This window comes from Carassius carassius, chromosome 36 (assembly GCF_963082965.1).
Source record: "Carassius carassius chromosome 36, fCarCar2.1, whole genome shotgun sequence".
NCBI lineage: Eukaryota > Metazoa > Chordata > Actinopteri > Cypriniformes > Cyprinidae > Carassius > Carassius carassius.
Window position 1 is genome coordinate 24,700,896 of NC_081790.1, and position 107,527 is coordinate 24,808,422.

Sequence of the window (107,527 nt, forward strand, 5' to 3'; positions counted from 1 at the left end):
ATATATATATACATATATATATATATATATAGACATATATATACATATATATATACATATACATATATATATATACATATATATATATACACATATATATACATATATATATACATATACATATATATATACACACATATATATATACATATATATATATATATATATATATATATATGTATATATATATACACATAGGAAGATATAAGGGGCAATAAAATAAATAAATATATATATATATATATATATATATATATATATATATATATATATATATATATATATATATATATATATATATATATATATATTTATTTTATTGCCCCTTATGTCTTCCTAGCAACGCCCCTTATTTGTAGGTTGTTATGTTGTAGAGTGCTGATACATAGTTACAATTTTTGTTTTTTTTTATGTTGTTTGCATGACTCGGATATACTGTGTAGGCTGTAGACATTAGATGGAATGGACGCTAACATGAGTCTAAAAGGGCACTGGTTTAGATTTGACAGTTGGCGTTTGATTAGTATTTTGTTCTGCTCATTAAACATTCCCTCAAGTCTATGTCTATGGATTTTTCCGAATTTTGATCATCCGCTTTAGGAAAACTGTAAGTTCGATCAATCAGGCTAGGAAATAAAGATAAAATCATGATCTTTGTTTTTGTTACTTCTGATATGAAAGTAGCCTAAATTGCGTTTTGGTTCTCTAGTAACAGCGCCTCAGTAGCGTTACAGGCGACCGATCCACACTCACAGTTTCTGCACCAAATGAACATGAACATCAGAAGATGCTGAAAGAAAAGGTACAACTTACTGAAAGTGCAGGATATAGGCCACAGGCCTCATGTAAACGCTCACAGTGTTCCAACCGCGGAAGGAAGTCAATGTATCTTGTAAAAAGCCTGTCAAGCAATGTCACATTTACCACAAGAAAAGCCTTTTATTTTAGGCCTATACATTAACAAGTTTATCATATTTTTACTTGGCTTAACTCAATATTTAAGCTAATGAATGATTAGATAAATCAGCCATGAAAACAAGTTCCACTGTTTAAACGTTTAAATTTCCACAACAAACATGAGTAGAAATGTTATTAATATTAAAAAGTTATTATCATAGGCTAATACATTTTTATTCTATAATAAACTGTTGTTATAGGCTAGCTAAAACACTCCCTTGTGTGTTTGTTTACAAATCGCTTTAATATAGTAATATAGACTAGCAACTGACAGGATTTATTGTAGTCTAAAGAATTATTTGAGATTTTTTTACTTTGAAAAAAAAAAAGACATGTAGGCCTACAGTAGCCTATTGTCTGTAACTTATTCTCTATATTGCACATAAAACATTTTAAGTCTCAGAATAATATTTTACATGGAACTGAAATTAATTAAATCGAATTGAAATACTTGGAATTGAAACTGACGAGCAGCATTTACCTAGATTAATGCTGATGGCACCAATCTGCAATTAAATAAATATGAATTATATTTTTTAAAGGGTTAGCAGACACCCCCTGTGTTATAAATATACTTTACTACTATAAGCTAAAAAAATCAGCAATAGTGTTATCATAGAAAACCACGTCAATGTACTAACATTTTCGAAATGTAAGTCGCGCCAAAAGACAGTGATGCGCTTCAATTAGGCTTCATTTGCAGCACCTGTGACACACACACGCCCGAAAGGAAACTTTCGACCTTCACCGTTTTTTCCGCTTTTATTCGGAAAGCCGTGAAGTGCTGTATGTGTATTGTTTTTTATTTATTATTTCTTGAAGATGCAGAAAGCCTTGAAGAAGTATTTTGTAAACATGGACGAGTATCTGGCCAGCATCGGGCTTTACCGAAAAATGATGGCCAGAGACGCTTCCTGTCTGTTTCGAGCTGTTTCTGAGCAGGTACATTTTATAGATATATACCTCAAAGTTATCTCAAGCTCTACATTTATCTACGACATTCAGAAGTTGTGAAAGTATGGGTTCTTGAAAATGGTGTATGCTGTAGCATAGCTGGTAAAATTAGTAGCTAGACGACATTTTCATGATTATACCTCTCCAATGACGCACCTGTACAGGTGCTTTGATATATGTTGCTAATCTGATGTTTAATTTTGTTATAAGCTTTATTACTCCCAGAATTACCATCAAAGGATAAGGAAAGAGTGTGTCAACTTCATTAAGGCAAACAGATGCAACTTTGAGCCTGTGAGTCAATTCAAACTAGCCTACATCAACAGAAACCTTTTTATTAACTGTCATCAAGTTTAAACATTATAACATGTTGTGTTATGGTTTTACCATGTCTTTCAGTTTGTTCAAGGATCTTTTGAGAAGTATTTGGAACGTTTGGAAGATCCCCAGGTTTGTATTCGGGGTCTTTCATCTTGCTGCTGTCACTAAAATATTAACATGTATATTGTTTTTATTTAAAAAAAATTTTGTATCTTAATGTTTAAGCTATTTAATGCTTCCAGAATCAGAATAACTAAGAAATTGTTATCAGATATGTGAATGTCAGTATTGATATTGGTTAACCTTTGTGCAATTGCAAAAGTTTGGTGTTTTTTTTTTCTTTAAGCCTCAGTCTTTAAGACTTCATATGTGCTGTCTTTTAATTTCCCGAACCCACTAGGAAACCACAGGTCAAGTGGAAATAAAAGCACTGTCTTTACTGTACAGGTATGCTTTGCATCTCTATTACTTAATTCTGGAGCCCTTTTGTGAAAACTATCAGTCTGTTAAAGTAGCCACACTAGAGGAATAGTTCAGTCGAACAGTAAACGCATCATTTACTTATTTTCATGTTGTTTCAAACCATACATCTTTTTTTTTTTCCGTGGAACACAATAGTTTGATTTTTGAAGGACATCCTAGCTGTTCTCCGATATTCTGTGAGGTATCAAAATGACAAAAAGGGGACTCCAGTGCTGTATCCCAAGTCGCATGATAGGTTTATGTGATAAACAGACCAAAACGGATAAACTTCTCATCCACCAAATGTCTAAAATGTACTTTAAAAAGTGTCTTATTTCCAAAAGTCAGTAGTGCTACAATAAATATTTTTAGTGAATAATGACTTTTGATTTGCTTCCCACACAAAGCTCTCACGAGGCTTTGAAAGGCATGGAATAAAGTGCTCAAGTGTTGTGGACCGCTTTTATGAGAAATGTATTTTGTCATTTTAGTGCTTGACTGTCCCAGTTCTCATTCACTTTCATTTTATTTAAAAGAAGAGCCAGGACATTCTTAAACTCACCTTTTGTGTTCCATGGAAAAGCAGTCAAATGGCTTTAAAATAAAACATGGTAGACTATTCTTTTATCTAATGCAGTACATCTGAACTATACCTATTTGAATACATTCAGATTTAAAATGTGGAATTTTGGGCCCATGTTCTCATGTGAATAATATTTGGCGCAGGCGGTGCTTTGTCATTTACAGGTATCCAGGTAAGCCGCCAACTGAGATTGCAGAGGAGGACAACTTGCCTAAGGTGAGGAATGGGTTAATCTCCATTAGTTTACATTCAAAAGTTGAATTACAACTGAACTTGAATTTCACTATTCTGACCATGAATTAACCATAGTTCCGGTTTCACAGAAATAACTCCGTAAACCAAAGCAGTATATACAGCTGCTTTAGGATTTTTTTGCTTGCTGAACACTATCTGAACATTTATGAAAGATTTGATACTATGAATTTGAGCTGGAAGTTCTTCCATTAACTCCCATGAAGCTGGACCCCTGACTCCAGAAGTTACATAGTGGCCATCAAATGAGAGAAGATCTAGTGGAATCCATCAGCTATAGATTTCAGTGCACAAAATGTATTTCATGAGGGTGGGATGTCTGAGGCTGAGATCAGTTTTAGGTTGGCAGCATTCACACAGACTTCTGTTCTGGTTCCATCCACCAGATCAGAGTTTCCTAATCCCGGTCCTGGAGAACCCCCAACACTGCACATTTTTGGTGTCTCTTATCTGACACACACATTTGAGGTCTTGCAGTCCTCACTAATGAGCTGATGAGTTGAATCAGGTGTGTTTGAATAGGGAGACATCTCAAATGTGCAGTGTTGGGTGTTCTCCAGGACCAGGATTGGGAACCACTGCACCAGATGATTCTCTTTTCGAAATGTGAAGAAATAAGATGACAGATTTGGTATGTTTCTTTGCTTAAAGCATTACTTTGTTACTCAAGTAAGGTGTAATTTGTACAGCATTCATTACATTTCCCTGCACATTTACCATCTTGAGTTCCACTCCACAGATTTTGCTGTGTTGCTCAAACAACGGCCACTATGACATTGTTTACCCCAAGACCTATCCAGTGGATGCTGCAATGTGTCAGGGTGAGTTAGCAGCTCATCAAGCCAAAATCATGTGTATGATGAATTCTGAACAATCCCAAACTTAAACATTTTGTATCTTTATTGTAACATAACAGTACTGGAATGTTGTATGTGCTGCTTTAATTTTTTCAGCGATTTTGTATGAGTTGTTGTACACTCGTGTTCTGGGAGTTGAGGAAGAAGAGCTGCAGATGGCGCTGGAGGGATTCAAAGGAGGAGGACGACGATACCGAAACAGCCAGTCTATGTGCAGTGATGACGCAGGATATGATATCCCAGAAGACCGCCTTCAGAGGTCTTCTCTTGTTTCCTGTCTTTATACAGTCTTCTGTTTTTTTTTTTTGTTCTTGCTATCTCTAACGTGTCATTTCATCATGAAGAAATGCTGAAAGCTCACATGCCTTAAGAGTACAGATTGTAAGCAAATGGTTGACCCAAAAGTCAAAATTCTGTCATTTATTCATCCTCATGATGTTCAGACTCACGTGAAACACAAAAAGGAGATGTTTAGCAGAAAGTCTTGGCTGTTTTTTACTATACAGTGAAAGTGTATAGGAAATGGGTCTGTCAAGCTCCAAAAATGACAAAAATAAAAAACGCCTACAGTAGTAGTCTAGGCAACTTCTGCAACTATTTTACAAGGCGTATGATTACTTCATGTGAGGAAGTGTGTGTGTGTATATATATATATATATATATATATATATATATATATACACACACACACACAAGTATTACCTTTTATTCAGTAAAGATTCTTTAAAGGAGCTATGTTGAGGTTTTTACTTAAAAAAAATCTTTAAGATAGAGTTTATTTGTACATGTATGAGCCAACCATGATGTAAAAAAAAGAATGACACCTCGACTGTCCACCACGGTTGCCTCTATCAGCCTGTAGGCTCAATTGTTTTTGTCGGGCCCGAGTTGGCGTGAAAATTCACAAAATGTGACGTCATGCGCGTTCTCGTCTACTTGGGCTTACAACCGTACGGCACGCCAGCCATTATATTAAGCAGCGGCAATAGTGTTTTCAAATGGACTCTGCGGATGGAAAGAAGCGACCAGCCTCCGACACAATTCATACACCCACGGACACTCCTCGTAAGTAAAAAAAAAAAAAAAAAAAGAGCGTGCGCACTGATACGAAAGCATGAGACTGGCTGCAGTTCCTCTAATGGCCACTGGTGTCAGTAACAGTTAGAAATTTCAGAACCTACGCAATGCTCCTTTAAATTGATCAAAAGTAAAAGACTGGCTGTAGGGACTTTTTTTAACACGATTACAATAAAAAGAAAATTACATTATAAACTAAATGTAAAATTGTCACATTACTGTTTTTATTGTATTGATCTAATTTTTCTTTGACGCATTCTTGTAGGCTTATTAATCTTGCAGCCACATTCTGGATTAATTGTAGAGTTTTGATAAAACTGTCTGGAAATCCAAGAGAGCATTGCAGTAGTCCAGACTGGACAGAACAAGAGCTTGTACAAGCAGATCTGTAGCATGTTCCGAAAGAAAGGCAAATCTGCAGGCTGATATTTGATGGTAGTTAAACTTAGAAATTACTAGTTTGTAGCTTGACAAATTACAGGCAGGAGCAAGTAGCTTTTCCAACACTGCTGGTCGCTTTATGCTTTCAATCTTTAGAATTCCATTTGTTTTAGTTTTTTTTTACCAAAGAATGTCAGTTTATGTACTTTGCATGGCTTTGTTCCAGAGAAGAATGGGAGTCGAGTGGTCTCAGCCGCTCGGAAGACAAAACCAAAGCTGGAGCTGAGGACCAGAAGGTGACTAAAACCATAATTTAAGAGCTTAAGATGTTAAACTTTCATTAGTATTTGACACAATCTCTCTGCTCCAGGCCACAGAAGGGTCAGGAAAACTGGCTCTGCCGTACAAGGTACTTAAGGCCTTAGAGCCAGAGCTGTACCGCAACGTGGAGTTTGACGTGTGGCAAGACAGCCGCAAAGGTCGGTTTACTTTACCTTGGTTACTTTTTAAAAGCTTAAATTTTTCTTACCCTAAATTAAAGTATAATATTTGCATAATTTTGTGATGTGCTTTGATAATCCTGTGTTCTAGAGCTACAGAAGACTGATTACATGGTGTTTGCTGGCAGACAGTATTTTTTAGGAGATAAGTGTCAGGTGGGACAAAACCTTGCATCAGGTTTAAATGTTAACGTGTAGCAAATTGGCATGCTGCTTTTTTTTGTCACACCCCTTTTGATAAAACGGACTCTTGTTCTGTTTTTTTTTTCCCCATAATGAATCCTATTTCTGAAGCATTGAATGTCCCTGCATCCTCTGTCATGCTCTTGGTTTTGTTTCCCAGGTCCGCTTGGATCCAAAAGGGAAGTACTACAATGCCTTCATTCAAGAAGTAGGGACTCAGACCACTGCGGTGACTGTGTTCATTGAGGAACTTGGGGAAAAGTAAGCAGTGTCCTTTTGTACTTTCTCACAAGCAGACATCCCTGAAAATCTTTAAGCATCCTCTTTGATGTTTTAGACACCTGGTTCCTTTGACCAATCTGAAGCCAGTGAATCCTGTGCCAGCCTGGAACATCACACCAAGCAGAAAAGGAAATTCATACAACCATCCAGAACAGTACCCTGGAGAAATAGGTTTGCCTCCTTGACTTCATTTGTATTGGGATATTAGGCTTGAATTTTTCTTTAATTTAGTGGGTGATTACTTGTTTTGTGTAAATAAATGTGTATGTATATAAAACTGCTGAACTTTTAAAATGCTAAAACATTCATTTGAATATGCATGCAGTGTTGGTGTTAATCTTAAAATTAACTGCATTTAATTATGCTTGAAAATAATGCTTATATTTTTTATAATTTAGACAATGGTCAAATAATGACCTGTCAAATACTTTGCGCTTCTACAATCTGATCAGCCACAGCATTAAAACTACTGACAGATTGAGTGAATAATATTTGATTATATCATTAAAGTGGTACCTGTCAAGGGGTGGGATATATTATGTGGGAAGTAACCAGTCCGCTCTTCAATTTCATGTGTTGGAAGCAGAAAACATCTGAGTGGTCTTGAGAAGGGCCAAATAGTGATGGCTAGATTGGGTCAGAGCATCTCCAAAATGGCAAGTCTTATGAGGATTTCCCCAGTATGAAGTGGTTAGTTAGTACTTACTGAAAATGATGAAAGTCAAGTCACATTTATTTATATAGCGATTTATACAAAATACATTGCGTCAAAGCAACTGAACAACATTCATTAGGAAAAGAGTGTGTCAATAATGCAAAATGACAGTTAAAGGCAGTTCATCATTGAATGCAGTGATGTCATCAACTCAGTTCAGTTTAAATCGTGTCTGTGCATTCATTTGCAATCAAGTCAATGATATCGCTTTAGATGAAATGACCCTCTGATCTGGATACAGACTGGATCTGGTGGCTACGGTGACCTCGGAATAAGAGAGAAACAGACTAATATTAGCGTAGATGCCATTCTTCTAATGATGTAGCAAGTACATCGGGTGTTCCTGGTTCCGGTTTACCTAATTAATGCAGCCTAAACATCCTTTAACGGATTTTGATATTAGAAGCATATTAGTGTGTTATGTGTAAGCCAGGTTAAAGAGATGGGTCTTTAATCTACAGTCGTCGCCAAAAGTTTTGAGAATTACAGAAATATTGGAAATTGGAAAAGTTGCTGCTTAAGTTTTTATAATAGCAATTTGCATATACTCCAGAATGTTATGAAGAGTGATCAGATGAATTGCATAGTCCTTCTTTGCCATGAAAATTAACTTAATCCCAAAAAAACCTTTCCACTGCATTTCATTGCTATCATTAAAGGACCTGCTGAGATCATTTCAGTAATCGTCTTGTTAACTCAGGTGAGAATGTTGACGAGCACAAGGCTGGAGATCATTGTCAGGCTGATTGGGTTAGAATGGCAGACTTGACATGTTAAAAGGAGGGTGATGCTTGAAATCATTGTTCTTCCATTGCTAACCATGGTGACCTGCAAAGAAACGCGTGCAGCTATCATTGCATCCTAAAGAGGATTCAGCTGCGGGATCGGAGTGCCACCAGTGCAGAGCTTGCTCAGGAATGGCAGCAGGCAGGTGTGAGCGCATCTGCACGCACAGTGAGGCGAAGACTTTTGGAAGATGGCCTGGTGTCAAGAAGGGCATCAAAGAAACCACTTCTCTCCAAAAAAAACATCAGGGACAGATTGATCTTCTGCAAAAAGCATAGTGAATGGACTGCTGAGGACTGGGGCAAAGTCATATTCTCCGATGAAGCCCCTTTCCGATTGTTTGGGACATCTGGAAAAAGGCTTGTCCGGAGAAGAAAAGGTGAGCGCTACCATCAGTCCTGTGTCATGCCAACAGTAAAGCATCTTGACACCATTCATGTGTGGGGTTGCTTCTCATCCAAGGGAGTGGGCTCACTCCCAATTCTGCCCAAAAACACAGCCAGAAACTCCCCAGATCTTAATCCCATTGAGAACTTGTGGTCAATCCTCAAGAGGCGGGTGGACAAACAAAAACCCACTAATTCTGACAAACTCCAAGAAGTGATTATGAAAGAATGGGTTGCTATCAGTCAGGATTTGGCCCAGAAGTTGATTGAGAGCATGCCCAGTCGAATTGCAGAGGTCCTGAAAAATAAGGGCCAATACTGCAAATACTGACTCTTTGCATAAATGTCATGTAATTGTCGATAAAAGCCTTTGAAACGTATGAAATGCTTGTAATTATATTTCAGTACATCACAGAAACAACTGAAACCAAGATCTAAAAGCAGTTTAGCAGCAAACTTTTTGAAAACTAATATTTATGTAATTCTCAAAACTTTTGGCCACGACTGTAGATTTAAACCGCAAGAGTGTGTCTGCCTCCCGAACAATGTTAGGTAGGTTATTCCAGAGTTTAGGTGCCAAATAGGAAAAGGATCTGCCGCCCGCACTTGATTTTGATATTCTAGGTATTATCAAATTGCCTGAGTTTTGAGAACGCAGCGGACGTGGAGGATTATAATGTAACGAGAGCTCATTCAAATACTGAGGAGCTAAACCATTCAGGGCTTTATAAGTAGTAAGCAATATTTTCAAATCTATACGATGTTTGATGGGGAGCCAGTGCAGTGTTGACTGGACCGGGCTAATATGGTCATACTTCCTGGTTCTAGTAAGAACTCTTGCTGCTGCATTTTGGACTAGGTGTAGTTTGTTTACCAAGCGTGCAGAACAACCACACCATAAAGAATTAAAATAATCCAACCTTGAGGTCATAAATGCATGATTAACATTTCTACATTTGACATTGAGAGCATAGGCCTTAATTTAGATATATTTTTGAGATTGAATGGCAAGTAAGGACAAGCCAGCATCAGGGCCATGACTGCCCAAAGCTCATTAAAGCAGAGACAAGTGGAAGCTTGTCTGTATGGTGTGATCACACAGTGTAGTTACTGTAGCTCAAAATTGGAAATGGAAATTTATTGCCAGCCATGATAAAAAGGTCTCCGAGCACACAGTGCAAGTTTGCTGCATATAGGTCTGTGTAGCTGCTGACCGATTGGAGTGCCCACGATGACAAAGGCATCCAAAATGGACACATGAGCATCATAACTGGACTACAGCGCAATGGAGGAGGGTTTCCTGGTCTGATGAATCATGCTTTGATTTAGATCAGACGGATAGCTGGGTGTGTATATCTTGCCTTATGGAAAAAGGTAGGCTGGTGGAGGCAGTGCTACTCTCTTTACCGTGTTCTGTTTGGGAAACCTTGGGTCCTTATATTCACCTGGATGTTACTTTGACATTTACCACCTTCCTAAAGATTGTTGCAGACCATGTACACTCCGTCATGGCGATTGTGTTTCTTGGAAGCATTAGCCACTTTCAGAAGGATGATGCACCTTGCCACACTGCGAAATTTTCCCAGATCTCAGTTCCTGGGCCAACAAAGCTGGTCCATGGAGGCCCACCTCAAAATTTGCAGGGCATGAAGGATCGGCTGCAAATGTTTTGGTGCTACATGATATGTTCAGAGGTCTTGTAGAGTAAATGCATTGAGTGTTTAGCAGCATAAGGTTCTACAGAATGTTAGGCAGGTGGTTTTAATGTTGTTGCTGCTCAGTGTGGAGATCTGTTACTTGTAAGTACTGGAGTTATCAGCAGGGCACATGAACCGATCAGATTGCATATTTCTGGGTCATGAAAGTTTTCCTCTTTAAAGACCCAGAGCTACGCGGACGGCGACGGTACTTCAGGAAACCTCGTGGTAAGGAGATGTTGATGACAGTGTCTTTCAGTCGTCCTCAACCTGGCTTACCTCCCCGTCTGCAGCCTGGGCCAGGAAACATTCATCCTGTCCGTTCTCCAGGGGTACACGGTCCCGCTCCACCTCCTGCAGGTCTGGCCTATGAACACTACCGACCCCACCATCCACCTAGACCACCACGTGGCTACGCCCCACCCAGGTTAGACCCAAAATACTTTACAGATGTTTATTCAGTAATGTGTTGTCTTGTAATTATTATTAATTTTTATTTAAAAATTTTTTGGGGTGGTTTTTTTTTTCTTTTTTTTTCACTACACGACTTTTGGTCAGAAGTTCGACCCGATTCCTGAACCGGCACCATCTTATTGGACCAGACCTAGCCTATTATCCAAGTCCCAGCAAGCGCTGCTACCAGAGTTTTGATAACTACTCATTCAGGTCCCGGTAAGAAAACATTTAGTTTAACATCTACATCGGAAATGGATGATGCTAGGTGAACTATAATTTGGAAGGTTGGGCAAAACATTGCATTTATACAAAATGACTAGCCTCAACATTTTCAACATTACAGCTTTGTGTAAAATTGTTTTCTGTGTGAATCCTTTGCATCATTTTCAATATCGCAGGATATTTCAGTTGAATCTTTTGTTTTCTCTGCAAACCTTTTATATTCAGCTGCTGTCAAAGTGAGTTAAATTGTGTATGTATAGGAGTCGGCGGCGGCAAATGCACTCTCTGAATAAAGAGTTTCTGAGCTGTGTTCCTGAGCCAGGAGAAGAAACCCAAGACATAGAGGGAAGTATCACCTTCTATGAAATTGAGGAGACTGATGAGAGTGCCTTCTCGCCAATATCAGTGAGACACCCATTTCTACTTCAGTAACAGTTGGGAGCTGTAATGCCTGTTCACACCAACAACCAAGAAAGCTACGTATATTAGCATCTGCAGTAGGGCTGTCAAAAAAAAAAAATCCAATTTCAAAAATTAGTTGGATTTTAAAATAAAAATCCACATTCAAATGCAAAAACGTTGCTTTCGCATTTTAGATGTGCAGTAAGGAGGCTGCCTTATAAGCCCCCGGTATAGGCTACTTCACATTCCGTGTTCTGTCTCGTCTTGCGCACAGCCGTGTCCGCACAACTTTCAAAGGCGGACAAACTCAACACGCAGAACCACTTCGGTCTCATTCACCTCGTGTATGCGCACAGTCCTTGACGAAAATGACAGCGCGGATGGCTGAAGTATACTTGACCTTTATTCAGTTGAAGCCACTAGAAAAAAAGAGAACGCCAATGTGGAGAAGACGTTGTTTACATCAAAACTGAAACAAAGCCGTTCATGGAGAATGCATGTTTCACACATTTTCTAGAGGGATACCGTTGGACTCGCGTCTCGCACAAGAGAGCCGCATGTTTAGAAAGCCATGTAAAATTTATGCAAGTTCAACTTTTTAAAAACGTATAGAGACTTTATGGTGGGTTTTTGTTCCCAATCCCACTGCATCTCATGTTTTTAAATAAAAAAAATTATTCTGTATGGCTTTCTGCCCTTTTATATTTAACTATGCATGTATACATGATGCTGTTTTGTTTATAGTGGTTTAAGCAACTTAATTATAATTGGTTTATAAACATTATTTAAAATGTTTTTTTTCCCCCAAAGTCATGTTTTCTTATGCTATAATATTTTGCTTTTTACAGCTATTTTGACAGCCCTAGTCTGCACCAACGCTCGATACCATTATATGGTATTTCAAGCAGCATATGTCATGCTGCTTTAAATGCTCAAGCTCTTTAAATTCAGATGGGTTCCCTATTCACATAAAATTAGGACCATCAATAAAACTTACTGTAATTAACTATAGTTTTGTCCTTGGTGTGAACAGGTCTTTTAGGCTTTGACACCATGATCACTGTTTTGTCTGTCTCACGATGTGTATCTGAAGGGTCAAGCAGTCTCTAGCCCCATGGTTCCAGGGGCCACTGCTTACTGGGTGCCAAGAGTTCCCAGTCCAATTCCTCCCTCAGGCAAACAGCCCATGACATCATCAGAGGAGGACCCTGATGAGAGGAGTAATGCTGGCGACCAAGGTATAGCCAAAATGTTCCATGGCTCGGTGTCAAAACAGAATGAGCTGTCAGCTACCCACATGGTCTGTTTCTATATCAGGAGTTCTTAAATTGGGGTCCATGGACACTTATGGGGGACCGTAAAACTATTTTAGTGCCTTATGATTTGGTAAACATAGACCGAATCACAGAATTCAGTCAAAAATTTAAATAAAAGTATATTAATCTATAGCATGTGGTTTCATTTAAGTTTGGGATGAATTCAAATCACAATATGGACTTCTGTCTGTGAATGTTAAAAAAGACTGCTATGTACATATAAAGTCTTCATGTAAATAAATGGCACAGTTTTAACTACTACACAAACTCGAGCACAGTTTGGTTTTCATTTGATTTACGTTCTAGTTTTTCTTTTTTTTTATGATTTATGAAGTTAATGATTTATGCTTATTAATGTATTAAATTATAATAATGATTATTATTTTTATTGGGCGGCCTATTATAATTCGGGAATCAAACTGCCCAGCTATTTCACTTCAGCACTGCATTTCAAACAGGCACGTTTGCCACAGTTATGTTAGAATGCATCTCGTTCTTGTTTCTGTGGCAGTGCGTCAGTCTCGTCATTAGGCGCACGGTCCAGAGCCTTGTATGACTGATGCATCAGTTCAATTCAACTTTACTCCAAATATGTGAGCTTACCTGTTTTGAATACTTTTATATTTAACATGTTTGATTATATCCAATACTAGTCTTAAACTGTTGGACTTTAAATATACTATTGATTTTCACCATTGACTGATTTTGCAGAACATTTAGACTGATAACTTTCATGCGCAGATCTGGCAAATTTGTCACAGGACGTGCGGTATGACTGTTGCGTCCAACTATATATGAACTAGCTGTTTTAAATACAGTATTTTTATATTTAACGTTTGTTTGAAAGTATATTTTTCAGATTATTGGTGATTCCATAGGCTCTCTCTCTCTCGTGCACCTGTGCGGTTTAAAACGGCAAATAGTTATGCTATTACAAGAACAAAGTCTTTCTCTTACTCCACCCATGCATGATAATAATCATGTATCGTTGATCTCTCGTGCTGATGATATGATGATTTGAAAAATGACCACATCGCCCAACACCAATTACCACCAGTTTTTGTAATGTATACATGCATCCAGAAACATTAAGACAGACACAGATTTCAAAGTAAATTTTAAATAAAATGAAAAGTGCTAAATTAAAAAAAAAAATTTGAGGGGAAAATAGCAAACTGATTTCATAGGGCCCTAAAAATGTAGTTCTTGTTAAATTTCTAAGAAATTGATTAATTGAATTTGATTACCACAGTTTAATTTGACCATTTAAAAAAAAAAAAAAAAAAAAAAAAACTCTACAGAAATATTAAAATAGAAGTTGGAAGAGTACAAATTGTAGTGAGCAATTGGCATATATATACATTTGGTTAATACTTATGGTAATGATTTGCACATTAAAACAACAATAATTCAATGCAAATACAATGCAGCAGATTTTTGTTTAACATTAAACTGAAAAATGGAAGTAGGCAGCTCACCAGGCTTTGACACAGCCCATATGTGATATGATGTATCGTGGTTAATTTTAACTGTTTGTCCTGACTAGGTGAATACTCTGAGGAGTACATCTACTCTGCTGCAGGTTAGTTTATGAACCACTACATTGTTAGTGAAATTTCAGCTTAATACTGTGTGTGTATATTTATACTGTACTTTATACATTTGTGATATCCTGTGTGCACTGCCATTAAAAACATTTATTTGTATTGCAGAGGCAGGATATCAGAGTCCATCGGTGTATGCTGCTGCAGCAGAGTCTACCACCAATCTGGTACTGTCTTCCAAACCTCTTCATTTGTCAAAAATGTCCACCAAAATGCTAATGCTGTAGCTGACAAGGGTTCCAGTGGGAGAACGTGGAGAAGATGTGCTCTGACAGTTCTGCACAAGCTCTCCTAAACCAACTCCTATATTTCCCTTTATTTGAGAATATGGAAAATGTCACTACACAAATGTCACTAAACTTTTCCAAAAAAAAAAAAAAACCACTCATTTAAAGTACTTTCATAATAAATAGAGATTGCTAATCAGATTGAATTTTGACATGTTTTCCAGACCATTCAGGAGGGAGGTTCCCGTGCCGGGTCCCCACAAGAGGGTGTCGCCACCTACAGTTACTCTCAACAGGCATGCATTGTTCACAGCATTCATAAATTTGTGCAGTTTTGCCCTGCCTTGTAGGGGACATGTAACTCAATCTTTTCAGGTGGTTGTGAAGTCATCTGTCCTCTCCTCTTCTCAACCAATCAACTCTGCTCCGGCTGCAATCTTCACATCAAACTCCTCCTCTTCATCCACTGGGAGCTCCCAGACGCCACCGAACCCACTGCAGCCCAACAACATTTTAACACCTGGACAGCCACCACCCCAGAATGTTTTGGGCAGGCCTGGTATACATTTATGGCTTTTTAAATTAATCTAATGATTATGCATGAACAGTTATTAAATACTAATGTTAGCAAAGTAGATGACTCAAAACACACTTCCTCATTAGTTGTTGTGTAGTTGTATCCATGCTGTTTTTCCTGAGCAGTTCCGTGGTTTGTCAATGAGTTGGGAGAACCAGTCGCCATGGCGCCGCCTCCACCCTACTCCTATGACCCCAATGGCAGTGACCTTCCAAGAGGTTAGAGGGAACCACCTCATTGTCTTATATTGGTTCATAATATTTTCTGCATATTTGTTTTTGTAAAAAAAAAAAAAAAAAAAAAAATTCTCTCCACAGATTGCAAAGTGCTCCAGTACTACTATAATTTGGGGGTTCAGGTAAGTGGGTCTTTTAGTTCTGATCTGGTAAAAAAAAAAAAAATACAAAAATTTGTAATGCCCATCTATAACTATTTAATGCAGTGACCATGAAAAAAAAACCCTGAATTTAGATATACTGTAAATGGTCATTTTCTACCCTGAATATAACCCTCTGGAGTCGATTAATGCGGATACGCGTTATGAGTCATTTTCTCCTGATAACCCCAAAAAGATCTTAAATAACACTTTCAGTTTCAATCATACAGATAAGAGCAATACATCAATTGAATCTGTAAAGGGTCTACTTTTTTTGGATACAGACATAACAACAAAACTTTGTGCATGTATAAAATAAAGATAACAAACACGGTGTGCTGTCTGCAGCCTTTGTCTGCGCTGATCTTCATTTACAAACACGTCATTAAAATGAACTGTAACTCCGTGAATACTCAATGAAGAGACATGAGAGAGATCTATAGAAAGCTTGACATGTCTACTTTTAAACTAAACAAGTGCTGCCGAAAACAAATATTCTGTGATCAAGTAATCCATATGAAAACAAAGCAATGTCCGTTTTTCACGTCTCCCTTCATTATATCTAATGTGACCACGCCCTTGCGCTGAACGCGCTATTCATATTCAAACTGAAGCGCGCAGCTTGAATACGCCCAAACAGAAGAAAAAGCAGCCAGACTGTTCAAGTTTTTTATTTTACTGTTTGCTTCACGATGAGAGGAATAAGACATAATTCACCCCAAAAAGATGCGATGTGGTTGAGGATTTGAGAAATGGATTTCCTCCGAAAAAAAAAAAAAAATGAAGCACTTTATTCAGCAGAGATCATAAACATGAGTAAGTCTCTCATTTATTTATATACTTGTACTAGTTTTCACGTGTTGTTTTTATGCATTTAAATATTTACATATGCTTAAAAAAAAATCTAATTTATAGTGAAGAAAAAATAAAACATTTCATAGGGCCCTAAACATGTAATTTTTTTTTTACTTTTAATAAATTGCCGTGAAATATATGTTATGATTTAAATTAATTAGACATTCTTTTTGATCAATACAATTAAATTAAACCATTAAAAAGGAGTTCAGGAAAAAAATAAAACAGAAAAAATTCCCTAAAAAAAGTAAAGTAATAAGTAGTGAAGTTACTTTTGAAATGCAGTAACTAGTAATCTCATTACAATTTACAGAAGTAACTAGTAACTAATTAAATTTTTTGAGTAACTAGCCCCACAATGTTTATAAAGCAGTAAAATCGCCCATTCTTGTAGTCAAAACAAGCCCTCTTTGGATGAGAGTATGAAGTGAGGACTTATGGGACATTGTTCTGCACCACTTCACAAACGATGAGTGAAAAGAGAATTTTAGAATAGCATGAGTCATTTACAGTGTGACACTTCATTATACAAAAACAACAGCTTGTTCCATGCATCATACATTACACCATTTCTATATCAGTGCACGTGTGCAGTACTTTCTAGTTTTGGTTTTGAATCCAGTCAAGTTTTTACATGTCCTCCTAATCAGATTAGAAAAGTTCTACACCACCCCGTCCGATCCAATCAATTTTATTCAGATCGAGCTCAACTGGAACAAAGGTGTTTACATTTTATTTTCAATCCAATTGAACTATTAATCTGATGTTTGTATGTAAACGTAGCCACTGATTAAAATGGGAGTTTTGGTGAAAATGCAGAAATCAAATCACTGTTCTTGTATCGATCCAGTGATTTATAAATCTTTAAATTATAATCTAGAAAAGTTTTTCATGTTGCTATCAGGAACAAGAGTGTTGTGAAGTTGATTCAATCACTGGCTTGATCACCAATGCATAAACGGAAGTGAATCACTTTGTGATGGTGTTTGTGCATGAGCCCTTACATACAAACCCGATTCCAAAAAAGTTGGGACACTGTACAAATTGTGAGTAAAAAAGGAATGGAATAATTTACAAATCTCAAACTTTTTTTTTTTCACAATAGAATATAGATAACATATCAAATGTTGAAAGTGAGACATTTTGAAATGTGATGCCAAATATTGGCTCCTTTTGGATTTCATGAGAGCTACACATTCCAAAAAAGTTGGGACAGGTAGCAATAAGAGGCCGGAAAAGTTGAATGTGCATACAAGGAACAACTGGAGGACCAATTTGCAATTTATTAGGTCAATTGGCAACATGATTGGGTATAAAAAGAGCCTCTCAGTGTCTCTCAGAAGTCAAGATGCGCAGAGGATCACCAATTCCCCCAATGCTGCAGTGAAAAATAGTTGAGCAATATCAGAAAGGATTATCTCAGAGAAAAACTGCAAAGAGTTTGAAGTTATCATCTGCAGTGCATAATATCATCCAAAGAGTCAGAGAATCTGGAACAATCTCAGTGTAAGGGTCAAGGCCGGAAAACCATACTGGATGCCTGTTCATCTTGAGCTTATCATACATCTACTCTTAGAAGTCCAAAATTTTCTCTTAGACGGACCGATTGTTAAGAGCTTGTCATTGAGGTAATTACTGTATATTGGGTAGGTCAAAAAAGAAACCGTATCTAAACATGATCCAGAAGCGCAGGCGTTTTCTCTTGGCCAAGGCTCATTTAAAATAGACTGTGACGAAGTGGAAAACTGTTCTGTGGTCAGACGACTCAAAATTTGAAGTTCTTTTTGGAAAATTAGGATGCCATGTCATCCGGACTAAAGAGGACAAGGACAACCCAAGTTGTTATCAGTGCTCCGTTCAGAAGCCTGCATCTCTGATGGTATGGGGTTGCATGAGTGTGTGTGGCATGGGCAGCTTACACATCTGGAAAGGCACCATCAATGCTGAAAGGTATATCCAAGTTCTAGAACAACATATGCTCCCATCCAGACGTTGTGTCTTTCAGGGAAGACCTTGCATTTTCCAACATGACAATGCCAGACACATACTGCATCAATTACAACATCATGGCTGCTTAGAAGGATCCGGGTACTGAAATGGCCAGCCTGCAGTCCAGATCTTTCACCCATAGAAAACATTTGGTGCATCATAAAGAGGAAGATGCGACAAAGACCTAAGACAGTTGAGCAACTAGAAGCCTGTTTTAGACAAGAATGGAACAACATTCCTATTCCTAAACTTGAGCAACTTGTCTCCTCAGTCCCCAGACGTTTGCAGACTGTTATAAAAAGAGAGGATGCCACGCAGTGATAAACATGGCCTTGTCCCAACTTTTTTGAGATGTTGATGCAATGAAATTTAAAATCAACTTATTTTTTCCTTAAAATGATACATTTTCTCAGTTTAAACATTTGATATGTCATCTATGTTGTATTCTGAATAAAATATTGAAATTTGAAACTTCCACATCATTGCATTGTTTTTATTCACAATTTGTACAGTGGCCCAACTTAACAACTTAACCTAACAGTTGTCAGATGAAACCAAATGTCGCTTACTGTCCTAAATGTACTTGCATACATGTGACATACTGAGATTTTTGTACTTGTTCCAGTGGTATCAGCAGAGTTACTGGAACTCTATGGTGCAAATGCAGCAGGTGTATCCACAGCAGGTCGCAGAGGCTCAGTTCCAGCCGTACCAGAGCACCATTCCCACTGCTGACCACACAGTTCCCCAGGCCTACCATGATCCTGGCCGCATGTGCCCACATCCACAAGGAGATGTGGCCAGCAATGGTAAGTCATCATTACTGCAGACCTCCAAATTCTCAGCTTTCACGTTCATCTTGAGCTTATCATACATCTACTCTTAGAAGACCAAAATTTTCTCTTAGACGGACAGATTAAGAGCTTGTCATTGAGTTAATTACTGTATATTGGGCAGGAAATCCAAACGTTCACCTATCTTTCATTTAACCTCAGATATGGCTTATCATTTGAAATAGAAACATGCAAGTAGAAGCAACTTTACATGGCCAGCAGGCGGGGTGTGTGTGGGTGTGTGTATGAATGTTCTTTTTAGGAATGTCATATGACCCCTTTAAGTTGTAAATCTTATTGTGCCCTCTTGAAGAGTTTCATAGTTTTGACTGCAGTTTGAATGCTAAATGTAGGATGACCGAGAGCGGAAAAAAGATTTTGTAAACTTGACCTGGGCTAATATTCATATGTATCTCGCATGGCTTCAAAACACTTGAAATATAGTGCACAGAAACTTTATAGTCCTTTCATGGGGGTTAACAATAACAAAATAGTACATGCACAATATCGGATTATGATCGGTCTCGTCTTGTATCTGGTAAAAATGCCACTATCAGAGCCCTATATCCAAGTATTTGTGTGGAAGCTATTAGTGTAGGAAACAGGAGGTGCCTTTAGAAAACGGTCTAATAATGCTTTTAATGGATTTTCGTCTGTGGAATATGCAACTTCCGGTATTCTGCCAGTAAATCAGCATGGGCAACATACAATCGAGAATGGTTTATAATGGAGCACTTAAATTGAATCAAGGAATCATAAAACATTTTAAATGCTCATTATGATATATATAAGTAATGTATATAAATGTGCAATTATTAGACTAATGGCTTAAATGAATGACCGCTAGTAGTCAGGGCAGCCCTAGTACACGCTCACACATGCCCTCCTCTCCTCAGGCACCCCTCTTGCCATGGAGAGCCCTTCAGCGGTGGTCCCTGGGACGGTGTACTACCCCCTTGTGCAGGAGCAGTGCGGTCAGCAGCCCCTTCACCCCTCCTATGATCCCTACATGCCTGTGCTCTCCACAACGTACCACTACCTCACACCCTGGCCTCCCGGTGCCGGCCCACACCCCCGCATCCACCATGCCACATACTGCCCCTCGTCCTCTCACCCCCCAGTCAACTACATCACCCACCCCACCCACCTGCCACACTCACAGTTTGTCTAAGTCTTGTTTACCACCAGAAATGTTCCTGTTTATGTTCAGTTGTTAGTTCTGTATTGTTTTCACAGACGAATGGTTATTCAGAGATCCTGCAGTGTTACTTAGCACTTAAACTGAAAGGCAGGACAGAGTATGTGTGCTTTACCACCTCGCACATTTGCCCCCCAATCAACATCACTCCAATTTAATAAGCATATATTGGATTTTTTTCCCCTAATAATTTGAGGATTTTAAAAGGTGACATGATTCTAAATGTAATTAGAGTTCCCTTCTCATTTCCTTTTACAAATGTTGCACACTTCCAGAGTGTAGTCCTTTAGCAACACACCAGGAGTTCAAGCCTTAGGAAACCATTGTCTGTTGTTTTTCTGTCAAAAAAAAATCACTTATAATAGCTGCACAAATAAAAAATTAACCAAATCAAGTTGTTTCCAAATCTATTTTAAGGTTACAAGCTGAAACTTATTGATATGAGAGAAATTAACTTTCCATTTAAAGCGTCCTGAAGAAAATGATATAAGTAGTTGCTGTGAGAAGAAGAGTAATGATGCTGAAAATTCAGCTTTGACCACAGGATTCAATTTAATTTTACAATATGAAAATAGAGAAGTTATTTTAAATGTTGAGGTAATTGTGAAATATTACAGTTTTTGCTCAAAATGAATGCAGCCTTGGTGAACGTAGGAGACTTGACCATTCAGAAGTCTGGAGACAGGTGTTTGTGTATATATGTGAATCTTTAAAACTACATTAAGCAGTTAATAATTTGCAATTATTTGACTTTGTAATTAATAGTAAGATGGACTGGTTACATTTTTTTTCTGGATAATCATGCAGCTGCTTGGCAACTTGGAGAATGATTCTCACATTTTCACAATCTGATCTTTGAAACTGCCCATTTTACTTGAAAATATCCATTTCCACATAAAAGATGATATTAACACTTAGAACACATATCTATTGGGAATTTATTTAACTGTAATTGGGTTTTATTTCAGAAAACAGGCCAGATTAGTTCACCCCTTCTTGCTTATGCTAGATAGATGGATCGATAACAAGCTAGATCTGAGCTAAGCTGTACGTTTTTAGTTAATGACTAATGGAAAAACATACAAATGGGGAAATGTTTAACTGATTTTAACTTCCGCAATATGTGGAGATACTTTTTAAATGGCTTCATCCTCAGTTTACTTTAAACTTTTAAATGTTAGCTGCTTTGAGTGCATCTCACTAGCAATTTTTCTATAATAACTGCCTAAACAAATGCCTTAATAACAAACAACGTGTGTGGCCTTTGTGACATCTGAAAAGAAAAGTCTTTAAGAGGAAAGAAGAAAGATTCCATTATTATTTTTTTAAATAATATGCACAGTAACACCAGAAAAATTTAGGCAGGGTCTATATTATGTTGACTTTAAGATCAGCAAAAAGTGCATTTTTAATCATTCACAACGTTAACCCAGATATGATTCATTTAGTTCATGTGACCACAAAACAAAAAAACCAAGTTGAAAACCACTGAAGCCTCTGTTTGAAATCAAAGTATAAATTATACATGAAGTGTAACAAATGTACCCCTTACTTTAAAAAAAAAAAAAAAAAAAAAAAATAGAAAAATAATTTGTTAGAAAATAAATTTACAAAAAAACAATCTACTGTAGATAACTCGCATCTTAAATTAAAACCATAATGAAGCAACACAAATAACAGGTTACTAATGCACAAATCGATCTGATGTAGTATTTGACATGTTCAGTGTCTAGAGGCCAGTCATGAGAGAAACTAACTCTACTAAGCTCTGTTATTGAGCAAACTAAATATTAGATCATGCGTTGTTTTTAGGAGCCGACTATTTACTGTAATACCATTTGCAAATAAAACATTGTGCAAAACAAATGAAAAGATATTATCAGTCACATAGATGCATTTTTTGAAGTATATTTTTAAGCTTCACTTGGTGCCCTTATTAACATTTGTTTAGTGTAAATACAAGTTTATTACAAAGATGCATATATTTAAGTCCACATTCTGTTATCTGTGTCTTCTGAGACTGTCACTTCAAGATCTGTAACATTATATGAAATATGTCTGATACATTGTTTCTACTTCAACTTTCTGAGCTCTTAAAAGGACTTTCTATAGTACACAGGTGGTCAAGTCTGCAGTTTAAGCTTGTTTTCAAAAAATATTGCACTAGCGTTGACAATGAAGCACCAGGACTTAATGTGATGCAGATGGTCTAATTTAAAAGTAAATGCATCTTGTTTAAAACAATAACTTACAGCCTTGCAAAATAAACAAAGGGTTTTACATTGGATGGAGTTGTGCAAAAGCGTTGCTACATTTGTTAATGGTGCATCTGAACATATAACAAGTACTTGAAATACATATTGCAATTACACCTACTTAAGGGTCCATCCAATAACTCATATAGAACATTTTAAAGAGCTCTGAGGTTCATAGTTAATTTTTTTTATAGATTTTTATAAATTGTGGGGAAGTGACACGACTGATGTTATAGGTCACGTTAATACCAACATGGTATATGAAGTATATTTATACTACACCTATGCATAGATCATGGCTCTTACCAAAGTCCATTAAATTAAAAATATTCTAATTTCAGACTTTAAACCGTTTTTAAGAAAAGGGGTTGAATCAAAAAAATTTCTTTTTGCAATAGTATTTTATCTGCTCTGTTAATATTATTAGATACCTTATCCAAATTTAGATTTTTAGAATGCACACTAGCTTATTTCCATAAATGGTAAAACTTTTCAACAGTGCATCAAAATTCAGTCTGATTTTTACATGGGCTTGAGCAAAAACGGCAGATGGGCTGAATGAAAATGCAAATCCACTGTCTGACAGCAGGTGGCGCTTCTGCAATAAAAATGAAATGGCAGATGAAAAGAAAAGGCCATGGAAATTAAGACCCTTGGTTCCCTTCAAAGATGCATTCATACAATACATTTATACTACTGTATGTCTTCATTAGAATGTAACTAACTTTGTTTACTGTTGGACAGTGTTTACAGTGAGTTTTTCCAAATTGAGGTAAGTTAATCAAACATGGTTTTAATGATAAATAAACTATTAACTCGTATTTAACACATTCTCAAATTTTATCGTGGTTTGTTCAAACTGCAACCATTTATATTTGTAACCCTAAAACTGGAATGAGCTCAGTGACCAGTGGGAACCACTTTTCTATGTAGTATGAATGTAATCCGGACATATTTATGCAACCTAACAGCATCAGTTGTGTTACTTCACTGCTATATTCCGCTATTTTCCTATGCACAAATCCCAGAAGCTTCATGGGATAGTAAAGTGTCCACTGGATGCATACTTTTGAAACTTTTGTGTACTGTTTTATGAATTCTGTGAAGTTAGACATACTAATCAGTCTTTTCACATACTGTTTATATATATATATATATATATATATATATATATATATATATATATATATATATATATATATATATATATATATAAACAGTAAGTAGGAAAGTATGTGATTTCAGGTGCAGCCGACAATTTCACACATTTTTCCCCCAACAGAAATTCCATTCCTCACTTTTGAATATAAATTCCCAGTGGCCTCAATCAGAAACACAAGTGGAACACATTTTCCTTAATGTTAGGATAGGCGATATGTAAATGGGTGCACTGACACTTTTGCATTAATGTTTTACGAATGCTTTTACACAATTCGTTCTGCTTGTGTTTTGTGAATAAGGCCTGATGTGTGCAAAGCATAAAGATGCTAAAGTGTGAGTGACACAGGCCCTTGACTGTTGTTGAAGCTTTGAACCAGTCACCTTCAGCCAGGGATTTCCAGCTACCCTCCTGCAAACATCAGTTCCAACACACCTGCCTATAATTACCAAGTAACCCAGAATGCCTTAATTAGCTGGTTCAGGTGTGTTTGGGGTTGGAGCTGAAATCATTCCCCGGCTGAAGCTGTGAAACATTACGTTAATGAACTGACTTTGCCTCTACAGCTGTGTCGTAACCGACTCCTCTTGGTCCCAGCTGGAGGAGCCCAAACTGTCACAAGGTCCCAACCAGCCATGGCACAGATCATCACTGGCGGCTAAGAGCTGAGCGCTGGAGGCAGTCAGGCTGGAAGCACAGTGCAGCGGAGGCAGCGAGTTGCTGGGCGGCCGGAGGACGAGACTGTCCCTTCGGTTTCCCCGATTAGATGTGGCCTGCATTGGGTTCTGTTCAGTCTCAGGTGGCCCCAGTCCCAGCGTGTGCAGGTGCATCTCGCTCCGAGTTACCTTCGACGGCATCTGGGGACCATGCCAAGATGTTTGCGGTACTTGGTCGGAGATGCTGTATGTGGACTGCTGATCTCCCGGCGTCTCTGCATATTGGTCCGGGACGTGTCCGTTCATACGAGACATTAGCATTCCCAAATGTTGCAAAGAGTTTTTCTTGGAGCGAGAAAAGCACTGCAGACGGCTGCTGGTCCTCACAAATGCAGAAGAATTAGATATGTTTTTCCTCAAGCCATTGCTTTCCATTCTTTCTCTTGCTGGTCCCGACATGGATTTGAAGAGAGCCGATACACTGAACTGGGACTCTCGGTTTCTCCTGTAACACTGGGAGAAGGATGTAGATGCTTCGGATCTGGATGACTCTCCCCCATCTGCACATCTGGGTCCTCCAAGCCTATCTCCCTCCCCGTCCTCTTTTTCCTCAGGCTCAGCTGTTTCGTCCTGCTGAGTGGCTTCGCTACTAGAAGAATAAGTGCGTCGTGGTGGTTTACGGTTGCCCAGCAGGTCAAGAACCTCGTAGCGGAAGCTGGAGATATCCTGCTTAAGTTCCTTAACGCAAAGACACGATATGAAGTTACTACAGCGTAAACTGCGCCACCTAATTACAGGAAATTTTCGAATTATTCTAACGTTTTTGACATTATCTTCATGACTTTTAGTTCTTATGGTTTTGCTTGTGGACTTTAGGGATGAGTCATATTTGGAGTTTATCATCTTCCATTATCGGTCTCTCCCCAAAAGCCTGAGGTTTAATATAAGGAGATGATGGCATCACAATATAGAAAACAAGCAACCAATAAAATGTTGTTTCATCGTATTGTGCCTAATTAGCTGGTTAAGAGTTCACTTTGCACTGAAAGGTCCTAAAATGAAATAACTATTTAGGCTATGATTTCATAGCAAGTAAAGTGGATTTTATACGATAAAGTTTCCAAACAAGGTGAGCTGTGTTTGAACCCACGTCTGTGCTCGTACATCAACCAAACTTTATATTTAAAAAAAGTTGCTTTATTGCACTTTAAACCGTGTACAGTTAGGCTAATGAACTATTAATTTATTATTCACAATAACGGTAATGATGGTAAATATTTACTGAACAAAGTAGTCTTTTATAGTATTTATTAGGTAGTAAAAAAATTCTAAATTAAAATCATTTGCAACTAATTCAACTCTCATTTCACTTATTCTATAAATAATATGCAAATGGTTCATATTTTGTATCTACTCAACATTATTTCATTAGTATTCATTTCTAAAGTTTCAAACCTGCATGACTGACTACTACATTATGAAAATGTATACTTTAAGAATACAAATAAAACCATCAAGGCCTCTATAAGTGCTTGTATAGAGAATAAGATGACTAAAAAAAAAAAATCTTCATACCTTGAAGTTCTCCTCTGTCAGCCCTTCATCTGTTTTGGCGCTGCGGATCATGGCTGCAACATATCGCTTTACCAAGTTTCTGATCACTTCCTAAAAACAGCCACAAACAGGATGGGCTTCAGTACATTTTTCTTGACGTTATATTTTGATCTACAAATAACCCTGTTTTCCTCTTCAATATGAATCACAAGAACTTTCCACATCCCCAGAAGAGGTGATGATGTATACTCGGATGGGGTGAGATAGGGTGATGGGCTCCGAATGTGTTTGGCATGTGCATATTTTGTGATTCCAGTTTAATAAGTCGCGAATATCAGTTTTGGGCATATTCATGACATGTTTTAGCTGGAGGTGAAATTCTGGATGTTCATTAGCATTAATTAGCATTTTTGCATATCCAATAAAGAATGAGCCAGCAGTGGCTCTCTAAACATGCTTACGCACATCAACAAAATAACAGCTAGTGCAATATCCGCTACTGCAGCTCTTGATTGTTGGGGAGAAACATTTGTCTGAAGCAATTATATACAACCACACAATCACAAAAGACCTTCCTATAGTTAATAGTTCAACCAAAAGTGACAAATCTATTTTCACACAACATAAGAGATTTTGAACAACCATCACACAGCTCTTGCCATACAACAACACAAGCACAGCTATCAACCTAAAAAAAAAATTCAGTATCAAAAAACATATGATTCAGTATGACGTCCGCAGGTGTGTAGTGACATTACCATATACTGGCCTGGCATGAATAATGCAGTTTTTGTAGTTCCTTTGTACTAAAAATGTTAAAGCTTTTGAAAAGTTGACTGAACAATGTAGTCAAAATTGCCCATATTCACAATTATTGTTGTGTAAATGTCACCAAAGTTGTCATTCTCTTATAATGTTGCATTGTCATCATTTATGGTGATTTGACACGCTGTGAATTACCATTATATTGTGCATAACTATGTAAAATTCCTTTCAAAATGTCTGTGTTCACAGACAAAAAATAGCAGCATACAAACGAGAGAAGTGTGATTACTGTTGTAGTTTCCTCCCTGCTTTCACATACATTACATTGTTTAGTGGCAACTGTGTAGTTTCATTGTGGATATTCATTACAGAGTCCCGACCTGCACCAGAGGTTGCTGGAGTCTGGATGGCCATGTACAGGTGCTGGTCATATAATTAGAATATCATAAAAAGTTGATTTCACTAATTCCATTCAAAAAGTGAAAGTTGTATGTTATATTCATTCATTACACACAGACTGACATATTTCAAATGTTTATTTCTTTTAATTTTGATGTTTATAACTGACAACTAAGGAAAATCCCAAATTCAGTATCTCATTAAATTAGAATATTGTGAAAAGTTTCAATATTGAAGACACCTGGTGCCACACTCTAATCAGCTAATTAACTAAAAACAGCAAGACACAAAAGGTCACTGCAAAAGAGGCTGGCTGTTCACAGAGCTCTGTGTCCAAGCACATTAATAGAGAGGTGAAGGGAAGGAAAAGATTTGATAGAAAAATACTGTACAATCAATAGGGATAACCGCACCCTGGAGAGGATTGTGAAACAAAACCCATTCAAAAATGTGGGGGAGATTCACAAAGAGTGGACTGCTGCTGGAGTCAGTGCTTCAAGAACCACTATGCACAGACATATGCAAGACATGGGTTTCTGCTGTTGCATTCCTTGTGTCAAGACACTCTTGAACAACAGACAGCATCAGAAGCTTCTAAAGACAAAAAAGGCTGGACTGCTGCTGAGTGGTCCAAAGATATGTTCTCTGATGAAAGTACATTTTGCATTTCCTTTGGAAATCAGGGTCCCAGAGTCTGGAGGAAGAGAAAAGAGGCACACAATCAACGTTGCTTGAGGTCCAGTGTAAAGTTTACACAGTCAGTGATGGTTTGGGGTGCCATGTCATCTGCTGGTGTTGGTCCACTGTGTTTTCTGAGGTCCAAGGTCAACGCAGCCGTATACCAGGAAGTTTTAGGGTGCTTTCACACTTGGTTCACTTGCCTGGTCCGAACCCGAGTTCGGTTGCTCCCCCCTCCCCCTGCCCCCGCTGGACTGTGTTTATATTATAATATTTGAGTCCGAACCGTGGTTCGCTTGCGTCATCAAGCCAGCAGCTGTTTACCCCGTTGCTTGGTAACGACAGCGCAGGAGAAGGCGGCAAATGCATAACATTACTCTCTGCACTTTTATGTATTACGTTTTTGAAAAGTTTGTTTTGTTTATAAAGCTTCGGTACATAACGGCACTTGCGTCTGTCTTACGAATGTACTGAAAATGCTCTAAAGAACGTTGAAGGCGAACATAAATGAGAAGTGCATCTCTGTTCTTGAAGCGCGTCAGTCACACTCTTCAGGAAAGTGAGTGAAACACACAAAAACACACATTTTCAACAAATAATTTGTCATTAAAAGCGGTTCAATTCTGCGATTTGGTACGATTGCGTTCACATAAGCAGCGAACCGTACCAGAGTTCACATGAAGCGTACCCCAGACCACCGTTTTTAAGCGGACTCGGGTACGGTTGGCGGGTGCACATCATCCAAACGAACTGAACTCTGACATCAATCGAACCTGGGTGCGCACCAAAAGTGCTAGTGTGAAAGCACCCTTAGAGCACTTCATGCTTCCTGCTGCTGACCAACTTTATGGAGATGCGGATTTCATTTTCCAACAGGACTCATGCAAAAGGAGCCCCAACTAAGTATTGAGTGCTGCTCATACTTTTCATGGTCATACTTTTCAGTTGGCCAAGATTTCTAAAAATCCTTTCTTTGTATTGGTCTTAAGTAATATTTTAATTTTCTGAGATACTGAATTTGGGATTTTCCTTAGTTGTCAGTAAAATAAATAAACATTTGAAATATATCAGTCTGTGTGTAATGAATGAATATAATATACAAGTTTCACTTTTTGAATGGAATTAGTGAAATAAATCAACTTTTTGATGATTCTAATTATATGACCAGCACCTGTATTAATGCATTAGCAATCAGCAGGGATTCAGTGGTTATAAAGTTCAAAGCATGACAGGGTGCAATGCAATTAGAGCTAGTAATAAATATGCACTGATTAACAACTCTACATAATATGTATTTTCAGTGTGATCATGCACTATTTATTGTAAACAGATTTAAAATCCCTTCTACATGATTTTTCTCTTTTTAATCATTGAAGAAAATACATGCAAATTATAAAATGCACAATGTTCTAATAACTCATTAATATGCATGATGCCAATAGGCTAATGTTTGTTTTCTCATCTGAATAAACTGTTGGAATTGTTAGATTCTGATCCAACAGCATGCTGGGAAATGGATTTATGACACGGATGCCAAAGTGTGATGGGTAGGGCCAGATGTCATTACCTGGTAGTGCTGGTTCTGAATAAGGTTATCGGCATGCCTTTCCTGAAACAGATAACAATAACAAATTTCAACAATAAATATGTGGCATTATGTAATACTTATGATCCAAAGGTGAATAGTTTGAACTATCAGTCACTGATAGTATTGTCAATTTACTAATGTTCTTTTGATTAATATTTTGAATTAATATTTTATATTTTCACTTTGATTTTAAAGTGTTTTTTTTCCTTTTCAATATCTTTTCACTGTATATATCTGGTTTTTATAAATGTATTAGTTTGTTTTAATTATTTTAGAACTTTAAGTTAAACTAAACAAAAATGGAAATGTATGTCATTAGCTAAAGTTAAATTTATATTTTAAAAATATTTTTGTTTGCATTTCTTTTTAAAGACTTTTTAATGGTGTTAGATTTACAATAGCATCTCTAAATAGATAACCTAAAAATTAAAGCTGTTTTCATTTTAACACCTTCATATTGTTCCAGTCCTGCATTACTGAGTTCTGTGAAACACAAAATATAGTGTTAGAAGTCAAATTTTTGTGTGTGTGTAATGACAATGAAAAGGATATAGAGCTTTGAGGCTTTAAAAGCGGTAGCATAAAAGAGGTCCATGTGGCTTCTGAAACCATATAACGTACATTTTTCCTTTTAAAATTCTTTCCAGCTTTAGTTCCCATTCACTGTAACTATAAAAACAGAGTGCCCAGCAAATTCTTTTAAATAAAATCTACTGGCTTTGTATTCCATACATGGATGAAAGTCATACAGGTTTGAAACAACGTGAGGTTGAGTAAATGATGACAGATGTTTCATTTTCACACAAACTGGTCTTTGAAATGACCTGAAGCCCCCTGAAAGCATTTGACATGCTTATTCTACATTTAAATTACATTTAGTGATTTAGCAGATGCTTTTATCCAAAGTGACTTACAAACGAGGACAATGGAAGCAATCAAAAACAACAAAAGAGCAATGATATATAAGTGCTATAACAAGTCTCAGTTAACTTAACACAGTACACGTAGCAAGGGCTTTTAAATAATATAATAAATAAGAAGGAAACAGAATAGAAAAAGAATAAAGCAAGTTAGTGTTAGAGTTTTTTTATTGTATAATAACTGAAAAGAAAATAGAATACAAAAAGATAAGAAAGGTAGTTCGATTTTTTTTTTAAAGAATAGAATTAGAATAGTGAGTGCTAAAGTTAGAGGGTCAAATCATTAATATTATTCTTCACCGAAATGCCAGCTACAAATTCAAAAATAAATGATAGCAGCCTTACATGATTGTTAAACCCAAAACTGTGCGCTCCATGTGCTGTGTGTGGGAGAACGTGGGTGAGCGCGCTTGCAGAAACAGCAGAGTCCACCTCACAGAGGAGAGAAGTTCAACTGATCAACACACAATGGCTCAGGAATTGGTATGGTTGAAGCAGGGTTGCCTAGCAACCAACATTGGCCTAGGGCAACTTGAGGCTGGATGCCAAATAGACAAACAGGTTCAAATATTATTAATGGCAGGACATCCTTAAAATCATTTCAAAGGCAGTTTAGGAGTTATGAAGGTTTATTTGCATCCTTAATATTAAAATTATTATTATTATTACATTAAATTCTTATTAAAATATGCTAAATTAATAATTTTGTATTAGTTTATATATATATATATATATATATATACGTTAGTAGGCCAAAGACATCACACTTTAATCTTTTTTTTCCAAACTTTTATTTCACTTAATGTTTATTTTCTTTAGAAACAATAATACCTGTGGTTTTACTTTTAATTAACTATGATAACATTGGTGACCATATCTTTACATTTAAATGAACCTGTTGAGTTAGCAAGTGCATGATTTCCTTTTCTTTTTTTCTTCTTCTTTTTTTATTGTGATATGGGCCAAAGAAGCACTAATTATGATGAAATAGTTGTTTTGAAATCATTTTATTTCTCATTTGAAATATGTTTTAGTTAATGTTTGTAATTCTGGTCTTCTTTCACTATAATATATCTCCTCTTGCATGAGTAGAAATGGCTGCCACATGAACTGACTTGCCTTAAAGGAACTCCAGGGAGGTTGCAATGGTGTTCTGAATGGTTGCTTACTAGCTGAACTCAGAATAGCTACAGTGTATTCAAGGTTTGTAGATTGTGGCTTGGTCCCTTGTCTCTTTTTTAGTTTTCGCCTATTTAATCATCCACTGGGCTACAATTTGATTTATTTGAAAAAGATTAGCAAAACAATCCTCAATAAACAGCATGCTTTGAGATATAAATCATGTGCACAGCACAAAAAAAATATAAGTCTCTGAATACAGTTAACAAAGAATGAGTAATAATGATGAGTAGCTTGCCTTCCCTAATTTTAGTGATTCTTCAAAAATCTGTTTATAATGACAATCATGCTGTTTTGTTTGCTTTGTCAAGGACTGTGTTAGATTCATTGAGTGAAAGCTATGATGTGCCACCCACGCTGCATACACAATGAAGCGCGCAGTGCATTACCGTGAACTCTTTGAGGTTTCCGTGTTTACACTCTTCCTTATGTCCACACAGACGGCAGTGCAGCCACACACACAGGTACCACACAGACTTCGGACTTGGTATGATGTTGAAGGGAGGTGGTAATGTCCCTCCCTCATCGAAGTAGCTCATCCACAGCTTGGTACGAGCAAATTTCCACTCGATGTCCGCGTGATCCTACAACAGAGAAACAGACAGCCAGTTGGACGGAGGAGAGTGCTGAAACTGCCAATTGGGACAGTGTCCCAGACTGGCTTTTGTTGCTGCAAAAATCATCTTGTGATTGGATGATGTGCGTTTACTCAGAATTGTGTTTACTTGAATAACGGTTCCCATTGTGAGACACATGCAGGGGTGAAAATGCCTCTAAATGTAGCTTATATAAGCCCAAAACTAATACATCCTGAAAAATGCATAGACAAGAGCTCATCTGACTGTAACAAAACTTAAGAAATATGATGGTTTTTTGTAAGATACTAATGGCTTTAATGTTCAGAATACATATACAAAACCATTATGTAATTAATTTGAGGAAATTAAATGTTTTGAGGTTAAGTCATGTCGATAAAATATGTAGAAACATACATCAGGCCAATATAACATAAACTGGGCCTCTATAGACCCTCATGATTGTCAGAGGTCAGCAAGATTTTTAATACCAAATAATTTGATCTTTCATATCATAGATATATGTACAGGATTAAAAATATCATGTGGTGCATTTTCCAAAACTGATTAAAAAAAAAAAAAAAAAATCAATCAATAAATAATGAAAATATGAGAAAATATATTTAAAAGCTTTTACGCATGTTTTATTTGATGGTTAATCCACATGACATTTTTAGTCATTAAATTTTAGGTTTTTTGGAAAATGCTAAAGTTTTTCAAAGCCTTAACCACATTAATACAAAGAATACTAAGCATACTAAAGCTTGAAACACGTGTTTTAAAAGATAGATTTTGGTCATGGACACTCTTATTTTCCATTGGCCCAGATGGTAAAAGGTTAATTGCACAAATACAATACAAATGGCAGTAGTCTTCAGTCAAAACAGCAAATCATCTTAGGCTGACATAAAATGTTCTTTTAAGCAGTTTATTAGCAAATATACCTAATCTAAATATGGCACAGAGCTATTTAACACATTAAGCCTCAGGTTAAACCAGATTGGTTTGTTGTAATTTACACTGAAAAATGTTTAGCAAATTTACATTTTAGTGAATTTGGCCCGTTTTTTGGCCACATGATTACAACTAATTTTAGACAGATTTAAGATCAGATCTACTAAACAGGGAAAATGAGCCCGAGAGCCCAGTCCCATAAAAATGCATTTCTATAATGACCAACACAATCTACCAAGAGCAGGCCAAATTAGATCTGGTTTAAGACGTAACTTTTTTAGAGCAGTAAATAATGGCAAAAATACCAGTAAACTGACTAGTGCAAACATTTGTAAATCTTGATGCGTGATTCATCTAAATACTCTCCTCCCATAATTTTGTGTCTGGAATGGAACCTTCTACGAATGCATTTGCAATAAAGTCAGCTGCAAAAATGACTGTGGCATGCCTCTTCATGGCAAATCTTCACTGCATGTCTTTAGTAAATCCTAACAGTAGCTTTTTAATGCCAAAAGAGGGTTTGAGCTGGTGCAAGCCGATAGTAAATCTAGCCCTTATTTGATCCACCTCTCTCAAACTTACTTTCAAAACCGAATGATTTAAAAAATAATCAGTATCAGATGGCACTTACAGCAATGAGTTGGTAAGAGTTGTTCATCATAGCAATGAGCATGTTCAGCAGCACAACCAGTGAGATGACATTATAAGTGCCGAACATGGTGGCCCCCACAAACTCGGTAAACTCATGACGAGCCTTCACATTGGTAACATACAGATTCAGCAGCCCAAACACAGACCAGAAGAGAGACTGAAGAGTTTCAAACAGTCTGAGAGAGGGAAATAAAAAAAGAAACAAAACAAGACTTTTCTAATATATTGAGTTTCTCCCAAACACACATATTGTCTATAATAAGGGAAAGTTAGAATTGAATTGGGTACTGAATTTGAATGGATTTAAACCTGCACTTTTATCAGCAATGACATACTGTTTTTATCAAATATAGCCAAGAAGGAAACACACAAACTGAAAGCATCAACTTTTTCAATGATAATTTACTATAACAGTTTAATAAGCAGAGACAAACATAGAATTTTTAGGCTGAGTTCCCTGAAAACCTTTTGGACACTGTAACTTAATGTAAGTGTCCAAATACTTAAGAGAGTACAATGAAAAGGATAGTTCACCCAAAAATGAAAATGTTGTCATTAATCGTGATACTCTCGTGAACATGCAGCGGAGACTGACATGGAAAAAAAGAAATTGTTGAATAAAGTTATTTTAGTTTTCTTTACAGACAAAAAGTATTCTCGCAACTTGATGGTTGAAGGCATGGACTATTGTAATGATGACCTTACTATCTCTCTGGGCCTGGACCGTGGTAGTTCCCTTGCCGTCTACGCAGGGTCAGAAAGCTCTCGGATTTCATCAAAAATATCTTCATTTGTTTTTATGAAGAAGAACAAAGGTCTTACAGGTTTGGAGCGTCAGGAAGGTGAGTAATTAATGACAGCATTTTCATTTTTGAGTGAAGTATCCCTTTAAGAAAGAACATATAAATAATTATTAGAACTAACTTTAACTACAAATGCAAAGTTTCTCAAGACAAACTTAACAAACCCTTGTTTAAATGTTTTAAAAGAAAATAAAAAATAATAATAATAATAATAATTTTTAAAATGTATGGAAGAATGCATGAAAATATAGAATGGTAGAAAGACAGACAGACAGACAGACAGACAGACAAGATAGATAGATAGATAGATAGATAGATAGATAGATAGATAGATAGATAGATAGATAGATAGACAGACAGACAGACAGACAGACAGACAGACAGACAGACAGACAGACAGACAGACAGACAGACAGACAGACAGACAGACAGACAGATAGATAGATAGATAGATAGATAGATAGATAGATAGATAGATAGATAGATAGATAGATAGATAGATAGATAGATAGATAGAAATCCCATTGAAATTCCTATTTCATTTCATATAGGGAGTGTCCAATTCAATTATAATTCAACCTCCTATTATACACTGAAATGGGAAAGAAAAAGTGGAGGATGCTTTTCCTTACTGTTTTTACTTAGAATCAAACCATATGTTTGCCTTCTGAGGATTAGTTTTAAAATATATTGGTATCATTGAAATATCTTCCTATTGCTGAAAATTTTTGCTGCACAGCCTTGAGCAACAGATTTTCGTCATTACACACAACAGTTGATTGATGACTCTATAATTTTGTCTTCGTCCTCTGAGATCAAATGATTCTGCAAGGCTCATGCTATGATGAGAAATTCAGGAAGATCATGACCATTTCCACTCGTTTCCTTTCTTATTTTGACCTCTGCAGGAGATCAGCATTAAGCTGCATGTGGCATCTTGGCCACATTCATTGATCAAGTTGACCGAAGTGTCTGTGTGGGTTTTGTAATACGTGCATCACAGGTCATTTATTCTGATTATTAGCAACGCTACAAAACCTCTGTTACTGCAAAGCAATAGCAATAACGAAACAAATTTATCTTGGCTTCAGAAAGATTGGAATTTAGTTCTCAAGTTGGACTGCTTTAATTAGACATTCCTCTGATCTAGTCTCAAATGCACTTTATAATCAAACTATCATAACAATGTAATTTTAAATACCTCATCTGTCAACATGATAGCGGTGAATTGCAGAGCTGATATAAACATATCCACATTGCTATGATCAGATGCTTTCTTAACTGCTGTTTTCTTACTGCTGTCATTTTTGTTGTGTTTATTTTGTTATTGAGCAGCACATATGTGACATTTGGCCACAAAATCAGTCATAAGATGTCAATTTATATGTAATCTGAAAGCGAAATAAATAAGCTTTCCATTGATGTAGCCTATGTTTTTTAGGATAGTTAAATTCTTGGCTGGAATACAACTATTTGAAAACCTTGAATCTGAGGGTGCAAAAAAATCAAAATACCAAGAAAATTGCCTTTAAAGTTGTCCAAGTGAAGTTCTTAGCAATGCATATTACTAATAAAAAATTAAGTTTTGAGATATTTACGGAAGGAAATTTACAAAAAATGTTCATGAAAACATGATCTTTATTTAACTCTTAATATCTCTTTGGAATCCAGCTGACCCCATTTGAATTTTTCTTAGTTTTTAAGTGTTCCCTTCATCTCAGTGGCATGAGATTGTGAGTTTTTTTTCTAAATAATCTATCTAAACACACACAAAAATCTGGCCTTGATTTGGTTGTTCTAAAGGTGTGTAATTTTTTTTCTTCTGTTTTTAATCCTTAAAAATTGAAAATGAATGGGAAAAGTGAAAAAAAAAAAAAAAAATATATATATATATATATATTATTTAATTTGTCAAATAATAATAATAGTAAATCCAGTATAATATAGGTCCCTAAATAATATTATAATTTAAGGTCCAGATATTTAGCATGCCAAATATTTCACAGGCGTTGGCGACATATCAACAATTCTCTCAGATCGGGTCTTTAATAATTCACACTACGTGACTGTCACTTGTGTGAACGAGCACTGATTTGCCTCTGATTTTGGGCATTTGTCCGCGAATTCACAAAACTCGGCGAGTGAAAATCAGGGCTAAAATCATGCAGTGTGAACTTGACATTTGTGCCCCCGGACTGTGATTGTGCTCTAGCAATGTAGATTAACCCCTGCCCCTCTGGAGGTCTGTGCACGCCACTGCTTTCAAGTACTTAGATTTGTGTATAAAAAAATTTCCTGCAGAAGTATGTTATTAAGTATGTTACAAAGTCATCTTTGTAAATGTTTGTTTGAGGTCTTATAGACCACAATATCAGCGTGATCTTGCATTACTTTCTCATCACTTATTGCGTGCTTTTGGTTATGAAAAAGTTTGCAGACCAGAGTTTGTCAGCGATTCTTCCTGTTGTAAAGTCATACAGTGTGTAACCTTCTGTCGCTGATCCATCATGCAATGTGAACATAGCTGCAACTGAATGCTACCCCAGGTAGTCGTGTAGTGTGAAAACAACGATGATCCCATTATTTTGAAAATCAGCTGAACGCAAGCAGCGTGCGCTCTTTTGTGTCAGCTGTGCTGCACGGATATGCTGTTTTCGTTCAAATCAAAGCATAAATGCATGTAGAAAACGTATCATTGTGTCGCAGCTGACACGTATGCATTTTGCGTTCAGCAGATGTTCTCCAAAATGGCGATGGTGATGCAGAGAGACACAGAGGAGACAAATTGTTGAACAAAGTCATTATTTATGTTTTCTTTGCTCGTCGCTTCATAAAATTCAGACTGAACCACTGATGGCAGATGGACTATTCTGACGATGCTTTTCATATATTTCTGGACCTTGACAGTGCTATATACTTGGCAGTCAATGGGACAGTCACAAGCCTCCCAGTTTTCATCCAAAATATCCTAAATTGTGTTCCAAAGACGAACAAAGCTTTTATGGGTATGGAACGACATAGGAGTAAGTGATTAATGACAACATTTTTATTTTGGGGTGGAGTATCCCTTTAAGTTGCTGACTGCAGTTCACTTAACGGCCACTGGGATTCTACATATACCTTCTTTAAAAGTATGCTTCTTTTTAGTCTTGACATTCAACTAAACTTTACAATGTTTCACTCACGTAGAGAAGGCATTGTTTTGCTTCTCACAACGGATCCCTTTGCAATGGTTGGGTTCTTCGGATGCCTTCGTCTCATAGTAGAAGTAGAGCTGGTTGAGGCCGTTGGCGAAGGCCAGCAGCACCAGACAGTAGATGAAAAGGAACTTGAGAATGTCCAGCAGCATGCGACCGAGAGAGATCTGCAGTGGGCCCAAGTGAGAGTTGGCGGTGAACAGAGAGATGAGACGCAGAGAGCTGAAGATGTTGGCGATGGCGAATAGAGCCTCGGCGATGAGCGTAGGGTGCCACATCTCCCACTCCACACGAGGACGAGAGCTGTTGTACTGATGGAGAGAGAAGATAAGAGAGATAAATGGAGACAGTTCTAGTTCCTACTACAAGCTGAAATTATTTACTGTAATAGCTTCTGTAATACTGTAGCTTGCATTAAAATGCCGGTATTAACCTTAAAGTAGGCCACCATTTTAAGAGATATAGTAGCCAGGTAGAGAGAGTTCATTGCAAAATCCATCAGGTTCCACCAGTCATGGACGTACTCTGTGAAACCGCCATCCCACATCTCTTTAATCTCCACCCAGATGAAGCCTGCAAGGGCCAAAATTAAAAAAAATATAAATCAAAACATTACAATAACGGTAAAACAGTACAAAAGAGCAGTTCCTCCACTATCACTACATAATTCCTTTTATGACAAAATTAACAAAAAATATTTTGTACTAGTTATTCTTCTGCATGATTTCTTTCTCTTTTTTTTCAGTATTTTTTCCCCGGTTCTGCCAGTGTTTAAGAATAAACGTTCGACCTTTGGATACATTTTTTGTTCATTTAATAATTTAATTTAATTTAATTTTTATTTATTTTATTTTATTTTATTTTATTTATTTTTTTTATTAAGATCAAAAGGCAAATAAATAAATAATAGTTCTGCTGGTATAAGAATAAACATTTGCCCTTTGGATCTAGTTTTTATTTGTTTAATTTAATTCAAATTTATTTAATTTTTTGTTTATTTAAAAAAAAAAAATTCTTATCAAAAGACAAAAAATAAAGCATAAAAACAAAATAGTGGAAAACGTACTTAAAAACTAAATTGTCTCAGCCTGCCCCTCAGTGTCACGGCTTACGCTGCTGGAAGGAACACGGAGCCGAGGGATAAACGAAACAAGGATTTATTAAATCAAACATAGGCAAGGTAAGTGGCAAATAACAGGTGGCAAGTGGCAAGTGGCAAGTAACAGGTAACAAGTGGACAAGTAGACAAGTAGACGAGTAGACCCGACCAACCAGAACTGAAAGGACAAGGCTTTTATACAAGGGATAATAGGGAAAACACAGGTGGACGGAATGACTAAATTAACAGGGACATGGAACACATGCGGAAATGACTAGACACACCTGGGAACTAATCAAACCACATAGAGACAGAAACTGGGTCACAGGGGCAAAAACACACAAAATGAGTCCAGGTGTGTGACAGTACTCCCCCCTCCCGGTAGGTGCGTCCTCGCACCGTAGAAACAACAAAGGGAGGCCAGCAGACAGGGACCACAGAGGAAGGAGCCAGGGAGGAGATGACGGAGGGAGGAGCCAGGGAGGAGACAGGAAGGATCTGAAGCAGGAGGCACCCAGCAGGACCCAGGCCACAGCCATAACGGCCCAAGGTGGAGCCGACGGTGGAAGGAGCCATGGAGGAGGGATGGTCACCGACTCCAGGGACTCGACCCACGGCAACGGGGCAAGTGGAGGAGGAGCCCGAGGCGGAGATGGAGAGCCGAAGAGCCAGGGTGACGGGGAGGAGCCGGAGGTCCTAGGCGGAACTGATGGCTCTGGTGACTGACGCGGCGATGTGGATCCGGAAGGCCGCGGTGAGGCCAGAGTGACCGAGGACTGAGGTGTAGCCGAGGGGATGAAGGAGCCTGACGGAGCCGGAGGGACGGAGGGACGAGGCGAAGCCGGAGGAGTGGAGTCCCGAGGCATAGGATGGACGACGCCAGACCAAGGCGGAGCCGGAGGGACGAGGGAGCCAGGCAGAGCATGTGGACTGCCAGGCCACGGCGGAGAGGAAGGAGCTAGGAGCCATGGTGGAGCCGACAGGTCAACGGGCCGAGGCGGAGTCCAGGCCTCAGAGGCTGGAGGCGGAGGTGAGGGAGACGCCGACCAAGGCGTCGCTGGAGGATGGCGGTCCCGCTGAGCTCGCACCACAATGATGGTAGGCTGAGGGCGAGCAGAGGGGCAGCCAGACGACAGCGGAGGAGGAGGCAGGAGTGGGTGGGAGGGTGGGAATTTTGGAGGAGCAGGCATTGGAGTAAGCTCTGGGGCTGGAGCCCTTCCTGGGCTTAACGGAGGATCAGGAGCCCGTCCTGGGCTTAACGGAGGATCAGGAGCCCGTCCTGGGCTTAACGGGGGTTCAGGAGCCCGTCCTCGGCTTAACGGGGGTTCAGGAGCCCGTCCTCGGCTTAACGGGGGATCAGGAGCCCGTCCTGGGCTTAAAGGAGGATCAGGAGCCCGTCCTGGGCTTAACGGAAGATCAGGAGCCCTTCCTGGGCTTAACGGAAGATCAGGAGCCCGTCCTGGGCTTAACGGAGGATCAGGAGCCCGCCCTGGGCTTAACGGAAGATCAGGAGCCCTTCCTGGGCTTAACAGAGGATCAGGAGCCGTCCTGGGTTTAACGGAAGATCAGGAGCCCGTCCTGGGCTTAACGGGGGTTCAGGAGCCAGTCCTGGGCTTAACGGGGGTTCAGGAGCCCGTCCTGGGCTTAACGGGGGTTCAGGAGCCCGTCCTGGGCTTAAAGGAGGATCAGGAGCCCGTCCTGGGCTTAACGGGGGAACAGGAGCCCGTCCTGGGCTTAACGGGGAATCAGGAGCCCTTCCTGGGCTTAACAGAGGATCAGGAGCCCGTCCTGGGCTTACAGGAGGATCAGGAGCCCGTCCTGGGCTTAACGGAAGATCAGGAGCCCTTCCTGGGCTTAACAGAGGATCAGGAGCCCGTCCTGGGCTTAACAGAGGATCAGGAGCCCGTCCTGGGCTTAAAGGAGGATCAGGAGCCCGTCCTGGGCTTAAAGGAGGATCAGGAGCCCGTCCTGGGCTTAACGGAAGATCAGGAGCCCTTCCTGGGCTTAACAGAGGATCTGGCATAGGTGAATTGGAAACCCCCTCATTTTGACCCATTTGGCGCTCCACATTTTGCTCCCTCGTGGTGGGCAGTGTCGCCGGCTCTCGCACCTGGTCTGACGGGTTGCTCTCTGGCTCTCCGTCATCGGTGGGCTCGGGCTTATGCCTCGTACCGTGGGGAGATTGTAGGCTGGGCTCTGGGTCCAGAGTGGACCTGGCGAGATCCTCCATTGGGCCGACCGTGAGAGGTGACCCATTTCTCACCAGATTCCACTCTATGAATGCGGCGAAATCCTCCCGAGGACCATCTTCGGGCGACAGCGCGTGGTCCGGGTAGCTGGTGGCATTAGCTATCAAGAGAAACCGTCTGGTATGGTCCTCGAGAGACAGTCCCTCCTGCTCCAGCAGGAGGAGGAGGTATTCGGGGCGATAGAGGGGATCCATGACACACTACGGAAAGAAAAAGACTGTGAAAAAAACGGAAAACAAAACGGAGGGAAAACACGCAGTTTTTAACTTTTTAGGTCGGGTCTTCTGTCACGGCTTACGCTGCTGGAAGGAACACGGAGCCGAGGGATAAACGAAACAAGGATTTATTAAATCAAACATAGGCAAGGTAAGTGGCAAATAACAGGTGGCAAGTGGCAAGTGGCAAGTAACAGGTAACAAGTGGACAAGTTGACAAGTAGATGAGTAGACCCGACCAACCAGAACTGAAAGGACAAGGCTTTTATACAAGGGATAATAGGGAAAACACAGGTGGATGGAATGACTAAATTAACAGGGACATGGAACACATGCGGAAATGACTAGACACACCTGGGAACTAATCAAACCACATAGAGACAGAAACTGGGTCACAGGGGCAAAAACACACAAAATGAGTCCAGGTGTGTGACACTCAGGGCCTCTAACATGTCCCTAAAATTAATTAATTGAAATAAACAAAACAGACAACAAACAAATGTTGTTAGGCTAACATATATAATTTTTTATTGCTCCATTGCCTAGGGCTCATATTCATAAAAATAAAGTAAACTCTGTTCTCGCTGATTGCACCTGTCCTCCAGACTACAGATCATTTGTTTCAAGCCTCCACTTGTGTCTACTTCTGGGCTTGTGTGTGCTCTGAGAGAAATCTTCAAGCCATTGTGATTGAGGCCTGGTGTAATCAATCCTGAACTGGGACTCGAGATATGATTTCCTCTGCTTTTGTCCTGAGGTCAATAAATTATGATATCAATAATTCATGAGTATTCATTTACTTCATGAAAGGGATAAAACCATAGCCGTATCTATTTCTTGTGCAGGCCACCAGTTTTACTGCTTGAGAAATAAGCCAGTTTTGGAAATATTACAAATCAGCATTTCTTCATTATCTGAGCTACAGTGGGGAACATTTTTATTTGATCCCCTGCTGATTTTGTAAGTTTGCCCACTTACAAAGAAATGAAGGGTATGTAATTTTTATGGTAGTATTATTTCAATGGATAAAGACTATCATACATTCATAAGAATATCAACCAAAAAATCCAGAAAAAGCACATTATATAAAGGTTAGAAATTGACTTGCATTTCAGTGAGTGAAATAAGTATTTGATCCCCTATCAACCAGCAAGAATTCTGGCTCCCACAGATTGGTTATGTGTCCATATCAGTTTCTGTGAGGATATGTGTATTCCTACCAAGACTCAACTAAATTACAACAATGACAAACCGTGGTTCACTGCAAAACTCAGACAGCTCCGTCAGGCCAAAGAAGATGCTTACAGGAAGGGGGACAATGTCTTGTATAAACAGGCTAAATACACACTGGAAAAGGAGATCAGAGTGGCAAAGAGGAATTATTCTGAAAAAATAAGGACTCAGTTCACTTCGAACGACTCAGCATCAGTGTGGAAAAGTCTAAAGAAGATCACCAATTACAATACACCACCCCCCAGCACTGTGGAAAATCAACGACTGGCAGACGATCTGAACGAGTTTTCCTGCAGGTTTGAAAGAACACCCATCACCTGCCCTGAACACCTCTCCACACAACCGTTCACCAATAACAACTCCTGCAACCAACCCTGAATGCCTCTCCAAACAACCGTTCACACCATTAACAGCTCCTGCAACCCATCCTGAACACCTCTCCAATCAAGCACTCTCACCATTCACACCTCCTGCATCCCCCCTCTCCCCCACACCTGCAATACAGATCAGCGAGGATGCGGTGCACCAGGTCTTCCGGAAGCAGAAAAGGAAAAAAGCACCAGGCCCAGATTGTGTTACACCAGCCTGTCTGAAATCCTGTGCTGACCAGCTGGCCCCCATCTTCACAAAGATCTTCAACAGGTCGCTGGAGCTGTGCGAAGTCCCTTCATGCTTCAAACGCTCCACCATCATCCCCATCCCAAAGAAATCCAAAATTACAGGACTAAATGACTACAGGCCTGTGGCTCTAACGTCTGTAGTCATGAAGTCATTTGAAAAACTGGTGCTGGCCCACCTGAAGGACATCACTGGACCCTTGCTAGATCCTCTTCAGTTTGCCTACAGAGCAAACAGGTCTGTGGACGATGCAGTAAACATTGGACTGCATTATGTTCTGCAACACCTAGACAGACCGGGGACCTATGTGAGGATCCTGTTTGTGGACTTCAGCTCGGCTTTTAATACGATCATGCCAAACGTCCTCCTGCCCAAACTAACTCAGCTCTCCGTTCCCACCTCCGTCTGTCAGTGGATCAACAGCTTCCTGACAGACAGGCAGCAGCTAGTGAGGCTGGGAAAATACACATCCAGCACCCGTACAATCAGCACCGGAGCTCCCCAGGGCTGTGTTCTCTCCCCACTGCTCTTCTCCCGGTACACTAATGACTGCACATCTAAGGACCCCTCTGTCAAGCTCCTGAAGTTTGCAGATGACACCACACTCATCGGCCTCATTCAGGACGGTGACGAGTCTGCTTACAGACAGGAGGTTAAAGAGCTGGCTGTCTGGTGCACTCTCAACAACCTGGAGCTTAACACGCTCAAAACAGTGGAGATGACTGTGGACTTCAGGAGAAACCCCCCTGCTCTCCCCCCACTCACCATCATGAACAGCACTGTGACTGCAGTGGAGTCATTCAGGTTCCTGGGCACCACTATCTCTCAGGACCTGAAGTGGGACATTCACATTGACTCCATTGTGAAAAAGGCCCAGCAGAGGTTGTACTTCCTTCGCCAGCGGAGGAAGTTTAACCTGCCACAGGATCTGCTGAAACAGTTCTACTCCACCATCATCGAATCCATCCTCTGCACTTCAGTAACTGTCTGGTTCAGCTCAGCTTCTAAATCTGACCTCAGAAGACTACAGAGGGTAGTCCGGACTGCTGAGCGAATCATCGGTTCAACTCTCCCATCTATTCAAGAACTGTACTTATCCAGAGTGAGCAAAAGGGCTGTTAAAATCACTCTGGACTCCTCACATCCAGCACACTCCCTCTTTGAACTGTTGCCATCTGGTCGACGCTACAGAGCACTGAGCACCAGAACGACCAGACACAGGAACAGTTTCTTCCCTCAGGCAATCCATCTTATGAACAGCTGATACACACTGAACACACTGCACTTTATATTTATATACACATACACTTAATTTATCTAACACACATACTTGGTATACACTTAAAGTTTGCACATAATATACATGTACATACATAACTGCATTTTTGTAATATACCTGCCTACAATTGTCAATTTGTATATTGTCATTCCTTGTCTACTTATTTGTATTTCTTGTATTTTTATATTCTTTTATTATGTGTTTTATGTTCTGTCGCTGTCATTCTGTTGTACTGCGGAGCTTCTGTCACGAAAACAAATTCCTCGTATGTGTAAACATACCTGGCAATAAAAGCTCATTCTGATTCTGATTCTGATGAGGAACACAGATTAGTCCTGCCACTTTAAGAAGTTACTCCTAATGTCAGCTTGTTAGGTGTAAGACATCTGCCCACACAATCTGTATCTTCCATTTCATCCTCTCCCACCACTATGGGCAAGACCAAAGAGCTGTCAAAGGATGCCAGAGAGAAAATTTTACTGTAGATCTGGAAAAGGCTTGAATGGGCTCCAAGACCATCCGCAAGAAGCTTGGTGAGAAGATGACCATTTTTGGTGCGATTATTCGGAAATGGAAGAAAAACAGCCACCAATCGCCCTTGGTATTCCATCCAAAAGAAGGACAAAAGGGTGGGAGCTGGATGCTGAAACCACTTCCACCTAGATCGACGGTGGTGACAGCAGCAGCAATCCACCTGTCACTCTGTCACTTAATGGGGTGGTTGACTGTTTTTTTTTTCTAGGCTTGATTGTGTTTATAGGTTTCAGTTTAACATGTGTTCATGCTTCATTTTTATTTTTATTTTTTTTATGCATTATTCTTCACATAATTTACCTTTATTCCACACCGATCTGTCCATTTTCTGACAAACTCCTCAACTTATTGAGAGAGAGAGAGAGAGAGAGAGAGAAGCAGAGCTGGGAGACGCAAGGAACAGGATCGAGAACCGATGCTTTAGAACATTGGTTTTGAAACTTGTGAATCCATTAGGATCGTTAGAAGACAGAATCGCTATTCATTTATGAACAGATTTTTACGTGCATCCCTAGTTTTCTCTTCCTCTTCTCTAAAGCAGCACAACATGGCCTCGCCCCCTTTGTTCCATGTTCCCGGGGGCGGGGTTTATCTGGGATCATGATGTAACGGACCCGGGAAGAAGCTCGTTGTAGTCCCTTACCAGCCATTTTTGTATGCATTAAACTGACAGAATTTTAAAAGATGAAATCTCCCTTTTGCATTGAACTTTAAGTGCTGCAACTTTGCAAATATTGTTTATGCTCAAACAGCAACATTACAAAACAGAACTTTAAGGCTTAATATAATTTAAAAGAATGACTTATAAAAAAATTCGCCCTCCTCAGTTTTCATGAAGGGCAAAATTATTTATTTAAATTAAAATTATTACTATATAAATTAAAACCACGTTTTGTACCAGACTGTGGACATATTTTACACATTTTTTTCTGAAAAAAGTTGGGCATTTTAACATGGGGAGTCTATGGGACTGAAACCCTTTTGGCGCCAGCCCCTAGTGGCCAGTCGATCAGTTGCAGTTTTAGTCACTTCCGTGTTGGTTTCATGAGAGAGACTGGAAGGTTGCCGCTTGGAGCAAACCTGGTGACCAACTACAACAAACGTCTTACCTCTGTGCATGCCAACAAGGGTTTCTGCACCAAGTACCAAGTCATGTTTTACATGGCGATCAAATTCTTTTTTCACTCACTAAAATGCTGAAATAAAACTTTTATATACTGTGTTTTTTGGTAGGTATTCTGTCTCCATATGTTAAAATAAACCTATAAAATTACAGACCATTACTTTGTAAGTGGGCAAACTTACAAAATCAGGGGATCACATAAATATTTTGCCCACTTCAAATTTCCACTCATGTTATTTGTTCTAAATATTTCCTACATAGGGATTAAAAAATTCTGCACTAAAGTGTTCTAAGCTATGAAAAAATACTTTGAAAAGAAGTACATATGTGCAAAAGAAGTTCAATTATAATACTACTGTGCTAAAGAAGTACAGCATACTTAAAAAAATAAATAAAATAAAAAGTATATTATATATCCTTTAATATAGGCTACTATAAAAATACTTTAGCACAAACTGATTGAATTTTATCTATTGCACTCAAATGTCCCAAAGAAGTCTTACCTAGAACCCAGGGTAAGATCATCCACTCCACAATGGTGGGTGGAGGTCCCTGGACATGCAGATCAGTTTGCACAATATGCTGTGAAGCGAGGAGGAGGAGGAAGAGGAAGGTCAGGTAGGAGGCAGTGTGGCAGATGAACTTGATGAAAGGTTTCTTGATGAAGGTTCCCAGAGTGCTCTTTGGAGCCAGAAGGTATATGACGGAGAAGACAGGAAAGAGCAGGCCAATGATGAAGCAAGTGACAAGCTTCACTACCCAGTGACGTCGTCTCCATCCTGGGAACCCATCGTACCACAGTGTTGCCAGGAGCTGCTGGCAGTTAGGCTGAGCTACAAACTGTGAGAATATAATAATAGGTGAATGGTCTAATAAGCCAGTGAAAATCATGGCAAATACAGATAAAGACAGTATTCAGTATCTGGCATAATATTTGAATTGCCTGACATTTAAGCATTAAATGCTCTGACAAGATGTAACAAAAAATGTTTCACTTATGGTTCTTCTGTAATTCTGTGGTGCTAATTATTATTATATTATAATTATAATTATTTATATTTATTTTCATGCAGTATCAATACTTTTAGTAAATATTTAGGCCAGGTAAATTTGTGAACTATCATAATTTAAGGAACACTGGTTTAGTAATTAATTATAAATGTTTTATTCATTTATTTATTTAAGGTATTTTGTTTTTGTTTGGATGGGAACATTAATATTCTGGAATATTCTAGAGCTTTCTGGAACATTCCAGAACATTATGGGTCTAATCATAAAAGACAAAACATCCAACCTATATTTCTAAAGATTTGGACGACTCATTTTTGAGAACTGTTAATACTTAACTGTTGTTAGTTGAGAAGTATGGATGTATCATGTCATTATTTTATGTATTTGTAAAAACAGAAAATTCACTTTTATGAGAATTGGTTTCATGGTGTTAAATCTCATAGATTATTATACAGATGTAATGCAGAAACAAACAACATGTTTGGATCTGTGACGAAGTTTATGTTCCTCCATTATAAAACACTTCGCCCCTTCTTTGTGACATGTACTCATATATTAACGTAAGGTTTTTTTTTGTTTTTGTTTTTTTTGCTAACTACTATCTATCCAAAGAAGCCAAGTGCACATATGACAACAAATGACAAATGTTATACAACAGCATAAATGTTGAAAAGGTTTTTAAGTGAGTGAACACCAGTGAGGTTTGACATTCATGTCATTACGTAATATTTTTCCAACGGGCATTTGAGGTGAAATCAGTTATTAAATCAAACTGTCAGACTTTGAGTAAAAGGCCATTTAGTTTTACCTTTATCACTGGAAAACATTTATCTAAAAATTACATTACACTTATTGCAAGATCTATTGCCTTGGAGTATCTTAGAATAAACTGCCCAAGAGCCCAGTGTTGATGATTCACAAATCAACCCTTGTGAGGTTGAAACGTGCAACTTTTCCATTCCATTCTGCCACACCACCCAAACACTTCATGTTCTCACAAAATGAGGTTTATATTTTAAGACTGCAGAAAAACCCCCCACCCAGAAATAGCTCCCTTTTACACAATGCAGGTGTACAATGATGTGCCTGTCCATAATAATTGTATATTTGTCATATTTATCTCTTGCTCCCTGACCTACATTGCTCTGCAATGTTATTATGTTTTATGAAAGGAGCCATTTCTGCTGTGGACTCCTATTAAACAGACAAATGATTCAAAAAGGTAACTTGAACTGTCACCTCCCATGGAAACATTTTGCAATGATTCCATAAGCATTAGAAAACAACAGTTCTTATGAAAGCCCTTCATCTCAAGATAACATTTCTAGGGAAATAAGAAACATTTGGTTTATTTCAAGGAGGTCCTAGTTTAGTCTTTTTTTTTTAGTATGCATTTAATTTAAATTTTTGTCTTTCATTACCTTTTAAAATATTTTACTAATTTACCAGCAAGAGTGTTGATGAAAAAGGAGAGGAAAAAAACAAGGACTTCCTCATAATCTATAAAATGATTGCATGAGGATGACTTAACATGATTCCCACTGCATTTGACGCGCAGCCAAAATATGATATACTTATTAAGGCAACATCATGTAGTGAAATTTAATTTGATGCCTGAGGACGAGACAAAAGTTTAGTGGTAGACACGCCTAACTGACATTAAGGTTGATCAAAACACTGCATTTTAATTTAGATTTATCTCATAAGCTGCTTATAAAATGCTGCAAGCACATGCTTGCACAGACTAAACCAATCTCTTCACTTCAACGGGATCACTTTCTGCCCGTTAATATGCAGTGAAAATGAAATATGACTTCTGAAACATTAATTGGGAACAACAACAATAATAATAATAATTAATAGTAGTAATAGTATTGTTGTTGTTGTTGATCAATATTTGTGGATTAATCAAGATTTGGTAAAGTGGCACATTTCACAATGTGTAATAATTAATTAAGACATTGTGCACTATTGGGAAGTTGTGGCCTAATGGTTAGAGAGTTTGACTCCTAACCGTAAGGTTGTGAGTTTGAGTCTCGGGCTGGCAATAGCATGACTGAGGTTCCCTTGAGCAAGACACTGAACCCCCGACTGCTCCCCGGGTGCTGCAGCATATATGGCTGCCCACTGCTGTGTGTGTGCACTTTGGATGGGTTAAATGCAGAGCATGAATTCTGAGTATGGGTCACATACATTTTTAAATACAGAATCGAATCATCAGTTGAGTCAAACTTTATGATGAATCAAATCATTATGAATTTGCAAGAATCGCTTTTTTCAACTGAATCAAAAGCCTGTGAAACGATTTGCTGTCTAACCACGAGTCACACTACTGCAAACTGGATAGTGGAGAAATTATACTCAATCTCTTCTTTAAATCTAGGATACTCACCTCTTTCTGGTGGTACTTAATGGCTAGCTTGAGCTTGGCCAGGTCTCTGCACTCACGGGGGTCCAGCTCTTCGCTGTGGTCATCCCGATGGTTGAGGATGGTCTCCAGCTCACAGGAGCTACGGGCCTGATCCAGCAAGTCTTTAGCAAAACGTTTGCACTGCTGCGACAGCTCCTCGTACTCCTGCCGGAACTCGTTCTCCACCTTACTGAGCTCCTTCAGCTCCCAGCCCAGCCTGAATGCAGTGAGGATGGGATCTTCGCTGGAAAGGGCGATGAGAGAGGGGCTGGCAAGAGTTTTGTAGATGTTTAGACGTGAACGGGAATGCCGAAGGCTGTCCACTTCGGAGCTCGATACACACTCCACGCAGTCACAGCGGATCTGGTGTGGCCGCGGGATGGTGACTTTTCGTTGAACTAGGTGCTTGATTATCTCGTAGTTGTTAGTGTGAGCAGCCAACATTATTGGAGTGATATCGGGTGTAAACTCTGAAAACTGTGAGTCCATCATGTGAGAAGGAACCTAGATGAGTGAAATAAAGAGAGCAATAAATAAAAGTAAAAGTAAGCTATTAAGGAAGATGTCAATCTTTACAGTCCAATGTACTGTGCTTAGTATTAAAGATAAACACAGTCGCCATACAGTAATGAATGTCTGTTGCAATGTCTGTCAGTGCAGTGTGAACTGGCCTATTAAAATGATTATAGAGACCTTAAGGATCCTTGACCCCTGAGATCTGCTTATTGCACAATAAGCCAATTTTCCCTCCATTTTAGCCTTCACTAAAATGGAAAAAAGGGATTCATACTATGGTTATGGCTCTAACAAAATCAAAATTGTCACCAGTTTTTACTGTACTATAGTCTTTTTTTATGGGAACTTGAGCTTGGCGTATTTGACAATACACAGAGCCTCCTATGCCATCACCCCATTTCCTATATGATTATTGTCTTTGGGTGCATTAAAGGGAAACCATGTTCTTCATATCAGAAATAAAATCCAAATTTTTAGCTGATTTCCAATCATACATCTAAATATAGACAGACATGCTGATGAATACATTTCACAAAGTTAAGGAAGAATGAGTTGTTTTGATGTGTTCGTAGTACATAACATTTTTTTTATCTCAAAAGATCAAGGAAAAAGTGATACCTTTGAGGCATGTTATGACCCGCTTCAGATATGAAATGAGTCACCCTGATATCTATACCTTTTGCTTTAAAAAAAGGCCAGTGATTGAATTCAGAGGTATTTCCTAAAGGCACATTTCCATGGTGTGAAAAGCTGTGAGAATGCAAAATTATTTCAATCTGTGCTGTCCAGAACTTCCAGCAGGAGAAAAAAAAAAGAAAGAAAATTACAGCAAGGGCTGAAACTCTGCAATTGGACTGGATATTGACAGAGATTTCACAAACCCATTATATTCAGATTTGCAAGCTCTTGATTCGATTCATTTTGATTCAGTATTGATTCCTTTGGATATCAGGTAAATGTCAGTCAGCCTATTGAAAACAATCAATATATGAACTCATGCCAAATACAATACTCTCAACTAATGCACACAAATTCAAATGCAATTTATTTGAAATATAATAATCACCACTCAGAAGGTTAAATGCAAACACTTATATTGTACACAAGGCAGTTTTATATAAACTTTTTTATATTTTAAGAGTGTTTCTACTGAAATATAAAATGGTGGAAATAGTTAAAAGTTGGATTGTTGATTGTTGTCTTTGATCTTTCAAGCTGTTTCATTGCACTCAGTGGGTGTTGCAGTGCATCAGTCCAAAATAAGTTAAATAAAAAGTGCCCATCCATAAAAAAAAGTGTCTTACAAAAATGCATTAATTCGCAACAGGAGGCCTTTGTTCACCCCCCCCCCCCCAACCCCAGAGCCGTGTGAGAGACTTTTTTTAATGGATGGGCGCTTTTTATTTAACTTCTTTTGGACTGATGCTTTGCAACACCCACTGAGTGGCATTAAACAGCTTGAAAGATCAAAGACAATTTTTAATATAACTCCAACTGGAATCGTCTGAAAGAAGAAAGTCATATAAACATAGGACGCCTTGAGGGTGAGTAATTTATGGCCTAATTTTCATTTTTGGGTGAACTAACCCTTTAAATGCACTGTCATATCAGTACAGCTACATGCTTTCCAATCAGAAAAGTTGGATGTGACTCTCTCTCTCTGAAGGAAGTCACTCCCTCACGCACCTGTTTCTCACCACTTGGCTTCTTGTAGGATAGCAGTAACTCCACCGCTCCCACCACCTCCTTACGGATGGCGTAAAGGAGTGCATCACCCATGTGTACACCATGACTCAACAGCAGCTCCATCACCTCCAGGTTCTCATTCTCAATAGCGATGAGGAGTGCGCTGCGGCCCAATGGGTCCAGGCAGTTCACGTTGATGTTGTAATAGATCTCGGCCTCCTCAAGGGCCTGTTTAACGCCAGCATAGTCTCCCTTCTCAACCGCCGTCAGGTAGGCTCGTTCCTTGGCAGACAGCTCAACTTCCGCCCTCACGACCTGCAGTGGGATGCGATCGCGGTACGGGGAGTTACTGGCTTTGTTGTAGTATAGCTGCGCCATGGGGTTCATGTGGACTCGTTGACATAAAATGACACAAGTCCAGACAAAGCTGTGCAGAGATTGAGCAAACAATCAGTTAGTCATTTGACACTACATTTCTTTCATAATTGACATGCCAAATCAGAACAAATCCAGATGTAGGAGCGAGGCAAGACACTTTTTACTCCAGTGAATATTTAAATTGAACCTCTCTAATATTTCTCAGAATGAAGATATTTTTGAAAGCCAGTTTCAGTATAGAAACAAATATTTGATGTAAAAAAAAATTGCTAAACATTTCTACCATAAATGCTCTCAAAAAGATATAGCACGTATTTTAATTATTTTTACACATTTACTGTATAAAACATGCTGCAACTTGCTCGGCCCTGATATTTTAACTTTTTTGTGTAGATATTATATGTGTGTATTTTGTATATTTATTATGTATATATAAATACTCACACATGCATGTAATTAAATATATGTATATATAATATAAATTATATGAATATAAATATATACATGTAAATAGATGTAAATATATAACAAATATATACTGTATGTGTGTGCCTTTATATAATGAATATACACAACACACACACATATTAAATAAACAAAAACTTTTATTTTGGATAAATTGGAATTAATCATTGCCCAGCACAAATGTTTCTATAAACATACATGCATTTTAATTATGATCCTTGACTTAAAGTGAGTTAGCCAAAAAGGAAAATTTCGCAATCATTTAATCACTCTCATGTCATTCCAAAAGACACAAAATATATTTTAAACAACATTTGTAGCCAAACAGATTTGGTAACCATTTACTTCCATTTTATGGACCAAAATAAGCATATTTCTCAAAATATCTTCTTTTATGTTCCACAGAAGAAATAACATGATAAACTATGGTTAGGAACAACATGGTTCCTTTTTTAAAATAATAAAACACAAAACGCACACTTAAAAAAATGATTGACAATGTCCCTGAAGTCTACTTTAAAAAATAAATAAATAAATAACTTAAGTAGCTACAATTTAATCTATGTTCACTAACAAGTTTTGCTGAGGCTCTGTGTAAGAGATGGTAAAATATATTATAATATATATATATAAAATAACCTAAAATCTACCATTTAGATCAGCACTAACAGTAGTAACACTGCAGAAGAAACCTCAGATCTGAAGTCTCTGTTCTTCAGTTTTCTTAAGACATGTAATCAGATGTTGAAATGCATAATGATATTATCTATCCAGCACATATTTGCAGATGGAACATGGAATATTATATACTTGTACTACATCCAGATGACCCATGATGGCTCCACCCCATTCTCCAGGAGAGTCAGCTGGCCAATTGTGTCAAACTGTGATATGAAGAGGATTTTTCCCTCAGTTTGTCCATGCTTGATTGAGCCCTAATTTCCCAGGAGAGATATTCACTACAAGATACTGAAACTTTTTTAAATCATCAACCTGAAGAGATCCCTCTAAACATCTGGGGTCAACATATTTAGTAAGAAACTAGAAGGATACCGGGCATTCTGTAATTTAATTATTTATTTATTTATTTTGACTTTTTATCTCTTTAGAATTATTTACATTTTTGTCATTTTACTGAATATATTTGAGTCCTTTTAGGCGCACAAAATTGCTCTTAAGATGTGTTTTTTGTTTTAACTTGGAATGGTGTCTTAATAGACTGACAACAAGATGAATGCAGTTTAGTAAATATTAACATAAACCAACAGATTTTAAAAACTTAAACATAGTTAATCATTACTTTTTATGATTAACTCAGCATTGTAATTGTTACATTTAAAAGTATCATTTCCCAGCATTGTTCAGCATGACACATTTGGTGGAACAAAAATCAGTATACAATCTGTTGTTTAGAAGCATTACATATGCAAATGGAACTTCTATTTTTTCTATGTGAAACATGAGAATGAATCCATGTAGAGCTTCAACCATGAAATCATGCAGTAATGAGGGTGATGGAAAGTCTAGAACCGGGACTGACGTCACATTATTTGTCTATTGGGAATCATGTAGTTTAGAAAGAACAGAGGGCCAGTTACAGATCCCTGGGGGACGCCCTGGGTAATAGCAGCAGCAGACCAACTGCTGCCTGTCATTGTGATAATTAGGAACTGAATCACATCAATTAAGATGAGATGGGAATATAATTTGTTGATGTATTATTGATGTAAGCATAAACTTAACTGTTTTTTTTTATCGACAGGCTCGATTCTAATTGGCATATCCTTTGTTTTAAGGTAAGTGTTAGAGCTGTAATGTCCATTTTAGTAAAATAAAATTATATTTCAGCCTTTTGTATAATACTTTATGTTAAGAATACTTTTTTGAATATATAAGATTGCATACTTTAGAATATATATATATATATATATATAGTATTATTATTATTATTTTCTCCACAGGTGTTCCACATTTTCCATTTTTATCAGGTGACTCTCTCTTCCATTTTCTTTCATGCATTACCAGTATATTTGGTGTGATGTGAAAAGTAAACATCTCTAAGCATGATCACACACTATTACCAGTCCATAACACCCCGTCGATTTCTAAACATGACAGGTAACAGATGCGTAAAATTATGTGAGTAACTGCTAAGATATCTGGCTTGTGTTGCTTGCTTCACCTAGTCTAGAGATGCAAGACTTTAGTAAGCAATCCCAATTAACAAATAACTGATGCAATTGTATGGTAGATAAAAACAACCAAGTGGGTACACTAAGAGGATTAATTAGCATCCTTGTCCACAATTTAATAGTAAAATAAACTTAATCATCTAAATTTAAATGTTAATGTAAAAAAAATCTCTCAAATGACATGATGTAACATGAATTAAACTGCAAAAATGTAACATTAAATAATGTAAAATATTTAAAAGCGTGTAACATTGCATATACAATAATGTGAAACTCTTAAATGAAATGTAAATTAATGTAAAACCTCAAAAATGAAATGTAATTAATGTGAAATGTCTCAAATTAAACATAAAGTTGTAACCTTCACAAACTGCATGTCAAATAATTTAAAATCATGTTAATTAAAATTTTTAAAGAGCATTTTACATTTTAAAGAGTTGTGATGGCCAGTCTATAAGAAATGGTAGTTGTTCGTCAATCACGTGATACATAAATTCCACTTTTAAGCTCAGACCTTTTTTCTCACTCGAACCAATATTAGCAATCTGAGTTTGTTGCAACAATTCAACCATCCTGGCATGAGAATTTGTGGACCTTGCCAAAAGCAAGACAACTGCCCAGTTTTACTGTGATCTAGTCAATTTGAATATCATAAAATTTTATTTGATGCACTTTATACTCATGTCTGTGAGCATTTCATTATTTCATTACAGTAGAACAGAGGCCATGTGTTCCTGTTTACTGTTGTACTTCACACCTCACTGCTCCATAAAAGCTAAACAAGGCTTCAACTGGGAATTGATCCATGTTTTATTCAGCATGTTTGTAGACCAGAATGGACACCTAAGTTCATTAGAGTGGTTTTGCAGTGAAGACCCAATACTATTGCTAACATATACATCGTTAAACAATTCCATATGGAAACAGCACAAAAACTGTCTCTCTGGGTTGCATAAAACATTAATCAAGCTAATGTTTAAGGCCAATTTCCTTTTTTCTTTTCCTTTTATGGTTTGTCAATTTGTAATATTGTACTTTTCAGATCATACAACTGTCACTTTTGAGAGGTCTGTCAGTCACGAGACAAGTAGGCCTGTTGTTTCTACTCCTTATGTTTGGAAATTAGACTCTACAGCAGTTATACATTTCAAATCAAATCAAAAGTTCAGAAAAATTTCAAATCAAAGTTCTGTTAAAGAAGCTAAAAAGAAATACTTTTCAGAGTTAATTGCCAAGTAAATATCATAAACTTAGAGTTCTATTCAGCACTATAAATTCTCTGGTCAATCCAAGTGAGAGAGTTGATGAGTCTTTGACTTGTGAAGATTATTTAAACATTTTGTAAACATTATGACAATTGGATCTGAGATTGTTGATCCTTCCGGTCCTACTCTGCTATGTTTACCCATTTTGAGCCAGTATCTTTGGTGACACTGACTGAGATTGTAGGTCAGATGAAACCCACCAACTGTCCTCTGGATAGTATTCCATCATGGCTATTGAAAAAGGTCTTAATATTATTAATTGGCCCAAGCATTCTGTCTGTTATTAATGATAGCCTGTATTCTGGTTTGATGACATTGTCACTGAATCATGCTTTTGTCCAACCACTTCTTAAAAAGCCAAATTTCTGTTCTGTTCAAATCGTTCTGTTCTGTCCAATTTTAGACCGATTTCAAAACTTCAGTTTTTATCTAAGGTTTTAGAGAAGATTGTTCTTAGTCAACTACAGAGTTTTTTGGATCAAAGTTTTGTGTTAGAGACCTTTCATTCTGGGTTAAAAGTGCTTAATGATAATTTATTATGTGGTTCTTACTCTCTTAGATCTCACTGCAGCTTTTGATATGATTGATCATGGGATCCTTGTTTCACGCTCTGAGGAAGTGGCAGGTATTCAGGGTACCGCTCTTGATCTAAAGTGGTTTAGATCATTCCTATCGAATAGAAGTTTCTCTGTCAATTCAGGTCAGGAATTTTCATCTTCTGCTCTGTTGATGTGTGGTGTTCCACAAGGATCCATTCTTGCCCCTGTTTTCTTTTCTTTATAAATTTTACCTTTAGGGACAACTTTTCAAAAGTATGGGAATTCCTATCATTTTTATGCAGATGATACGTAAATTTATTTGCCTTTGAGGAAAAATCATGTAAATGCTCTGGACTCCCTTGTGAATTGTTTGAAGGATGTTAATTTTAATGAGAGTAAGAGAGAATTTGTTTGGTTTGGAAGTCCTAATACACCTGAACTGTCAAATTTAGGCAAGGCAAGGCAAGTTTATTTATATAGCACATTTCGTACACAATGGTAATTCAAAGTGCTTTACATAAAAGAAAGTAAAATAATAATGAAGAAAAATAATAACAAGAATAAAACAAGCAGATTTAAAACTTTTAAAATTATTAAAACTGTACTTATTTAAAATGAATTTAAAACAGTTAGAAAATGATTTTACATAAAATAAAATAAAAAAAAACAGTGAAAATATATATTGCAATCAGTTCGGACATTGCAGAGTGCTCATTCAATAAATGCACAGCTAAACAGATGAGTTTTAAGTTTAGATTTAAATGTGACTAGTGTTTTAGCACATCTGATCTCTTCTGGAAGCTGATTCCAACTGCGGGCAGCATAGTAACTAAAGGAGGACTCCCCTTGTTTTGTGTGAACCCTTGGTATTTCTAACTGACTCGATCCTAATGATCTGAGTGGTCTGTTAGGCTTATGTTCAGTGAGCATATCTGAAATATATTTTGGTCCTAGGTCATTTAGTGACTTATATACGAGTAAAAGTACTTTAAAATCAATCCTAAATGTAAAAAATGAAATGTAAAAATGTAACCTGAGGAATGGTGTGATATGCTCAGATTTTCTGGTTCTAGTCAGAATCCTGGCAGCAGCGTTCTGGATGAGCTGCAGCTGTCTAATGGTCTTTTTGGGAAGGCCGGTGAGGAGCCCATTACAATAGTCCACCCTGCTGGTGATAAAGGCATGAACAAGTTTCTCCAAGTCTTGGCTGGAAACAAAACATCTAATTCTTGCAATGTTTTTTAAATGATAGTATGCTGATTTAGTTACTGCTTTGACATGACTATTGAAACTATGGTCTGTCTCCAGAATCACACCAAGATTCCTGACTTGATTTTTAGTTGTTTGACCCCTAGAGTTAAGGTATGCATTCACCTTGAACACTTCATCTTTGTTTCCAAATGCAATGACTTCAGTTTTTTCCTTGTTTGACTGAAGAAAGTTCTGGCACATCCAACAATTAATTTCATCAATGCATTGGCAGAGGGAGTCAATTGGGCTGTAGTCATTTGGAGATAAGGCTGGGTAAATCTGGGTATCATCAGCATAGCTGTGATAGGCAATTTGGTTCTTTCTCATTATTTGACTTAGTTGAAGCATATACAGGCTAAACAAGAGCGGTGCAAGAATTGACCCTTGTGGGACTCCGCATGTCATGGACGTCCACTTAGACTTATGCTCTCCTATACTCACATAATAGCCTCTCCCTTCTAAGTATGACCTGAACCATTTGAGTACCATCCCAGAAAGCCCGACCCAGTTTTCCAGTCTCTCTAGTAGTATGTTATGATCGACAGTGTCAAACGCTGCACTGAGATCTAGCAATACCAGCACCGATATTTTGCCAGAGTCACAATTTAAGCGAATATCATTTATTATCTTAATGAGTCCTGTCTCTGTGCTGTGATGCGGTCGAAAACCAGATTGAAAATTGTCCAGGTATCCATTTGAGTTTAAGTATTTGTTCAGCTTATTAAAAACGACCTTTTCTATAATTTTACCTATAAAAGGAAGATTAGATATCGGTCTAAAATTGCTCAAAATGGTGTTATCAAGATTGCTCTTTTTCAGGAGGGGCTTAACAATTGCATTTTTTAAGGAGTTTGGAAATGTCCCAGAAAGAATTGAGGCGTTCACCACTTCTAAAAGATCTGCTTCTAAGCAGTTTAACACATTTTTGAAAAAAGATGTGGGAAGTGTGTCAAGATAGCAGGTTGACGATGTTAGGTGCTGCACTATGTCTTTCAGAATTTTGCTATCAATTGCTTCAAAAATCGACATAGTACCTTTTAGATATTGTGGCCTAATCTGTCTGACCTCTGCATTACTTGAGGATGTGCTAATCGCCTTCCTTATATTGATGATCTTCTCAGAAAAGAAGGATGCAAACTCATTGCATTTGCTGTCTGATAGCATTTCACTGGGAAACTGACTTGGGGGGTTTGTCAGTCTCTCAACAGTGGCAAAAAGAGTACGAGTGTTATTTAAGTTACTGTTTATAAGGTTTGAGAAGAAATTCTGTCTAGCTGTGGCTAGTTTCACATTAAAAGCATGAAGGCTGTCTTTGTAGATGCTATAGTGAATTTCAAGTTTTGTCTTCCGCCACATCGGCTCGGCTTTTCTGCATTGTCTTTTCATAGTCTGAACTGCTGTTGATCTTCTCCAAACTGATTTCTGTCTGTTTGTTTTCTTGCTGATTATTATTGGAGCAATATCATCAATAACATTCTTAACTTTTGAGTTGAATGAATCAAGGAGAGTATCAACAGAGTCTGCAGAAATGCTTGGTGTTAAAGATATAGCCTCCATAAATAGTACACTTGTGTTCTCGTTAATGCATCTCCTTCTGACAGAGACCGATCTAGATTCAGTTGTACCAGACATCAAAATATCAAAGAAAATACAGAAGTGATCAGATAGTGCTATGTCCTTAATAACAATGGATGAGATGTTTAGACCCCTACTGATGATTAGGTCCAGAGTGTGTCCACCTTTGTGTGTGGGTCCATGCACATGCTGAGTCAAGTCAAAAGGGTTTAGAACCGTTATCATTTCTTTTGTAGTTTTGTTTTCTGAATTATCTATGTGAATATTAAAATCCCCTGCAATAGCAAAACAGTCAAACTCTGAGGAAATCATTGATAACATTTCTGTGACCTCGTCAACAAAGGCTGGAGGCCTTATTTTGGAGGCCTGTAAATAATAATAAACAGAATGGATGGAGCACCTTTCAGCACAATCCCTAAATATTCAAAAGACAAGTACTGACCAAATGACACTTGCTTGCATTGATAGACATCTTTAAATAGAGCAGCTACACCTCCACCTCTCTTAACAGTCCTGCAGACACTCATGTAAGTGAAGTTAGGAGGGGCTGCTTCATTAAGGACTGTTGCATTGCAGCAAATTTAGGTGAGTTGACTCCTTTTTGTAAATCTGTGGTCGAAAATCTAGGGGTATTATTTGATAATACTCTCAAATTCGATAAAAAGATAAATTCATTCATTAAATCTGTTATTTTTGTCATTTATAATTAGTGGCGAAGGTTAAACCATTTCTTTCTTTTAAAGATTGTGATCCATGCCTTTGTGTTTGCGAGGCTTGATTATTGAATTCATTGTATGTGGGTGTTTGTCAAATGACTCTAAACCATTTGCAATTACTACAGAATGCTGTAGCGTATTGGTTTCCACTTGTATTTTCTTTGATGCTTTATCTTGTGTTTTGATACTGCTGTTTTGTATTTGTGGAATCACTTTATTATTTTACAGGACTTTGGTCAACACTCTGTTGTTTTAATAGTGCTTTATAAATGAATAAACTGAACTGAACTGTTTGTGTTCAGCTTATTACGAAGATGTTCAAATGCACATTATGGAATGATGTGGATCACACACTTATACTAATGACTGTAATTGTTTTGAATGTGATTTTCGCTATGTTTGTAAATTATGTTTGATCTCTCTAGATTGTTTTTTTTAATTTGATTTCTATTCAGTTTAACTTATTGTTTTTATTTCCTTTAATTTCACAACGAAGGACGTTCTTAAAAGTTTATTGTCATCTGTTGAATGCTCCACAATCTGAGAGTAAGTTTAATTGAACTAAATGTTTACTTACTGTAATAGTAAGTTGTGAAAACAGAGCACTAACAATGTGTGTGTTTATAGAGGGAGCAAGAGGTGGATATTGTTGCTGCATATTTCAAGAACAGGAATTACTCATTAGAAACAAACAGCAAAAGCTGAAATCTCTGGTGGGCCATACAGACCTCTGCCTCCAGCTATAAACGGAAGCTGAGCTGTTTTTAAAAGAAGAACTAGCCTAGCACTTAGATTCTGACATTGCGATGGCATGCCAGAACTTGACAGAGAGAGAGCTAGAGAAGCAACGTGCAAGCTCAAAGAAACATCCCAGAGGGATTGGATTCATTGATTGCGTTCCATGAGCATCTGCTGGCATTTAGTGTGAACACATATTTAAGTTCACACTGATCTCCCATAGCAGCTGTGTGTTTTTTCCCTCTGTCTCGCTTCTTGCTAGTTTACTGCAGTGGAGCAGTGATTTGGAGATTATAAATGTTGAGGTTACTGGTTTCTTCAGCACTCTGGTTTCCTCCACTGGCCTGAATCATATATCACTGACATGAGATCAAAGAATTAGTATACACAGAAAAGCTTGCTTTTTTCATATCATTTTGGTTAAAATGTAGTGGGAACTTAAATATCGATGTCAAAATACCAAGTTATGACAGGAATCATCATGGTTATATTGAGACACTTACAATTTATTTATTTGCATTTAGCAGACACTTTTATCCAAAGTGACTTACAGTGCATTCAGCCTAACATTTTAGGCTCTACCACTTGAGCCACAGTAATGTTAAATCCAATGTTACAATTGTATTGCCTTGAGAACACTATAAGCATTAAAACCTAAAATAAAAAGACCTTAAACAGCTTTACATCTTATATAATATGAATGGTTTAGCAGAAGAATGAATTAGGAATAAATTATTTTATAAAATCATACCCCTCACATTGCTTTTTGCCACAAATTACATTATACTAAATTTATATTAAACCCAGAATATGTCTTTAAGGGAAAAGCAATGATAAAAAAAGAAAAAAAAGAAGAAAAAAAAGTTGTTAAAACTGTCCATACTTGAGCATGTGAAAGCTTTTTGCACCTGATTTCAGTCACTGAGTGCACAAGATCATGTAAGTGAACGAGATTATATGATAAAGTCCTTCATATTAACAGCACATTGGGCCCTACTTTATAGGCTAGGAGAATATAACCATTTAAATGATGTAAAAATGTTGTCCCTTTAGGAGCACATACAGTATAGCTAATTGTAAAACTTAAATAATTTAATAGTTTGTCATATAGATGTGGCTTAGTTTGGGATATGTAAGAGAGAGTGATTGACATATAGTTTAAAGGGGTCATATGATGTTGCTAAAAAGAACATTATTTTGTGCATTTGATGTAATGCAATGTGTTTATGCCGTTTAAGGTTAAAAAACACATTATTTTCCACATACTGTACATTATTGTTTCTCCTCTATGCCCCGCCTTCTGAAATGTGTTGATTTTTACAATGCTTGTCATTCTGAAAAGTGAGGTGTGCTCTGATTGGCCAGCTATCCAGTGTGTTGTGATTGGCCAAATGTTTAAGCATCTGACAGAAATGTTACGCCCCTCAACATTATGTAATAAACAATAAAAACCCATTACAAACAAAGCAGTTGTTGCATCCAGTGGGAACATAATTACTGATTATAATGACTTATACTGTGTTTTTACACGTTGCGTTGCATATCGCGATACGTAAACATAAAACCATGACTGCATTTGAGATCAGAGAAATGGCGAACAACAAGTGCTACTCTACACTGCTCAAAACTCGCATTTGAATCATCAGTGGCAAATCCTTTACATATGTAAACCTACTTACATACCATGAGTCAGAAGCACCAGACTGTCCTTGCCAAGAGTAAGGAACAGCCGGGGGCTTGAGTGAGGTATGGCCCATGGCTTGAGTGAGCAACAGCAAGGGGCTATAATGAGGAATGGCCGGCAGATTCGACAAAGGAGCGGCTGGGGGTTGCGGCAACCACATGTGATGACCCTGGGCTGGACTCCGCTTCGTTCACAGTGAAAGCCGATCCAGTTGAAGTTGATGTTTTTCCTCAGCGACCAGCATGGATCAGTTCCAGGCATGACGAAGTGGATATCATGCATTTTTGGAAGGCCAAACAAAGTAGTTTCACTTTCAGAAGTGTCACGGCCCCTCCTCTGCATTGCAGGGGCGGTTCCTCCTGCAGGCAGAGGTGGGCCATTAGTGATTGGAGCCACCTGGGCTCAGGGTATTTAAGTTGTTTCTAATCACTCTTTTCTCTCTCTCTGCTCCTCCAGGTATGATCCTGTTTCGTTTGTTCCTTTATAGTTTTACTTAGTTTCCACTCAGTCATGTTCACACACACACAGATTCTTTCATCCATGCACTTTACACACACCTTACATTATGACATTCTCACACCTCATTCCTCTTTCTTTGGTTAAAGTTAATAGTTTTGGTTTACAATAAAGCACCTTTTTCTTTGATTGGCCTATACTTGTTTGTGTCCCCTCATTTTTGCCACAGGCTATGAGCCGGCCTGTGACAAGTGGAGGCTCGTCCTCATTTTCAAGGTAGAGTTAATTATATTTCAGTGTTACTTTAGTATTTTAGCTTACTTTAAAAAATTTCCATAGTTGGTTAAAGTTTGTCTAAATTGTTTGTCTTATCCTCAACCACTTCCTGTGTACTTACAGGAAAAAAAGCACGTGAGGCTTTTTCAGCACTGAGTGTAGCTGACAGTAAAATTTATGGTAAAGTTAAATCCGCAGTTCTGAAGGTCTACGAGCTGGTGCCGGAGGCATATCGTCAACGTTTTCGTTACAGGAAAAAGCAAGTCTCACAAACCTATTCTGAGTTTGTTTGTGATTTGACTTCTGCATTTAATCATTGGTGCACAGCTTCTGAAGTTAGTAATTTTGAGGGTCTGTCTAACTTGATTGTGTTAGAACAGTTCAAAAATTCTGTGTCTGACCAGGTTGCTACCTACATTAATGAACGTAAAGTTAAGTCTCCAAGTGATGCAGCAGTCCTTGCAGATGAGTACACATAAAGAGTCATTTTGAGTCAAACAGTGACATGCTCTATAAAAGTAACTTTACTCCTAGGAATAGGTCATCTTTTTCTGGAGCTTCGTTCCAAAGGCCTCAGAAGTTTGGTTCTGGGGGACCTAAAGCACCAGTTAATATTAATACCTGTCGCTATTGTTTAGTTGAAGGACATTGGAAGAAAGAAAATTTAAACCTGCTGTGTTGGCTCTGTCTCACGTAAGGAGGTTGAGAGTAAGCCAGGAAGCCTTGAGTTGCCAGTTAAACTACAAACAGAACAGTTGACTAGTTCTCGAGATTCATTGATTGCTGAGCAAAAGGTAGATCCTACCTTGGCTGGTTTGTTTGATAAAGCGGTTCCTGATTCAGTGGTGAGGAATAGTGCTCAGTGTTATTTTCTTCTTGATGGGCTGTTGGTCAGGAAATGGGTTCTACACTGTGATCAGGGTCTAGGTGAACCATTTTTTCAGGTAGTTGTACCTACTACTTTGCGAAGTAAAGTCTTGCAAACTTCACATGGTGACATGGCAGGTCATATGGATGTTTGTAAAACTTATGATCGCATATTTTTTTTGGCCACATTTAAAGCGGGATGTAGCTCAGTTTATTAAAACTTGTCATACATGTCAGCGCACAAGCAAGACAAATCAGGTTGTAAAGCCAGCTTCTTTGTATCCAATACCAGCCATAGGGCAACCTTTTGAGCATCTTATTATCAATTGTGTGGGGCCTTTACCACGGTCCAAGTCAGGTCATAATTACTTATTAACTGTTATGTGTCAAGCAACTAGATATCCGGCAGCTTGTGCCTTGTGCACCATAACTTCAAAATCAGTAGTTAAAGCGTTAACTCAATTTATTTCAACATTTGGAATTCCAAAAATCATCAAGTCAGATCAGGAGTCTAACTTTACCTCCCATTTTTTTTGCGCAGGTTCGCAAACAGCTTAAAGTTAAACAAAAAAAGTCTACTGCTTTCCATGCTCAGAGCCAGGGAGCTTTGGAGCGTTTTCACCAAACGTTAAAGTCCTTGCTTCACTCATACTGTACAGAACTGTTTGCAGATTGGGAGGAGGGGTTACCTTGGCTGCTACTAGCTGCTCGCGAAGTAGTGCAGGAAAGCACATGGTTCAGCCCAAATGACTTGGTGTTTGGTCATAAAGTGCGTGGGCCCTTAGCAGTGCTGCAGGATGGTTGTTTGCCTGAGGAACCTCCTCAGAACCTTATTGACTATGTAAATGATTTTAGGCTGAAGTGAACTAGCGAAAGAGAGACTAAAATGTTCTCAAAAGAAAATGAAACTGAGATATGACAGACAGGCTGAGCTGCGCAAGATTAGTCCCGGGGATGGGGTACTCGCTCTTTTGCCTCTTGTAAGTTCACCTTTTCAAGCAAAATACTGTGCTCCTTTTACTGTGTTGCGCAAAGTGTCAGATTTGAACTATCTTATTGAAACCCCTGGTCATAGGAAGTCCACTAAATTATGCCATGTGAACCTGTTAAAACATTATCACTCCCATGATCAAAGCAAAGTTGAAGGCACTCCAGTGGTGAGGTCAGCGTTGACTGCTGCTCCCGTCACTTCATCTTGTGGCTTTAGCTTTGTGGAGGGGGGAGAAGAGGAGGTCTTTAGGGTTTCTGATGAGGTCTTGCAAGGCCGGTTGAAAAATTCCCAGACTTTGCAAAACCTTGGGGTTTTGGTAGATCATTTAGACTCTGAGAAACGTGATCAATTGGTAGCGCTTATCAGAAACTACCATGTTTTGTTTTCTGATACTCCATCGCAAACCCATTTAATTGAGCACGACATTGACATTGGAGATGCTAAGCCTATCAAACAGAGATTTTATCGTGTATCTGAGGAGAAGAGACTGCAATTAGAAACAGAGGTACAGTATATGTTGGACAATGGTATTGCTGAGCCATGTTGTTCGAATTGGGCTTCACCCTGTCTTCTGGTCAAAAAGTCTGATTGCACTTTCAGACCCTGCACTGATCATAGAAAAGTTAACAATGTTACTAAAGCAGACCTTTATCCTCTTCCTAGAATGGAGGACTGTATTGATCAAGTTGGGTCAGCAAAGTATGTTAGCAAATTTGATCTTTTAAAAGGTTATTGGCAAGTACCCCTTACCAAAAGAGCTTGTGAAATTGCTGCCTTTATAATTCCATCTGGTTTGTTCTCTTATACAGTGATGCCTTTTGGTTTGCGGAATGCTCCAGCCACCTTCCAAAGGCTGATGAATCGGGTGGTCTAAGGTCTGAAAGGGTGTGCCATGTATTTGGACGACGTGGTCGTCTATTCAGACTTCTGGGAGGAGCATATCGGGAGAGTGCAAGCCTTGTTTGATAGACTGGTGTGGGCCAGGTTGACTATTAATTTGGCAAAGTGTGAGTTTGCCAAGGCTACGGTCACATACCTACGGAAGGTTGTTGGTCAGGGTTTTGTCTGTCCGGTGGAAGCCAAGGTCCGGGCTGTAAAGCAATTTCCACGGCCCTCCACAAAGAAAGAACTGATGCGCTTCTTGGGAATGACCAAGGCTGAATTTATCTGGTCCACCCAGTGTCAAGAGGCATTTGATGCAGCTAAGGCTCTTTTGTGTTTGGCACCCGTATTGGCAGCACCAAATTTTAGGAAATCTTTCAAATTGCAGGTAGATGCCAGTCAAATCGGTGCCGGGGCTGTGCTTCTCCAGGAAAATGATGACAATGTGGAGTTTCCAGTCAGTTTCTTTTCCCGGAAATTTAATAAGTATCAGCAAAATTATTCTGTAATTGAAAAGGAGGCTTTAGGTCTCATTTGGGCTCTACAGCACTACGAGGTCTATGCTGGTTCCGGTTTGACCCCTTTAACTGTGTTTACTGACCACAACCCACTAATTTTTCTGAAGTCCTTGCAAAATCCCAAACAGCGCCTAATGCGTTGGGCTTTGTTCCTGCAACCATTCAACCTTGATATTAGACATATTAGTGGTAAGGATAATATCATTGCTGATGCTCTGTCCCGTGCTCCCTTAACCTAGTTTGTATTTTCTATCTGATGACCCCTGCGGGCTCTTTGCGCCTCTTTTCTCTTAAATTGCTCCCCAGGTACCAGGGCTGCTGAGTTTGAGGGGCAGAGAGTCAGCGCGGGGACACGAGGCGACTGCTAGGAGCGGGGACTGTTTTTTTTGGGGGGGGGGGGACTTTGGATTGTTTTAAGGTTGGTCCAACGAGTCTTAACTTTTATAAAGAATATCTTTTGGATTTGAGACTTTAGTCTTTGCAACTTTACAGATCTTCTTTATGAACCAAGAGCTTGTAAAACACTTCAAAGAGAAAGGCACAATTGAAATCACATCATATGACCCCATTAAGGAAAAAGTAGCTTGGTTTTACTCTTTTCTTGTAGTTTGATTGTCACATAAATTGGATCTATCATCTATGAATAGCTCTTTTGTAATATGGTGCAAAAATAACTGCATCTATATAGTAATGTAATTATGTGCATTGTGCACAAATAAAGTTTATTAATGATAATTTTTTTATATTAGTAAGTCTTGAGCGATATGTCAGTAAATCTTTTAATAGATTTCAACTACGCTTAGTATAGTATGAAATAAATGTATTTTAAATATATTACTTTTTTACTTGGGTATTACTAGCTGTTTATTAGTAGTCATCAAGCACTTATTAATGCTTTATTCTGCATGACCATATTTTAGATTCTTTAATCCTTCCCCATACTTAAACATAACAACTTCCTTACTAAATATTAATATGAAGCTAATAAGGAGTTCATTAAGGCAAAAGTAATAGTTAATAGTTAATACTGAGAATTGGAGAAAAGTGTGACCATGGAAGGTATATTGCTGAAACCTTGTGGCATGTTATTGAACTGACCTAGAACAGACTGAAAAAATATGTGTTAACGTTAAGACTGTTCTTGCTTTATAAAAATCAGAAGTTAGATGTTCTACTTTTATATAACTCTGTGAGAACATAGTTAGTGAACCAAGACAGAGATCTAAACAACATGTACTGTATACAATCAATGGGTGGCAAGTTTTTTTCCAGCACTTTTTGGATATAGAGCGAGGGCTACATGAGTTAGATTCTATCGAATCACAAACTTTAAATAAGGGTTGCAGTTAATAGTTTCCAAACCATGGCTATTTCAGCAGTGAAGTGAAACTGATTGGAAATGAGAACTGGCCAAGACCATCACACACAGCAGGTTTTTCCAAATTCTGCTCACAGTGCTTCTTTAGAAGCTGGGACAAGCTAAGAAATGGAAAGGACAACTGGCAAACTTGGCAATATGAGGTCCTCTGGGTCTCTTAACCAGTCGCAACGGTGATACGCAATGAGTGACAGGACTCTATTTTTGGAAGAGTTTCTATTTCTGCAACGTCACAGACAGTTGAGTACAAGAACATACAGTGGGTCCAATGACAATGAAAATATAAGGTACTAAATATGTGCTATTTATAAAGTTTTAATCAAGTTTAATGACTTTAATAACCACAATGAAAGCGATCTTTTTGTAGTGGAAAGACAAATTACATGCCAGAATTGTATTGTATTGTGACTGGAGGGTACACTGGATGACCAGATAGGCATGAATGGACAATTCTATTTTAATATGTAAAGCCATTCGTTGGCTGGCTCTGTTGTACGTTCAAATCAACGAAGTGGAAAACTGCAGAAAAAAAAAATCGATTGGGCAAGTTTTGAGCTAGTTTTTGAATAATAGATGGGCTGGTTTTGTTTCGTAGACCTGGCAACCCTGCTAGTGGACCTTCCCTTTCAAGTAGTCAAATCACGCTGATCTGAGAACTTGAAACAAAAGATCCACTAAATGCATCAATGGAGTGTACTTTGAAAGGTCTTGTGTGTTCAGCAGAGTAGATAGTCGAAAATTAAGTATACTTGGGCTGGGCCTTTACTTGTCAGGAATTGTGGCGCTTGCACGGAAAAGAAAGGAAGCCACAGTCAGACAGCAACAAGGCAGTCGGTATTTGGTAAAAGCGTCAGCTGGCCATAACAGTGAGAGTGTTTTTGAGACTGGAGCCCACACACAGTGCAGATATTCAGTTTGAAACGCTAATTAGGCACAGGCAGCTGTTTACTAGAGCGTGGGGAAACCAGTTAGCAATTCCACAGCACAAAAATCTTTTTCCTCTCTCTCTCTCTCACTGTTAGTGTTCACTGTACTCTACAGAGCCGACCTGCGTCACAATCCCTTCACTGCTGTTTTTCACAGAGCATCAGTGACACCAGACGAGAGGGCTTGTCTATGTAAAACCTGAACACCTCTTTCTTAAAGTGACTCATATTAATAAGAGCCCCATATATGGTTCTCACCAAAGAACAGGGTCATTAGCCAGACTGGTTTCGGAGGATGTAGTGAGGTGATGTCAGATGGCGGTTCTGTGATAATGTGCAACAGGATCAGTTTTGGGCTTACATATTCCTAAACTGACACTAATATGATCCCAGGAGGCATTACAGTACCACTATTTGTCATCAGTACCATTATCATCACAGTGCTACATAATTACAGAGGCTTTTTCACTAATGTGACTACAGTGAACACAAAGACAAAGGATTGTATTCAGAATGGCCTACAACAATACTATTCATGCTGAATTTGTGGCATGCCGTATGTATACTGTGCCTATGCAACTATCTGTATAAATGTGATTTAAAGGGTACATAATCACATAATCTCATGTTAATCTTGAGTAACTATAGAGTAGTACTGCATCCTTCATATCTCCAAAAAGTATTTAGTTTTATCATATTTATAAAAGAAAAATACAGCTTTCCGATTCTCTCCGGAAAAAGCCGAGCTCCTGGAGGCATGCCATCACTGAAATGATGAGAACACACAAACGTACTTGCTACACTCCTTTGCTGCCCCCCCCAAAAAAAACTGCATCCACTGTTCATGTAACGCTGAGTTCTTGGGGAAGCTGAACACGGTAAACTTTCCCTCACATCCAAAAACACACTTATTTGGAGACATTCACAAACAAATCCTATGCAGCGCTGCCGACGATTTCTCCTCTGGTCAACGTATGCGCTGACGCGCTTTTCAGAGAGAAATGCTCATATAAGGAGTTCCACAACCGTCTATGTCATTAGATCCACGATCGAAAAGAACAGCTTTTCGATAACAGAAATTCTCTGTCATTCGTCCAAATTATTTTTTTTTTTAACTTTGGCCATGTTTAGCATGAGAATCCATCTCTTTAACACTGTGAACAACTCTGAATACACGAAACACCATCGTAGCCCCCCTTTAACAAATGTAGAGCACACTGAATGAAATACTATGTCCCTTAATGGAATGTGCTGAAATCAACCTTTAATTTCCAGTGTTATAATATTAATCGTGCTTGAATTACCATAAATGAATGTTAACTGAACTACACTGTCATTTCATAACAATATGGGGAATTTTATAGTTCTGATTTAACATTTTAAACACATTGTATACAGTACATACTGTTCAGCATTCCGTAGAGTAGTATTCCATTCTGAACATGGCAATAAATAATATTTGTTCAGAGCTGTCTTTTGAATTCATAGTCGAGTCATGGTTTAGGGTGGACCGAGTCTCCCTCATTATAATGGGTAAACTGGGACACCATTTCCAGTTTTGTTAGGAAAAATTTGCTCAATAATTTGAATGCACACTGTTAAGCAACATGCATGCACTGTTTACTTTAATAAGCCAATTATCAAGCACACATTATGTGGTAATTGAGCATTTGACTCGCACCTTGTTGCTGTGTTACAGTTTCACATTTGTGAGATATTCATGGAAACCTTTCATATGGAGAACAGCTAATTTCAGTATTGACTCTTGCTGAAGAGTCAAATGAAACGAGCAGACAAAAATAGTCTGTGTTCAGAAATTAACAGTAAAGATGCTGACCCACATGGTGTTACATAATGTGTGAAAGCAACCTTGAAATATCATGTTATTTACACACTGGTTGATCTGAGCCTGAAACCTGAAAACAGACATCTGAAGTACTTCAAAGTACAGCTGTGACCATCAGTGCAACGTGCCTGTAACCTACATACTGTATTACCGAATAATTTTCATATCTTCTCGTATGCTTATGGACTATTATTTTTTCAATGCTGTCAAAAGATCTAGATGTTTTCCTCACTTGCCTTATTGCCTTATTTATATATAAATATATATGGCTTACATCTAGATTGTACATTTTTTTAGATAAATCCTTAACAAGTACATTTTAAACAATATTTCAAGTGTAATGTATGAGATTTGTTGTATTTTGAATCAATTTCTTTGTTAAAGACAAAAAATTTATCATACTGATGTCAAAGCTAAGTATTCATTAGTTTGAATGAACATTGAAGCAAAAACTATCATAAACATTATTATTAATAAAATTATTATTATTATTATTATTATTATTGCATTTTATTTATTAAAGGAGCATTGCGTAGGTTCTGAAATTTCTAACCGTTACTGACACCAGTGGCCGTTAGAGGAACTGCAGCCAGTCTCATGCTCGTTCTCAGTGCGCACGCTCTTTTTTTTTTTTTTTACTTACGAGGGGTGTCCGTGGGTGTCTGAATTGTGCTGGAGGCTGGTCACTTCTTTCCATCCGCAGAGTTCATTTGAAAACACGATTGCCGCTGCTTAATATAATGGCTGGCGTGCCGTAGGTTGTAAGCCCAAGTAGACGAGAACGCGCATGACGTCACATTTTGTGAATTTTCGCGCCAATTCGGGCCCAACACACACAATTGAGCCTACAGGCTGATAGAGGCAACCGTGGCGGACAGTCGAGGTGTCATTCTTTTTTTTACATCATGGTTGTTTCATAAATGTACAAATGAAAACTCTATCTTAAAGATTTTTTTAAGTAAAAACCTCCACATAGCTCCTTTAAAAGTATCTTTTACAACATTCCTGTTTTGTGCCAGCTCTATAACATTTAAAATTTTGAAAAATTTTTGTGGTATTAAAAAAATATTGGGTTATACTCTTTCTTAAGTTGTCCTTGTTACTGTATAATTATACATTTAAGTACTGAGTAATATTAATTAACTACATGTACTTACTATATGGTTGGGGTTTGTCTTAGGGCTATTTGTTATTGTTATTACAATAATAAATACATGTACAGTGTAAAAAGGATTCCTTAAAATAAAGTGTTACCAAATATTGCTTATTGAGCTTAACAAGCTCTTAATTTTCTCAGAAACTGTATAAAGCACATTATTTGTGTCCTTATAACAACATCTGTCCTTGTTACATATACAGTACAGCATGGACAGTAGATTATGCATAATTTAAAGCAACTAACCAACACTAAACCCTACAGTAAGTACATGTTGTTCCTTATTTCTTATTTGCGTAACTACACTGTAACAATGACACCTTAAAATAAAGTGCAACCCAAAATTATTTTCAAATGTCCTTTACCTTTTATTTAACCAATTTGTTATGAATGAAGACTTGCAAAAAGTCTAATATTCCCATTAAACAAATTTAAATAAAATTGTTTACCTTTTTTTTGCAATGCACCTTAATTAGAGTTCAATCTGTTAATGATTGTGGCTAAATTCAGTGTCCTGTTAATTATATCAGTAGCAAATCATGGGGACACATGGTACAGTTTCCTGAGGACAAGCCATCGAGCATCGCTGTGGGAGATTCATTAAAGCCTTAATAACCTGTTGATTGTCACAGACGGCCCCCACACTAAAATGTTTATATATATATATATATATATATATATATATATATATATATAACCTTAACCATAACCTTAGATTACTTAACCAAATTCTGAATGAGGACATACTAGTCTTTGAAAAAATCAAATCAGTTTACAAAGATTTATATTTACCGAATACATTTAATATGCATATTGGGTTTTTTTTTTCTCTCCATGATCCCACTGCACCTTCTGCAACATGTTACAAATTTGTATACCTTTCCAAGCGATTCAAAATTTTCCACATGCAAGATCTGGACAGTGCACTCACCCTGTGTCATTTGGCTTACATGTTTCGTCTCTTCTGTATTACAGGCGGTTTTCAAGACAAGTCTGCCGGCAGGTCATTTGCTCCGGAGGAGAACCATTGAGCGCTATTAAACCCACCTCAGGGACTCCATTGATGGGTAGCAGTGGAAAAGGCTCCAGCTGTTCGCTTTGATCCGGGTCCAGCCCACCCTGATGAATTGACCCCAGGTGAAAGGAGCTGAACAAAAGAGCAAAATCAGTTAAACCATTCCAGGTTTGCAGTGTCCCAGCGTGTTCTGCAGTCGTCCCTGCTGTCAATATTATCGGTGGCATGAGGGTACGGTGGCTTGGTATGCGCTTGCCTCAGTTGTCATGGTTGCTGGATGGAGTGTGGCGTCTCCTGCCCCTGCTCTACCTCTGTCTGTTTCTGTGCTGCTCTGGCTGTCTGTTCTGTCTCCTGTTTTTTCCCCTCTCTTCCTTTTCCACCTCACCCTCCTCTCTCTGCCTCTGTGTCTCCATCCCTCCCTCCCTCCCTCCCTCCCTCTCGCAGCATCCCCCAATTCCCCTTCTCCATTCTCTTTCTCTTCCCTCCTCTCCGGCACCCAGGTTGTTTTTGAGCTTGTTGTCATCTCAAATCCTGCATGTCTGTTCCTTGTCTTACAGTAGTACCAGCGCTGATCTGTTCCTCCCCTGACATTAGTGTGCTATTTGAGGTTTTTCTCTTGAGTGTTCTTCTTCATTTTCCTGGGTGGGAATGACATGACGAATACAGGTGTTCAGCTGGAGAACCAGACAGGCGTTTGGTGCTTAGTGGCGCTCTAAACATTCACAGTGAGTATTAGTTTGGTAGATCTCTCCATGAGCCTTTAGAAAGCACAGCCAAAGTTCGTTCACTGGCCATCTGGCCATCAATCATCGGTTCAGCTGTTTTAAAGTCAGTGTGAAATGAAAATTCATTTATTTTTGACCTTGCCAAAATGTCAGCGACATATGCCAGACTTCTCCATTCATTTTGCCCCTTAACCCACCCCGCCACAATCAACAAACTCACATCACAAAATCCAGTCAACAACAGGTGGATTGAATCAAGTCTCCATCCTACATTTTACACTTGGATGTACATTTTAATTTAACTAAGACATTTTGGGCCCTATCATACACCTTGCGCAATGCGACGCAAGGCGTTTAATTAGCAAATGCATTTTCGCTCATTTTTGCACCCATGGGCATGCTGGTCTAACAAAGAGGTGTGTTCAAGCGCATTGCTGGTGCAATGCTATTTTAAAGAGCTGAAAACAGACTGTGCCATAGACCAACTCAAACCTGGTCTTAAGTCTGGCGCAATGCTTTTTCTTTGTTATTTAAAGAGCGTACGCACAGCAGCACATAAACAAGCCAAATTTTAAAAATTAAAGGATTGCAATGCATACGATTTTTTTTTTTGTAGGCTAAATAAATAAATATGGTTTTGGACGAAAAAAAAACTTTTTTCCGTCGTTAAAATAGCAAAAGTGGATTTGGACACACCCTGAGTGCACCTGCACCGTGCGCTTTACACTTTGCGTTAAGATCATTAAAATAGGGCCCTTTGAGTGCTTGTTCGAGGGACTTACTAGCAACCAAACTAGATATGAATCATTGCATTATCATATTTTTTTGATTTACCCTACATGTGATAAAATACTCATCCCTGAATTAAGAAAAGCTTGCTTTAAGTTGATCCAGGTCATTTTTGATAGGGAAATGTTACAGTATAACAGGGTTGAACAAACAATGAGGGAAAAGGACAAAATCCTAAACTAACCAATGCCAAACTGCATAGTAAGTACTATTATTAATAATAATTGTATCAATATAATGTAAATGTAATCAATAATAACTCGTGTAACACGAAATTCCATTCAGTTTCCTTTCAAATCAGTGTAACCAGTTTAAATCTAATGGATATGAATGAGGACATGCATACTATCAGATAGCATGTAAAGTTTAAATTGAAAATTGTTTACATTAGTTTTCATTCATCCTAATTATAGTTCAGTCTGTTACATTTTGCTTGCATTAAGCTCCACACAGTTGACCAGATTTGATCCATTCAGTTCAGTTGACCAGACTATTTGCATCTCTGCTAAATGTACTGCCAAAATATTCTTTCCAAAATATTTGATCCTGTTTCAACTGCCCCTTCAATAAAGAACACATGAATTTTGCATGTGCAGAAAATTCTTCAGACTATGAATTGAGCTGATATTAGAACATATTGATTTCATTGATCACATGTTTTCCAGAAGCAGTGTGTATGTTTATTATGATTTAGTATGTTTATCATGATGCCAGTTTTTTCTCTACAATCATATCAAAATCTGCAAGTTTATGATGCTGAATGAAAATCTGAATCTGAACATCACTATTCTCATAAATTTAGTTATTATCCATTATGCAAATAGGCCTTTAGGAAAGAAAAATCACAAATGAGGTTTAATTAAAATATCAGTTCTTTCTTATAGAAAAGCAGTGTGATTAAAAGCAGAGCAAAGTCTCCTGCACCGCAAGAATTTATTATCCAAATCAATGCATTCATTAAAACTCTGCATTGTTACACAAACTGTCTCATTTGTGTAACTGTATTGCTCCTACAGAATTTTAGGAGACAAAGATACTTAAATGAAACAACAATAACAGCAACAAAAATAATTTTGATGATTCTCATTCGCTCTCAATTGCATTTATGATGGCTGAATGACTGCTGTAAGAGCCCGAGGTTTCTGTTGGATCAGCACACTAATGGGTTCATCTGGTTTAATAGTGCAACCCTAATAAGAAGACTTGCATACTGAACATTTCAGAGTGAATTTCTTTCCTCTTACTAATACAGTGTAATTATGTAATGCTTCCGCTGTCCAGTTATCAAACATTTATTGAAGAAATCAGCTAGTACTCTTCAGAGTTGCTATAATAACCTCAGTGTTGTAATCCCTGGTGGGTTATTCATCATGTCTGCTATGGCCATGGGCTATGGCATGTATAATGTATGAGCTTTCGACAGCTGTAACCAGTCCTTCACACACAATAATTACAGTGTTTACAATAGATGACACTTAAATTTCTTATTCTTCACTGTCTTTCTATCGAGTTAGCTCGAATCACTTGATCTCCATTCAAAGTATCTTCTAGATAATCGTTGGGGTGCTATATATATTGTCGCGGGCTGAAGAATCACACGGCAGGCTGTGGCGAAAGTTTAAAGCCCCGGAGGGTGTATTTATTAGTGGTTGTGAACGTGAAGGTGCCAGAAGTGTCCGGTGCTCACCCTCGGTGCTGCGTGATCCTGTTTGCCGGCCGGCTGAGTGCAAGGGGAATCGGTGTCCGGTGCTCAGGTGGCGGGCTGGTCGGTCATTCGCTTTCTGGAGAGATAAGAGACACAACATTAGCTGGCGATCTTCTGGAGAGCTTTCTCACCCGTGTCTTCTCGGGTACAGCTTTTGTAGTCCTCGTCTGAACACTTTCAGCTGGGACCGATCATCCCGCGGAGATTGAGTGCAGGTGGATCTCCTCCGTTGCCAGGGCGACGCTGATAGGTGCCCGGGACATGGCTCACCCCCCCCCCCCCCCCCCCCCAAGCGTCGTCCTGGTCCCTCGGGCGAGTGGGGAAGTGGGGGCTGGGGGGGGAAGTCATACCTGATAGACCTGCGAAAGCTGTCCACAGGCGTGAGAGTCCATCCGCATTGGCGTTGGCGGTTCCAGCTCGATGTTGCACGTCAAAGTGGAAGTCCTGGAGCGCTAGGAACCATCGTGTCACCCGGGCATTGGTATCTTTAGCCCGGGCCATCCATTGCAAAGGAGCGTGATCGGTGATGAGGGTGAATTTCCGTCCCAGGAGATAATATTTCAGCTCCAGGACTGCCCACTTGACGGCCAGCGCCTCCTTCTCCACCGCCGCGTACCGTTGTTCCGTTGTGGACAGCTTTCGGCTGATGTAGACCACCGGGTGTTCCTCGTCTCGTACTTGGGATAACACGGCTCCCAACCTGGTGTCGGATGTGTCCGTCTGTAACAAGAAGGAACAGTTAAAGTTAGGGGCGCGCAATACCGGTTCAGACGTGAGCGCCGCTTTTATCCCCTGGAACGCCTCTTCTTCCGGGGGTCCCCATCTCACTCTCTCCGGCTGTCCCTTCTTGGTGAGGTCTGTCAGGTCTGTAGCTAGGGAGGAGAAGTTAGGTATGAAGCACCTATAGTACCCTGCCAATCCCAAAAAGGCCCGTACCTGCTTCTTGGAGGTGGGCCTCGGGGCCGAGGGGATGGCGGCTACTTTTCCCTCCTGCGGACGGATCAGACCCCAGCCAACCCGGAAACCGAGGTATTTTGCTTCAGGTAGGGCCAGGTGACATTTCTTGGGATTGGCGGTGAGCCCAGCCCGCCGCAGTTCGAGAAGCACCCTCCGGAGCCGCTCCAGGTGGTCCTCCCAGGTCTCCGAGTGGATGACGACATCATCGATGTAGGCCGCAGCATAAGTCTGATGGGGTCTCAGCACGATGTCCATCATCCGTTGGAAGGTTGCTGGAGCCCCATGCAGCCCAAAGGGGAGAACCCGGTACTGCCAGTGGCCACTGGGGGTGGAGAAGGCGGTCTTGGCTTTGGTGGGCTCTGTTAACGGGACCTGCCAGTAGCCTTTGGTGAGGTCGAGCGTGGAAATTAACCGGGCTCCCCCCAGTCGCTCCAGCAGCTCGTCGACATGGGGCATCGGGTATCCATCGAACTCGGAGACCTCGTTAAGGCGGCGGAAGTCGTTACAGAACCGGAGGGTGCCTTCCGGCTTTGGGACCATGACTATGGGACTGGACCACGGACTGCGGGAGGGCTCGATGATCCCCAACTTCAGCATCTCCTGTACCTCCCTTTCGACTGCATGTTGCCGGGCCTCCGGGATTCGGTAGGGCCGCTGTCGCATGATGGTTCCTGGAGGCATGCGTACGTCATGCTGAAGTACGTGGGTCTGCCCGGGTCGTGGGGAGAACACAGAGAATTGACCGACCAGATGTTGGAGCTCCGTCCTCTTGGCGGCCGACAGTTGGGGGCTGATGTCAACAACCACGGGAGAGACGGCGGCGAGTGCGGCGACCTGAGTCCTCGTTCCCTCCCAGCGCTTCAGGAGATTAATGTGGTATAGTTGACTTTCCTTCCTTCGTCCAGGCTGGCGTACTCTGTTAGTCACGGGCCCCACTTTCTCCGTGACGATATATGGGCCTTGCCATTTCGCGAGGAATTTACAAGCTGCTGTGGGGACGAGAACCAACACGTAGTCACCTGGCTGGAACTCCCGTGGTTGGGCCGCCCGGTCGTATCGTCGACGTTGGGCTTCCTGGGCTGCTGTCAGGTGTTCCCGGATGAGGGGCATGACGCGGTCGATCCTCTCCCTCATTTCCCTCACGTGCTCGATCGTGGTCCGATGGGTGGTCGGCTGCTGCTCCCAGGCCTCTTTGGCGACATCGAGCAGGCCAGCAGAAGAGGACATATGGCAGCATTTGGTCCCAATCCCGTCGGTCGTCCGCAGACACGCGACGGAGCATCTGCTTCAACGTCTGGTTGAACCTTTCGACCAGCCCATCGGTCTGAGGGTGGTAGACGGTGGTCCAGAGGAGTTTCACCTTAAGGAGGCTGCAGAGATCAGCCATCGTCCGGGACATGAAGAGGGTGCCCTGGTCAGTCAATATCTCTTGGGGGATGCCGACCCGGCTACACAGCAGGAAGAGCTCCTGGGCGATGGCCTTGGAGGTAGCCTTGCGCAGTGGAATGGCTTCGGGGTACCGGGTCGCATAGTCCACGATGACCAATATGTGTTCGTGCCCCCGGGCGGACTTTGGCAGCGGCCCTACTAAATCCATTCCTATTCGCTCAAAGGGCACCTCGATGATGGGCAGTGGAATTAACGGAGCTGGGGGAGGAGTATGAGGCGACGTCCGTTGGCAGTCCGGACACGCTTGACAGAAACGTTTGATCTCCGCCTCCATGCCAGGCCAGTGGAATCTGTCTCGGATCCGTTGGGTAGTATTCTGCGCCCCCAGGTGGCCAGCCATCGGATGGGAATGGGCGAGCTCAATAACCATCTGTGTCCTTGTGTGTGGGACCACCAGCAGTTTCACCTCGTCCCCTCTCCGCTGCGCGACACAGTACAGCAGGCCATTCTGGACCACAAAGTGTGGGGTCGGGTGTGGGGGTGGATGGACCTCCTTTCCCTCAAGCACCCGTACTTGCTTCCAGCAATATTTTAGCTGATCATCCCCGAGCTGCTCCTCCACAAATTTTCCCCCACCCCTCCCCTGTTGGAATACATCATAAAAAAGTTTAGAACTTTGGGGGGGGACTCACCATCTCAGGCGCTGTCTGAGGCCAGGAGGGCAGGGTTCCGTCGGGGAGCTCGGTGGAGGTCCTTTTTCTTCGGGCGGTTCTCGGCAGGGCTGGCAGGCTGGGTAGCTTGGGTGAGTAGTTGCTCCAAGCCTGGCCAGTCTCTCCCCAGCAGCACGGGTACCGGCAAGTCCTTGACCACGCCCACTTCCAGGTCACCACTCGGGTAGGTACACTCTGGGTGTCACCGTGGATGCAGGTGATGGATATGCGAGCTTTGGTTCCCACCCGTGGGGGAAATATAGAGGACTGGCTTACGGCGCTCCCGGAGTCTAGCAAAGCTGTAAACGGTCGGCCGTTGATGAAAACCTCGGCCTGGGGGGCCCCTCGCGGTGGTTCCAGATGAACTGCACAGCCTGCCAGCCAGGGGCGATTGGGTGAGGGCGGTGGCTCAGTTGGCACGGGCTCATCCTGTATGCCGGGAACCGCCGGCCTGCTGACTGCGCGCTGGGTGCCCTCTGGCGTGCATCACTCCTGGTACACCCTCCGGGGAAACGGCGGTGCTCGCTCCCCAGCCTCTCGTCGTAACGTCGCCTCTGCTAGCTCGACTGCCTCGACGAGATCTCCTACGGTCTGCGGGTTCCTCATTTCGGCTGCCTGCCGAAGGGGGCGTGGCAGGGCATGCAGATACCGGTCCACGACGACGCTTTCGGCCACTTGGGCAGCGCTGGGGTTCCCGCTGAGCAACCAGTGATGGGCGAGGCGGTTGAGTTCGGCGGCTTGGGCACGGGCTGGCAACCGGCTGTTATACTCCCATGTCCGGAATAATTGGGCCGCAGCGATGGGAGACAGCCCTACACGGGCCAGGATTTCCTTCCGTAGTTCGTCGTACGATTCTCTTTGGCTCGCTGGCATGGAGAAATAGGCCTGCTGGGGTTCCCCTGTCAGCAACGGGGCCAGTATCTGTGCCCAACTTTCGCGGGGCCAGTCCTCCCGAGTGTCTACGGACTCGAACATGCCCAGATAATGTTCCACGTCGTCGTGGACGGTCATCTTCGGCAGGAGCTGGGTGGCTTGAGGGCGGGGATCCGGCAGCGGAACCCGCTGGGCAGCCGCGAAGCGGAGAGCGGCGACTTCACGCTCCGTCTCTCCCTGCCGAGTAGCCATATGTTGCACAATTTGCTGCTGTCGAATACTGATCTCCGTCAGGTGTTTAAGGAGTTCCTCCATGGCTGGGGGAGGAGTCACCGCCTGACGAAACACAGAGAAGGGGACAAAAAAAATACAAACAAACCGGTGAGTAACTGGAGTGGTGATGCCGGTGATTCTTCAGCAGTCTGCCCGCATTCTCCACCAGTGTCGCGGGCTGAAGAATCACACGGCAGGCTGTGGCGAAAGTTTAAAGCCCCGGAGGGTGTATTTATTAGTGGTTGTGAACGTGAAGGTGCCAGAAGTGTCCGGTGCTCGTCCTCGGTGCTGCGTGATCCTGTTTGCCGGCTGGCTGAGTGCAAGGGGAATCGGTGTCCGGTGCTCAGGTGGCAGGCTGGTCGGTCATTCGCTTTCTGGAGAGATAAGAGACACAACATTAGCTGGCGATCTTCTGGAGAGCTTTCTCACCCGTGTCTTCTCGGGTACAGCTTTTGTAGTCCTCGTCTGAGCACTTTCAGCTGGGGCCGATCAGCCCGCGGTGATTGTGTGCAGGTGGATCTCCTCCATTGCTAGGGCGACGCTGATAGGTGCCCGGGACACGGCTCACACACACACACATATATATATATATATATATATATATATATATATTTATATATATATATATATAAAGCATTTTTTTCAGCATCATTACTCCAGTCTTGAGATCCTTCATAAATCACTCTAATATGATGACAAGATACACTTTTATTATTATCAATGTTGAAAACAGTTTTGCTGCATATTTCTGTAGAAACTGTGTTGTGTTTTATGCCACTTCTGGTCAATTTAATGCATCATTGCTGAAAAAAAAAAATATTGAATTGAAAAAATACTTTCTGTTGTGCTGCATAATAGGATTTTCTTTTTCATGGAAAATACATGCTACACTCTTTTATAATTCAGCATCTCAGAAGGCCGTAGAATTATTCCTTCATATGTTCGAAACATGCTTATGATGCTTTAAGCTGCATGTAGGCTGCTCACTAGATTTTGGAACAGAGTTGCATTTGTTGATTCATATAATTAGCAGTTGAAAATAAGACAAGACATGCATTTTAGTCATTAAACTGATTTCATAAGTATGTGTATAGAACTTTACACAATACAAATCCTTCCAAAGCAGCTTTACAAAAAATAGTAAAGCGCCTCACAAACCCTCTGTGAAGAATCCAAAGATGACAGTGGCAAGAAAAACCTCTGTAAGATCCCTAAGCTTACCTAAAACTTTAACACTACTCTCTTGCTGCCATGCATGTAACAATGGAGCAAAATAGTGAATTGAATCCCAATAGCGAATTTAAATAGCAAGAGATTACCTGTGAGAAATCAAGACATGAGAGACTGTGTCCAGCTGCGACAGAGCTGGAATTCTGGCACAGGCCACACATTGAGACAATCGGCTTAGTCTGTCACAGACACTTGGGAAATCTTTACTTTTGCAGCTGAAGACTTGTCAGATTGTGGAGAATCATGCTGCCGCTGGCACAAAAATCTCAGCGCACAGGAGAGACCATCAGAAGGAAAGGTACAGACAGAGAAACTGTAACAATATACTGGAACGCTGGACTGTGCAAGCACAGAATGGTTTTTGTTTATTGGAAAATAAAATAATACCTTTTTCCCCACAGTGTTTTCACCTTCTAAATGATTACACTACTTGTGCAGTCACATTCTATAACTGTAGACTACAATTTACAGATGACTACGGTGGCCGAGACAGCTCAACACACTGCAACTTAAGAAAACACATGCAAATTGAAAAAACATCAGCAAATGAAGAAAACATCTTCATCAGTTTGACAACACAAGTGTTGCAAATCATCACAACACATGCATATAACGAAACGCGCTGCAAATCATCACAACACATTCATATAACGAAACGCGCTGCAAATCCTTCACAACACATGCATATAACGAAACGAGCTGCAAATCATCACAACACATGCATATAATGAAACGCGCTGCAAATCATTCACAACACATGCATATAACGAAACACTGCAAATCCTCACAACACATGCATTAACGAAACGAGCTGCAAATCATCACAACACATGCATATAATGAAACGCGCTGCAAATCATTCACAACACATGAATATAACGAAACGAGCTGCAAATCATCACAACACATGCATATAAAGAAATGCTGCAAATCCTCACAACACATGCATTAAGGAAATGCGCTGCAAATCATCACAACACTTGCATAAAACGAAACTGCAAATCCTTCACAACATATACATATAAAGAAACGCTGAAAATCCTCACAACACATGCATTAACGAAACACGCTGCAAATCCTTCACAACATATACATATAAAGAAATGCTGCAAATCCTCACATTAACGAAACGCGCTGCAAATCATCACAATACTTGAATACAACGAAACGCGCTGCAAATCCTTCACAACATATACATATAAAGAAACACTGCAAATCCTCACAACACATGCAATTAACAAACGCTCTGCAAATAGCACTGGCCACAATGGAAATGTTTCAAAGACCTCAAAAAGTGTCGGACCCGACTTGGATTTGTTTTTCGTGCAGTGGCTGCTCAGTGGAGTTGTTGGTAAACTGAAAGATGAGTTTTTTTTTTTATGGTGTTTTTTAAACACCGTGATTCCTTTATCTTTTGGATATTATTAGCCTAAATAAGCTGAATAATTACATGATTAAATGTAATACGTTACTTAAGATGGCTAACTTAAATATTCTCAACTAAATATAATTTCAAGGTTAATGAAAATAAATTTGCAATGCTTCATTAAGCATTGTTTCTTAATGTGTATGTGCTGTGAGGACTTGCAGCGTTTCTTACTTTATATGTGTTGTCAAATATTTGCAGTGCGTTTCGTTGTATGCAAGTGTTGTGAGGATTTGCAGCGCGTTTCGCTATATGCATGTGTTGTGATGATTTGCAGCTCGTTTCGTTATATTCATGTGTTGTGAGGATTTGCAGCGCGTTTCGCTATATGCATGTGTTGTGAAGTATTTGCAGCGCGTTTCGTTGTATGCAAGTGTTGTGAGGATTTGCAGCGCGTTTCGCTATATGCATGTGTTGTGATGATTTGCAGCTCGTTTCGTTATATTCATGTGTTGTGAGGATTTGCAGCGCGTTTCGCTATATGCATGTGTTGTGAAGTATTTGCAGCGCGTTTCGTTGTATGCAAGTGTTGTGAGGATTTGCAGCGCGTTTCGCTATATGCATGTGTTGTGATGATTTGCAGCTCGTTTCGTTATATTCATGTGTTGTGAGGATTTGCAGCGCGTTTCGCTATATGCATGTGTTGTGAAGTATTTGCAGCGCGTTTCGTTGTATGCAAGTGTTGTGAGGATTTGCAGCGCGTTTCGCTATATGCATGTGTTGTGAAGTATTTGCAGCGCGTTTCGTTGTATGCAAGTGTTGTCAGGATTTGCAGCGCGTTTCGCTATATGCATGTGTTGTGAAGTATTTGCAGCGCGTTTCGTTGTATGCAAGTGTTGTGAGGATTTGCAGCGTGTTTCGTTATATGCATGTGTTGCGATGATTTGCAACACTTTTATTGTCAAACTGATTAAGATGTTTTCTTCACTTGCTTATGTTTTTCAATTTGCATGTGTTTTCTTAAGTTGCAGCGTGTTGAGCTGTCTCGGCCACCGTAGATGACATTTTTGTATGCCATTAAAATTACTTTTAGAATAACTTTACATTAATATGTTAACCAAAATAATTTGTTTGTTTTTTCTGGGAACTTTTTAACTGCAAGCAGACATACATTATGGTACAGTACAAATATTTTGAGTGTCCCTTATTCTGTTAGAATAGAAAAATAAATTAATTGCAAGGCTGTAGAGAACAGTGAACTATTGCAGGCTTATATACTGAGGTTTTAATTACATTGTTTTAATATAGTCAGTCATGAACTAAAGTGTCCCGGTCTAAGGCATGAAACTCCAGGGCTGAAAATGAGTCCCACTCTGGCCCTGGACATAACCAACTGTTTTTGTAACTCGTGTGTGTTTTAAACTTGTGTAGGTGTGACAGTTTAAGCACAATAAGATGCGAAAGAGAACTTAATTTAGTACTCACATGCCGTGTGACAGCTGCTTTCTGTGTGCATGCTTCGGATATGCGCACTCAGAAAAACATATAGCTCTATCATAAATTTAAACTAATATGGTTTAAAATGCATGATTTCATGATAATCAAAATCAAACCTTTTTTTTTTTTTTAGCAGAGTATCTGAGGAACGAGCTGTAAATGCACAGCCCTGTTCTGGAAAAGGGGCGGGGAGCTGCAGCTCATTTGCATTTAAAGAGAAATGTTTCTGATTCCACTTAAAATCGGAATGTTTAGAGGGGCGTCACGTGATCCAGAGTGAGATGGCTGCCTGAGTTCTTTGCTCTGCTCAAATTTTCAAATAATATACATTTCCCTCTTCCGATTTCTCATTTAATTTTGTTGAATGGACTTATAATTATGTCAGACACACCTTCTGATACTGTTTTTCCTATTTTTGACTCGACGCGCTCACAGAAGGCTAAAGAAAAAGATAAGAAGAAGCCTACTCACAACGCACCTTTGGCTGATGCTAAAGTTAACGCAGCTGAATCTCACCTGGATATGTCACTGATATTATCAGAAATAAAGGCCAACAGACCACACCTCGATGGAATTACTAGCCATCTTGAGGGGATAGCCAATTGTGTGTATTGCCATCAGAATTCATTCTGTGCTCTCATCGAGAGAGTTACGGGCGCTGAAACTCGCTTGGATGAAGCCGAACAGAAGATTTCATCTGTCGAAAATTTGGCAGCAACTACTGAAGGGCAAATGACCAGCTTGAAGGTGATGGTAGATGATCTCTGGATGATTAACTTTGACTTTTATTTGAGATCTGCACCTTGACTTTCCGAGGAAAAAAACTGACGATTCCATTGGACATATAACGTTACAATATACCCTTGTAGGTTTGTAAGGTTTCAAATATCCCGTATACGGGGCTGGTATGAAAGGGTAGTTCTTTATTTTTTATTTCAAACGTGTTTATTTATTTTAACAATTATTATCTCAATGGTTTCATCTACAAGTATTACTGTTTTATGTTTGTGGCGGTGGCTGTGATGGGGCCGTATAACTTGGTGGTATTATGGTTTCAGCTGTTTTAAGGCTTCTTGTGTTATTTTGTGATTTCTTGATATCCTCTGTGCCTCATCATTTGAAGATTGGGTCTTGGGGGGAGGGTTTTTCGTGTTTGTTTCATGTTTTACTTGTGGTACTCTTTTTGGTTTGGTATCTCATACTAACATAATTTGTTGTACAATTTTGCATGTTATCACTCTTATGACTCTACACTTTTCTGTATGCAGAAAGCAAATTAGTAACTTGGAACGTGAAGGGAATTTTTACAAATCCCTTAAAAAATAACATATCTATCACCCTACTACAGGAAACTCATTCATATGATAAAGAACATATGAAGTTGAAAAGAGATTGGGTTGGTCAGTTTTATTTTTCTTCATTCACGTCAAAAAAGTAGGGTACTGCCATTCATCTTATTCATAAAAATATCCCATTTATTCTCGAGCATGCAGATTATGATTAAGAAGGTGCTGATTTGTGTTGATTTCTGGTTTAATTCATAGCAGACATATCACTGTAAGAAATGTATATGCTCCAAATACAGATTGTCCTAATTTTATGTCTTATGTGGTCCTAAAACTTAATCAGCATTGCAAGAACATTGTTTTTTGGGAGGTGACTTCAATTGCGTACTTGATGGAAATTTTAGTCCCCGTGGCACAACGGTAGCGCGTCTGACTCCAGATCAGAAGGATGTGTGTTCAAATCACGTCGGGGTCAAGCCATCTCTTCTTGGGGAAGTCGTGGCCTAATGGTTAGAGAGTCTGAGTTGCAATTGAAGGGTTGTGAGTTCGAGTCTCGGGCCGGCAGGAATTGTGGGTGGGGGGAGTGCATGTACAGTGCTCTCTCCACCTTCAATACCACGACTTAGGTGCCCTTAAGCAAGGCACAGAACCCCCAACTGCTCCCCGGGCGCCGCAGCATAAATGGCTGCCCACTGCTCCGGGTGTGTGTTCACAGTGTGTGTGTGTTCACTGCTCTGTGTGTGCACCAGGATGGGTTAAAAGCAGAGCACGAATTCTGAGTTGGGGTCACCATACTTGGCCATATGTCATGTCACTTTCACTTTTCACTTTCACAATTTAGATAAATCATCATTCCGGGTTTCAATTGGCTGTAAAATCCTCACATATTTTGTGCAATACTTGTAAGAATCTTGGCCTGGTGGATATTTGAAGAGAGCTGCATCCTAAAGACAGAGATTCTACACTCTTTTTTAAAACAGAAGATGATTCATTATTGGCAGGACAATCAGAATTTGCCAGTTTCCCCAGCTTTAAAATGGGATGCTGCCAAAGCCACGATACAAGGTCACTTTATTAATTATGCTTCTTTGATGATGAAACTAAGAACCCAAAAAAGTTAATTATCTGGAAAAACAACACAAAAGATTCCCAAATCAAGACAATTGTATCTTGTTAAATAATGCCAGACCCAAGCTTAATCTATCATGAAGAACATGTAAAAAAAAAATATATATATATATATATATATATATATATATATATATATATATATATATATTATTTTTTCAGTAAACAGCATTATTACGAGTTTGGAAACAAGCCAAGTCAACTTTTACTAAGGAAGTCGCCAAGTTTGTTTTACTAAGGAAGAAATTCGGCAATCTATACAATCTATACCAACTGGTAAAGCTCCCAGCCCAGATGGGTTTCTGTTAGAGTTTTATAAGGAGTTCTAGCCAGAGCTTTATCCAATTTTAAAGCAAGCAATAAATAGTACTTTAGATTCAAATTCTATGCCTGTTCTATCCCTTAATCTTGGTCATTGGCGGTCATCAGCTTGCTTCTGAAAAAGACAAAGACCCAGTGAACTGTTCTTTTTATTGCCCAATTAGTTTACTCAACGTGGGTTGTAAAATTATAGCTAAATCTTTAGCTCGGCGGTTCAAAACTGTTTTGACTTACATCGTCAACCCAGATCAGACAGGTTTCGTGAAGTTCTGATATGGCAATGATAATATTTGTATATTTGAGTGTTGAATATTATAGATCATTTAAATGTTACCAAGGAACCTGCCTTCACTGTATCTCTCGATGCCGAAAAGGCATTTGATAGGGTTTGGTTAAACTTTTATACTCTAACCCTATGGCTCAAGTTAACACTAACCGAGTGTTGTCTGACAGATTTTCAATAAGCCGAGGCTGTCGTCAAGGCTACTCACTCTCATTATTGTTATTCTCTTTGGTTCTCGAACCACTGGCTGTTGCTGTGAGAACTAACACTAATATACATGGTTTTAAAATAGGTCTAGAGGAACATCGTATATCCCTTCATGCAGATGATGCTCTGCTCTGTCTCAAATATCCTGAGACCAAATATATTGAAAAATATAGTAATTTCTCAGAATATAAGATTCATTTTGACAAATATCAAGCTTTCTATTTGCACGTTCCCTCTAAAGCCATTACAAAATCCCCTTTTAATTTAGCACTTTCAGGATTTCAAAATTTGGGAATCAATGTCAAGCCTAATTTGGTCAATTTGTATAAAGCCAACCATCCGCAGTTAACGACGAAAATTTATCAGATTGGTCGTATCTTTCAAATTCTTTTTTTTTTTTTGACAGGATTAATGTCATAAGAATGAATATTCTTCCGAGATTGAATTTTTTTGTTCCAAAATTTGCCATGTCACTTAAGTACAGATTTTTTTAAAATATTAATTCTTCAATTTCAAAGTACATTTGGAATCACAAAAAACCTAGACTCAAATTTTCTGTTTTGATGAAATCAAGGGGAACTAGGTGGGGTTTTGCTCCCTAATTTTCAGTTATGTTTTTGGTCTGCACAAATCAAACACATGCAAAGTTGGTTTCTCAAAGTTGGATTAAATATTCTAGATGCTTTCCTAGACTGTTATGCTCACTGCCATTTATTCATAATATTCAAAAAAATTAGCCTCTGACTAATATTTGCACTGTGTCGAATACTCTTTTGGTGTGGATGTTAAGAAATATTTAGCTATTCCAAATAAGTTATCTTTTAAGTCTCCTATTGCACTCAATCCTGATTTTTCTCAAATCATAAATAATATTGGTCTTCTGACCAGGAGGCTGAGAGGACTGTCTGAGTTTGGTCATTTATTTGATAATGGTCAACTGAGGTCATTCCAGTCATTAAAGCACAAATTTAACCTGCCCAGTAATAATTTGTATAAATTTCTTCAATTGCGGCACTTTTTTGAGTCAAACTCAAAAGAAGGTAATATACGGTTTGTTCTTACTGAAATGGAAAAACAGCTTCTCTCTTCATGTGCTCTTAAGAAGAAGATCTCTGAGTTATATGCTTTGCTGTCTACAGAGGTGTCAAGTAACGAAGTACAAATACTTCGTTACCTTACTTAAGTAGAAATTTGGGGTATCTATACTTTACTTGAGTAATTATTTTACAGACGACTTTTTACTTTTACTCCTTACATTTTCACGCAAGTATCTGTACCTTCTACTCCTTACATTTTAAAAATAGCTTCGTTACTGCTATTTCATTTCGGCTTGTTTTCATTCTGGCTTGTCATCATTCAAAAAAAAAAAAAAAACCTATCCAGATAAATCGCTCCATTCGGATGGATTGAATTGGATTGTGGTTGGATGAGAAGTATAAACATATACCATTCCGACATCCTATTGGTTTGTATGCGATCCATCGCACCTGCACATGACACAAATCACATCACACTCCAGCAAGGACATTTTTGGGTTCGTTTATCAAAAAATATATTTCTTAAAAGTAGGGTTGGATATGGAACAGGTATCCGATCGCCTCAGAGTCAGTCCCCTTAAATTTCATATGAAACCGGTGTCATGAGGGTATGGAAAGCCTTTGTAACATTTAATTTATAAGCTGTACTACTATCTTTTTTCAAGTTACTAGTACTTATTTTTTAGATACTAGTATCTTTTCCATTAAGTACTAATACTTATTCTTTATCTACTAGTGCTTATTTTTTAGGTACAAGTGCTTATTCTTTAGGTACTAGTGTCTTTTGTAAACTTACTAGTATTTATTCATTAGATATTAGTACTTAATCATTAGATACTAGTGCTTATTTATTAGATAGTACTTATTAATTAGATACTAGTACTTATTTATTAGATACTAGTATTTATTTATTAGACACTAGTACTTATTCATTAGACACTAGTACTTATTTATTAGATACTAGTATTTATTTATTAGGTACTAGTATTTATTAATTAGATACTAGTACTTATTTATTAGATACTAGTATTTATTTATTAGACTAGTACTTATTCATTAGATACTAGTACTTATTTCAATAGTGACTAGTAACTTTTATATTGTTACTAGTAACAAATTTAAAAAATTTGCTATTGACTTCTATGGGGATCCATCATTGACATATCAACTATTGAGTTTTGACTAGTATGTATTCCACTAGTGACTAGTACTTAATTTTTATGTACTAGTTGTTATTCATTAGGTACTAGTGTGTATTTTTTAGAAACTAGTACTCATTCATTAGATACTAGTACCTATTAAATAGACACTAGTACTTATTCATTAGATACTAGTACCTAATTAAATAGACACTAGTACTCATTCATTAGATACTAGTACCTATTAAATAGACACTAGTACTTATTCATTAGATACTAGTACTTATTATTAGATTCTAGTACTTATCAATTAGATACTAGTACTTATTTTTTAGATACTAGTACTTATTATTAGATACTATTACTTATTCATTAGGTACTAGAGCTTATTTATTAAAAACTAGTTCTCATTCATTAGATACTAGTACTTATTTAATAGATACTAGTACACATTTATTAGATACTAGTATTATTCTAAATGTTACTAGTATGATTTTTTATTTTACTAGTAATTTTTTTGTTGAACTCTACTGTAGCCATTTGGACTAGTCATAACATAAGACGAGTAAAAAAGCAGATCTGACTAGTAAGATAAGAACAGTTACTAGTAGTGATTAAAAAAGGTACTAGTGTCTAAAGAATAAGAACTAGTACCTAATGAATAACTACTAGTATCTATTAAATAAGAACTAGTATCTAATGAATAAGTACCAATATCTAAAAAATAAGTACTATCTAATGAATACTTACTAGTAATATTTAAATAGATACTAGATACTATTGCAATAATTACTAGTCAGAAATTAAAAGATGATATCAAAAACAGAATAACTCCCTGTTCGTTTGGAGATATCTTCAACCTCATTAAGAACTAGTAAGAATGCATTTGGAGATATCTTCATTTAAACAGATCATTACATAAACATGAGTACCTCTCCACCGTATAATCAGAGTCCACGTGGTAATACAACACGCAGAATAAATTTGCATTAGGATTGCGTTTTAAATTTTATTCTCATAAGAATACGCGCGATGGTTTGAAGAGCAGAGATAAAAGCATATATTGTCACAGTCATTGTTTATTTTCATCAAGTTTCATCAGTAAAACGTCTATCTGAATGTTATTCAGCTACATCTACAACGAAAGCTGAATTTTCTGGAACTTCATCAGTGAGTCTCACTTGTGGAGTCTCTGCGCGAGGGCGCCTCCGGCGACAAGTGTGTATTAAAAATAAATTCATTGAGTACTCATTATTGCTGGCAAACCCCTAATTTGAGTAAAAATATCTAAAATAATTAAGAACTTTGAGGTAAAAATGTGCAATTCCTTACGTTCTTCTCCGGGGTAAAGAAGTGTGCATTTTTATGCAGCTATATTTATTATTATATTTATTCTTATAGGCTTCTCAGTTTTGTATATTATAGTGAAATAATTATTACAAAAGTAAAGTTCCTTATTTTGTTTAGTGTTTTTATTTAGAAATAATAACCATAACCATTATTAGTTTTATTTATATATATACACAGTACAGACCAAAAGTTTGGAAACATTACTATTTTAAATGTTTTTGAAAGAAGTTTCTTCTGCTCATCAAGCCTGCATTTATTTGATCAAAAATACAGAAACAACAGTAATATTGTGAAATATTATTACAACTTAAAATAATAGTTTTCTATTTGAATATACTTAAAAAAAAATAATTTATTCCTGTGATGCAAAGCTGAATTTTCAGCATCATTACTCCAGCCTTCAGTGTCACATGTAACATCCAGTCTATCACATGATCATTTAGAAATCATTCTAATATTCTGATTTATTATGAGTGTTGGAAACAGTTCTGCTGTCTAATATATTTGTTGAATAAAAGGTTAAAAAGAACTGCATTTATTAAAAAAAAATAAAAAATTCTAATAATATATATTCTAATAATATATTTTCTTTACTATCACTTTTTATCAATTTAACATATCCTTGCTGAATAAAAGTATTAATTTTATTTTAAAAAAGAAAGAAAAAAAATTACTGACCCCAAATTACTGACCAGTAGTGTATATTGTTATTACAAAATATTTATATTTAAAAAACATAGCTTCTTTTTTTTTTTTACTTTTTATTCATCAAAGTATCCCAAAAAAGTATCACATGTTCTGAAAAAAAATTAAGCAGCAGAACTCTTTCCAACTTTGATAATGAATCATCATATTAGAATGATTTCTAAAGGATCATGTGATAATGATCCTAAAAATTCAGCTTTGCATCATAGAAATAAATGATAATTTAAAGTATAATAAACTTAAAACAATTATTTTAAATTGTAATAATATATCACAATATTACATTTTTTTCTGTATTTTTGGTCAAATAAATGCATGTCACGATCGGGATACAGGAAAACACAGGGAGAGATCCAAATGCAGATATGTCTTTTATTAGGGGTAATCCAAATCGTAAACAGTCCAGGCAGGGGTCAAAACCAAAGTAGCAATCCAACAACATAAACACAAGGGCAAGAACAAGACTTCGAATATGTTGTGATAACTATAAGGACTCCGTGACACATACTAAGACAGACAGGGTATAAATAAACAGGGAAATGACAAACGCTAATGGGGAACGGGTGCAATGATTAATGATTAGTGACAGCTGAGTGCAATGAGAGGACAGAGATCGTGGGTAATGTGGACATCTAGTGTGTGTTACCCAGGGAACACAAACCAGACACTGTGACAGTACCCCCTCACTACGGAGCGGCTACCAGACGCTCCAAGACATGACTGACAAAACAAGACCAGGAAGGAGGTGGACAGGTGGAGGCTCAGGGGGAGAGACAGAGGGCCAGGAAAAAAAAATGGGGAAACCAGAGACCAGAGGAACATGTAAAGCGGGGAACAGAGACCAGAAGTGCAACACCAAACAGGGCGACCAGGAGGGAGGTGGACCGGTGGAGGATCAGGGGGAGGGACGGAGGACCAGGCTTACAGAGGGGAACAGGGACAGGAAGTGAACAACAACAAAAAAAACAACAATAACAACACAACAAGAGATCAGGGTGGGTCAGGGCGTTCAGGGACCCAGGACCGTGCCGACCGGGCAGGATTCCAGGGTGGAGCCGAAGACCACCATATCCGTGTGGTCGAGACAGAGGCCCACCCAGGAGGCGCAGAGGACCACCACGTCCGTGTGGTCGAGACCGAAGCCCCCCAGGGCGGAGCAGAAGACCACCACAACTGTGTGGTCGGGACGAAAGCCCCCCAGGGCGGAGCAGAAGACCACCACGACCGTGTGGTTGAGACCGAAGCCCCCCAGGGCGGAGCAGAAGACCACCACAACCGTGAGGTCGAGACCGAAGCCCCCCAGGGCGGAGCAGAAGACCACCACGTCCGTGTGGTCGAGACCGAAGCCCCCCAGGGCGGAGCAGAAGACCACCACAACCATGTGGTCGGGACGGAAGCCCCCCAGGGTGGAGCAGAAGACCACCACATCCGTGTGGTCGAGACCGAAGCCCTCCAGGGTGGCGCCGAAGACCACCACAGTGGGATCGGACTGACAGGAGAGTAAGTCTGGTTGGGCAAGTCTGAAACAGAGAACATGAACAAGTTAAGGGTAGCCTCCGTGGCCACGACAGGATCAGTCGGGCGCTCAGAGAGTTCGACTGAGACGTGACGAGGCTCTGGAAGTTCCGCAGAGGCGAGGAAAGATTCTGGTAGATCAGCCGAGACGTGGGGAGGCTCTGGTAGTTCCACAGAGATGTGGAGAGACTCTGGTAATCCCATGGTGTTCAGACTGGATTCCAGAAGATCAATGCTGACTTGACTCTGCTCATGAAGATCATTGGTGACTTGCATTTGTTCATGAAGATCAATGGTGACTTGCCCTTGTTCATGAAGATCATTGGTGAGTTGCATTTGTCCATGAAGATCATTGGTGATTTGCATTTGTTCATGAATATCATTGGTGACTTGCATTTGTTCATGAAGATCAATGGTGACTTGACCTTGCCCATGAAGAACACTGGTGACTTGACCTTGCCCATGGAGATCAATGGTGATTTGACCTTGTTCATGAATTTCACCGGTGACTTGGCTTGACTCCGGAGTGTCAACAGTGACTAGCCCTGACTCTGGAAGGTCAACGGTAACTAGCCCTGACTCTGGAAGGTCAACGGTGACTAGCCCTGACTCTGGAAGGTCATCGGTGACTAGCCCTGACTCTGGAAGGTCATCGGTGACTAGTCCTGACTTTGGAAGGTCAGCGGTGACTAGCCCTGACTCTGGAAGGTCAACGGTGACTAGCCCTGACTCTGGAGGGTCATCGGTGGCTAGCCCTGACTCTGGAAGGTCAACGGTGACTAGTCCTGACTTTGGAAGGTCAGCGGTGACTAGTCCTGACTTTGGAAGGTCAGCGGTGACTAGCCCTGACTCTGGAAGGTCATTGGTGACTAGCCCTGACTCTGGAAGGTCATCGGTGACTAGCCCTGACTCTGGAGGGTCATCGGTGACTAGCCCTGACTCTGGAAGGTCATCGGTGACTAGCCCTGACTCTGGAGGGTCATCGGTGACTAGCCCTGACTCTGGAGGGTCATCGGTGACTAGCCCTGACTCTGGGAGGTCATCGGTGGCTAGCCCTGACTCTGGAAGGTCAACGGTGACTAGTCCTGACTTTGGAAGGTCAGCGGTGACTATCCCTGACTCTGGAAGGTCAGCGATGACTTACCCTGACTCTAGAGAGTCCATGAGCACCTGACTCGACTCTGGAGGGTCCACGGGAACCTGACTCGACTCTGGAGGGTCAACAGGAGCCTGACTCGACTCTGGAGGGTTAACTGTGGCTGTCATTCTGTGCAGAGGCACTGGACAAGCAGCCATCCTGTGCCATGACTCTGGACCGGCGTCCATCTTGGGCAGGGGCGCTGGGCCGGTGGCCATCTTGGGCAGTGGCTCTGGGTTGGCGGCCACCTTGTGCAGTGGCAACGGGCTGGCAGCCCTCTTGTACTGTGGCGCTGGCTCAGCAGACGTGACGTGAACAGTCTCTGGATCAGCAGACGTGACGTGAACACTCCTGGGAAACTCTAGGATCTTGTTCAGCATGGAAAAATAATCCAAGAATGTCTCAGCGGCCATCTTGGGCAGTGGCGCTGGGCTGGCCGCCGTCTTGCATCGTGGCGCGGGGCTGGCGACCACTTCGAAGGGGGGTCGAAGGGGGGCCATGGTGGAGAGCGATGCTGAGCCTCCTCTCGACCACTCACTCGTCGGCGACCTCCCCAGGTCCCGCGAAACACGACCAGGCGGGTTCCCTCGAATTGGTTCCTTCTCTCCCGCTCGGTGGCTGGGGAAGAAACATCAGAAGACATACTGCTGGATCTCGTGTGTGAGATCCAGCTTTGCATCACAGAAATAAATGATAATTTAAAGTATAATAAAAAACTATTAAAAACAATTATTTTAAATTGTAATAATATATCACAATATTAAATTTTTTTTCTGTATTTTTGATCAAATAAATGCATGTCACGATGGGCATACAGGAAAACACAGGGAGAGATCCAAATGCAGATATGTCTTTTATTAGGGGTAATCCAAATCGTAAACAGTCCAGGCAGGGGTCAAAACCAAAGAAGCAATCCAACAACATAAACAGACATAAAAAGACAAGGGCAAGAACAAGACTTCGAAAATGTCGTGATAACTATAAGGACTCCGTGACACATACTAAGACAGACAGGGTATAAATACACAGGGAAATGACAAACGCTAATGGGGAATGGGCTGAGTGCAATGATTAATGATTAGTGACAGCTGAGTGCAATGAGAGGACAGAGATCGTGGGGAATGTGGACATCTAGTGGTTACACAGGGAACACAAACCAGACACTGTGACAATGCAGGCTTGATGAGCAGAAAAAACTTATTTCAAAAACATTAAAAATAGTCATGTTTCCAAGCTTTTGGTCTTTACTGTATATATATATATAAAACATTGGGCAAAATTGTGCAGCCCTTCAAGTACAGCAAACCTGGTGTTTTATTATTATAATTTTTTATTAACACCTTTTGGCATTCTTTTCAAATAAAGAAAATGTTTGTCTGAAAACCACAAGGTTTGGATTTTGGATGTCCTGTACAGAATATTAATGTAAAAACATTCAGTGTCTGCAGCACCAGTGCTACAGTCATGCCCAAAAATATGGACAGCCTTGGTAAATATGATCAAAGAAGGCTGTGAAAATTAATCTGCATTGTTAATCCTTTTGATCTTTTATTTAAAAAATGCAAAAAATTCTAACCTTTCATTGAATAATAAGAATTTAAAATGGGGGGAAATATTATTATAAAATAAATGTTTTTCTCTAGTACACATTGGCCAAAATTAAGGACACCCTTTTATTGAATTATTTTTCAAACCTCCATTTGCCAGTTTAACAGCTCTACATTTTCTCCTATAATGCCTGATGAGGTTAGAGAACACCTGACAAGATATCAGAGACCGTTCCTTCATCCAGAATCTCTCCAGATCCTTTAGATTCCCATCTCCATGTTTGTGCTTCTCCTCTTCAGTTCACTACTCTCATTTTCTATAGGGTTCAGGTCAGAGGACTGGAAGGGCTATAGCAGAAGCTTGGTTTTGAGCTCAGTGACCCATTTTTGTGTTGTTTTTGAGGTTTGTGTTTGTATTATTTTACTGTTGGATGATCCAAACATGGTCATGAGTCTTTTTTTATATGTTACAGAGATTTCTTTTGAAAACAGAGATTTTTTTTATATGTTGGTATTTGATATAATCAAAGATGCCATGTGTCTAAACAAGATGTCTAGGACCTCCAGCAGAAATATAGCCCCACAACATATACAAATACAAATACAGCTGTATATTTCATTGTACACATGGTTTACTTTTTATCTCTGTGTTCACCAAACCCATCTTGAGTGTTTGCTGCTAAACAGCTCATTTTTAGTTTCATCTGACCATAGAAGCCAGTCCCATTTGAAGTTCCAGTCGTGTCTGATAAATGAATATGCTTTAGTTTGTTTTTGGATGAGCTAGGAGATTTTTTCTTGTAACCCTCCCAAACAACATGTGGTGATGTAGGTGCTGTTTGACCATACTATTTAAGGTTTTATGGCCCCGAGACTCTACTATTTTCTAATTCTTAATTATTGCCTCTAGCTCATTTGTTAAAGTTACTTTCTAATTTGTGAAGCTCAATTATCTTTTGCTGCACATCAGAAATATATTCTTTGGTTTTTCTCATTGTGATGGATGATTAAGGGCATTTGGGCTTTGTTTTCCCTCCTCTTTATATTTCTGTGAAACAGGAAGCAATGGCCGGATAATTTCATGTTCATAATCATGCTGGAGTGCTCAAAATTGTGAATATGACTGGGAATATGCCAGAATATGAGTTATTTTACTCATAAGAATTTCTTGGGGTGTTCTTAATTGTGGCCAATGTGTATTAGAGAAAAACATTTATATCATAATGATATTTCCCCCATTTTAAATTCTTATTATCCAATGAAAGGTTAGATTTTTGTGAATTTTTAAAATAAAAGATCAAAAGGATTAACAATGCAGATTAATTTTCACAGCCTTCTTTGATCATGTTTACCAAGGGTGTCCATATTTTTGGGCATGACTGTACATGAAAAAAATAAAAATAAATAAAGTTAACATACAGCTGGTGTATGATATTTAATGTTTTTACTGGAGGAAAAATAGGAAAATAACAGCTAATAAAATTGGTGTCGTATCTCCATCCTGCCAGCAGAGGTCACTCAAAGACCAACAAACACATTAGGCTACTATATTTATGAAATTACAGTTAAAAAACTGACAAAAATAAATTTTCTATGTGCTTGTGTAAAAAATAATTGTTTCTTTTCTATTTGGTTTTCTAAAAAAAAGTACATCCATCTCCTTGTTTCTGTTTCCTGTTTAATCTCTCTCCTATATGTTGCTGGCTCATTAATATTCAACATACAATTACCATACTGTGCAGAAATGCAAATTTAAAAAGTACTAGCATCTATTAAGTTCAGGATATCTCTGGTCTAAAAAGTTACTAGTAACTAAAAAATAAGTACTAGTTCTATTTTTTGTTAACACGAATAGTTTAATTAAATACTAGTCACTATTGGAATAAGCACTTGTATCTAATGATTAAGTACTAGTATCTAATGAATAAGTACTAGTAACTTTACAAAAGACACTAGTTTCTAATGAATAAGCACTAGTACCTAAAGAATAAGCACTAGTACTTAATGGAACAGATACTAGTGTCTAAAAAATAAGTACTAGTAACATGAAAAAAAGATACTAGTACAGCCTATAGATTAAATGTTGCAAAGGCTTGGCATACGAGGGAGCAGTCGGTTTCTCATCTACTGTAAAGTTTTCGCTTGTCACCGCTCATCACACCACAGCTGTTTCCTCCAGCGAAAATCTAGCCCTTAACACTAACATATAACACATACTTTAATTACACTTATTTAAATATACGTTATTTAATCATACGTACTTTATACATAACTACTGTGCAAAAGTCTTAGGCACATTAGTATTTTCACTTAAAAGAATGGTGTTTGGCCAGTTATTTATATATTTTGCTGTAGTGTGTCAGTATAAAATATCAGTTTACATTTCCAAACATTCATTTTGCCGTTGTCAGACTGCTTGTGCTATGGATTTATTTGAAATATTTGTAATGTTCTTTAATGTTATGTATAGGTTTTTTTTTTGTGTGTGGTTCTTTTTTTTAAGTATTGGTTCAGGCACCGTTTAGGCGCCGGTACCTTTTTAAAAGTATCGAAAAGGCACTGGACCCTACTTAAAAGTTATTATTTCTCCCTGGCTCATTTACCAACTGGGTGCTTTCTCTTCGTCCTCCACAAATTAAGCTACTGTAGGTAGTTCAGTAGAGAGACGTTTTAATAAATGATCGTTTGCGATTGACGACACGATTGACAATGTTGTGATAACTAGGCTGTACCAACTTTGTAACTCGTTAACCCCCCCACACTGGACATAGCAGACATATGTAGTGAATACAGGAAGCTATCAATCAAGAAAGTATCAGGATTATGAGTTATTTTTCATTTTTATTTTTTGATTAATCATTTGGATTAATCATTCATTTTGACAGCACTAATGTTTATTGGATATAGACAACCATACAAGAGTAACTGTTACTAAGCCTGCCATGGGTACACCAATGTTCTTGTCCATTGCCCTCGCAGATTCCTGCAGCTAAGCTTGGATGTACATTTACATTCCATTAAAGGTTATTGATGACATGCCTCTGAAGTTTGACAATAACAATACTTATAGGCAACTAGTCATCATATCTCTTGTCCTTTAATGTATTTGCATTGTACTAAAGTGCGTTCATTTTCAATGGGGATGTATGCGGCTGAAACATGTAGCCTAGTGCATCCCACTTTTTTCAACATGAACATTTTAATATAACATTATAGTCATTATGGCCTATGGCCTTTAGAAAAATGTTTTTTTTTGGAGGAGGTGGGGTAGTGCACAATAGGCCCCTGTGGCGCGGCCTAAGCTTTTGTTCTTAACTTTTAATTTTATACTTTAAGTAGTTTTTTAAACCGTTACTTTTACACTTTTACTTGAGTAAAAAGTTTGAGTTGATACTTCAACTTCTACAAAAGTCTTTTTAAACCCTAGTATCTATACTTCTACTTGAGTAATGAATGCCAATACTTTTGACACCACTGGCTGTCTAATGTTGGTCCTTCAACTTTTGACTCTTTGAGGGTCATATGGGGAAAGCACTTAGGAGTGGTTATCTGTTTGTGCATGTGTTTTCCCCAAAGGTGTCTAAATTTCGGCCCACGAACAAAATTATAAATTCATTCACAGGACTTTACCTTCATAAAATATTGCCCAATTCTTCTCAATTATGTTTCAAATGTAGGTCAGACATTGGCACAGTGATGCATGTGTTTTGGGATTGTGATAAAATCAAAGGTTACTGGATAAAGATTATTTCAAAAGACTATTGGAAAGACTTTTTTTCTCCAAATGTTTACCTTCTCAACTGTTAAGCTGGTCTGTGCCTTGACTACGACAAAGAAAGTGTACTAAACTTTTGTATATATTTAAATAAAAAATTTACATAACTACTATGTTCAACTCCTCAGATAACCTCATGTAGATGAGTAAGGTCTCTACCCTCTTTTACTTCTGGAAAAACTTAAGATCTGCATCAAAGATCTGATATTTTCTGGCGCAGTTGGTCTCTGTAGAACTTTATGGAAGATGCTCAATGATTGATGTATCTTTTTAATTATCGGTCTATAAAATGTCTCTGTTATTTATTTACTCTAATATGCCCTGTTGTATTTTTATTATTATTATGTATTATTATTATTTTGTCTTTGCATTTTATATGCTTATTTATGAACATATATATCCAAAGATTGTAAGATCCTTATAGGGATGTATCTGTTGTTATGAGATATCTGTACCACTGTGTTGTTATTGTCAAATAAAATAAAAAATAAATAAAAATGTTAAAAATGATATAATAAATGATATGTGGGGTACTTTTGAGCTGAAACTTCACATACACATTCTGGAGACACCTGACACTTATATTACAACTTGGATATGCTTAGATAGACTACCTTGAGTGTAAATTAAACGAGCCAATGCACATTGGTATCTGATTATTGCATCCAGCTGCCGCTGATCACAGCGTGATGGAAGATGCGTCAAGCACGCTCTTCGAGGGCTCTCGTGTTGGTAGCATGGCACTTCTCACGTGTCTGGGCATTAAGCACGCTTGGCTTTCCTGGACGAATAATGCTCCCATTGCAGGAGGAAGACCGTCTCGGTTTTGCGGACCAGACTCCGTTTCCAGCAAAGGGGCAGAGTGCCCGTGCCTATAGATCTGGTGAGAATTTCCCCTCCAAGGGGAAGCCCTCTGTCTACCGGCACCTCGAAACAAGTGGAGCTGTCGAGAGAGCAGGCTGGACCAACCAATGGTGATAATGCAAGGGGATATATGGGAGTCCCCCAGGTGGAGTGGTCGGTTGCAATGCAATTGTGTCCAAATGCAGATACCATTTGGCGGGGCAAACTGTTGCTTCCTTCCCGGGCCTGTAGGCATTAGTCGGCTCTGATTGGCAGTGCTTATACAGCCTGTGAAGAAACTGCCTTCGCCTTACATGCTATGGCGTTGTTGCATGTGCCCCAGGCTAAGGCACTGAGAGACCTGCACGAGGGTGGTCATGACCCGGAAATTCTCAAAGAACTCCGTACCACAATGGACCTCACGCTATGAGTGACGAAGGTTATGGCGCAGTCTCTGGGTCGTGTGATGTCCATTATGGTGGTCCAGGAGCGCCATCTATGGCTGTGTCTGGCCGACATGCGGGAAGGCCCTCACCAAACCTGGTGGCAAGCGCAAGGGCAAGCAGCCCTGAGTGGGGTGACCAAGAGATGGAGGGACCTGCTCTTCGGGAAATGGTGAATGTACCACTCCCTCCCGGAGGGTGCCAGATGGAGAAACTTTTTTTCTTTACTCAACAAAAGAGCAATTTCCTCCAGAGGGGACAGGGGGTTGTGGAGGATCCAGTGTCGTATCACACTCACTCTTGTCTCTCGCCAGTGAGCAGCAGTGGGCGGATTGGGAGGATGAACCAACAGACTACCCACGCACCCTCTGCTCGAATGCAGGTCAGAGTTACACACACTCAGACCACGGCTCGGACCGGCAATGAAACACCCAGGCTGGGTCCCTGTGTTCTTCTTCGCTGCCCCACTGCGGGTACACCTGTAGTTCCATTGTGCGCGGCATCTGGGAGCCTGGCTAGTGCTACCCAGCCTGTCTTGATGGCTTCTTCGGACTGTCAGGCTCGGCTATGTGATTCTCATTCTATGAGATTTGAAACCCCCAACACCCACTCTGACCATCTCCCTACACAACCATTAACACCTCCTGCAATCCCCCTCTCCATACCTCCTGCTCTTCAAATCTGTGAAGATGATGTGCGCCAGGTCTTCAAGAAAAACAAAAGAAGAAAAGCACCAGGCCCAGATGGCGTTACACCAGCCTGTCTGAAAATCTGTGCTGACCAGCTGGCCCCCATCTTTTCACAGATCTTCAACAGATCTCTGGAGTTGTGTGAAGTGCCTTCCTGCTTCAAACGCTCCACCATAATCCCCATTCCAAAGAAACCCAAGATAACAGGACTTAACGACTACATACCTGTGGCTCTAACGTCTGTCGTCATGAAGTCGTTTGAAAAACTGGTTCTGGCTTATCTGAAGGACATCACTGGACCCTTACTGGACCCCCTGCAGTTTGCGTACCGAGCAAACAGGTCCGTGGATGATGCAATCAACATGGCATTGCACTTCATCCTGCAACATCTGGACAAAACAGGGACTTATGTGAGGATCCTGTTTGTGGACTTTAGTTCGGCTTTCAACACCATCATCCCAACAACCCTCCAGACCAAACTGACCCAGCTCTCTGTTCCTAGCTCTATCTGTCAGTGGATCACCAGCTTTCTGACAGATAGGCAACAGTTAGTGAGACTGGGGAAATTCATGTCAAACAGCTGCTCCACCAACACTGGTGCCCCTCAGGGATGTGTTCTCTCCCCTCTGCTCTTCTCCCTGTACACCAACGACTGCACCTCTAAAGACCCCTCTGTCAAGCTCCTGAAGTTTGCAGATGACACTACAGTCATCGGCCTCATCCAGGACGGTGACAAGTCTGCTTACAGACAGGAGGTTGAGCAGCTGGCTGTCTGGTGCAGTCTTAACAACCTGGAGCTGAACACGCTCAAAACAGTGGAGATGACTGTGGACTTTAGGAGAAACCCCCCTGCACTTTCCCCACTCACCATCATGAACAGCACTGTGGCTGCAGTGGAGTCATTCAGATTCCTGGGAACCACCATCTCTCAGGACCTGAAGTGGGACAATCACATTGGCTCCATTGTGAAAAAAGCCCATCAAAGGTTGTACTTCCTTCGCCAGCTGAGGAAGTTTAACCTGCCACAGGAGCTGCTGAAACAGTTCTACTCAGCCGTCATTGAGTCAGTCCTGTGTACTTCATTTACTGTCTGGTTTGGTTCAGCTACAAAATCAGATATCAGAAGACTACAGAGAACTGTTCGGACTGCTGAAAGGATTATTGGTGCTCCCCTGCCCACCCTCCAAGAACTGTACACATCCAGAGTGAGGAAAAGGACTCAGAAAATCACTCTGGATCCCTCACATCCAAGTCACCCCATCTTTGAACTTTTGCCATCTGGCCGGCGCCTCAGAGCCGCAAATACAAGAACAGCAAGGCACAAGAATAGTTTCTTCCCCCAGGCAATCTACCTCATGAGCAGTTAAATGTTTCCCACTTAAACTTATGCTTATGCAAAAATGTGCAATATCCTTATATTTATTTGTTACCCCTCCATCCTAGAACATTCCTGCATCTCACTCAATCCTATTCCATTATCATTTATAGCACAATTGTTTATACACTTATTTATTTGCCAATTTGTAATTCTCCTGTAAATTTTTTTTTTTTTTTTTGTCTGTGTGTAGTTATCTCTGTTTACTGGAAGCTTATGTCACTAAAACAAATTCCTTGTATGCGCAAGCATACTTGGCAATAAAGCTCTTTCTGATTCTGATTCTGAAGATTGGTTTGCAGCGATTGACTTGAAGGACGTGCACTTCCATGTGTCAATCCTTCCACACCACATTCATGCAATTTGTGTTTGAAGGACAGGCATATCATTACAAGGTCCTGCCCTTGCAATTCTCCAGGCAGGAGTGCCCCTAGACCAGGTCTCCAGACATGATGTGGTCCACACAGGTGCCTCAACCACAGGCTGGGGGGCCACGTACTATGGACTTGCAGTTTCAGGGGTTTGGACGGGGCCCCGACTGCACTGGCACATCAACTGCCTTTAGTTGCTGGTGGTGCAGCTTGCCTTGATCTGTCTCAAAGGGTGCTTACGAGGCGATCATGTATTAGTCCACACGGACAACAATGCGACCATTGCGTAGATCAAACAACAAGGTGGTCTGTGCTCCCATCGCATGTCGCGACTCGCCTGCCACCTCCTGCTTTGGAGTCAGAAGCATCTTAGGTTGCTTCGTGCTGTTCATATTCCTGGGCTGCTTAACCAGGCAGCCGACGAGATGTCCCGACCTTTCACTGCCAGTTGTACTCCCTGACAGAGGGAACACTCGGCCCTTTAAATGACCTGAAACGATTGCAAACACTATTCATGATAATCAATGCACTAATAAATGTTTTTCTCTGTATGGCATCATATAACAAAAGGGATTACAACATTAATTTAGCATTAAGTTTGCAAAAAAAAAAAAAAAAAAAACAACAACAAAAAACCTCAAATTCTCAAAAATCTAATGGAAATGCATAACCATTTATCCACTATAAATAATATGAAATGAATGTAAGGAAAAATCTAATTTGAACCATGTTTTTTTTTAAATATCAAGAAATGTACTCCATCAATTCCTTACACCTCACATGGAAGTGTATCTTTAATGCGTCAGAACTAAACAAAAAGGCAAGCTGAGCTTTATTTTTCTGTTTGGGGCTGGTGCAGGAACGCATCACCTCATTAGCTTTAATTGATCTCCAGTGCTGGCAGAGCATAATTAACCCACACCACAGGCAACTCTGATGATACTGATGATCAGATCACAGCACAATGTGTATCAATCGATGCATTTCCTTCAGTGCGTCTGTACATTATTTCTCAGCATCAGGCCTGCATGTTTGATCAAAAAAGATATCCTAAAGTTTGTGATTGCACCCTGCTGATTCATTCTGTATATTTGCGGGGAGAGTGTATGTGCAAAGCCTCTTGGGAATGAGTGGATGAGTCCAGACCAGTGTTGCCAGACGTACGATAATTATCGTATTTGTACGATAATTTTTACCTCTGTACGATGTACGATCAATAATGAAAATAATCCCGTAATGTACGATAATTTTAGAATTTTGTGAAAATTGTAATGATAGTAGTTGCAGTCATAGGGCTTCTTTACTCATACAAGAAATCGGCTCATTACAGACACTATAAATGCGTTCATGTGCACCTGAGGGTGTGTTAAGAATGTAGGAGAGTGCCCTGCTTTAAAGCCAATGAGAATTAGTTGTGGTCCATGAACATCAACATCTGGCAACACGCAGGATTCCGATGACAGCGGCTCAGATGTGGAGTTAACTGCACCACGCAGCAACAGCTAAATTCTTTCTTCACTGGACGCGACAAAGCAAGGGTTAAAAATCATTTTAATATGTTTTAATATGCGCCGCGACGCAGACAGTCACTGCAAATAATGGTATGTATTTTTTCTCACTGCTTCTGTCCAACAACACGCCTTGTTATCTATTCTGGTAATTTGCAGGTCGTGTCAAAATGTTCTTGGTTTAGAATAGATAAATAACACTTTTGACTCGTGTACGATAATTTTCTTCCAAATACGATAATTTTGAACTTCTGGTACGATACTTGGACATTTCCAATCTGGCAACACTGGTCCAGACTGAGGCAATCAGACGAGGTGATGACAGGGGCACGGCTGCACACCGGCACCCATACAGAACGCACATCTCCACTGCACAACAGCAACAGTGTGGCTTATGCGGTAGATTTAAGATTTTATAGCAGGTCGCATCAATTATTTCTCTTCAAATCTGTCTTTGACCTAAAAATTGCAGCCTGGAGTGACATGCTATTAATAAGCTCTCCTGACTTTTAAGTGAAGGATTTTACAACGTATCAGGGCATTAAATCTTATCCAGATATGAGTCTGCCAGACGATTATGGAGCGAAAAAGAACCCTCCACAAATAATTGGTCAAGTGCTCGCATATTTTATGCTCTCGTCAAACTATTATGTAGCAGCCTTCATGAACTTAATAAAGCTAATGTTGGAGGGTGATGAGATTTGAGAAACTTGTAAGGTAGGTCCACATTCATGAAAACAACACGCAAACTGTTTCTGTGTAGATTATGACAATACACCTTTAGAGTTAGCATCTAGCTGTGTTGTATGTCTTAATTGTGCTGAGTGCCAGGAATAATAGGCTTTTGTTTTGTTTTTTCTAGGTTGCCTTTCGAAGAACATTTTACTTGCATAATCTTATTACAGTGAAACAGGATATTTGATGAGGGGAAAAAAATGTAGAACGAGACAGATTTGGCAAAAGTGGAGCAGGTGGTTGGACAGAAGAGATTTAATTATCTGAACATTTGAACCCTTTCACATTATTTTAATGTATCTTGACGTTTCTTTATTTGCTTTTAGTTCACCCCCAAAAATAAAAAAATTGGCAGAAAATGTATTCAAACTAAGGCTATCCAAGTTTCTAGTTTGTTTGTGGGAAAAGATTGCTCACCAATAGATCCTCTGCAGTGAATGGGTGCCATCAGAATGAGAGCCCAAACAGTGTTTTGTTTCACAAGACATAAAATGATGGACTGGATATATGTGGATTACTTGTGGATTATTGAGATGTTTTTATCAGCTGTGTGGACTCTCATTCTGATGGCACCCATTCACTGTAGAAGATCCATTGGTTAGCAAGTGATGTAGTGCTACATTTCTCTAAATATTTTCCCATGAAAAAAAAAAAAAAAAAAAAACTCATCTACATCTTGGATGGCTTGAGGGTAAGCGCATTTTCAGCAAATTTTCATTTTTGAGTGAACTACTTAAAATATGTGTACACAGTAAATTTGAAATCCGGAAGACAACACCATAGGAGTTATTTTCAACACTTTGAAAGTGTATATATGAGAACCACCCACAAAGTGTTAAATTAACACTTTCAATAGTGTTGCTTCATGCAACACCAATACAGTGTTAAAATCTGAACACTAAGAGAGTGAAATATTAACACCAATGCAGATAAAAACAACACTGTTACAGAGCTGGGTGTAGCTTTGAAGCAAACACTGACAGAGTTAAAATTCTACACTATTCCAGTGTTGACATGACACTTTGAAAAAATGAAAATCACAATATACTCAATGTATAGAAGAGTCAAAATTTACACCATCCTGGTGTTGATAGAACCCTTTTTTGGGAGTTATTTATGGTTCTGCATTGGTACTAAAAAAAAACTAAAATAAACTAGAAATTCACTATGAAGAAAACGTCACTGTCAAGGTTTCAAAACTTTATTTCAGCACAGAGCAAGAAACCATAAATGCCATGAAATTATTACAAATAACAGTCCACGACGATGTAAAAAAGATGGTCATTGCCATAGGACATTTGTAAATCAAATGGCTTGTAGTACATCAATTCCTCAGGATCACAAACCAGACCAAATTTCTTACCAGGATATAAACCATGTACAAGTTTTAGGTGCCAAATTAATTTAGCTATTGTAGCAAACAGTGATTTACAGACATAGCATCTAAACATCATTCAAAAACTTAGCTCTAAGCTCCTTTACTCTCGGGCTCTCACTTGTGGTGCCAACATCAATTTTGTACACTGTAGTCTGGAGGAAAGTGTACAAATTTTTGAGTGGAGGATCATAACTGAGACTGAAAACAAAATGAACCTTGAAGAGTTCATCAATGGGGATCTCTGAGTGAGGGAAACAAGGTGATAATTCCCAATCCATACTTCTGTTTTTTAAGTCGATGTGGGACCCTTCTGAAGAATTGGAAAACTCAAAGTTATTTTACGCTGATAGGAAATGTTTAAGAACATTTAAT

General features: G+C 39.2%; 2 protein-coding genes, 1 long non-coding RNA gene and 1 other non-coding gene across 4 annotated transcripts; 3 read left to right on the forward strand and 1 right to left on the reverse strand.

Annotated features, from left to right (window-relative positions):
• Positions 1-1,636: 1,636 nt before the first annotated feature.
• Positions 1,637-20,850, forward strand: LOC132117466 (putative bifunctional UDP-N-acetylglucosamine transferase and deubiquitinase ALG13). Its single transcript, XM_059526767.1, has 25 exons — positions 1,637-1,899; positions 2,122-2,205; positions 2,311-2,361; positions 2,633-2,679; positions 3,421-3,493; positions 4,269-4,350; positions 4,483-4,645; positions 6,071-6,140; positions 6,215-6,323; positions 6,436-6,500; positions 6,688-6,788; positions 6,865-6,980; positions 10,577-10,621; positions 10,724-10,820; positions 10,955-11,065; positions 11,332-11,476; positions 12,567-12,711; positions 14,336-14,371; positions 14,502-14,560; positions 14,845-14,916; positions 14,996-15,179; positions 15,323-15,415; positions 15,515-15,555; positions 19,043-19,226; positions 20,147-20,850. Exons 1-25 carry the CDS (start codon positions 1,780-1,782, stop codon positions 20,419-20,421), a joined length of 2,568 nt encoding a protein of 855 aa, XP_059382750.1. The 5' UTR covers positions 1,637-1,779; the 3' UTR covers positions 20,422-20,850.
• Positions 20,851-23,975: 3,125 nt separating this feature from the next.
• Positions 23,976-72,909, reverse strand: LOC132117467 (short transient receptor potential channel 5-like). The gene is made up of 11 exons (XM_059526769.1): positions 72,785-72,909; positions 51,755-52,181; positions 49,535-50,056; positions 46,635-46,971; positions 38,215-38,354; positions 37,770-38,092; positions 33,762-33,957; positions 31,991-32,185; positions 29,482-29,523; positions 26,094-26,183; positions 23,976-25,256 (listed from the first exon to the last, which is right to left on the reverse strand). Exons 2-11 carry the CDS (start codon positions 52,139-52,141, stop codon positions 24,423-24,425), a joined length of 3,066 nt encoding a protein of 1,021 aa, XP_059382752.1. The 5' UTR covers positions 52,142-52,181; positions 72,785-72,909; the 3' UTR covers positions 23,976-24,422.
• Positions 68,064-106,439, forward strand: LOC132117468 (uncharacterized). Its single transcript, XR_009425759.1, has 6 exons — positions 68,064-68,212; positions 72,829-72,990; positions 73,426-73,597; positions 104,636-104,684; positions 105,345-105,357; positions 105,905-106,439. It is a non-coding gene; the product is annotated as an uncharacterized LOC132117468 (long non-coding RNA).
• On the forward strand, positions 86,072-86,143 carry trnaw-cca (transfer RNA tryptophan (anticodon CCA)). Its single transcript has one exon. It is a non-coding gene; the product is annotated as a tRNA-Trp (tRNA).
• Positions 106,440-107,527: the final 1,088 nt, after the last annotated feature.

Coding starts and splice junctions, on each gene's coding strand:
- LOC132117466 (XM_059526767.1), top strand. CDS start 1,780: ATGCAGAAAGCCTTGAAGAAGTATTTTGTAAACATGGACGAGTATCTG. Junction 1,900..2,121: donor TTCGAGCTGTTTCTGAGCAG/GTACATTTTATA, acceptor TTTTGTTATAAG/CTTTATTACTCCCAGAATTA. Junction 3,494..4,268: donor AGGAGGACAACTTGCCTAAG/GTGAGGAATGGG, acceptor TCCACTCCACAG/ATTTTGCTGTGTTGCTCAAA.
- LOC132117467 (XM_059526769.1), bottom strand. CDS start 52,141: ATGAACCCCATGGCGCAGCTATACTACAACAAAGCCAGTAACTCCCCG. Junction 46,972..49,534: donor TTAAGTACCACCAGAAAGAG/GTGAGTATCCTA, acceptor ATATTCTCACAG/TTTGTAGCTCAGCCTAACTG. Junction 29,524..31,990: donor GAAACCTCAAAGAGTTCACG/GTAATGCACTGC, acceptor TATCTGTTTCAG/GAAAGGCATGCCGATAACCT.